Here is a 144179-nt window from a genome sequence, read left to right as displayed (position 1 = left end):
CCGTTCGTTTGTTTGGATGCATCAAATTTGTATAGGTTGAACTGCAGAGAAGTAATGTCGACATACCTGTTATCTGTGGCGTAAAGTCTGTTATATGGTATTTGTGTTTGTCTACTAACCAACATGTCGTGTTTCAGCAAATTGAACTGTTTTGGTTGTTTTTGTCGGACCAGCGACTCTTGGTTAGCCGAGAGTCAGCCTGCCCCACCGGAGGGCAGCCCCAGCCATTTCATGTATGTGAAGCATGGAATTGCCCCCATATTGTTCAACACCCTGTGGCACAAGTACACAAAAGGTAATGAAGAATTGCAGTGGCCCAAGACTGGTTCCTTTGACGAAAAGAAAGTTGCCTTTCTACAGGAGCAACTATTCTCCAGACGCAGTAGGCAATCTATGTTTGATGACTTAAACGCCTGGCAGAAAGAGGCCAAGCAAAGACGGATGAGGGGGGAGAAGTTGGCGAGAGCCAAGGCAGGACAGACTGTAACTCAGAAAGCTGTAGCCTATGACAGAGCAAGAGTAGAGAAAGAAATTGATTGTATGAATCAGGTGTTTAGATTAAAAGTTGACAAAAGTTATGTGGCCCGACCCAATGCAGAAGATGAGATAGAAGACCTGCTGGACATGCGACCACCACCCCCGTATGTCCCGCAACGGTTGTATCCGGAGATAACAGCTGCTGTTGTATCGGCCGGAGCACAGACTGTTGACCCCGCGCCGGCGCCCGTTGCCTCTCCAGCAACTTCAGTCGCGTCAGCGCCTCAGCCCCCCTCCCCGGAAAGTATAGCCCTATGGCCCAATTTGCTGTCGGCCTCGACAGCTGAAGCTCCACAGCTGTCACCGGGGGCCATGTATTCCCCTTCCGCCCTGACCTCTTCCTCCGCGAGTGCAACCCCTTTCGCAGCTGTTTCAACTCCAGTACATCCGACCGGTTCATTAGATGGTAGGAAGTTGTTCACTCGGTCAGCCTTAGGAACCGGGGAGAAGGAGGCCATTGCAGTCCAGGCATCCCAGTGGATGCGGCAACCTATCTATACCCTGACCGACATATGGAACACCATGCGAGATTATGAACCGGTAATGCAGCAGCACACGTTGGCCCATATGGCCCAACGCCTCATCTCATTGTGGGAACAAGCCTATAAAGAGGACAGAGCTCCGGCCATCCTATATGATATTTACACTCAGGCCCATAGATCTCAGCTGAGTCCAGAAGCGGTGTATGGGAACGTGAACACTTTGGTCAGTTACAGAATGCGCCTGCCTGCAGCTAGCCCTGTAGGGGTACAGCAGTTCCCAATGCGTGAGGTGCACCCTATTTATCACCCCGAAGTAACCAAGATAATAGACGCACAAGGGGCGGTCACCCGCCAAAGAGTAGCCGCCTGTTTTCAGGAACAATGGGTATATACCCTCTGGAAACGTAGTGAGGTACTTTCTTTGAAAACTCAGTTGCCCGACCCCAGGAACAATCCTACCGCATATTATAAGGAACTGACAGAAGCCGCCTCCTCGGCGGTGATGACACTGGCTGACAATGAGCTATTTTTTGCTCTATTAGTACCGGTGGACATATGGCGGCAGGTACATGACCAGGATCATGTGGCTGAGTTCGGAGGAACATGGGAACAATTGAGAGACTGGGATAGGGATCGTAAGCCAGGAGATAAACCTAGAAGTGAGATATTGGCTTTACCGGAGAAAATAATAACCTATATGCATTCCCTAATTCCCCCCAGGAAGGTGGATTGGGACAAATTGACTGCATGCAAGCAGAAGAAAGACGAGAACGTGTCCAACTTCTTCACGACGTTCGAGGGAGTTTTTATTGATTTTAGTGGCCAAGATCTGTCTAAGGAGGGTGACATACGTCTGTTTGTCAACAGGTTTGTAACTAACCTGTTGCCTGAGATATCAGCCCGACTTCAGGCTGCGGAGAGTACCTGGACTACATCAACCCCCTCGATGATTCTAAGCATGGCTCAATATTATGAGCATCGGGAGAACGAGAGTAAGGAAAAGACAGAAAAGAGATCGAAGGACTTGAAAACTAGGGTATTGTTACAGCAAGTTGAGAGGGGACGTGGAAGGGGTAGGGGAACGCAGAATTTCGCCCCACGAGGGGCGGGGCTCGGACAGGGTGGAGGACGAACTGATTTAGGAATAAATCAGTGTGCCTTCTGTAAGCAGGAAGGGCACTGGCGAGCTCAGTGTCCGTTGCTGCAGGCGCAGAACGGGGTTTCGAGGGGTCAAGGAAGAGGCCGCGCCAGTGGTTGTCGAGGTGGATATACGAGACAGGACGGAGTTGGGCAAGGTGAGGATAGCCAGAATTGTTTCGACCATGGTCGAGGAAAACAGTACTATAATGAAGGATGTGTAAGTAATGACTCGGCAGGCTACAGTGAGGCATAGGGAGGCCGAGGACAGAGTGGGGGACGCGTGTCAATTCCGATCGATCAAAACGGACCTTATGTACATGCTTGTTTAATGGATGCATCAGGTAAGTTTCTAGTTGACACAGGGGCTATGAATAGTTCTGTTTCAATCGCCCTTGTCCCTGGGGCTGCTCTGTCTGGCCAGAATAATGTGTCTGTCGGTTTCTCCGGAACTCCAGTGGTAAGCCCCATCTCCCAACCTCTTTCTCTTAACTTGGGGCCGATTTCAATTGACTCACCTTTCCTTCTGACTTCACAATGTGGTGAGAATCTTTTGGGTATGGATATACTGAAGAGGCTGTATGCCCGCATCTATTGCTCTCCTGATGGTGTTTATTTAACGATTAGGAAACCCTTACCTCCCTCTGCACAATGTTTCTCTAAAACGGACCCTTTGCCCCTTGAGCTCGCCGAGATTCCACAGAGTCTCTGGGCTACTGGAGATACTGATGTAGGGTTGTTGAGCATACCACCCATTTCGATCACTCTGAAGCAAAATGCTCGATTACCCAGAGTTCCGCAGTATAAAATTGCCCCCGCAGGGGAGCGGGCATTACTATCCATTGTCCACGATTTTATCCGCATGGGGGTGGTGGAAGAGACGGCTTCTAACACGTGCAACAGCCCTATTCTTCCTATTCTTAAACGTGCCCCGATAGATCAGAGTCCTGATTATGCTGATACTTATCGTTTTGTGATCGACCTGCGAGAAATCAACAAGATTGTCGTACCCCAATATCCTGTAGTGCCTGACATCACTACTATCCTGACCATGATTCCCCCGACGGCTAGATTTTTCTCTGTCATTGATTTGAAGAACGCCTTTTTCAGTATTCCCATACATCAAGATAGCCGTTATCTTTTCGGATTCTCCTTAGGGGGTCGCAGCTTCAGATTTTGTCGCACCCCACAGGGCTATACAGAGAGTCCTAGTATTTATAGCCAAGCACTTAAAGCGTTGTTGGACACATTAACTTTGCCACTCGGCAACGTTTTAGTGCAGTATGTGGATGATCTTCTCGTGGCCTCTGATACTGAGCATGGTTGCCGACTAGCGACGACTGCGTTGTTACAGCACCTGGCAGACCACAGTAATAAAGTTTCGTTGTCTAAATTTCAATATTGTCGACCGGAGGTGACCTATCTCGGTCATCTCCTGTCGAAGGAGGGACGACGGCTAACCCCTGATCGTATTCTAACCATATCTAACATGCCGGTTCCTTGCACGCAACGTGATGTCCGCGCTTTGCTTGGTATAACTTCTTACTGTCGCCAATGGATCCCTAACTATTCCCTATTGACTAAACCTTTCCTGCATCTAACGACTAAAGATGTGCATGAACCTTTACCTTGGACAGCTGAATGTCAGAATGCTTTTGTTGCTCTGAAATCTGCTCTTTGCTCTGCCCCTGTGCTTGGCACCCCTGATTACCGGAAGCCTTTTGTACTCTACGTGCATGAGGTGGACGGTTGCTCGCTTTCAGTGTTAACACAAGGATTTGGTGGTAAGCAAAGACCTTGTGCATACTTTTCGGCGGTATTGGATAATGTCGCCAGGGCACTTCCCAGTTGTCTGAGAGCCACGGCTGCGGTTGCAGTGGCGATCCGACAATCGGAAGGGCTTGTCCTGAATACGGACCTGACAGTGATGGTGCCCCACGCTGTGGACGTATTATTGAACAGGACACAGACTCAGCACTTAACTAGTGCGCGTCTTACGGGGTACGAATTGACCCTGTTTGCACCACACATTACTATAAAACGTTGTGTCACCTTGAACCCTGCTACGTTACTACCCCTCCCCCCGGAGGATCATAGTCAAGATATACATGATTGCATATTTCAGACAGAAGAGGAAACGAAGGGGCGGAGAGATTTGACAGACATTCCCTTATCTGACCCTCAAGGGGAACTGTATGTTGATGGCTCATGTTTTCGGTTACCCAATGGCACTACGACTGCTGCTTATGCGATAACCACCTTGCAAACAATAGTTGAGACGGCCAAGGTACCTTATCGATCGGCCCAGGCTGCCGAGTTAGTCGCACTACTAAGGGCTTGTGAATTGGGTGAAGGGTTGATAATAAATGTCTACACCGATAGCCAGAATGCCTTCGGCGTAGCACATAGCTTTGGAAGATTGTGGGCGGAGAGAGGTTTCCTTACATCCCATGGTCAAAAGATACAGAATGGTCAATTGGTGTTGAGATTGTTAGCCTCCCTGACCCTGCCCCAAGCCATAGCAGTTGTCAAATGCAGTGCGCACAAAGCAATAGTTGATGATGTGGGTAAGGTTAATTCCTTTGCGGACAGAATCGCTAAAGAGACTGCCCAATCCAATACCACTTCCATGTTTGTAACAAGTTCGCATAACGGGATGATAGAGGCGGAGGCATTCAGTAACACTATAGACAGCGTAAGAGACTTGCAATCAGAAGCAACCCCTGAAGAAATACAATACTGGCAAGAGCAGATAGGGAAGCTGGATGACAATGGATGCTGGATTGATCTGTCAGAAAGATGTAGGTGGCTGCTGCCGAACGCCTTTGTGACTGCAGTTGTGTCCATGGCACATGGTCCTGCACATTTGGGAATTCAATGTATTTGCGCAATCCTGGATCCTGTATGGTATAATACCAACATCCACAGGACTGCGAAGCATCTAGTTCAGAATTGCATGATTTGTCTACAGCATAACCCCGGGGGTTGCATCCCTGTTTTGACTGGCAGCTTCGCGCCACCCACCCTACCTTTTGAGGTGCTACAAATGGACTTCATTCAGTTTGAACGGGTTAATAATCTTAAGTATGTTTTGGTGGTGGTTTGTACGTTTAGCAAGTGGGTGGAGGCGTACCCTACCAAGGAAAATACTGCCTTAGCCACCGCGAAGGCCTTAGTAAAAGAGTTCTTTCCCCGCTATGGGGTACCCCGGGTGATTTGGAGTGACAATGGGAAACATTTCAATGCCGATCTGGTTAAACATGTTTGCAAGGGCCTGGCAATACAGCAGAAGTTTCATGCGGCTCGCCATCCCCAATCAGCAGGATTGGTGGAAAAATATAATGGGATCCTTAAATTAAAGTTGGCCAAGCTGCAGGACACCACAGGTCTAAAGTGGCCCGATCTCTTACCTCTGGCTTTACTATCTATAAGGACCACTCCTCACTCCCGTAGTGGAATATCGCCATATGAGGTGATATTTGGTAGGCCCGCTAATGTATGGGGCGTGCCGCGACCAAAATCCCTTAGAGACATCGAGTACCCTATGTTGGCAGACTACCTTTATGCACTAACTAAAGATCTTCGTTCCATTCATCAACAGATAACTGCAGTGCTGCAGCCTCTGCCAGAGGGTCCCGGACACGGCGTGGAGCCTGGACAGTGGGTTCTGGTTCGGAACTACCAACGGAAATCGAGTCTAGACCCACGCTGGACCAAGCCTTTCCAGGTGCTTCTGGCCACAAGGACGGCTGTGAAGGTCGAAGGGAAACGGCATTGGATCCATGTGTCTCACCTGAAGAAGGTTCCCCTTCCCTTGCCGGATGACCAGCGGGACCAAAGTGAGGTGTTGAGACACGAAAGCGACAAGTCAGCCGAATAGTCACCTTCCCCGAATGCCCGAGGAGAGACGGATGGGCGAGAGGAGGGTGTCGTAAGTTCGGCGACATCAGTAAAAGGTAATCAGGCATCTGGGGCTACAACGGGTGACAAGAGAAGTCATGCACCCAATCCTTTACCTGACCCCACTGTGCCTGTTCTTTTCATTAATCCTGAAACACCGGGTCATGTTCGCTATAACCTCCGACCCGACCAAAAGCAAAGATCCCAGGCTCAGCATAGAGAATGAGAGCGAGAGATCTGGGTAGCCTCTGGGAATAAGTAAAAACACTGGACTGAACCCGTTGAGAGCTTGGAACTTGTTGATATTGCTCTGTTCAGAAAGAAGAGAGAGACATTGGTTGACTGGTGAGGGCCCAGGTGGAGTTTTCCTTTCCTTGAGATTACATGGAACAATAGGAGTCTGCCTGTGAGGCTCTATAACGGACACAGGAAAGAAGCACCCTCCGTCAGGTTGGACTGCTTGTAGTTTTTCTGTTTCCCCGAGCTTATAACTGGACTTTTAGTGAGAATGTACCCTTTTGGCCGTTTTGTCCCTGAAGAAGAGCGTCCCATAGTACACCGCCCTTTGCATCCACATTTGCCAATGTTTTCTACTTGGAGCTTGCGTGCCAAGATTGTTTTTATTGTCATAATAATTGTTTCATTAATGTTATGTTTAGGAATGTTCATTTATCTAGAATTCCGTTATCCTGTACATACCCTGATAGCTACCACTCCCGTCCCCGAGGAGCACCATTTTCAGACTTTTGCCCCGCATAAAGAAAGACACCGCCAGACTTATGTAAACAATTCTTTCATTGAAATGTTGCACCAAACCCACAGTTCAACGAATACCACAAACTGCTGGGTATGTGGGCTCCTCCCCTCAGTAATGCACAAACATGATCTGTTAATGTCAATGCCGTTGTCATATTTAGGGAGTTGTGAAGCATGGTTCAGATTATTGTCAATGATGTATGAACATTATGCAGTTGATGGACACCGATTTTCAGAGAAGGATTATGATCTGATTCTGGCCTATATAGAAATACATCAGGGATTCACCCCAAATGCCGAGGGTACGGACGGTACCCTGGATCCTACCGATTGTATGAATGTATATATGGAACATGAGAATGACACCTGGTTAAGGGATGAAGTATCGGATTTTGTGTCCTTCAATTTTACTGAGTATTTTAGATATTTCCAAGAGCGAAATGTGTCAAATGAAAGAGTCATCCCAGTCCCTGTGTTGAATAGTACATCCTCCTTTTGCATACATGGTACTGGCCATTTATTTGTTGGTTATAGTAGATGTAACTATAGCTATAGATTACATACCTTTAGCAGCCCGCCTATACTCACCCCCCCGAATGTATATTTTGTATGTGGAGAAAATGCTTACACTTGGCTTCCTAGAGGATGGTCAGGTAAATGCTACTTGTCCTTCTTATATCCTCCTGTTTATATAGCACCTTCTGATTACCACCGATCTCATTTACTGAATCGGCGAAGCTTAGACTCAGTAAAAACTGATGGATATGCCACTGACCAGACTGATACCCCTGCCCAACATTTTGTCGATATAATAAAGGGAGTTCTGCCTATGTGGGGACCCATTGTGACCAGTAAAGAAATTAGAAGACTGTCCAGAGTGGTAGAGGGAGTAGTAAACACCACTGCTGGTATACTGACCAATATCACAGTCGAGCTTCAAGCAACCCGACTTGTGACGCTTCAGAACCGCCTTGTTTTAGACGTTATCCTAGCCGATCGCGGGGGAGCATGTAGAGTGATTGGCAGCTCCTGCTGTGTATATATACCTGACTCCGCCCCCTCAGTCCATCTGGCCATACAGAAGTTACATCGATTGGCATCCGAGATTCACACGGAGACCGGAACCTGGTCTATTTCAGGCTGGTTCTGGGATCTCCTTACCACCTGGGGTTGGAAAATCTTCATGTGCCTTCTAGGAATAGGAGGTTTCCTTTTTGGAAACCTCCTATTCCTAGCCTAACAGCCGCGGCTGAAATGGGAGGTACTTACTAGGCCATATGTACAGGGAGGGTTTGGGGTCCCAAATTTTGAGCTATACTATCTCAGTGCGCAGGCCCACTATGCTTGGTTCTGGGTGATGCAACCCAGGTATATGCCTCAAGTGGCGGCGGAACACTGGCTCGCACATCCGATACCGCTAGATGGCGTGCTGTATGAACCGGTTGCACCTCGGAATCAGGCACCGGCCACGGTTACCTGTACGGTTGATGCTTGGCGTCGAATTGGACACCTCTTGCAGACCCCCATGCGGTACGCTGCTTCATTGCCGCTTACTTATCACCCAAACCTACCCTTGCTGCAGGAGGCGCTGTTCCATAAGTTTAGGGTTCGAATGAAGATACAGAGGTGGGGGGACTTGTATCATGAGGGAACGTTCTGCTCTGCAGAGCGGATGTTACAGGGTCCGCAGCAAACCCCACTTGATCTCTTTTTATATGTCCGGTTGCGGCAGGGGATTCGAGCTATAACTCCGGACTTTCCGCATGAGCCAACGGAGTGTGCCCCACTGCAGGCTATGTTGAAATGCAAGACTGCCACACGATTGGTCTCATTGATCTATAGCATAGTTCATACCCAACGGGAAATGCCTGACCCGCTTGCCCGTGCGCGATGGGATGCAGAGCTTGGCGTGACGCTTTCGGACAAGCTATGGAGGTATTGCTGTCTGCAGACTGAGAGAGTGTCGGCCAGCAGTAGACTCCGCATGATACACTATAGGTACCTACACAGACTATATTATACGCCGGTGAAAATGTTTAAATATCAACTGAGGGATACGGATTGCTGTGATAGGTGTAGGGCCCCGGCAGCGGATTTTTTACATCTGGCGTGGGAGTGTCCAGGGGTGACTGAGTATTGGCGACAGATCTTTGCGGCACTGACTAATATGGTTCACACGCACATCGACCCCACACCTCTACTGGCACTGTTTGGATATGTCAAACCGATACAGGTAGCACATAGGAAATTTGTGGCGCTGGGGCTTCTGATGGCAAAGCGGAGGGTGGCCTGCCGTTGGGGACGGGGTCGGGCCCCGAAATTCAAGAATTGGATTAATGACCTGGTAACTTGCCGGGAGCAGCTTGACACGTACTCTGAGTTGCTGCCTAGCGCCTCTAGGCCGTGGGACATATGGGCCCCATAGACCTGTTATCTGCTTGAATATCCGCAGGAGGCACCGGGACATGGACCCAGGGACATACCTCACTAGAAGCCTGGGGCCATGGTCACAGGAGTGGAAGTTGGGAGTGGTGCTGAACAGGTGGGGGGGTATACCATTGGCTATCAGGCATTCGCACGTGGTGGGTGGGAGACTGGAATGTTTACCGAGTGGGAGGCTGGGAAGCTGAAGTGCGGGGGTCTCATTGTTGCTGGCGGGGTTGCTGTTGTCCTGTGCTGCAGAAAGAGCTGTGACTGGCCCCTGAGAATGTGATGTATCTCTGCCTCGTATTGATGTTCTACAGCTTTCGGATGACTATGCTTTCAAGGTTAATGTGGAACTCTAGCCAATTTATTGTATACAACTGTGATCTCTCTGATGATGCAATTGTTTGTTATTAATCGCCATGAAAACTAATAAAAAGAGTTACAAAAAAAATTTAAAAAATTGAATTGCCACCTCGAGTGGGACGGGTATGCCCAGACGTGGGTCCGGTGCTCTCCATGCCACTGGAGTCAAGCTATCCTGGCTTCAGCCAGCCAGGATAGCTTGACTCCAGTGGCATGGAGAGCACGGGACCCACGTCTGGGCATACCCGTCCCACTCTAGGTGACAATTCATTCAGTAACAATAGTGATTGCTTGAGGAACATTTCAATCAACAGACAAAACACTTAGACATAAGACTAGTACTGACTTTGTGCTCAATCTCTGGTTTTAAATGACAGTATGCACAAACCAATAATATTCAATTGCATATTTTGGATCAGCAACAACAACATCATACAGATTATTTAGTTGACACAGTCAGAAAATCAAATATATTTCATACAGTGTCATTGCTCAGAAAGGTTTGCACAGTGTGTGCAAAAAAAGTGAGTGCAAACAGATGCGAGAGGTTTAAAAAGCCACATTCAGGGCTAGGAACATACAATTTTCAAAGTGACATTGTGCTTAAAATGTTACAACAATTGCTACACGGTTGTAATCAAATGTGGTTCCACAATTCCTTGTTATTATCACCCTGATCCAAGATTTTAAATTAGTCACTTTTTGGGAAGTCAAAATTTTCAAATGCCGCAAAACTGGAAGATATAGCCACACAGAGCTCCACAGGGCTAGATACCTTCACCACGAGGTTCCACTAAATCTCACTTAGGTGCCACCTTACATGGTAAAACTAAGCACCTCTAAGGTGGGAAAAATGACTGAGAGTCTAATGTTAACTTTGACTGGTGTTACTCCATCTGTCACAGTAGCGGAGGACATTACAGCCACCATTACCTCCTCAGTGACAGCAGTTCCCTTCAAAATACTAAAGTCCGGTAGAAGGGCAACATAGTTTATGACTGCCATCTGCTAAACTTAAAAAAAAAAAAAAAAAATTAAAAACAAACTCCCAAAGTTTGTTTTTGAAACAACAGAAAAACATTTTGGGAGTTTTCTTACAGGATATAGGGATTATTATTTTTTTTTCTTTCTCATTGAAAAATAAAGATATTACACTGCTCACCCTAAATAGCAAGGGCTGTGAATTATCTCAAACTGCATTGGTCCGTCATAGGAACCTTTATGTCAATGGAGCCAATGGGGTATCAGTCAACAGAAACCTTATGGTTCACATGTCTCTAAATGAGGTGGCCAAACCAAGAGTTTGGCTGAGACGGTACTTGGTCACATTTGCAATGGAGTACCCTCTCTGCTCAACTATAAATCAGGCACTCTTCCAACTTTTTTCAAAGTTTTGGAAAAGTTTTTATGTTCAGTCTTTCAGTCTTTCAGTCGTTCTCTCTTCAGGGCATGCTTTTAGGCACCAAGTCGGTCTCCAGGCTTGTCTCCTGAAGAGTTGAGTCCTTTTTGGTCAGCTGGATCTCATAGAGTTAGGAGTACATCTCCTTTTTATGCCCCTGAAGCAGGCAAACAGCAGGCTTGGAGAGCAGTTTCAGTCCCTAGTTGTCAGCAGAATGTAGATGTCCTTCAACCTTTGAGTACTTGAGTGAATCATTTTCTTTCAGCAGGAGTCAGGGGTCTTTTTCTGAGCAGGACTTCTTACTCAGGTGGAGTCTCCCAGGGGGTAGGATTGTTCTGAGAAGGTGCCTGGGTCGAGGGGCCAGATGTATTCTGTACATTAGCCAGTGATTGGAGAAAGTCTATCACCTAACCCTGTTTTCTACTAATGCTACTCTTCCTTTTGGCCCTCTTTGTCTTATTGTAACATTGTTCAGAAGCACCTGTTATGGTGGAACCTCTCTGCCACTAGGTAGGCCTGATTTAGCCTCTTGCCTATTTAGATGAGCTCTACCTATCTGACTGGTTCAACATTAGTTCTCTCCCCTACTGTGACTGGAATATGGCTGTTTGGGAGGGCCCTGGAAATGAATAGAAGAAGTCCTCCCTGTCATTTCTAAATCAAAATAGGTAGTGATGAAGTTGCCCTTTCTTTTGCAAATTGTTCCTTCCCACTCTCTATCAGCTAAACCTTACTAATGTCCAGTAGTTACCATCCATCTGCTCTTACTGAGTCCAGAGGAAGGCTACGGTCCTCTGACCCAGGGTTATTTATTACCGAAGCCATGGATGTGTATTCCAGCTCTGGAAGAGCTGAGTGCAAAACTGGTATTAGAGCAGTTTTGGCTCATGCAATAATAAGCACATTTTTTATAAAGTTACATTTTCACTCAGGTTATCAAAAATCTGATTTCCCTGTTAAATCAGATTTTGAAAATTAAGAAATAGGTTAAAGACATTTTTCAAGCATTTGATTAAGCAGACATAGAAAATAAAGATTTTAAACTCATTTAGACCTGGTCAGAGAAGAGTCTAGCACAGTCTAAACAGTGCAATATCTAGTGGATTTTAATTTACTTTGAGAAAACACTAACCAAAATATAGATTGTGTTCTATTTTTATGTATTACCACCTTGCCATGTTGGCTTACAAGGCACACCTAATACTCACTTTATGTATATATATGTAAACAGCCCTTTTCTACATGTGAAAGGCACCGTCCTTTTCCTGCCATGTTTAACTTAAGTGCATTTAAACCTCATCCCAGAAGAGCACAGTGGTGTTTCTGGCAGAAGTTTATTTTCATATATGTGGACAGAGCAAATACACACGGCAACTCACACATGACATTTCACGTTAATGTCTTAGGTGTTTATCTACAATATCTGCAATGGTCTTACAGAATAATTAAATAGAGAAATTCAATTAAACCAATTTTACCATTATCATTTACGGCCATGAACTGTGGAACTGAATAACAGTACCACAGTCCACAGAATCCCAATACCAGCAAACATAGACTCCAGAAAAAGGTAGACAATCGGGGAGATCATGCTGAAAAGTTAAATTTGGTACATTTATTCTGATCAAATATTTTGTCTTCAGTCTTAGAAACATCTCTGGGTGTCAATGAGCTACAGATAGGAATGGTAAGTGTGTTTTTGTTAGACCCGGCCCTGGTGACATAGCCATACCTGACCCCTGCACCTCACACAGCCCCCGAGCCCACGACCTAGCCGATCCTTCCCACCAGAACACACACACCCGACCCGGACTTCCCCGTCCGTGGCCTTCCTCCTTTCGGCCACACCGGGCCCGCGTGCCCACTTCATGCACCAAGATGGCCGCCTGGCCCCAGCGCGACCCTGGCCTAGAGGCGCCACTCCGGCTGGAGGACATCGCGCTCCCCTTAGGATGAGAGAGGGAGGAGCAGTTTCTATCACACCTCTGAGCTTCCCTGGGAAGGTGGGTTTCGATCGGCCCGCCGGCCTCCCCGAGGGCTGGCTCCACGCCTGCTGGGTGTCTGGGACTCCTCCCAACCCGGCCCTGAAAGGATCAAAAGACAATGGCAGGAAACCCCGATAAGCGACCCCCCAGGTGACAAGACCCCTGCCTGCACAGACTCCGGACATCAAAGAGGAGTCGCCCTATAACAAGGGGTGCTCTGGGACTGTCAGGCAGATTCGCCTTTGGAAACACCTGAGCCCTGCTGAGTGACTCGCGGCTCCCTGAAGATCGTAAGACCTCCGAACTTGTGCTTGAGCCCTGCTGAGTGACTCGCGGCTCCCTAAAGATCGGAAGACCTCCGAACTTGTGCTTGAGCCCTGCTGAGTGACTCGCGGCTCCCTGAAGATCGTAAGACCTCCGAACTTGTGCTTGAGCCCTGCTGAGTGACTCGCGGCTCCCTGAAGATCGTAAGACCTCCGAACTTGTGCTTGAGCCCTGCTGAGTGACTCGCGGCTCCCACAGACTCTCTTGGTCCCGCCGGACCCCACGACGACAAGCGTATCCCTCAGCTCGAGGATTGTGAGCTGTGCGCCGGGTACGCTCCTGCATTTGATCCATATCCCCAAAGACTGTCCCGCTACCTCCTACCCCCCCTCCAAGACTCTGTGAGCCCGCGCTCCACTTGTATATATTTGCCTTGTCGATCATAAAGATCCTACAACTACAATCTGATAAAGATCTATTCTTAAGAACTCCCGGTGTGGTGTCTCTTTGTCGTGTGGTGCCGAGTGTACGATCCTAGATACGAGATTCCTCCCCTGAGGAGTCTCCCGCCAGTGCCCGGCTACGATACCTCGAGGGTTGGTCTCTTAATAGTCAGGGCCCCCTCCGGGCTCCTCTGAGGTCGCCTTCTAACATTGGTGGCAAGCGACGGGATTCGGGCCCATAATCTAGGGATCGTACCGTGAACGGCTGACGCACTACCGACAAAGATGGCAGAAGGAAACGCCGTGGTTCTCACAGAAAACGACACCAGTACCGTGTTCCAGGCGGAACAACTAGAAGAGTACACACACAGAGAATTGAAGCAATTCTGCAAGGAACTCAAAATCGCTACCACTGGTCTCAACACCAAAGAAGATATGCAAAAGGCACTGAAAGCTTGGGTGGATTCTGGAGCCCCCCACCCAGAAGGAGCGGTGGAGCCCCACGACGAAGCTGGACCCTCCCAAGGAGAACGCAGCAGCAACCAGGGGCGAAGCTTCGTACCAGACGGGGGCCTATCCCAAGAGGAACTCGCAGACAGAGAAAGAAGTCGCCATCACGAACTCGAATTAGCCAAACTCAAAATTGAGGGCGAGTTGAAATTAGCCGAGAAAAAGCTAGCAGTGGAACAGATGCGGGTACAAGGAGAACTAGAAGAGAAGAAACTCCAACGGGAACACGAAGGAAGGAGACTTCAACTGGAACATGAACGCAGCTTGAAGGAAATGGAGCTAAAAGCAAAAAGCGAAGAAGCACGGCCCCCGGGGAACCGAGAGGCGGCCTCCCCGGCGGAGCAGAAGGTCCACATCCCCAAGGATATGGTCAAAGAATATTACAAAAACGATGACATTCAACTGTGGTTCCGGGCCTACGAGGTCGCCATGGCCTCCCATCGGGTCCCGCAGAAGGATTGGGGGGCCGGGTTGTGGGGACGATTCCTGAGCGAAGGGAGAGACACCCTGCTCGACCTACCAACCTCCATGCAGACCTCCTATGACCGCATGAAGGAGGCCCTCCTCACAAGGTACGGCCTCACCCCGGAGATGTACCGCCAGCGGTTCCGGGACTGCAGGAAGATCCCGGGTACCACCTGGGTGGAATATGTGAACTTCTTCAGCCGCGCATTCGATGGGTGGATCAAGGGCAGCAAGGTAACCACCCTGGAAGAACTAACAGACCTTATGTTGTGGGAACACCTGGCTGCGAACTGCTTTGTGGAACTGCGCCAGCATCTGCTCGACAGCAAGCTCACGGATCCGAGAAAGCTGGCTGTCGAGGCGGATCGCTGGACCAACACCCGGGTCTCCCGGGCCCTGTAGGTGAGTACCCCCGAGCCAGTCAGGGACCACCCCGCCAGAGAGGGGGGGGAAACCAGGGAGGGCAGAGAGAGTCCCAGTCTAGTCCCCCGAAGACCCAACCTCCGCCTTTCCCGGCACCCCCACCAGCTGTATCCGGCCCCCCCCCTGAGACGGGGACACCGGGTGACCATCACTTGTTTCCGTTGTCAGAAGCCCGGGCATTACGCCAACGACCCTGAATGCCCCATGGCCCCACACACCACCCAGGCAGTACCCCCCGCTAGACAGATAGCCAATGTTGCACTGGGGGAGTAGGTTGAGGAGACCGTAGAGTGGGAACCCGCAGCCATGGCCCTAGTATCCTTAGGAGATAGAGAAATGGTCCCTGGAAGTCTCCTGCCCTCCAACACAAAGAAATATGGGCAGCTCGTAACAATCAATGGCCACCAAGTAGAAGCCCTCCGTGACACCGGGGCCAGCATCAGCGGTGTCCTCAGTCATTTAGTCCATGAAGACCATGTCCTCCCCAACGTCTTTTGCCCGGTCATTTCCACTGACAACACGGAAAGTCTGTGTAAAGTAGCCCTGGTGCCTTTTGAGTGGGGAGGGGTGGTCGGTAAGCTGAAAGTCGCAGTGAGAACCTCCCAGCCAGTCGACTGTCTCCTGGGGAACGACCTGCAAAGTTCCCCCTGGAAACAAGTCGAGCGCAAGACCCACCTAGGGATGATGGGCCTCCCTGAGTGGGTGTGCGCCACCACCCGATCCATGGCGGCCCGACTGACCCCCCTGGGGGAAGTCGACGACGCCCCGACCACTGAAGATAGGATGGTCCCCGCCGAGGGTCCCCACATCCCCCCACAAGAAGGGTCGATCGCCAGTGACGAACCCCCACCTTCCGACTCCGCCCAAGTCACCGAGTTAGGCGATCTGCCCGAACTGGCCCAGTGGCGCCACGAGGGGGGCCCCTCCCGAGAGGAGTTCTGCCGAGAGCAGGCTACCTGTCCTTCCCTGGTCGGGCCCCGGCAACAGGCAGAGGCCCAGGCTGCGGGCGACCAGACGGGGACGCACCGGGTGTATTGGGAGGCTGACCTTTTGTACAGCGAGCAGAAGTCGGTGGAGCTAGGATCCGGCCGGGTGCTGGTGGTACCCCTACGCTTCCGAAACCTCCTCCTGGGCTTGGCCCACGACGTTCCCCTCGCAGGCCACTTGAGCCAGGACAAAACCTACAGTCTCCTCGTGACTCACTCCTACTGGCCCAGAATGAAAGCCGATGTAGAAGCCCACTGCAAGTCCTGTCCCACGTGCCAGGCCAGTTGGAAGAACGGAGGAAAGCGCAAGGCTCCCCTCCAACCCTTCCCTGTCGTCAGTACCCCTTTTGAGCGGGTCGGGATCGACATCGTGGGGCCTCGGGACCCCCCAACCTCCCAAGGGCACCGCTTTATCCTCGTCCTGGTGGATCATGCCACCCGATACCCTGAAGCCATCCCCCTGCACACCGTCACGGCCCCCGTGGTGGGCCGGGCGTTGATGGGAATCTTCTCCCGCATGGGTTTTTCCCGCGAGGTCGTGAGCGATCGCGGTACCAACTTCATCTCCAGATACATGACGTCCTTGTGGCAACAATGCGGGGTGTCCTATAAATTCACCACCCCGTACCACCCCCAAGGGAACAGCCTGGTAGAGCGGTTTAACCGGATTCTGAAGGGGATGATCGTGGGCTTGGAAGAGCCCCTCCGGCGTAAGTGGGACGTCCTGCTCCCCTGCCTCCTATTCGCCTACCGAGAAGTTCCCCAGAAATCCTTGGGGTTCAGCCCTTTTGAGTTACTCTACGGGCACCCCGTCAGGGGGCCCCTCAGCCTGGTCAAGGAAGGGTGGGAGGCGGCGCCCCGAGGCCCCCCCCGAGATGTGTTCCGATACGTCCTGACCCTCCGAAACCAGACTAGGAAGTTCCGAGAGATGGCCGAGGCCAACCTGGAGGCGAGCCAGGAGGAGATGAAGCGCTGGTACGACCAGAATGCCACTCTGGTCGAGTTTCAGCCGGGCCAGCAGGTATGGGTCATGGCCCCGTGAAACCCTGCGCCCTCCAGGATAAATGGACCGGGCCCTTCAAAGTGGTTGAGCGGAAGAGCCAGGTCACGTACTTGGTGGACGTCCAGTCACCACGGGACCCCCTCCGGGTCCTCCACGTGAACCGCCTCAAGCCCCACTTTGTGCGGACGGAGCTGAGCCTCCTACTGGCCACTGATGACGGGTCCGAGGAGGAGTCGGATCCTCTCCCTGATCTCCTGTGCACCAAAGAGAAGGACGGCTCCGTAGAGGGAGTGAGCCTCTCCCCATCCCTCATTTCCCAGCAACGTGAGGATTGCCGCCAGCTCCTAGGGCAGTTTTCCGACCTCTTCTCCCTGGTCCCCAAAGTCACCGACTGGTGTGTCCATGACGTGGACACCGGAGACAGCCCACCGGTGAAACACTGAGCCTACCGAGTCCCTGATCGGGTCCGGTCCTGCATTCAGGCCGAGGTCTCGAAGATGTTGAACTTGGGAGTGATCGAACCCTCGGACAGTCCCTGGGCCAGCCCCGTGGTCCTGGTCCCGAAAGCAGCTGCCCCCGGTGTCGCCCCTGAGCTCCGCTTCTGCGTGGACTACCGAGGACTCAATGAAGTCACCCGAGCCGATGCCCACCCCATTCCCCGAGCCGACAAGCTTATTGACCGACTCGGGGCTGCTCAGTTCCTCAGCACCTTCGATCTCACCTGCGGCTACTGGCAAATTGCGCTCACAGAAGGAGCCAAGGAGCGGTCCGCCTTCTCCACCCCGGATGGGCACTATCGCTTTCGTGTGATGCCCTTCGGGATGAAAAATGCCCCGGCCACCTTCCAGCGACTGGTAAATAGAGTCCTGGCCGGGCTGGAAAAATTCAGCGCTGCATATCTCGACGATATCGCAGTTTTTAGTTCCGAATGGAGTGAGCACCTCCAGCACCTCCGGAGGGTGCTAACCGCCCTGCGCCAGGCAGGGCTCACCGTGAAAGCCAGCAAGTGCCAGATTGGGCAAGGTTCGGTAACCTACCTGGGGCACCAGGTCGGAAGCGGCCAGGTCGCCCCTCTACAGCCCAAAATCGACGCCATCCTAGCCTGGGAACCCCCCACTACCCAAACGGAGGTCCGAGCCTTTCTGGGCCTCACGGGCTACTACCGGAGATTCATCCGGAACTATGGCAGCCTGGTCGGTCCCCTCACTGGACTCACATCTAAGAAACAGCCCAAGAAAGTGAAGTGGACCCCTGCCTGCCAAGAGGCGTTCGATGCCCTGAAAGCGGCCATGTGCACTGCCCCCGTCCTCCAGGCCCCCGACTACTCCAAGAAATTTGTGGTCCAAACGGACGCCTCCGAGCATGGAATTGGGGCCGTCCTGTCCCAGGTGAATGACCAAGGCCTAGACCAGCCCGTGGCCTTCCTCAGCCGAAAGCTGTTGCCCAGAGAACAAAGATGGAGCACCATCGAGCGCGAGGCGTTCGCCGTAGTCTGGGCCCTCAAGAAGTTACGCCCTTACCTGTTCGGCACCCATTTCAAGGTCCAAACCGACCATCGCCCCTTGCGATGGCTCATGCAGATGCGAGGAGAAAACCCCAAGCTACTGCGGTGGTCAATCTCCCTCCAGGGGATGGATTTCACCGTGGAACATCGCCCTGGGACTGACCACGCCAACGCCGATGGCCTCTCTCGGTTCTTCCGCCTCAGCGAAGAGAACCCCCAAGAGGATGGGTAGTTCTCTCCGGCTTTCAGCTGGGGGGGACGCGTGTTAGACCCGGCCCTCGTGACATAGCCATACCTGACCCCTGCACCTCACACAGCCCCCGAGCCCACGACCTAGCCGATCCTTCCCACCAGAACACACACACCCGACCCGGACTTCCCCGTCCGTGGCCTTCCTCCTTTCGGCCACACCGGGCCCGCATGCCCACTTCATGCACCAAGATGGCCGCCCGGCCCCAGCGTGACCCTGGCCTAGAGGCGCCACTCCGGCTGGAGGACATCGCGCTCCCCTTGGGATGAGAGAGGGAGGAGCAGTTTCTATCACACCTCTGAGCTTCCCTGGGAAGGTGGGTTTCGATCGGCCCGCCGGCCTCCCCGAGGACTGGCTCCACGCCTGCTGGGTGTCTGGGACTCCTCCCAACCCGGCCCTGAAAGGATCAAAAGACAATGGCAGGAAACCCCGACAAGCGACCCCCCAGGTGACAAGACCCCTGCCTGCACAGACTCCGGACATCAAAGAGGAGTCGCCCTATAACAAGGGGTGCTCTGGGACTGTCCGGCAGATTCGCCTTTGGAAACACCTGAGCCCTGCTGAGTGACTCGCGGCTCCCTGAAGATCGTAAGACCTCCAAACTTGTGCTTGAGCCCTGCTGAGTGACTCGCGGCTCCCTGAAGATCGTAAGACCTCCGAACTTGTGCTTGAGCCCTGCTGAGTGACTCGCGGCTCCCTGAAGATCGTAAGACCTCCGAACTTGTGCTTGAGCCCTGCTGAGTGACTCGCAGCTCCCACAGACTCTCTTGGTCCCGCCGGACCCCACGACGACAAGCGTATCCCCCAGCTCGAGGATTGTGAGCTGTGCACCGGGTACGTTCCTGCATTTGATCCATATCCCCAAAGACTGTCCCGCTACCTCCTACCCCCCTCCAAGACTCTGTGAGCCCGCGCTCCACTTGTATATATTTGCCTTGTCGATCATAAAGATCCTACAACTACGATCTGATAAAGATCTATTCTGAAGAACTCCCGGTGTGGTGTCTCTTTGTCGTGTGGTGCCAAGTGTACGATCCTAGATACGAGATTCCTCCCCTGAGGAGTCTCCCGCCAGTGCCCGGCTACGATACCTCGAGGGTTGGTCTCAGAATAGTCAGGGCCCCCTCCGGGCTCCTCTGAGGTAGCCTTCTTACAGTTTTCTGTTTTATCAAAATAGGATTCCATGAGATTAGCTTCTTAATACCTGTAAATTAAATGCTACCAGTGGGCCTGCAGCAGTTGTTGTGCCACCCACCTAAGTAGCACTTTAAATCTTGCCCCATGCCTGTCATTGGACCCTGAATGCAGTGTCACACTGCCTTGTCTGCTTTGCATTTAACCCTCTCGCCACAACTTAAACTCCCCTTTTATTACATATCAGTCACCCCGAAGATAGGCCATAGAAAGCCTATAGGGCAGGGTTCTGTGTAATTAAAAGGCTGGACATGTACTTTTAAGTTGTAAATGTACTGGTAGTAAAAAACTCCCAAATTCATTTTTAACAACTGCGAGGCCTACCCCTCCCGTAGAACAATTTTAATAATTCCTTATTACCTTTAATAAGCTGTCCTAATAGAGAGGAGGTAGATATATCATGGTTGGCACCTATAGAATTGTAATGATAAACTTTCTTTCATTGTAAAGTCAGATTTTTCATTACAGTTTTGAAAACACAATTTTTAGGAAGTTGGTGTTTTCCTGCCTTTAGCCCTTTTTGCCTACAGCCTGTCTTGGACCGCATCACTGCGTATAGCTGGCAGTTACACAATAGAGCGATTAGGTGTGCCTCAATGGACATCACTGGCAGGAGGGGGTGGGGTGGAGCTGAGCACAGCCCCACTTACACCTGAATAGCCTGTGCCCTGTCTCCACACAAAAGGCTTGACTATCCTGTATTTTAACTGGAGCCAGCATGGAGTGAGGGCAGGAGAGTCAGGTAATTCCATGCACTTCAAAGAACCTTTTCAAAAGCTTCTCCCACCTTCCAGGAGATGGCCAACATGGTATAAAACTTAAACCTTCAGACCCATTCTCAGTTCACTATTGGACCTGTGGAAGGACTTTCAGAGAACAGCCTGAGAATGTGACCTGCTGTGCACTCATCCAGACTGCTGCTGTACCTGGAAGGACTGCTTGTTGCCTGCATTGAAGCTTCTGAGACCAGTCCTGTTGTTGAGCCCTGCATCTTCATCTGCACCGAGGGTTGCCAGAAGTGACAGGGATAGCCATTATGGCCTTATGGGTAGGTAGGCCCCAGAGGGAGGCGATAGATCATGCCCTAATCTCCCTTATTTGGGGGTGAACTAAAATGGCAGACCAGAGATTCCTGATCTGAGGGATACCAAGGCCAGCCAAAACATAGTAGTAGAACAGCTGGTCTCCCTAGAGCAGTACACCGGTCAGGTGTGTAGGGTAAGCCAGGCCCAGGGTCAGTTCTTTGTTCACCCAATGACCCTAGTATCTCTTGAGTTGGATAGGGAGATGACCCAGAGAAGAGTCAAATTTAGTCCCCAGATGCCCATTGACTGTATTCTGTGGAATGAGTTGCTACCCGTGATAGAAAAGCTAAGAGGGGCGGCTGCTCAGGGTGCCCTGAAAGCTCAGACATCTGGGCATACCTCACCCAAATGGAGGGTACAGAGGCCAGCACAGAGGGGCAGAAAGAGGAAGGACTCAGCCCTGACTCCTGTTCAGCCTCAAGGTGCAGAACCTGATATGAGTGAAAAGTTTCAGGCTACCGGCCCTGGCCTGGTGGGAGGGACAGGCGCGTAACACAGGCACCCACATCCCCCCGCAGTGCGGGGGCCCCCGAGCTGCAGGGGGCCCCCTCAGCACTGTATTCACACCGGAGAGCTCCGGATTAAATACGAAGCGGGGGCCCCTCTGTGTACCTTGCAGGGGGGCCCCTTCAAATTTTGTTACGCCACTGGGAAGGAAGAGTGGGAAAAGGGTGCCTAACACCTGGTGCTGTTGCCCCCCACTCCGAGAAACCTCAGAGATCCCATGGAGGACTGGGACCTGGCTCTTGACTCTGACAGCTGTCAGTGGTCTCTGTTGGATGCTGTCCTTATGGGCAAGATTTTACTTCGGTTGGGGGACAGAAGTCTGATCCAAGGGGTGAAATGTGCCACACCACTTTGTTGGCTATGGTGGTATTGCCTGCCTACTGGGATGCATCTGTGAGCAAGTTAAGGTTAGTTGCTGCACAGATGGGATTCCACAGGTGATGAAAACGGTTCACCATGGGTCAGCTCAATGGCTCAGGAGAGTGCAGACTGGGGGATCCAACTGAATTCAGAGGGGCATGGAACTGCCACAGGTCTCTGCAGTAGAGAGCAGTGTCCATGTTCCATCACCTTAACAGGTATTTCATTTCAACTTTATTTCGGCCACTTGGGCCATAAAAGAATAAAACAGATAAACATACAATAAATAACATATTATGCACCACATATTAAAATGCTCATTTAGAGTTAGCAGCGTAACAACATTCAGATCAGACCATCCTCAGTATTTGGATTTTACATAACGATTGCGGCTGATCCACATAGCTGTTAGAAACTTCGCAACAGCAAATACTATGGGTGCTGATAGATCAGTTTTTAAAATTCTGTAAGCTGAACTGTAATGCTTAAAACCCAGGTTTTTTAAAAGTGGAAGAAGCCAGTATCTCCGTGATGTGTGGTAGGCTCGACAGAAGAAGATTATGTGCAGGTCAGACTCTGATGGATGGCCACACGCTGGGCATAGAGTTGTTGAATTAGATGACCAACTCACAGTGTTGGCTCCAAGAGGCACAGTACCATAACGCCATTGTAAGTAGAGCTTCCTGGTTAATGTTGGTTCAATATCATCTAGGACTGGTTCCCGGGTGTATGTATCTTTAAATCCCAGGAACTGTTCAGTAAGGGACCCAGCCCTGGCCTTCATAACTAGAACACGTAGATTGTGCTCATAGTAAGCTGAGGAGATGGTTTTGCGGGAAGACATTGGGCATGTATTCGCTGGGTCAGACCACAAATCGGGTCTTCCTATTGATTCACAGGAATGTTTAATATAAGCGAGCCATGGTACTTGATCAATTCTTATAAGACGCAGAATATCTTGTAGCTCTATTCTGTAATTCTCAAGCTCTGGGGTACGCCATAATTTATGCCAGAAAATTAGAGGTTTGAGGCCTAGTTCCACCGCAATGGGTTTTAAGCCCAAATCCAATCTTAAAGGTAATAGCGGGGTGCTTGATGGTAAAGCAGTCAGCTGCCTCAGGAAGTTGTTCTCTACAACCTGTATTTTCTGGATAGGTATATGTCCCCAGATTTCACCCCCATATAGCCCAGCCGCCCTAGCCTGGGTTTTATAAATGTGAAGGCGTGGGCCTAATGGTTTGTAGTTCAGCCCACTCAACATCCTAGAAATAGCACCCGTCATCTGGGTTAACTTCAGATTCACTTTTGTCTGGTGTGAATCCCACCTCATTAGAGGATTAAAAATAACCCCCAGGTATTCAAAGGTGTATACCCTCTCAAGACTGGAGGTCCCTATCCGCGGGCTAGATCGGGTAGAGGCAGGTGGGTTGAAGATCATGTATTTTGTTTTTGTAGTGTTGATCTCCAAACCATGCGACTTGCAGAAGTCGACAAAGCCGTCAAGGACCCTTTGTAAACCCATAGGTGATTTGGAGAGCAACAGGGTATCATCAGCAAACATAATTACCGGTACCCTGTTGCCCGCCAGCCTTGGGGCATCAATGTTACTAATCCCATCAAGATGGTTAAAGATCCCGTTGACAAAGAGGCAGAAAAGGGTGGGTGCGAGCACACAGCCCTGTCTAACCCCCCTGTCAACGGGAAAAGGATCTGAAAGGGTACCTCCTCTGCCACATCTTACCCTTGCATAGTTGCCCCAGTGTAGTTTTTCCAGAATGAAGAGTAAATCAGCGGGAACCCCTGTAGCTGCCAAAACTGCCCAGAGTTTGTCCCTAGGGACTAAATCAAATGCCGCCCGCAGGTCGACAAATATCGTATATAAACTGCCCCCCTCGATTGTTACTGATTTCCAGTAGAGAAGGTTCAATCGGAAAATCTGGTCCACCGTTGAAACCCCCCTTCTGAAACCTGCCTGAAAAGGGCTCAAGATGTTATTGTCATCAATCCAGGCCTGGAGCCGGTTCAGGATCACTCTACCAAAGATCTTTTGTGTGACATCTATGAGGCTTATGGGTCTATAATTGGCTGGGAGCAGAGGAGAGCCCTTCTTGAAGACGGGAACAATCTCTGCGCCCAGCCAAGTAGCAGGAATCTCCGTGCCTCGCAGAATATAATTAAATAATAAAACTAGATATGGAGTCCAAACATCCACCTCCTGCTTAAAAAGGTCACCTGGGATGCCATCCAGGCCGGGGGCCTTGCCTGGAGCTAATCCAGCTATGGCCGCTCTAACCTCCTTGAATGTAAACAGGGAGATTTCTTTAGGATCCTCGGTGCATGAAGGGTAGAGAGCAGCCTGCTCCCCATCTGGTAATTGGTACAACGATTTAAAATGATCAGACCATGCACTAGGTGAAATATTCGGCTCCAGTGCTGGGGCCAATTCCAGTGAACCAGTATTCACTGTTCGCCAAAATGTTCGTGAATCCCCCCTGGCCAGAGATACAGAAAGGGATTCCCATTTCTGGTGTTCCCATTCTTTTTTTGCATTACAAATTAAAATTTTGTAAGCGGATCTCTTGGCTCTAATTATCTCGCTTCCCAGACCTGCTTTGATAGAGGTCAGGAGGCTTGATTTTGTAATGCGACAGGTCCTATTATACCAAATTGGACCAGCTGCGCAAGCAGTTGGCCTCTTCAGGGTACGAGTGAGTGTTGCAGATACTGTCTCAGAGAGGGTTCTATGGCACTGCCCTACTTGTTCATGATTACTCTGATTTATATCATTGGCCATGAGTGCCTGAGCTTTTTCAAGTATAGGGACAACCCTTTGATAGAGTATAGGTATCCTCTCTGGGTTAGAGATGAATGTCTCCCATTTTACTCTACGTCTATTTTGAGTCAGGCCGAGGCCGGTATCCAGGGAATCCCTCAATCCCAGCCTAGAATCTAGGCCAGGATGGGCAAATTCTAGTTTCAGCGCATTGTGGTCACTGTCTTCCCTAGGCAATACCCAGAAGTCAATGATACTTGACCACATTGGTAGTGGAGCCAGTATATAGTCCAGTCTTGACTCCCTACCCTTGCTGTTAAAGGTGAAGCTAGCTGGGTTGTCTGAAATTGTCCTACCGTTACATGCCCGCAGACTAAATTTCAAGGTTAGAGCGGTAACTTGTGTAGCAAGGGGGGTCCAAGCTCTGGGGGCTGTTGCTCGCAGGGGAGGTATGGACCACTCCATGTCCTCCTCCGTGGCTAGATCCAGCAGTAATCCCGGAAGGGGCTCATAGTGGGAGTTAAAATCTCCTCCTAACAGAAAGTGAGTGCCCTGTGGAATGTTGTTTAAAACTCCTGAGAGCTCCTCTATCGTACTTGAAGTCTGGGAGATCTTAGTTGGCCTGGAGTATACATTAATCAGCAGAAGGCTGTTTGCATTCGGCCAGTCGAGCCGAACCATGAGAATGTTCGGCGAATTTTGTGGATATGCCACAGCCTTACAGCCCAGATCAGTGGCTACCCAGGTAGCCAGACCACCTGAGGGACGTCCAATGCCAGCCCATGTTGCCTGCACGGAAAATGAAGCGAAGCCTGTTTGGGTGTGATGTTCTCTCGCCCAGGTTTCCTGAAAGAGGCAGATATCTTGGGCCTGGATAAATTCTCTCCATTCTGGGCAGTCGGCTTTATTTGCCAAGCCTGCCACATTCCAGGACAGGATCTTGAGGGAGGGGCGATTTGATATTTCCGGAGCAATAATTGCCGAGGCATCGTTCTCCCCCCTTTCCTGACCTAGAGATTCCGAAGCCCGTGAGTTCGCCACTTGGGGTGCAGATACCTCATGTGGACTAAGCATTGGGAGGAAAGAACCCATGTTTTTTCCTATGACTTGATGTACTCCAAGTGTTTTAATGTTTTCAGAAGGAATAGTTAGCCTAGTCAGTGTGTTAATGAAGTCATTGGACCCTGCTGTGATCGCCCCTTTCGACTTTATTGGTCAATCGACCATATCAAGGCTGCTAAATCTATTGTGAGTTAATAAGCAGTCAAAGCGTGGAGGCTTGGGGTGAGGAATTGCTCTAAAAACTGTAGGGGCCTGATTTCTAGTCCTTCTGGAGACGAGTTCCCGGCAATCTTCTCCCCGTTCGGGATCAACGGTTGGATAAAAAAAGAATAGAGGGAGGGAATAAATCTGTGATCCTTGGGGCTGATAGGGCCAGCTACATATGTGCGAGACAGTAGGAGGATCTCTAAAATTGATCAGTGCACAATCTCCCTGTATTGACTTCCTAGTACGTCCTATCCAGGGGATTTGTCTTACCATCAAAATCTCACTAAATATTCCTTCTGGCAACGGCCTATTCCTAGAGAGCCAGTGAATTACCTTATTCTTCAAGGCCTCCGCCGGCTCTCTAGTAGAGGAATTTAATTTGGGGATGCCAGCTAGAATTACCGTGTAAGGCATTGCTTCTGGTGGTAGATCAATAGTTCTATAGTTATGATCAGTGCCATTAGTACTCATAGGAAGTATGTCTGTCTTCAGTTGGTCACATTGAGCCGAGGGCTTTGGTTGTAGGGCTATGGTTCAAAGATACTGCAGGAACGTTGGAAAGCTGCTGCAATTGAGTGGGATGTAAGGTCGAGCTACCCGCCGCCCCTTGCTTCTCAGGTGTAGAGATGTTGATGGTATGTGTGGATTTATTTTGTTGAATCTGGTTTATTGTGTCAGAGCCCTTGTCGACACAAGTAAGATCTATCTTGTGCTGCACTAAGGCCTTTTCTATCTTAACTAGACAGTTTAGAATGGGGTTAAGTAAGTCCCTCAGAAGTGTACCTATGTTCAATAGTGTAAGGCCCTCTTCTCCCAGAGCATCAATTGTAATAGGATTATTTTTGGGCTGTGCGCCGGAGGATGTGTTGGCTTGCTTTAGGGGTTTTGTCATGGCTTTTTTGGCTATACTAGCTGAATTGTTGCCTCGAGAAGGAATGTATTTGAAGTTCTTAGTTTTAGCTCCTCTTATGCTTTGTGCCCCTTTTTTTGTCTTGGGGATTGCCCCTTCCCTCTCATATATGGTAGTTAAATCGTGCTGGGCTGTGGCAATTGGGGTTAGTGCTTTGTCAGAAAGGCTAGGTTCGATGATGGTAGGTAATGTGGACGAACTGGGTATAGGGAGGGATAATAGACTGGGATCAGAGTGGATAGAAAAATCATGAATTGTTAAAGAATCATTTAGGGTAACAAGTAGCGAATCTTCAGCTGTATTAGTCACTATTTCGGTTGCCCCCCCCCCATCCAACGTTGTGGCCCTAACAAGAGGGGCCGGAGATGTTGCATGTTGAAGAGGGCCCAAAGAGGATCTTCTAGCCCACTCTAACTCTTGGGAAATTCGCCTTTCTAATATAGAGATTTCATCTATAAGAAGAGATCCCGCTTTCACAAAGTATGTGTCCAATGTACCTGAGGGGGCCCCCTTGGCCGTCGAGGATTTGCTCCTAGTTGTCCTTGGTGACATCCTCAGCCTCTCAAGTGTAGGGAGCGTATCAGTAGGAATCAGCAGTTGATGATGGTCCCTCACCTTCCTCGTCCGTCCTCGAACGGCCTCAAACGGCCCGCTCTTAGCCCGGTCTTCGCCCCGGGCTACGACCCGCGCGCGTCCCGCTAGCGCGTATGGGTGGGGCTTTGTTGTTATAGGTTGCGAGGGCACGATTAGGGGAGGAGTCGGGAAGAGGACCAGGTGCAGCTGATGAATGCTGCGCTCAGCACCCTGGTCCTCGCAGTCCCGGGTGCAAGGTAATCCGGTTTCTGGCAGCAAAGTCTCTCCCAAGCGAGATACGGCGTAGCAGCCTTCTCCCCACGTCTGCAAGTACGGGATAGTGGCCCAAGAGTTCCGTGGATGGGTCCGAGCCTGCGAGCGACTCCCGCGAAGCGGGGGTCGCGAGGCTTGATGAAGTTAGAAGGGGAGGAGTCGGGAAGAGGACCAGGTGCAGCTGATGAATGCTGCGCTCAGCACCCTGGTCCTTGCAGTCCCGGGTGCAAGGTAATCCGGTTTCTGGCAGCAAAGTCTCTCCCAAGCAAGATACGGCGTAGCAGCCTTCTCCCCACGTCTGCAAGTACGGGATAGTGGCCCAAGAGTTCCGTGGATGGGTCCGAGCCTGCGAGCGACACCCCATGTAACAGGTATTGATTAATCTCCCCTGGCTTTAAGTTGGAGGGGGGTCATGTTGGATCTGGCTCTCTCTGCAGCATCACCTCCAAAGGTTTTGCTTTATTCCTTCCACCATTTTGCTGTTTTTTTGTTGGCTTTAGCTCAAAGTGCACTTTCCCACTGCTAACCAGTTCTAAACTGCTTGTGCTCACTCCCCTCACCATGGTTTGAATGGCATATACCTAATTGTCATAATTTACTTGCAGAATAGTGTACCATGTGTCCAGGGCTTGCACATTAATTGCCCAAAGGAAATAAAGCACTTATTGTGCCACCCAACTAAGTAGCATTCTGAATTTTGTCCCAGATCTTCCATTGCCATAATTTAAACTCCCTTGCCAAGCCTTAAGATCCTCTTTTATTACAAATAGGTCACCTCTAAGGTAGGCCCTAGGTATCCATAGGGCAAGGTATTGTGTAATTAAAAGGTTGGACATGTACTATTAAGTTTTACATGTCCTGGTGGTGAAATACTCCCACATTTATTTTTCACTACTGTGAGGCCAACCCTTGTTATGGAACAATAAGAAGGGTTCCTGGTTACCTTTAATAAGTTGTAGTTCCTAATTGAGAGGAGGCAGCTATGTCATATTTAGTACCAATGGAATTGCAATGTTAAACCGTCTTTAAAGGTAAAGTCAGATTTTTCATTGCAATTGTGAAAATGCTACTTTCAGGAAGTTTGCATTTCATTTCCATAGCCATTTGTGCCTGTAGCGTGCCTTGGGTTACGTTACTGGGTATAGCAGACAGCTAGACTTGCTGAATTTTCCCAGACAGTCACACAATAGAGGGATTAGGTGTGCCTCAATGGCCATCACTGGCAAGATGGGGTGGGGGTGGAGCTGAGCACAGCCCCATTTAAACCTGAAAAGGATGTGTGCTGTCTCCACACAAAAGGCTTGAGAACCCTGTATTGTTAATGCAACCAGCTTGGAGCAAGGGCAGGGGGGGTCAGGGAATTCTATTCACTTCAGAGAAACTTTCGAGAAGCTTCTCCCACCTTCCAGGAGAAGGGCCCCTGGGTATAAAACTAGGACCTTCAGACCCATTCTCAGTTTACTACTGGATCTGCGGAAGGCCTTTCAGAGGACTGCCTGCTACAGTGACCTGCTGTGCATTCTTCCAGACCACTGCTGTACCTGGGTGGACTGCTTAGCTGCCTGGAGCCTGCATTGAACCCTCAGAGGTCAGCCCTGCTGTTGAGCCCTTCACCTTCATCTGTACCCAGGGTTGCCGGAAGTAACTCTAGGGGCTAGTTTGCTGGCCTCCTGTTCAAAACCAGAGGGACATAAAAGGCACCCACCATCTTGAACACATGCCTGGACCCAGCCTGAGTGATTCTTGTCCCCCAAAAGGTGTTCCACCAGTCCTGGACCATTGGTTGTGGTGCTAAAAGTGCCCAGATGGTCCATTTCCAAAACGTAGGCATTTGGCTAAAAAGTGCTCTGAGAACCAGGCAAAGACAGGGACCAACCTGCTCGCCTGTCCGCCCGGGGTGGCTCATCAATCGCATTGACTTTGCAATTCCCTCGCTACTTTCTTTGACGCAGCAACAAATCCATTTCAGTGGTTCTTCACCAAAGGGCTGTACAACCTCATGGCACTGTCTTCGGCTACAGCCCTTTCCCTCATACTGCTGGAGATTTTTTAATTCCATTTCAGCGACTAAGGGAAAAATCTTCACCTTGGCTTCACTCCATGGCCATACGACAATGACACTCTCTCCTTGACACTCATGCAGCATAGCCCCACTCAACTTCTACCTTCTTAGTCATTTTTCTTCAAGACTTTTTCTAAGTCTGAAGCTAAACTTTGCCCGGGTCCAATCCACTTCTTTTATCCAAACAACACTCCATTGCAGTCAGCCTTAACGTTAGACTTTGACCCGGTCTTGTACGACCAGATATCCACAGCTGGTGGTTTGATCTTTTAGGTGCTAGTTTTCACTAAGTACTTTTTGAATTCATTATTCTGGTTCTACTCACGGGGACAGAGTATGAGGACTGTCTCAATTTACAATTGGTCTACTGCCTCCTTTTATACAGTTCATTCTAGGTAAGAAAACGTTTCTTGTGATACATGTAAGGAGAGGAATTTAGGTTGCTGCTTTTGAAGACATTCGTTAACCCCTTCGCTGCCAGGCCTTTTCCCCTCCTGTGCCACGCCCTTTTTTGGCTATTTGGGGTAGTGCGTGCTTAGACCCCTGTAACTTTTTGACCACATAAGGTATCCACGCCAAATTTGCGTCCTTTTCTTCCAACATCATGGGGATTCTAAAGGTACTCAGGGTTTGTGGATTCTCCCAGAGGGGTCACAGAAATGAGCCAAAATACAGCAAAACTTTGTTTTTTTTTCGGAAAATTGGAAAAACGGGCTGCAAATGAAAGCATCTGGGTTTTTCCCTGCAAATGTTATCAAAAAAGGGTTTGTGGGGTTGAAATCACTATTTTCCCAGCTTTTCGGGGATACCAGACTTTTGTCAGAAACCCAACATTTTTTACACAGTTTTGGCATTTTTCTGGGACATGACCTAATTTTGCTATTTTTTGTGCTTTTGAGCTCCTTCCAGTTAACGGCAGAAATGGGTACAAAAGCAATAACATTTTCGAGAAGAAGACAAAATTCTGAATTCAGCAAGGGGTCATTTGTGTATATCCATCAAGGTTTTTTTATAGAAACTAACAGTTAAATATAGGATAAATTGAAAATTAGTTGAAAAAAAAAGCCTTTCGTGTCAATGTTTTCACCTGTAACTTCTTCTAATTATGACAGCTCTTTGAAAGCAATATACCATTACATCCGCTGGACATTACTGGTTGTGGGGATATATAGGACTTGTAGGTTCACCAAGAACCCGACGAACCCAGAGCCAAAAACTGAGCAGCAACTTGCAATGGTTTTTTATTATGTACCGGGTATATAGTAATTATTCTGTAAAAATGTGTACATGGAAAATCGGTATGAAAGACACCTATGTATTTCTGAAATGGGAACAAAATATAGAGTTTAGAAACAGTAGATATTTGCACATTTCTGAAATTGGGAATACTGATACTAGCATGAGAATTATCAGTAATTTTTTGGAATGACTTCTTTTTTACACAATATCTTTCATTTGGAAGGCAGAAATGCATCGAAACGCAATAGATAATAACAGTTCCTTTACAAAACTGAATTACCCTTAGTCTTCCAATAAAAATGGTACCTCACTTGTGTGGGTAGGCATAGTGCCCGCAACAGGAAACGGCGCAAAACGCAACGTGGTCACAAATCAATATCGCAGTGAAAATTTACCCATTTTTGGCAAAGTGTCTAGCTCTAGTTTTTGAACCCTAGCTCTGCGGGCACCTTGGGAAACCTAGCAAACCTATACATTTTTGAAAACTAGACACCCAGGGGAATCCAGGATGGGGTGACTTGACAGCCTCCCACCAGGGTCTGTTACCCAGAATCCCTTGCAAACCTGAAAAATTGACAAAAAAAACACATTTTCCCCACATTTCTGTGGTGGAAAGTTCCGGAATTTGCGTGGATCCGTAAATTTCCACCCACCCCGCGTTCCCCAAAGTCTTACGAGTATTATTCCCAATAATACTTCCTCAAACTAATGACTCGGCAACCAAACATGATGTAGGTGCTCTCACCTCCATAGCCCTTATAAATGCTCGCTCACTTGGCAAGCACAGGCAGGAAATATATGATCTGATAACCGATTTCAAACTCGACATATTGTTCATCACAGAAACATGGACGGATGACTCTTCACAGCCAGACTTGGTCATCGCCGTTCCAGAGGGTTTCAAAGCCTACTGTCAGGACAGGCCCACACAAAGAGGGGGGGGGCTGGCCATTATTGCCAGAGATTTATATCCTGTTAGAACAACTTCTATTCCATCCACCTCCTGTGAGGCCATGCAATTTGCTATTAACATTTCCCCCTTGTTTAATTTCAAGGGGATATTAATATATCGTCCACCAGGTTCAAAGACGACCTTCCTGTCCAATATAAACACCATGATGGAATCTGTAGCCACAGAAAGCAGCTTTACGGTGCTAGGTGACCTGAACTTTCATTTAGATCTAGGTCACCTTACCGACTCTGCCGCCCTCATCTCTGACCTAGGCACTCTAGGGCTAAAACAACTTGTTACATCTTCAACCCACCAAGCAGGCCATATTTTAGACCCCATCTTTTCTAACCTAGAAGGACTGCAAATTACCAATATCTTGCCACTGCCTTGGACCGACCATTTTGCGGTTTTTGCAAACATAGCCACTGAAAATCACTGTAAGAAAAATTCCCAACCTATACCGAAACAATCTTTTAAAGACTGGAAAAATATAAATCATGAAGATTTGAAACACATACTAGAACAAACATATCCAGTGTTTGCTTCAGACCCTAACTTAGCACTCCAGCAATTATATGACTGGATGGGCAAGGCAACACACCAGTCAGCCCCTTCTAAAGTACACTCTAGTAACAGAGCTAAACCCACCGCACCTTGGTACAATGATAAACTAAGGGCACAAAAACAGATAAATCGTAGTAAGGAAAGAACTTGGAGAAAAGAATATGATACCAGTAGTAAATTTGCCTATAAGAAATCCTTAGCACTATATAAAATCATGATAGCGGAAGCGAAAAAAGAATACTATAGTGAGCAAATTGAGAAAGTTAAGAACTCCAGCAAACAACTATTCTCAATCACCAAAGTATTATTAGGCAATACCCCAGACCTTACACCCCCCCCGTCACAATCCTTGTGTGACTCTCTTGCCTCTTTTTTCTACACCAAAGTAGATGATATCTACCAGGCGTTCTCTTCCAAATCACTTCCGGGTTCTATCCCACCTACCACTTCCCCCCTGGTTAACACGTTCCCTTGTTTCCAACCAGTCACCTTGGACCAAATAAAAAATACTTTATTTACCATTAAATCAGGTTCACCTCTGGACCCCTGCCCTTTATCTGTACTCAGACCAGTAATTGACGCCATTCTACCGGCACTCACTCAGGTTTGCAATTTAATATTGCTGTCGGGCAATTATCCGGCCCCTCTCAAAAACACTTTACTAAAACCTCTGCTAAAAAAACCCTCTCTGGACAAAAGTGAGTTAAAAAATTATCGACCAATTGCCAGTCTACCCTTCATGGCAAAGATGATTGAAAAAATCATGAATACCCAGATCTCCGAGTTTATTGAAAAACATCAGCTTCTCGACAACACGCAGTTTGGGTTTAGAAAACATCACGGGACAGAGACAGCCCTGATCAAAGCCACTGACGATATCAGGGTCATTAGGGACCAGGGTGGCACTGCCATACTGGTCCTGCTAGATTTATCAGCGGCTTTTGACACGGTCGACCACAACATCTTGGTCGACCGTGTCCAAGGACTTGGCATCTGCCACACTGCCAAAAACCTGATAGAGTCCTTCTTAGCCAAAAGAACGCAGGCTGTCACTCTGGGACCCTTTCAATCAGCTCAACTCTCTTCTCCTTGCGGAGTTCCTCAAGGCTCATCCCTGAGTCCGACTCTGTTTAACATCTATGTGTCGGACCTTGCTAAGACCATCAAAGCACATGGGATGAGCCTAACCTCTTACGCCGACGACACCCAACTAGTGTTGGCGGTTAAAGGCGACGGAGAGCAAGTAGCTGAAAAATTTAAGAAAGGGCTCCTAGATATAGGAGACTGGATGGCTACAAACTGCCTAAAGCTAAACTCGGAAAAAACCGAGGTACTCATCTTTGGTCCACTCCTTCCAGCCTGGTCCACCTCTTGGTGGCCAGAGACCTTCGGTACTCCTCCGATGCCCACTTCGAAGGTTAGGAACCTTGGTGTCATCTTTGATGATGGACTAAACTTCATGAACCACGCTAACAAAACAGTTTCTACAGCACACATGAAGTTAAAAATGATCAGGAAAATACGACCTTTTCTCCCTGACTCCGCCATCAAGACACTGGTTTCTGCCCTGGTCCTTTCATCTTTGGACTATTGCAATGGGCTATTTCTCAATGCTCAATCCAGAGTAATTGCAAAACTCCAAACTATTCAAAATGCGGCAGCTCGTCTTCTTACCGGTAAAACAAAGTTTGAACCCATTTCCAAAGATATAAAAGATCTTCATTGGCTCACTGTACAAAAACGAATTTATTTCAAATCACTTTGCATTGTATTCAAAACCATTAATAATCAAGGACCTCATTTTTTAAGAGACCAACTACAATCTTATAAACCCACAAGAGTTTTAAGATCAGCTACTCTCAGTCAACTGGTCGTCCCCCGCACCAAAACAGTTAGCTGGGGTGACCGACGCTTTTTGGTGGCGGCCCCCAGACTCTGGAACACCTTACCCCTTAACATCAGACAAAGTGTTACACTGCTTCAATTCCGTAAACTCTTGAAAACCTGGTTGTTCGTTCAGTAACCTCTTTTTTTTTTTTTTTTTTTTTTTTCCCTCACATCTGTTCACTTAACTGGTTGTACCCCCGCGCACTTCCTTGTCATTATTGGTTTTTAGCGCCAAGACGCCTACGGGTAAATGCAGCGCTTTACAAATATTAAAAATAAATAAATAAATAAATAAATAAAACGGTACCTCACTTGTGTGGGTCGGCCTAGTGCCCGTGACAGGAAACGGCGCAAAACGCAACGTGGTCACACCTCAATTTCGCTGTGAAAAATGACCCTTTTTTGGCAAAATGTCTAGCTGTAGTTTTTTAACCCTAGCTCTGCGAGCACCTTGGGAAACCTAGCAAACCTATATATTTTTGAAAACTAGACACCCGTATGCTTCCAGGGAGGCATGGCTTGCGTGGATCCCCCAACGTTTCCTTACCCAGAATCCCCTGCAAACCTCAATTTTAGATGAAAAAATCACATTTTTCACACATTTTTGTGTGGGAAAGTTGAGGCATCACCGGGCTGACACAAATTTCCTACCACCCAGCATTCCCCCGGGTCTCTCGATAAAAACGGTGCATCACTCGTGTGGGAGGCCCAAGTACCCGCGACTGGCAAGGCCCCAAAACGTATTGAGGCAACAAGAAAATTGCCTACCTCAAAACGACCTGGTTTCGCAAGGGGGGTCACCTGGGTTTTTGGCCCGGTGCTCGGCGGCCACCTAGGGGAACCTACCAAACCCACACATTTCTGAAAACTAGACACCCGGGGGATTCCAGGGAGGTATGGCTTGCATGGATCCCCCAACGTTTCCTTACCCAGAATGCCCTGCAAACCTCAAATTTAGCTGAAAAAATCACCTTTTTCACACATTTTTGTGTGGGAAAGTTGTGGCATCACCGGGCTGACACAAATTTCCTACCACCCAGCGTTCCCCCGGGTCTCCCGATAAAAACAGTGCCTCACTCGTGTGGGAGGCCCAAGTACCCGCGACAGACAAGGGCCCACAACGTATTGAGGCGACATGAAAATTGCCTACCTCAAAACGACCTGGTTTTGCAAGGGGGGTCACCTGGGTTTTTGGCCCGGTGCTCGGCAGCCACCTAGGGGAGCCTACCAAACCCACACATTTCTGAAAACTAGACATCGGGGGATTCCAGGGAGGTATGGTTTGCGTGGATCCCCCAACGTTTCCTTATCCAGAATGCCCTGCAAACCTCAAATTTAGCTGAAAAATCATCTTTTTCACACATTTTTGTGTGGGAAAGTTGTGGCATCACCGGGCTGACACAAATTTCCTACCACCCAGTGTTCCCCCGGGCCTCCCGATAAAAACGGTGCCTCACTCGTGTGGGAGGCCCAAGTACCCGCGACAGGCAAGGCCCCAAAACGTATTGAGGCGACATGAAAATTGCCTACCTCAAAACGACCTGGTTTTGCAAGGGGGGTCACCTTGGTTTTTGGCCCGGTGCTCAGCGGCCACCTAGGGGAACCTACCAAACCCACACATTTCTGAAAACTAGACACCCGGGGGATTCCAGGGAGGTATGGCTTGCGTGGATCCCCCAACGTTTCCTTACCCAGAATGCCCTGCAAACCTCAAATTTAGATGAAAACATCACCTTTTTCACACATTTTTGTGTGGGAAAGTTGAGGCATCACCGGGCTGACACAAATTTCCTACCACCCAGCGTTCCCCCGGGTCTCCCGATAAAAACGGTGTCTCACTTGTGTGGGAGGCCCAAGTACACGCGACAGGCAAGGCCCCAAAACCTATTGAGGCTACATGAAAATTGCCTACCTCAAAACGACCTGGTTTTGCAAGGGGGTCACCTGGGTTTTTGGCCCCGTGCTCGTCGGCCACCTAGGGGAACCTACCAAACCCACACATTTCTGAAAACTAGACACCCGGGGGATTCCAGGGAGGTATGGCTTGCGTGGATCCCCCAACGGTTCCTTACCCAGAATGCCCTGCAAACCTCAAATTTAGCTGAAAACATCACCTTTTTCACACATTTTTGTGTGGGAAAGTTGAGGCATCACCGGGCTGACACAAATTTCCTACCACCCAGCATTCCCCCGGGTCTCCCGATAAAAACGGTGCCTCACTCGTGTGGGAGGCCCAAGTACCCGCGACAGGCAAGGCCCCAAAACGTATTGAGGCGACATGAAAATTGCCTACCTCAAAACGACCTGGTTTTGCAAGGGGGGTCACCTGGGTTTTTGGCCCGGTGCTCAGCGGCCACCTAGGGGAACCTACTAAACCCACACATTTCTGAAAACTAGACACCCGGGGGATTCCAGGGAGGTATGGCTTGCGTGGATCCCCCAACGTTTCCTTACCCAGAATGCCCTGCAAACCTCAAATTTAGCTGAAAACATCACCTTTTTCAAACATTTTTGTGTGGGAAAGTTGAGGCATCACCGGGCTGACACACATTTCCTACCACCCAGCGTTCCCCCGGGTCCCCCTTTATAATGGTGCCTCACTCGTGTGGGAGGCCCAAGTACTCGCGACAGGCAAGGGCCCAAAACGTATTGAGGCGACATGAAAATTGCCTACCTCAAAACGACCTGGTTTTGCAAGGGGGGTCACCTGGGTTTTTTGGTACCAGTGCTCAGCGGCCACCTAGGGGAACCTACCAAACCCACACATTTCTGAAAACTAGATACCCGGGGGATTCCAGAGAGGTATGGCTTGCATGGATCCCCAAACGTTTCCTTACCCAGAATGCCCTGCAAACCTAAAATTTAGCTGAAAACATCACCTTTTTCACACATTTTTGTGTGGGAAAGTTGAGGCATCACTGGGCTGACACAAATTTCCTACCACCCAGCGTTCCCCCGGGTCTCCCGATAAAAACGGTGCCTCACTCGTGTGGGAGGCCCAAGTACCCGCGACAGGCAAGGCCCCAAAACGTATTGAGGCGACATGAAAATTGCCTACCTCAAAACGACCTGGTTTTGCAAGGGGGGTCACCTGGGTTTTTGGCCCGGTGCTCAGCGGCCACCTAGGGGAACCTACTAAACCCACACATTTCTGAAAACTAGACACCCGGGGGATTCCAGGGAGGTATGGCTTGCGTGGATCCCCCAACGTTTCCTTACCCAGAATGCCCTGCAAACCTCAAATTTAGCTGAAAACATCACCTTTTTCAAACATTTTTGTGTGGGAAAGTTGAGGCATCACCGGGCTGACACACATTTCCTACCACCCAGCGTTCCCCCGGGTCCCCCTTTATAACGGTGCCTCACTCGTGTGGGAGGCCCAAGTACTCGCGACAGGCAAGGGCCCAAAACGTATTGAGGCGACATGAAAATTGCCTACCTCAAAACGATCTGGTTTTGCAAGGGGGGTCACCTGGGTTTTTGGCCCAGTGCTCAGCGGCCACCTAGGGGAACCTACCAAACCCACACATTTCTGAAAACTAGATACCCGGGGGATTCCAGAGAGGTATGGCTTGCATGGATCCCGAAACGTTTCCTTACCCAGAATGCCCTGCAAACCTAAAATTTAGCTGAAAACATCACCTTTTTCACACATTTTTGTGTGGGAAAGTTGAGGCATCACTGGGCTGACACAAATTTCCTACCACCCAGCGTTCCCCCGGGTCTCCCGATAAAAACGGTGCCTCACTCGTGCGGGAGGCCCAAGCACCCGCGACAGGCAAGGGCCCAAAACGTATTGAGGCGACATGAAAATTGCCTACCTCAAAACGACCTGGTTTTGCAAGGGCGGTCACCCGGGTTTTTGGCCCGGTGCTCAGCGGCCACCTAGGGTAACCTACCAAACCCACACATTTCTGAAAACTAGACACCCGGGGGATTCCAGGGAGGTATGGCTTGCGTGGATCCCCCAACGTTTCCTTACCCAGAATGCCCTGCAAACCTCAAATTTAGCTGAAAACATCACCTTTTTCACACATTTTTGTGTGGGAAAGTTGAGGCATCACCGGGCTGACACAAATTTCCTACACCCAGTGTTCCCCTGAGTCTCCCGATAAAAACGGTGCCTCACTCGTGTGGGAGGCCCAAGTACCCGCGACAGGCAAGGCCCCAAAACGTATTGAGGCGACATGAAAATTGCCTACCTCAAAACGACCTGGTTTTGCAAGGGGGGTCACCTGGGTTTTTGGCCCGGTGCTCGGCGGCCACCTAGGGGAACCTACCAAACCCACACATTTCTGAAAACTAGACACCCTGGGGATTCCAGAGAGGTATGGCTTGCGTGGATCCCCCAACGTTTCCTTACCCAGAATGCCCTGCAAACCTCAAATTTAGCTGAAAAAATCCCCTTTTTCACACATTTTTGTGTGGGAAAGTTGTGGCATCACCGGGCTGACACAAATTTCCTACCACCTAGCGTTCCCCCGGGTCTCCCGATAAAAACGGTGCCTCACTCCTGTGGGAGGCCCAAGTACCCGCGACAGGCAAGGACCCAAAACGTAGTGAGGCGCACTACGTTTAGGACCCTTGCCTGTTGAGGCGCACTACGGTTTGGACCCTTGCCTGTCGCGGGTACTTGGGCCTCCCACACGATTGAGGCACCGTTTTTATCGGGAGACCCGGGGTACGCTGGGTGGTAGGAAATTTTTGACAGCCCGGTGATGCCTCAACTTTCCCACACAAAAATGTGTGAAAAAGGTGATGTTTTCAGCTAAATTTAAGGTTTGCAGGGCATTCTGGGTAAGGAAACGTTGGGGGATCCACGCAAGCCATACCTCCCTGGAATCCCCCTGGTGTCTAGTTTTCAGAAATGTGTGGGTTTGGTAGGTTCCCCTAGGTGGCCGCTGAGCAACGGGCCAAAAATCCAGGTGACCCCCCTTGCAAAACCAGGTCGTTTTGAGATACGCAATTTTCATGTCGCCTCAATACGTTTTGGGGCCTTGCCTGTCGCGGGTACTTGGGCCTCCCACACGAGTGAGGCACCGTTTTTATCGGGAGACCCGGGGGAACGCTGGGTGGTAGGAAATTTGTGTCAACCCGGTGATGCCTCAACTTTCCCACACAAAAATGTTTGAAAAAGGTGATGTTTTCAGCTAAATTTGAGGTTTGCAGGGAATTCTGGGTAAGGAAACGTTGGGGGATCCACGCGAACCATACCTCCCTGGAATCCCCCGGGTGTCTAGTTTTCAGAAATGTGTGGGTTTGGTAGGTTCCCTGTTAGAAAGAGTACCAGAGACCCCCCCCCCCCACTCAAAGGGAACCTGAGCCACCTTGCAGTGCCTCTCTGTGTTGTCAGCGGCAACAACGGCATAGAATGCATTTGGGACCACCTGCTCCTGAGACACCAGGTGACACCTGACAGCTGTCACACTGGCTCCTGTATCTCTAAGAGCTTCCACTCTATGGCCATTTATGGTCACCCGCTGCCTGTACTTCTTAGTGTTCACAGGCAGCTGGGTTGGAGGGACCACTTCACGGTCTCCTAGCGAGACTAGGGACATCTCTGCGGGACCCCACCCACCTTGGATACCCCCTTCCTCCCCCAAGGCTACACTAGTCACCTTCCGGGGTGGAGCACCAGTGGGTGCTGGCTTACCAAACAATGGACACTTTACATCAGAGGCAAAATGCCCCAAATTGTTACACCTGTAACATCTTACGGGCCCCTTCTGAACAGGAGGACCTGTCGGGGCCCCGGTCGGTTTCTGGGGTGGGGGAGGCTGAGAACCCTTCCCTTGGTTCCCTTGGGGACTACTTTGGGGCCCTTTTGGGAACTGCTTCTGTTTACCCCTGTCCCCCCCACTCTTCTGCTGGGGACCCTGCCCACCTTTGGCGGAATCTCCCACGGGACCCTTGTGGACCCTGGTACTGACCCAGCGGTCTGCCTCCTCAGCAAGCTTCCTAGGGTTAGTCAGCCTACTATCTATCAGGTGCTGGCGTAGCTCAGGAAAACAATTACTGGACAAGTGCTCCCATGCCATTAAATCAAGAAGCCCTTGATAATCATTTACCTTACTACCCTTTACCCAACCATCCAGCGCTCTGCAAAAGAAAGTCACATACTCCACATACGTACTATTGGGAATCTTAGTGCAACCCCTGAACCTCTGTCTATATAACTCAGGGGTCAACCCATACCTAGTCATCAAGGCTTCCTTCATATGGGCGTAAGAATTATGAACATCAGCAGGTAAATCTAACAATGTGTCCCGCCCTTCACTCAGGAACCGTCCCCACAACCCCGCTCCCCAATCTCTCTCAGGGACCCAGTGGGAAGACATGGCTACCTCGTAGGCTCTGAACCACTGCCCGATGTCGTCATTCTTGAAGAACTCCTTCACTACATCCTTGGGAATATAAACTCTTGGTTCCGCCGGTGCTGGCGGTGTGCTGCAACCAGAGGGATTAAGCTCCAAACTTTTTGCTTTCAGCTCCAGCTCCCTCAGCTTCATTTCATGCTCTAGTTGTAGTTTCTTTTCTTCCATGGCTAATCTTTGTTTTTTTATATCCATCTGCCCATTAAGTTTTGCCATCTCCACTTCGTGTGCCCGGGTTGCTGCCCTGTCTGCCAACTCTTCTGGCGACAGGCCTCTGCCAAACTCATGGACACTTTCTGGTGGAACCATTTCCACCTGATTCTCTGGTGCCTTTGACTCATACCAGGCCCTCAGCGCCTTCACGAGTTGGGCCTTCTTTTTCAATCCAGTTTGGGCAATTCTGAATTTGGAGCAAAAACCTTTCAATTCTTCATTGGTATGATTCTGAAGTGCGCTTTCTTCCCAATCTTTGTCCTCAAATCCAGAGATTATAGAAGCTGCCCTTCCGGCGGGAAGTGAACCAGGCATGGCTCTAACAACGAAGATTCTTGGCAAAACAAAAACAATTGCTAGTCTTGTGGCTGTGCTACTGGTCTGCTCTCACTACGTGGTGATCAGTGGTTCACTATACGCAAACCACAAATACAAATCCGTAAATCCCACCGCTGCCACCAATGTTAGAAATGAGGGGGCTCTGGTTGACGCAGGTGTGTACCCCCAACAAGCAGGGACCCTTTACTTCTTGTCAGGGCGAAGGATGACTCCCCAGAATAACCCCTGCTCACCCTCTAGGTGCGTGGCGCGAGCAGTCTAGGCTAAGTCTCAGGCGTACACGGTTAAGCAAATGCAATTACACATACAGTAACCCCCTTGCATGCACCACAAACAGACACCAATCAGGAAGTATATAAAAATAAGCTTTTATGTAGATTCAGCAGATTCAAATACAAGGCCCAGTAACGATGAACTGATGGGGCCACAACTCTTGGAAATACGGTAAAGTCTCTTTGTTATGGAAAGTTCTTTAGGCGGGCACAAGGTAACTGTGGGCCTCAGCGCACTTCGTGCTGAGGCGGCGCCCGGGAAGCACACGGCAGATGACAGGGAAATCAGAACGTTGCGGACCCTGGATCCGATGCGAGCTCTCGGTCGAGTTCGTGAGTACAGTACCTTGTTTCTTGACGCGAAGGCGGGTGCGGGATTTCAGCGGCTCTTCGACAGAAGGGCGAGGCGGCGTCCGGGGCTCCCACACTTCACGATGGGGGTCTGTTCTTCAGGCTCACGGCAACAGCAGGGTGGTGCAGGTGGCGGGTAAACAAAGCGGGGCAGCCGGGCACGTAGATTACGTCCGGGCCGTCCGAGGCTTGGAGATGCTCACAACGCCGATTCCGGCGGGAGGGTGAAGGTGCACAGCGAGCCTCCGGCGAGCGAGGTGACAGGGGCAGCCCAGCACAGCGTAGGGGGAGAAGCTCTGATCGAGCAAGGCTCTTCCCAAGGCGGGGGTGGCTAAGCAGTCCTGGTCACGGCTCAGGGAGGGACTGGGGCACGAGGGTCACAGCTCCGGCGAGGGAAAGGGCACCACAGTCCAGCGGCAGGCGAGTGAAGATCAGGTAGAGCCCAATGGTCCTGGGGCTCAGTTCAGGGGGCAAGCTCAGTTCCAAGCCCTTGGAGATCGTTTTGGAAAGCACAATTCTTGAAGGTAATAATAAAGCAAAGTTTTTAGCAAAGGTTTCTCTTCTCCCCTTTGGTAGCAAGGTCACCACTGCAGGCCAATCCCCCAGGACAGGGACAGTCTTCCTCCTACAGCTTTCCCGGTGCCTCCTCCTCAGGCAGAGATTCTTCTTGGTCAAAAGCGGATCTAGTTTCTTAGGAGCAGGGCTCCTACATTTATACAGCAAATCTGTTGTTCTCCCAGGCCAGGGGGGCCCTTGCCTAGTCCAGTCCGGTTTCTGAGCACTTTGTTTACGTGATGCAGGCTTCTTCTTTCAGAGTGCAGGGCAGAGTCCTCAGACACTCCACAGGGGGCGGAGCTGGCATTGAGGTGGCAGAGCACTGTCCTATTCAGAGCCTAGGAGTACTCCTCCCACCCATCTACCTGTCGATCGTCCTATTCACCACCAGGCTACCTAGCCCTGCCCATCTGGGTTCCCCCAGCCCTGTCACTCACACCAGCCAGACATCAGATACACATCACGCAGAGGCGGGCTGAAATGTTTAGGCAAGCAAAGGCCAACTTTCTAAAAGCGGCATTTGCAAACGCGGAATATTAAAATAAATCTTGGGAAAAGATGTACCTTATTATTCCAAGTTCAGGCATACTAAACTCGATCTTCTACCATGTTCCCTGAGTCGGTTAGGATCTTAGGTTGTAACAATCCTAGCCGCCCATGCTGGCCTGTGAGAACAGGGTAGCCTTGCAGTAGTGAACAACAAGATGGCGGTGATTCACTACTAGGACATGCCACGCATCCAGGCTTGTCCTACCTTATGCTTACAACGCACCCTGCCCGAGGGCCTACCAGAGGGGTGACTAACATGAAGTTAAGGGAAGGTTTAGGGACCGGCAAGTGTGGGCGCTTGCCAGTCAGCATGTCAGTACCAGACTGCACGCAGGTTCTGCGATGGCAGACCTTAGACATATTTTACCGGCCGCTTCTGTGGGTGGCACAACCCGTGCTGCAAGCCCACCAGCGGTGTTTGCATTTACATGCCCTGGCGCTCCTGGCGCACTTTACTGGGGTCTGACAGTAAACCAAACAATCCAATCATGGAATCCAAACAACATATATAATTTACATAGGGAGCACTCGCACCGCGACACTGGTTGGCAGTGGCACAGCGCGCTGAGCGGCCAACACCATAAAAACACATGAGGCACAGCGACAAAAAGAGGGAGGGAGACTCACGCCAAGGTGCCAGGCCTAACATTCCCCTAGGTGGCCGCTGAGCACTGGGCCAAAAACCCAGGTGACCCCCCTTGCAAAACCAGGTCGTTTTGAGGTAGGCAATTTTCATGTCGCCTCAATACGTTTTGGGGCCTTGCCTGTCGCGGGTACTTGGGCCTCCCACACGAGTGAGGCACCGTTTTTATCGGGAGACCCGGGGGAACGCTGGGTGGTAGGAAATTTGTGTCAGCCCGGTGATGCCTCAACTTTCCCACACAAAAATGTTTGAGAAAGGTGATGTTTTCAGCTAAATTTGAGGTTTGCAGGGCATTCTGGGTAAGGAAACGTTGGGGGCTCCACGCAAGCCATACCTCCCTGGAATCCCCCCGGTGTCTAGTTTTCAGAAATGTGTGGGTTTGGTAGGTTCCCCTAGGTGGCCGCCGAGCACCGGGCCAAAAACCCAGGTGACCCCCCTTGCAAAACCAGGTCGTTTTGAGGTAGGCAATTTTCATGTCGCCTCAATATGTTTTGGGGCCTTGCCTGTCGCGGGTATTTAGGCCTCCCACACGAGTGAGGCACTGTTTTTATTGGGAGACCCGGGGGAACGCTGGGTGGTAGGAAATTTGTGTCAGCCCGGTGATGCCACAACTTTCCCACACAAAAATTTGTGAAAAAGGTGATTTTTTCAGCTAAATTTGAGGTTTGCAGGGCATTCTGCGTATGGAAAGGTTGGTGGATCCACGCAAGCCATACCTCCCTGGAATTCCCCGGGTGTCTAGATTTCAGAAATGTGTGGGTTTGGTAGGTTCCCCTAGGTGGCCGCCGAGCACCTGGCCAAAAACCCAGGTGACCCCCCTTGCAAAACCAGGTTGTTTTGAGGTAGGCAATTTTGATGTCGCCTCAATACGTTTTGGGACCTTGCCTGTCGCGGGTACTTGGGCCTCCCACACGAGTGAGGCACCATTTTTATTGGGAGACCCGGGGGAACGCTGGGTGGTAGGAAATTTGTGTCACCCCTTTGATGCCACAACTTTCCCACACAAAAATGTGTGAAAAGGGTGATTTTTTTAGCTAAATTTGAGATTTGCAGGGCATTCTGGGTAAGGAAACGTTGGGGGATCCACGCAAACCATACCTCCCTGGAATCCCCCGTGTGTCTAGTTTTCAGAAATGTGTGGGTTTGGTAGGTTTCCCTAGGTGGCCGCCAAGCCCGGGGCCAAAAACTCATAGGACCCCCTTTGCAAAACCAGGTTGTTTTGTGATAGGTAATTTTGATGTCTCCTCAATAGGTTTTGGGCCCTTACCTGACGCGGGCACTATGCCTACCCACGCAAGTGAGGTACCATTTTTCTCTGAAGACTTTGGGGAATGCAGGGTGGGTGGAATTTTGTGGACCCACGCAGATTCCAGAACTTTCCGACAAAGAAATGTGAGGAAAAAGTGTTATTTTGAACACATTTTTAGGTTTGCAATGGATTCTGGGTAACAGAACCTGGTGAGAGCCAGTGAAGTCACCCCATCCAGGATTCCCCTCGGTGTCTAGTTTTAAAGAATGTACAGTTTTGCTAGGTTTGCCTACGTGCCAACTGCGCTAGGGCCCAAAATCCACAGGTATGCACATTGCTAAAAAAACAAATCGGAGCCCATTGGGCTTTCTGCCGCCCTGGGGGGGAATCGGGGAAGGGGGTTTCATCCTGATATGCCCCTAAAGGGGCAGAAAGACTGCGGCTATTTTTTGTGGGGGTGGGGGCATTGGTATGACCATTTTGGGTAGCCCCCACGCATAAAAAAAGCCTGCATACTCGCTGGCGCTTACTGGGCTTTCTGCCCCCCCAGGGGCCAGATCAGGGGCCACTGCCACCATCTGCCGTCCCGGGGGGGCAGAAAGACTGGAATTTCCCTGGGGGTGGGGTATTGTCATGCCCATTTTGGGGAGCCCCTACCCCTATACTAATAAAACAAAAAAATCCATGGTTTCTAGTCGGCATTCTGCGCCCCAGGGGGGGGCAGATTGGGGGCTACAGCTCCCATCTGCCTCCTGGGGGCAGAAAGACAGACATTTTTGTGGGGGGAGAGTGGGGGCATTGGCGTGCCCGTTTCGGGCAGCCCACACCCTAAAAAAAATTGCGCCAAAAAAATCCCTGGTGTTTAGTGGGCTTTCTGCCCCCCCCCCGAAGGGGCAGATTAGGGGCCAATGCCCCATCTGCCCCCCGGGAGGGCAGAAAGACTGTAGTAATTGGGGCGGGGGTGGGGGCATGGGCCTGCCCGTTTTGGGCAGCCCCCACCCCCATTTTTATTTTTTTACAATTCCCTGGTGTCTAGTGGGATTTTTGCCCCCCCGGTGGGGCAGATTGGGGGCCGATCCCCATCTGCCCCCCAGGGGGGGCAGAAAGGCTGTAATGGTGGTGGGTGGGGACATTGGCTTGCCCGTTGCGGGCAGCCCCCACCCTAAAAATAAAACTAAAAACTAATCCCTGGTGTTTAGTGGGCTTTCTGCCCCCCCGGAGGGGCAGATTAGGGGCCAATGCCCCATCTGCCCCTTGGGGGGGCAGAAAGACTATAGTAATTAGGGGGGGTGGGGGCATGGGCCTGCCCGTTTTGGGCAGCCCCCGCACCTATTTATTTTTTTACGCAACTTCCCTGGTGTCTAATGGGCTTTTTACCCCCCGGGGGGCAGATTGGGGGCTAATGCCCCCATCTGCCTCCCAGGGGGGGGCAAAAAGACTAAAATGCCCAAAAATACACAGGGGGAGCAAAGGCCCTTGCCCAAGGGGCCGCTCCCCCCTCCCTGGTGTCTAGTGGGTGGATCCCTGCTTGGGGATCGCCCTCCTGTGGTGATCCCCAAGCAGCGATCCACTGGGGAGGGGTACCATTGGGAAGGGGAGATTCTCCCCTTTCCAACGATACCTCTCCCGTCTTTGTACGTGCTCAGGGGGCTGAGATAGCCCCCTGAGCACGACAAAGTGAAACCTGAAATGAGCCTCTTGGCTCATTTCAGTTTCACTTTCACTGTAATGACGTCGGCGCGACGTGCGCGCCGATCGTCATTGGAGTGAGGGGGGGGGGGGCCTCGGGTGCTGGGGAAGCTCTTCCCCAGCTCCTGAGGCTATTTGTGCAGAAAGGGAATCCCTCTGGTGCCCGCACCAGAGGGATTCCCTAGGGTATGCCTCATGACGAGCTGGACTCGTCATGGGCACAGCGCGACTGTGCTCCATGACGAGTCCAGCTCATCATGGGCATACAAGGGGTTAATTATCTAATGGAAAATGCAGGTGGGCTTCAACCTTGCGTGCACACAATGTGGCCAGCTGGTAACATGTCCTGATGTCCGGTATGGGGAGTACAAGATCACTGCGTGTGCTGTGTCCTGATTGGCTATCTGTACCTTACTCATGTGGCATCTGACTTTATGATGTTTTTAGGAGCATGTGTACCCCCTCCGGTCATGCTTTATTGAGGCCAATCGCCTTTGACCATTGTAGTGTCGCTGCAGCTTTCTGTGGTATTGATCTAAGGTCTCCTGATATTGTGTGTTTGTCTGCTGGATATGTGCCATCCCACCTGTGACCAATCAATCAGTGACCTCGGGCCTAGGTCTTAGTCTTTGCCTAACTACGTATTTGCGAGTCGGGGTTGATGTGGAGTTCACAGCGAGCCAGTTTGTTAATAAAGATGCAATTTCCCTCTCATATATTAATGTATTGTTTTTCATATTAGCATTAACTGTTCCATATTAACTTTCCCCATCTAGAAGATTTTTCAACTACACTATCTAACTCATACCTTTTAAGAGTTACTTTATTTGAGACCTGTTGCCCTTTATGCTTGCTTTTGGCAACCGCTACCTTCCGAGATGCTTTCATTTTTCTCAGTTTGAGGACTGAGTTTTTACAGCAGGTAATCCCCAATCGTACAAACCTGTGTATCAAAATAAAAACACAATGAAAACTGGCAACATTTGCACAAATCGGAGATCCACCAGGGGAGCCAGGAGAACCAATTTGAAAACCACTCCTGCCCAGGGGCACCTCCCTCCTCATGCATTACTCTTTGTAAGTGATGCAATGCTTAGATGGCAAGTGTCAAAGTCCCATTATTTATATCATTACCTGGAATAAAGGTGCAGCATGCCACACTGATCCGGGCACACAGACTTCCCTCCATCATAGTCGTTAAGTACAAATATATATCGGTGCTGCATTACATGAGGTGGATTGAATTGAGGCCGAGCTCAGTCATAGTCATCATTTTGAGCATTTCCCACCTGGTTATCTGTAACCAGCAGTCATTGGCTTTTGTCTGCAGGATGAAGAAAGGTATTGACCCTCCTGCCAAAGCTTGTGAATTAGAAAACAGCCTGAATTCTTCTGGAATGTCTTTGCACTGAGCCCAGCCAAAATAGTCCATAGTTCTTATCTCGGGAGTCTGGTGCACCAAGGTTGCCTTCTTCCTTAACAAGAGCTGGCATAAGTCTGATACTTCTTCTCCAGGAATGACCAGGGTTCAGGTGTGTATGGTGACCAGTGAACAGAGTCCACACCATCCAGGGACGAGCTGAGTGCAAGCAAACTAGCCGCACTTCCGGTAATACATAATAATGATGGAGTTATTGTTTGATTACTTAAAACCATTACAATTAAAAACATATTCAATTCATTTGTATAAAAAATCAATTAATTAAAAAACTGGAAAACAGATTTATTCTTTAAACTCTCTTCAGCCCTGAATACTGGTAATGTTCAGCTAAAAAGCCAGGCTCAAATCAGCAGTTGTTAGCAAGCAGGGATTCTGTGGTTGAGCCTATGAACTGTTTGCGGCACTGTGGGCGTTGAGTAGATTTGTGGTGCTAGTGTCTCCCAACATTTTTGATGCTTTATTGACAAATTTGGTGAGCCCAATGTTCAGCTTTGTGTTGTCTGGGTTTAGGGCAGCTATTATGGCTTGCCGGCTTGATCGTACTCCTAGTCTATTCCATTCTCCCCGCAATAAAGACCGTCTAGATGTGAGCATTGCGGGGCATAGACAGACTATAGACAGTGGAGTGGTGTGGCTCACTGGTTAAAGGCAGCAGACCCGGAAGCAGAGGACGGCCCGGGGCCAGGGTTCAATTCCTGACGCAGCAGGGTCGTGGACCAGGGCCAGTGGACTCGATAATTCTCGCTTCGGTGCCTACTCTAACCAGGGATCACACTCGGCAACTCTGGGCATTAGCTTGCCTCATCTCCACAACGGCCCCCCACGTTCACTGGGGATGCCTGGTTTCACATTGGAGATACCCTGGAGGGACCATCTCACAGGGATAGCCAGGACGGGTTCCCCAGCGGTCTACAGTGCCACGATGCCTCAGGGCAGCAGTGCGCTTTACAAGACACATACATTTTACATACATTTACTATGTGCTCCATTACTTCGGAATGATAGCCGCACATCCTACATTTAATACTAATGCTGGGTTGGCGCCGTTCGGGGAGATTCTTTAAAAAAGCCCATTCACCCATCCTCAGACCAATAAACATTTGTTTCCAATAAAGTGCAAACGTGCTTGATAAATAGGGTGACTCAGCGCCTGGTTTAAAATCAGAAATCACTGCCCAAGCATGTTTCCTTCTTGACAGTGTTGCCCTGACTGAGTGAAAGGACCACAGCCGAACGCTCTTATTGATAACTGCCTTTAGCGCCGGCTGTGAGGTATTTGTTCCCCAGAATTCTTTGACTCTCAGCAATTGTAGGCTGGAATCCAGGTGGTGCTGATATTTATGGCTGGTGTAGCTTTTCAATAGTTCCTGCCAAAGTCTAGCCTCCAGGAAGCCATCCCGGGCATGGCGCAATCTGTTGCAAAGCTTTATGAACACTCCAGCCTCTACGCCATGGTGGTCTTGTAGGCCAAGTTTGAGTCGAACTTGGGCTGGCGAAGCTGATCTTGGCAGGGTGAACGCGCATTTACAAATTTTGATTTTTAAATTATTTAATAAAATGCTTGTTGTACCCTTCATGATCTCATGCCCATACGACAGGGAATTGGTTATCTTTGCCTTCATCACCTTCAGCATAGGAGTTAGGCTTGGGCCAAGTAGTTGTTTAGATAGTTTTGCAGCGGCGGCCTTGAGTGACAAAGCTTTAGATTGTAGTACTTCTTTCTGCTTAAGGAATGAGCATCTAGTGTCGAGGAAGATTCCCAAATATTTGTAGTGGGGTGTTGATTCAAGCTTTACATTGTTGAAGTACCACCCTCCAAGTGATCTCTTTTGCTTTCCAAAGGAAATTGTTTTTTGTTTTTGACAAGTTCAACTCAAAAGAAGCAGCTCGACAAGTGAGTTTTGGTTCTGATTTTGCGTGAGGGGGCTTCCTCCCCATACTGTTACCCCTCCCTCCCAGGCCTTTGGCCCCGGTCCGTGATGTGGTGAGTGAGTGTCCACATACCTGATCCCTGGTACGGGGGTGTGACAGATGGTGGACCTTCCTGAGATTGATTTTAGGGTGCATTCTGATGGCCCTGGGCTTGGTTTTGTTGATGCACATTCTTGGAGCTTTGTGGTTGCTTGCCCTGGCTCATTGGTCTCTGCTCAAGGTATGCCTTTAACTGGAATTTGTCTACCCGGTGGCAAAAGTAGTACTCCTTAGGGTCTGGTTCCTGCCACCCTCCCTGGCCTCTACCAGCATAGCTGGGTTGGAACCCTCTGGGTTTCTGTGCTGGAGTTCCCCAGGATACTGGTGCCATTTGCACTGTCGGGCCAATGTGGCCCCCCTTGGGGACAGTCTTTTTGAATCTGTGTTGAATCTTTTTGTGGTAATATAATGTATGGGCTTGTATCACCTGCCATGGTTTGATATCTAGAGAAAACTAAAGGGGATGCTGGAAGGAGAGTTGAACATTGCAAGCACTCACCCCAGTCCACTGATCTGGGTTTAATCCATCATCCTTCTTTAGCTCACTCTGCCACCCCAGTTCAGACATGGCCATATGCAAATCAGTCTGACCCTGTGCCTCATGAGAACAGTCCAGCCCGAACTGCCAAGCCATGTCTTCCCTGGACCGGAAACAAGCATCCAAGCACCAGTCCCAGGATGCTTGTTTCCGGTCCAGGGAGGACCTGCCTTGGTTGTTCGGGCTAGACTGTTCCCATGAGGCACAGGGTCAAGACTGATTTGCATATGGCCAGGTCTAAACTGGGGTGGCATGGTGAGCAACAGAATGATGGATTTAACCCAGATATCTTGAATGGGGGGAATGTTTTGTTTTGTTCTGCATTCCGTCCATCAATTGTGTGTCTTATGGTTTGATATCTAACCCAACCGTGCTGCCCAGCTCACTTTGTATCTCAGTGGGCAACCCCTTTTTTAAGAATATTGTAAAAGAATGAGAGTTGTGGGCCCATATTTGTCCACGGCTGTCTGGTCTCTTGTCCCCATCATGCCCTCGAATCCGTTATACTTTTCCCTGGCTTCATGGTTTCTGCCATTAACCCTCTTACATCTGAGTGGTCAGGGAACATATCTCTCAGGGCTGTCCTTATCCAGTGCCTGTATCAATAAAAAATGGCCTCTGTATCTATTAGTGTAATTGCTAGAAATGGGTTTGGGTGAATACCACTTTGGTGTTTTTGTTGGATTAACCGAGAGAGACCCCTTGTCTTATGAAGGGAATGGGGTACTAATTACACTAAGGAAAGCACGCTCCCTATACAATGACACAATGGTACAACACTTAAGAATCTAACACTCATTAATATGAAAAAACATCCAATGTTCATTACATTTATTTTTTTTAAAAAGTATACATGCAATTCATAAAATCAATGATACAATTACATAAACTTAAAAACACAAAAAATATATCACATATACAGATTTTCACGATTAGTATGATTCACAAACTGTTATGAGCCCGCATAACAGAAACAGATTAGGAAGACATTACACTTTGTCATTAATTACGCATCCTAATGGGTTATATATGTAAAGCTATGGTTGGTGATATGTATGCACTGTTATATCTACTCGCAGTCAACCACAGTTCCCCCTTGGATTGCGTTATTCTAGATGCGTCGACGCGTTTCGATGGTTATTCTTGTGATTCCATCTTTATCAAGACAGGTGATAGGCTTTAGGTCCTCTTCTATTTTATCAGGGACCTATATCAAAGGAATAAATTCCATTAGACTCATTTTTATAATATATGTTCCCAAGAGGCTTTTATTGTATCTAATTGACTCTCTTTAGGGAGTAATGTTTGAAGTACTCTTCTACTCTTGTATTAAGTATTCATAATCATTAAAAATGTGGTGGCGTTTCATCTAGTTACTTCACTCCGTTATTCCGATTTTAATTTATCACTTAAGAGTCCACGTGGTCGTGCGTTGCAGGCTATGGCTGTTTATGTGCTGCAACATAAAAGCTAATGCTATCATGGCTTTATTAAAAAAGAATACAGGCACTTAATCGCGCTAAATCAAGAAAATGTTCGATATGACCAACTACTATCATAATCATTCAAATTGTGATGGCGTTTCACCTTGTTGCTTCACTTCGTTTTTCCAAATTTTATTCAATTTTCACTTAAGAGTCCTCGTGGTAGTGCTTTGCAGGTTATAGCTGATTTTACGCTGCAACATAAATGATAATACTATCATGGTTTTATTAAAAAAGGAATACAAGCACTTGATCGCGCTCAATCAAGAGAACGTTCGATATGATTATCTACTTACTGAATGAATTATCCTGACACTGATTCTAATGTTCGAAGCCGTAAGAATGTGGCGTATCCCCTTTGATACTTCTCACCTATTATTTGTAAAAAGAGAAATAACAATATATGTGCTCTTATTAGCACAGCTCGCAATTGTCTCTTGTTTAAAGGGTGGTGAACCCATGTCAATATCTGTCCATATTTTCAGCAACTATTCCTATCGGTCGAAAAAGTGGTCTCACCTTGTGGCCGAGTCGTCAATTTCGTACAAGGTGACGGAGGTCCGAGTTACTCCTCCTTAATTGTTCGTCACCTATTTTGGAAAGTGAAAAAGTAGAAGCGCTCTTGTTAGCGCCGCTAATATAATTGCCCCTGATTATAATGGGATCAAAAGATCACCATTTCCGTTAAATTTTGACGAAGAGTATAAACTCGCTTGTCAGTCTCACCTTGTTGCCTCAAACAGTCGGCTTCGTACGCGGAAGTGCTTCTCAATTCGCTTCCCTGCATAACAAATTGTCGATGTAAAATCATGTAAAGTATGAATTTATAAGTCTGCTAGAATGCATGTTATCATGATGTCCTAAGTCAAGTTAAAATTCTATTCGGTTGGTCAAATATGCACCCAATTAAAATAGTCAAGTATACTTAACAGGAGTATATCGTGGAATTGATTTAATAAATATATAATACGGGACAATAGGTATAAAATCTGTTAGCAGTTAGACTCTTAATAAACTGGATGATAAAGTTTTTTCGTTTTTTTTTTAAAAAAGTCGTGCGTAACATCAACATCACATGGGTTACCATGTGTAAAAATTCAACCAATCATGATCGGTGTCTTTACGCACAAATAAACAGTCACCTCTCACTAGAATCAGGGAAGCGAATTGAGAAGCACTTCCGCGTACGAAGCCGACTGTTTGAGGCAACAAGGTGAGACTGACAAGCGAGTTTATACTCTTCGTCAAAATTTAACGGAAATGGTGATCTTTTGATCCCATTATAATCAGGGGCAATTATATTAGCGGCGCTAACAAGAGCGCTTCTACTTTTTCACTTTCCAAAATAGGTGACGAACAATTAAGGAGGAGTAACTCGGACCTCCGTCACCTTGTACGAAATTGACGACTCGGCCACAAGGTGAGACCACTTTTTCGACCGATAGGAATAGTTGCTGAAAATATGGACAGATATTGACATGGGTTCACCACCCTTTAAACAAGAGACAATTGCGAGCTGTGCTAATAAGAGCACATATATTGTTATTTCTCTTTTTACAAATAATAGGTGAGAAGTATCAAAGGGGATACGCCACATTCTTACGGCTTCGAACATTAGAATCAGTGTCAGGATAATTCATTCAGTAAGTAGATAATCATATCGAACGTTCTCTTGATTGAGCGCGATCAAGTGCTTGTATTCCTTTTTTAATAAAACCATGATAGTATTATCATTTATGTTGCAGCGTAAAATCAGCTATAACCTGCAAAGCACTACCACGAGGACTCTTAAGTGAAAATTGAATAAAATTTGGAAAAACGAAGTGAAGCAACAAGGTGAAACGCCATCACAATTTGAATGATTATGATAGTAGTTGGTCATATCGAACATTTTCTTGATTTAGCGCGATTAAGTGCCTGTATTCTTTTTTAATAAAGCCATGATAGCATTAGCTTTTATGTTGCAGCACATAAACAGCCATAGCCTGCAACGCACGACCACGTGGACTCTTAAGTGATCAATTAAAATCGGAATAACGGAGTGAAGTAACTAGATGAAACGCCACCACATTTTTAATGATTATGAATACTTAATACAAGAGTAGAAGAGTACTTCAAACATTACTCCCTAAAGAGAGTCAATTAGATACAATAAAAGCCTCTTGGGAACATATATTATAAAAATGAGTCTAATGGAATGTATTCCTTTGATATAGGTCCCTGATAAAATAGAAGAGGACCTAAAGCCTATCACCTGTCTTGATAAAGATGGAATCACAAGAATAACCATCGAAACGCGTCGACGCATCTAGAATAACGCAATCCAAGGGGGAACTGTGGTTGACTGCGAGTAGATATAACAGTGCATACATATCACCAACCATAGCTTTACATATATAACCCATTAGGATGCGTAATTAATGACAAAGTGTAATGTCTTCCTAATCTGTTTCTGTTATGCGGGCTCATAACAGTTTGTGAATCATACTAATCGTGAAAATCTGTATATGTGATATATTTTTTGTGTTTTTAAGTTTATGTAATTGTATCATTGATTTTATGAATTGCATGTATACTTTTTAAAAAAAATAAATGTAATGAACATTGGATGTTTTTTCATATTAATGAGTGTTAGATTCTTAAGTGTTGTACCATTGTGTCATTGTATAGGGAGCGTGCTTTCCTTAGTTTGAATACCACTTTGGCCCATTCCCCAATAAGGCTACTTAACAGGCTCTTAATGTCACCTATCACTAGGTTGATACCTGCAGTGTTTTTTTCAAAGCATGAAATCCTTTTCCCTGTTCCATCCAGCAATGACAATAACTTTGTTCTTTGCCCATCTGGGCCAACGGCAAATATACAATCCCAGCATCATCCCTCTGTAGTACTGGGCACATTCTTATTTCAGGTGACTCCACTTGTTGCTCCCTAACATGGTGTTCCCATCTAGGCATTCCTGCATGTAGGGGAAGTTCCACTTGGAGTCTCCTCCTCTGTGTGCAATCCTCCACTATCGCCATGTTCTCTAGCTCAAATGATCCTTCCTTTGATCAAGGTCTACCACATTGATCCCTTTCCTCAATCCAGTAGATTATTAGGTGGCAGAATGGATGCGCAAAGATCTCACCTTCCTCTCTTGCTACTATCTCCCTAGGGGTTAGTTTATTTTTGTCATGCGCTCGTGTGAAGCAAGGCTCGCCTGACCGAGACCTGGTGGAACGACTCCTCGGTGCCCAACATCGCCATAGCCATTCCGGACGGCTACAAGATCACCCGCAGGGATCGCGCCAATGGAATCGGAGGAGGAATAGCCATTGTCCACAAGTCCACCCTCCAGGTCACCACCCACGCAGACGACACCCTCAACACCGCCGAACACCCTCAGAGGAACACTCGTCTACAGACCCCCCCGGACCCCCGGCTCAGTTCAGCGACTCCATCGCCGACCTCGCCAACACCCACGCCCTCGCCTCCATGGACTACATCCTCCTCGGGACCTGAACTTCCACCTCGAAAACAACAACGATGCCAACTCGGCCACCCTGATCGACAACCTCGCCAACTTCGGCTTCAGACAACTCGTCACCGCACCCACCCACGCCGCCGGCCACACGCTGGACCCCGTCTTCTCCACAAGCACCCACACCACCGAACTCCACTGGACCGACCACCGCTGCATCCATTTCAACTTCAAGAAACCAACCACGCACCACCGCACCCAACAGCTGCGTCGCCGCTGCTGGAGCAAAGTTACCAAAGACCGGCTGATCACCACCCCCCGCCCAGATCCTACCCACCGACCCCACCAACCCAGACACCGCAGCCTGCAACCTCAAACAGTGGATCGACAACTGCGCCAACACCCTCACCCCGCTCAAGAAACCCTCCAACAACCATGCCAGCAAGAGAGCCACCTGGTTCACCAACGAGCTCCAGACCTCCAAACGTGCATGCCGGAAACTGGAGAAGAAATGACTCCACGAACGCACACCGGACAACGACGCAGCCCACAAGGATGCCACGCACAGACTTCAACACCTCATCAGATTAGCCAAGAGATTCTCCTTCAAAGACCGCCTGGATAACAATGCACACAACAGCAAAGAACTCTTCAGCATCATAAAGGAACTCTCCAACCCCAGCGCCAACGCCAACGACATCCCGCCCTCACAAGAACTGTGCGACTCACTAGCCACCTTCTTCCACCGCAAGATCGCTGACATCCACAACAGCTTCACCACGACCGCCCCGACTACACCAGACTCCACCTCCCCTGCGAACACCACCAGCACCAACCACCTGACCTCCTGGTCCAACGTCAACGACGACAAGACACGTGACGCAAGCTCATGAACTCCATCCACTCAGGATCGCCGTCAGACCCGTGCCCACACCACGTATTCAACAAAGCAGACGCAGCCATCGCACCCCAACTACAGAAGATCATCAACATCTCCTTCGAAACAGCGACATTCCCGAAAAGCTGGAAGCACTCTGAAATCAACACCCTCCTCAAGAAGCCCAAGGCAGACCCCAAGGACCTCAAGAACTTCTGGCCCATCTCCCTGCTCCCGTTCCCAGCGAAGGTCATCGAGAAAATCATGAACATACAATTGGCCCGCCACCTCGAAGACAACAACATCTTGACCCCGTCCCAGTCCGGATTCAGACGAAACCACAGCACCGAGACAGCCCTCATCTCCTCGACAGACGACATCAGGTGCCAACTAGATAACGGCGACAAAACAGCCCTCATCCTCCTGGACCTGTCAGCCGCCTTCGACATGCTCTGCCATCGCACCCTAAAGACACGCCTCCAAGAAGCCGGAATCCAAGAAAAGGCCCTCGACTGGACCACGTCCTTTCTCTCCGACAGAACCCAGAGCGTCCGCCTCCCACCCTTCCGATCCAAAGCCACTGACATCATCTGCGGCGTCCCCCAGGACTCATCCCTCAGCCTGACGCTGTTCAACGTCTACATGGCCCCCCTCGCACAAGTGGTCTGCAATCACGACCTCAACATCATCTCCTACGCCGACGACACCCAGCTGATCCTCACCCTCACCAAGGACCCACACACCGCCAAAACCATCCTCCACGAGGGAAAGAAGGCTGTCGCGACTGGATGAGGAGCAGCCGTCTGAAGCTGAACTCGGACAAGACGGAGGTCCTCATCCTCGGACCCACCCCCTCAGCCTGGGACGACTCCTGGTGGCCGACCACACTGGCAACAGCACCGACACCCACCGACCATGCACGCAACCTAGGATTCATCCTCGACTCCTCCATCTCCATGTCTAAGCAGATCAACGCTGTCTCCTCCTCCTGCTATATAACACCCTCCACATGCTACGCAGGATCTACAAGTGGATCCCAACCGAAACAAGAAGAACGGTGACACAGGCCCTCGTCAGCAGCAGATTGAACTATGGCAACGCACTCTACACAGGAATCCCAGCCAAACACCTACGACGAATACAACGCATCCAAAACGCCTCTGCCCGACTGATCCTCAACGCCCTCCGCCGCAGCCACCTCACCCCCCACCTGAGAGACCTACACTGGCTCCCCGTCAACAAGAGGATCACCTTCAAACTCCTCACTCACGCACACAAAGCACTCCACAACGCCGGACCAGCCTACCTTAACAGTAGACTCAGCTACTACACCCCCACTCGCCAGCTCCGCTCCGCCAGCCTCGCCCTCACCGCTGTCCCCCACATCCAACGAACGACCTTCAGCGGCAGATCCTTCTCCTACCTCGCCGCCAAGACCTGGAACACCCTCTCTGCCCACCTACGGCAGACCCAAGACCTACTCGCCTTAGAAAACTCCTCAAGACCTGGCTCTTCGAGCAGTAGCGGCACCCCCTCCCCTCAGCACCTTGAGAACCTCACGGGTAAGTAGCATGCTTTACAAGTACTCTGATTGATTGATTGATTGATCTTCGCAGCTGCTTCCCTCATTGGCACACAAAGGCACCATTTTATTTTTCCTGCATTTGTTTGGGTTAGTACTAGGCTACTTTGGTCTTTTATTTCCTGGGCAGCCCCTCTCCTTTGTCGACTGATTGCTGAGGCTCTTATCCCTGCTAAGAGCCTCTCATTTAATTCTACCTCCGATCCTTGTATGATCTGTACCCTGTACCTACTCCGCTCCCCTCATATATAGAGCACTCTACTCCGTGTCCTTGCTGTAGTTCTTGGGTGCATGCTCTTTCTCTCTCGAGAGTTTCAGCTCTTTTGGACTTTTTCAAGGGACTTGGATTGGGCTGAAAGCATCTGGGCTCGCTGGCCTTTTGGTTTCTCATGCTTGGGCCTAACTGTCCATCTTTCAGTAGGTGCAGAGTCGGCTCCTACTATTTGTGGATTGGAATATCCCAAAGCAAGGGGAGATGATGTGAGCACCTCCATTGCTGCTTATTGTTGGGAAGGGGCTGACGCCTTGCTTGCTATTGGTAGTGTGGGGCTATCGTTCTGGTCCACTTTGAAGATAGCCAATAACTCTGGTAATGCCTCTCTCCTGTCTCTTTTTTTGACCTGTGTATTCAGTTTTTATATGTGTTTTAGCATGCTCAATTGTATTAGCATCAAATGTTCCCTTCTTAGGCCAGGGGAATGTGTGGGCCCTCGTTTGTGCGTGACATTCTTCTCAAAACGTATTACATTACTTTGCTGTGTGGGGAACCTGGTTTCCATGGGACATATTATCAAGAAACGGCGTTAAAATTATCGCCGCTTTAGCGGCAGAAAACTGCCGCTAAAGCGGCGATAATGGGTTTGATAATATGTCCTTGAGAATTCCCATAGAAGCCCATCTTCTGGTGTCAACTTGGGCATCTATTGGAATTCTCTGCGGCATATTATCAAGCCCATTATCATTGCTTTAGCGGCAGTTTTCTGCCACTAAAGCGGCAATAATTTTAACGCCGTGCTTGATAATATGCCCCCATGTGTTTTAGTGGGGTATACGTGACAATTTTAGTGGTTTTGTGGACAAATATGCCAAAACATTTTGGAGTTTATGTTTGCTTTAATTGAAGCAATAAATGTACGTGGTGCACTTTTACAATTTTACGTACTATGAGCTCAACACGATTCACAAATGCATCAAAAATTCAATTTAAACAATTCAATAAACACAGAAAACAATGCATAAGAAGGGTTGCAACACAGGTGAAAAATGCAATATAAAAACAGTATCTGCACAATATTAAGTTTTGTGCCAAATACAGTTTGCAATAAAGAACAACACCCTAATATGAAGTATTGAAACATGGGCGAAAAACACATGTAGTGGTAAGACAGTATCAGCATGATATCAATTCTTGCATAATATACAGTTTGCAATAAATAATAGCACCAAAGCATCATATGTACATTACACCAAATCAACAAAGTTTGACAGAAGAAAAGATGATTGTTATATAGAGAATTTCTTAGCCCGCTCCTAGCACTTGCTATCCTGTGAACAATGGTACCCGGTACACAGTGAACATGATAGTCTGCCACTATCAGCTCCGGGACAAAGGTAATATAAATAGAAATGATAAAAAGGAATAACTCAGGAACCTCAGGCCCCTCTCGGCCACACGCAAGTTACACCTAGTTTCCTAGATCCAAATCTTTTTGCCTAACATCCAAATCAAACCCTGTATTACACCCAGGAGTCAAGCCTACCATCTGTGTCATGTCCAGCGTTCAGTGCATTCTGTCTGTGTCACATCCAGTGGAAAAAGCTTACAGTCTGTGTTGACCCCAGCGGTCCAAGCGACAAATGCCTCTCACTTTTTTCAGATACCACTGGTGTTAAGAAACCAGTAGCACTAAGAAAAACTTTTAAACAAAAAAATGAGGTTGAGGTGCAAACTCTGCCCAATCAGGATAGCTCTATCTCAAAAACAGCATCCTGGGAGTTATGAAGGGCTATAGAATTGATATTCACTTTTCCTAGCACGTTATCAAAAAAGGTGACTTCTGCGGGATCGCCTCTGAGGCTGCCATGCGACTACTCAGCTAGGACATATAAAATAGGTAATATGCCAGATTCTGTCAATGGCAGGGGGCTCAGATCATCTTTTTACGCTTCTCCTTAGTTTACTATACGCCAAATTCTTGAAATTAGGTTCTGATATAGTCTCTGTGACAGCTGCTTCAGGACGGAACTCCGCCCCGTGGATTCAGCAGAACTTCCAATCTACTGCTGAGTCTGTTCACGTTCCTTGATGCGCAAAAGTGGGCAGAAGAGAAGCCTCTCCTTCCTTTGGCTGCAGTCTGGTTTGCGGTATCAAGCAGCTCCTGGCTGGCTTGCCAAAATATTATTTGAACATGAAATACCTTGAAAAAACAAGATTCAATAGGTGTTTAGCAAAACAGGAACAGTTTGTTTAATTAAACATGGCGGCCAGGAGAACAGTTATAGGCGCGGGTTCTGAGGACTGTCTCAATTTACAATTGGCCTGTGGCCTCCTTTTATACAGTTCATCCTAGGTAATAAAATGTTTCAGATGATCATGTATGTGAGGAATGGAGGATGCTGCCTTTGAAATCATAAATTAATTGTCTAATGGAAAATACAGGTGGGCCTTGACCTTGCGTGAACACAATGTGACCAGTGGGTAAAGTGTCCAGATGTCTGGCATGGGGAGCACGTGATCACTGCGTGTGCTGTGTCCTGTTTGGCTATATACTCCATAACTCATGTGGCATCTGACTTTATGGTGTTTTATGAGATATTGTGCCCCCACTAGCCATGTGTGCTTTATTGGGGCCAATCTGCCTTGACCATTGTAGTTTTGCTATGCCTTGCTTATTGATCTATGGTTTCCTGTTTGTGAGTTTGTCTGCTAGCTAGTTAGTTGCCACCCCACCTGTGACCGATCAATCAGTGACCTTAGGCCTAGGTCTTAGTGCTTGACTGACTACAAATTTGGAAGTCGGGGTTGATGTGAAGTTCACAACGGACAAATTCATTAATAGAGACACATTCTCATAAATGAATGTATGGTTTTTCATATTAGCTTCAACTTTTTCTATGGTAACACTGTCATTCTTAGGGTGGTCTTCTCTAAAACTTGTTGCCTCCTTAACGCTTCTTTTTGCAGTATCGTTTTGTTGGCCTTAAGACTCTGAGCACTTTACCAGTGGTAACAGTGCTGAAATGCATGTACTTCTCATCTAAACATGGCAACATTAGTATATACATGAATGGCATATTTAGGTTACTGTTAAGTCCCTGGTAGAATGTATACCATATACCCAGGACCTGTATTCTAAATGCTAATAGTGGGCCTGCAGCACATTATGTGCCATCCATTAAGCCAGCCTTTCAAACCTGTTGCAAGGCCTGTGTGTGCAGTTTACTGACACTTTAAGTTTAAAACCACTTGCCAGGCCTTAAACTTCACATTTATTACACATAAGATGCCCCTAAAGTAGATCCTAGGTAGACCAAAGGGCAGGGTGCTGTTTAACTAACAGGTAGGACATGTACTGTTAAGTTTTACATGTCCATGTAGTGACAAACTACTGTGAGGCCAACTCCTCTCATAGGCTAGCATTGGGAATTCCTTAAAACACTTAAGCTGTAATTCCTGTTCAGAAAGGAGTAGCTGAATCATGTTTCATATCTTTGGAATGGAGGATAAATCCTCTTTACTGGCAAATTTGGTGGTGCTCTTTCTGGATGCTGTGGATCCCCTTTGAACTGTCAATTCTCATAACACTCATAGGGCTTGGGCTGATGGCCTTTGGCAGGGTAAAATGTCGGCTGGTGGCCAGATTGGGAATGTGAACCAGACCCTTTTCCCTGTGACTTGTTTTGGGGGCCTTTAGAGTACTCAGTCTTTTTACTGCCCCCTCCTTCTACTGGTTGGGTTCCTGACCACCCTTTTGGGAGCCCCTCACAGATACATTTTGTAATACTCCTGTGCTGTCCCAGAGCTCTGCTCTTCAGCATGCTTCCTAGAGTCAGTAAACTTGCTATTAATCAGCCGTTGGTGCAGCTTTGGAAAACAAGTATCAAGAATGTGCTCCTTCAAAAACAAGTTGTACAACCCTTCATAATCTTTAACTATGCTACCCCTCACCCAGACCTTCAGTGCCTTACCAGCATAATCCAGGAAATCCCCCCATGTTTGAGTAGAGAGTTTGCGACTAGCCCTGAACTGTTGTTGCGACCTTTCAAGTGTCAACCCAAACGTGCTGACTAAAATTGTCTTCATGGCAGTGTTGGTGGTCTGGTCTACCCACCTCTAGTGTAAGGAGTGTATTCCTCCCTACTGTGGATGTGTACCACCAAACACTGCCACCTTCAAACTCCCCTTGGATTATGTGCACTTTCAAAGCCACTTCATAGGCTGCCAGCCATTGTCGTCGTCCCCATTAGACCGTTTTGCACCATATCCTTTGGGATATGGGTTCTGGGCTCCTGTGAATTTGATTTGATTTTATTTGAAAAGTTTTATATAGAACTGGCTAGACCCGGAGGTATCACAGTGCTTTACATGAGCAGGAGTAGTAAGGAAAAAGCAATTGTTCATGGGGAAAAACAAAACAAGCAGGTACTTATACATTTAAATTCAAAGGGGGCAAAAAGCACTTAACGTGAGAAGAAACAATCAAGGAGATCAATGATTCAGGGTCAACAAAACAAGCAATTACATATCACTTTAAAGGGGGAAAAATCAAGGGAGAAAGACAGATTAGATACGTCCCAGAATATGATGGGGGTAATAACTCTGGGCAGAGGGGAGAGAATAGACAAGGCAGAATAAATAGTCGGGGTAGGGGGTTAAGGGGGCAAGGGTAGGAGAAGGGGATGTGACGAGAAAAGGGGTAGGGTCAGGGTAAAACAGGAATAAAATGATTAAAATGGAGGGCGGAGAGAGGGCAGGAAGAACAGAAAGATGACCAGTTTGGGGGAAGCCATAAGTAAGGTTATAGGAGTGAACTTATGGACCCAACATTTATTGAGAAGCTGATGTTTTAGGTCTTTTTTAAAGCTGAGGTGGGAAGGGTTGCAGCGTAGGTCCCGTGGAAGGGCATTCCAGATCTTCAGTGCATTTCTGGAGAAGGAGCGAGATTGGGTGTTTTTCTTTTTTAATAGTGGGGGATGAGGTGGAGAGCATTTGTGCTTCTCGTCAATCTGGAGAGGCCTGCTTTTTTGAGTTTGTTAGTTAGGTATAGCTGAGATTGTTGGTGAAGAGCTTTGTGTGTGATGCAGGCAATCTTGTAAAAACATCTGCCTTCATTTGGGTAGCCAATTTAGGGATTTAAGGGCCGGCGTGATGTGGTCAAAAGGTTTACAGTCAGTGATGAGTCTGGCTGCCACGTTGAGCACAGCTCAAAGGGGGGGGGGGGCTAGGTTTTCTTTAGGGGTCCCAGTGAGGATAGCGTTGCTGTAATCCAGTTTAGAGAGGACTAGAGATTGGACAATCAATTTGAAATCATCAGGAGGAATGAAGGGTTTGATCTTCTTAAGGTGTCGGAGCTTAAAGAGTGCTCCTTTTTCCAAGTTTTTTATGTGGTCTTTAAGAGCCAGATTTTTGTCAAGAGTGAAACCTAGGGATTTTGCGGTGTCAGACCAGGTGAGCGTACAATTGAGGGCATTGAGGTCTGGGGAGATAGTTGTTTTTAGGAGAGAAAAGAATAATCTCAGTTTTATTAGGGTTCAGTTTGAGGTGTTTGGAATGGAACCAGGATTAGATTTTAATCAGGGTATTGTTTGAATGAAGTACATCGGAATGGGATTTAATCTTATAGTAGAGTTGGGTGTCATCAGCATAGAGGTGGTAGCTAATTCCTGCTTGTTTCAGAATTATGGTGAGGGGTTCCATTAAGAGGTTGAAGAGAGAGGGGGAGTGGATGGAGCCCTGGGGAACACCGAGGGAGACAGGGGTCAGATTGGAGAGGCAGGCAGTGATTGTTATTTGTTTTGTTCTATGCTGGAGGAAAGTGGAGAACCATTTGAGGACCAAACCATTAAGGCCAAAGCGAGCTTTAAGCAAATTAAGTAAGGGAGAATGGTTGACGGTATCGAAAGCTGCAGAGATGTCAAGGAGTATAAGCAGGCACGTTTCTCCATTGTCTAGTGTGCTGTAGATATCATCCACAATGTTAAGCATGGCAGATTGTGTACTGCAGCCTTTCCTGAACCCAGATTGAACGAGTCAAGTAAGTTAAAATTACTTATGTGATTGTCAAGTTAAAGCAATGCACATTTTTTAAGGGCTTTAGCAAGGAGTGGGAGGTTAGAGACGGGGTGGATGTTGTTAGGATCAATAGGATCAGCAGAAGGGTTTTTAAGAATGGGAGTGATTTGTCCGAGTTGGAGGGAGTCAGGAACACAACTAGTGGTAAGGGAGGTGTTGATGATTTTATTCCAGCAAGGGGCGATGATGTGATTAAGATTGTGAACTAAGTCAGAAGGGAGTGGGCCTTTGGTGTGCGAAGTCGGCTTAAGTTTAGCGATGGTGTGAAAGACTTTGAGCTCGTTCATAGGACCGAAATTATACCAGAAGGCATTATTTTTCCATTGTGAGTTAGAAAGGACGACATCGGGTGAAGTTGTTATGGGAAGGAGAGAGAGTGGATTTGGTGGTAGGGACAGAGCAGCACACGGGGGAGTCAGTGGCAATGTTAAAGGTATATCGGGGGTTGGGTAGGGCCAGGTTTTGAGGGAAGAATTTTTTCAATTTTAGCAATTTTATCGGATAGGAAGTTGGCAATTTCTTCACATTTATCAATTGAGGCCGTCAGCTCTGGAGGGGCTGATGACGTTTGTTTTCTAATAATGTTAAACAGCTCTCTGGGCCTGTTTTTGGCACAATAAAGTTAAGCTCGAAGGAAAGATGCCTTTTCATTGAAAATGTGCTTTTTGTAAGTTGATCTAGAAGCTCTGAGGAGGGCAAAATTAGAGGATGAGGGGTGTTGCCTCCATGTTCTTTCTCAGAGTCTAAGTTGTCTTCTTTCGTTGTTGAGTTCAGGATTGAACCAAGATTTGGATTGAATTTTTCTTTGTTGTTTAGGTTTGAGAGGAGCGATTTGGTCAAGGACATCACTAATGATCTTGTTAAAGTGTTCCATGAGCTCATTAGCATTTTGTGAGAGAGGGGTGTGATGAAGGGTTTAAGGGTGTTGATATCACCTCTGAGTTCTGTTAATTCAATGGTCATAGCAGAAAGTTTGTGTTCTATACTATAGTGTCTGTAGTATAAGATTGAGGGGGGGCTCGCTGAGAGGGAGGGGGTGAGGTGGGACATTGTTAACAGGGGGAATCAGTCTGACAAGGAGAGGGGGAGAAAGTCCATGGACGGGGGCCGGAGCCTTGTTCAGACTGTTAGGGAAAGGATTCTGTGTAGAGAGAGACGGGTTGATGGAAAAATCAGGAGATGTGGTAGGAAAGGGCAAGAGAGAGTGAGGGTTACGGGATCAGTCTCTTTAGATTGGGTGGGAGGTATGATATTAGCAGAGGATGAGATGTAGGGAAGAGAACAGTAGGAGTTTTCAGGGTAGGGGCGGGTGAGTAGGAGTGGGGTTAGAGGGAGGGACAGGGAAGATAATCAGGGATAGAGAGGATCAAACTCTAGTAAGAGTAGGAGCATAATACCTATAGGACGGTGGAAAAGGAGTTTCAGGGGGTGGCGTGTGAATCAGGGAAGAGTTAGTGGGAGACTCTTGAAAGATGGGAGGGACAGGAGGGAGTCGGTCAATGGTAAGATAAGAGTAGGATCATGAGACATAGCGGTGTGAGAAAAGGGCGCCCCCAGCAGGGGCAGGAGAGTAGGAAGGGTGTTAGGGGTAGAGACAGGTAAGATGGTAGGGATCGGAGGGGAAGGAGAATAGGATAGGATTTAGGGGGAGAGTCAGTGAAGATGGTAGGGGCAGGAGGGGGTAGACTACAGTATGAGTAGGGAGAAGATCAAATGGTCTTGAGGGATTAGGGTGGGAGGGTCCACCGGAGAGGAGTGGGCCTTCACTGGCGATGGAGAGTGAGGCTAGTGAGGGTGGGGACAGAGGGCCAGCATCGGGGTGGAGGGAGACGAAAAATGGGCATCAGGCGTGAAGCAATTGTCGGTACGCTGCCACCATTATTGTTGCTGCTGGTCCCCACTTGTTGGGCTCTTATATCCAGCTCTCTAAGGCTAACCTCATGGGCCCTCTTCCTTTCTTCCATGGCCAGCCTCATTTTCTCTAACGCCTGCTCTTTCTCAAGCTTAGCCGTCTCTAATGTTAGTTTTCTATCCTCCCTCCTGTCCTCCAGTTCTGCTGGGGTGAGCCTCTTATAAGATACAATACTGTTTGCTCTAGTGTGGACTGTCAGTCTTTGAAGAAAGTTGCCCCCCATAGGCTGCATGTCAAGACCCTCTGTCAGGTTCTGCTCTTATTCTTTGTCAGACACAGACGCCTCCTCATCCATTTCTCCTTCTGGGTGGGCGGCTGTTCATGCTCTCAAGGTTTTCTGAAGCACTGCCTTCTAGGCACATCCCTTGGAATACCCTTTTCTCCTGGCAGAACCTCTTGAGCTGAGCCACTGTTTATGCTTTCAGGTTGGCCATCTCAAATGCCATCTTGCAAAGTAGGACCACAAACGCTGCAGTTATTATGTGGTATTGCACAACCAGAAGTCCTATCCACACTGCTGATCACCAATGTTGGGAAAGGGGTCCCTCGTTGGCTGAGGTATGCACCCAGGCCATGCAGGAACGACCACTCTAGTCAGGGTAAGCTAGATACACAATAAGATAACCTGTGCTCACCCTCTGGTAGCTTGGCACAGAGCAGTCAGGATTATCCACAAAGGCAATGTGTAAAGTATTTGTCCAACCCACACACACAGTAACACAATGAATACACCACAAAAAGACTCCACACAGGTTTAGACAAATTGAGATGTTTTAAGTGAACAAAATAAGAGCAAAACAACAAAAATATAATAAGTGCAAGTTGAGATATTAATTTTTAAAGACTAACCCAAAAATAGTGCCTAGAAGTCATTAGCAGTCAAAAGGTTACTTGAGGTCACGAGGGACCGGTGGACCTCCAAAGAAAAAGAAATCCAAAATATGATCATGGTGTAATATGGCAGTCAGTCAAACTCTAATTCATTCCAAAAATAAATTTTTAGAGGACAGTTAAAAAATGGGAAAAACAACTGATTCTACTCAATCATCCAGTATATACATATAACTCTTCATCTGTATTCAAACCATTTGGTGTTGGGTATCCAAATTTACAATGTACTTTAATTCCGTCTTTCCGAGCCTTTTCTCATGATCTTCACCTCTGGGTCAGATGTCAGTCCTTTTAATGCTAAAGGAGAAAATTAGTCAGGGTTCTGGGTATGTTTAGTTTGTAAATCTGGCTACTGGGTAGGTTTGATCACCATTTTTTATTGTTGTAAACTTTTCTACAACCCTGTTCTTGATAGGAAAACATCTGAGTGCTTGTAGTACAGATCATTGTGTTTACGTCCTAGAATGTCTGTGTGGCTTGTGGTATGTATGCAGTACTATATAGCCTTATAGGGAACTTGGTAACAATATAGAGCTAGGAGCCATTTAGTTGAATGTCATCACAATGATGGAACAAGCTACAATCGCTAACTACCAGCTTATGGCTTAAGCGAAAAATTGCCTGATAGACTTGCCATAAAGTAATTATTAGGTCAAACGAATAATCAATAATAACAAGGATGTTTTCACAGAATAAAAACTGTTTTACATAATTGAATATTAGATAGCGAAGAGAGAATCGGAGACTTAATAAGTAATGAAGAAAAAAAGTTTTTATGATTTTGGGCTGGATTACACATATTTTTACTGCTTTTGTTAATTTGTGAACTGCATTTCTCAGAATGCCCAAAAATAGGTAGAGCTGGGAAAGTATATAAGGTAATACTGAAAAAGGACTTACCAACCATGATCAAGACTGTACGGTTGAAACGTGTTTGTGATTTTATGTTTGCTCCTACTTATATATAATTGAAGTCCTCAATGCTGCCTAATTCCAATAGCCCTGAAAATGGTAAAGTTCTCCAAAGTAGTTTGGGGATTGTCGTTATGATTTTGAAATTCCATATTTGACAAGCAAATGTGTTTATATATAAAATGTTGAAATAATTATTTTTTAATATTAGTTCCTACGGATAAATATTTTATTATCCTGGCTCATTTTTTTCTGTGGGAGTGTGTGGCAGGACCTGTGGTGTTTAATTTACTACACTGCGGGGATGAAGTACCTTTACATGTGTTTTGACAGATTTGGGGCTGTTATAACTTTAAAAGTGTCGTTTATGATTATCAACTGTCATACTCTTCTGTACGGGTGTGTTTTCCTATATATCCCTTCCTAAGTTCCTCATCACATCACATCACTAAGCTACTCTGATTTAGGAGTATTCTCGTTTTTCTAGCCCCAGCCCACACCCATCCTACATTTACTATCAAAACATATACCTACTTTTGTGGGGATCACCGCACAGAAAAGAGAGGGTGGCAGGAGGTAGAGGTAACCACAAACGTTTTGTGAATAGGATTTTCTAGTAACGCAGTCATAGTTTATATATTACAAATTGCAGTTGGTGAACAGACCCCATAAAAATGCCAATCCGTATTCATGCCATCATTTTAATAAACATATCAAATCACAAACATTAAAATCTTTAATGTCAAGCTAATATCTCATTTTTATGTTATAACATCATTTATCTCTCCTAAAATGCTAGGTTTCTGAACATACATGTCATGTTGGTCTGCATTGCCTATTGTAAATGAAAATGGGAAATAGGATTTATTTAGTACATTATTATCAGCCCTCCAAGCTCAGCTAGCTTTCAACCAACACCCATCTAATACTCTTCAGCAAAACATAGAACACCGGAACCAACTTCTCAGCCAGCATGTCCAAAGTCGCCAGGTGGATGTAAACCAACTGTCTCAAGTTCAACACAGGTAAGATTAAAGTAGTCTTCTTAAGTAAAGACACCTTGCTAGGGCACTCCACCTGGTGGCCTGCTGATCTCAGACTAACACTAAAACCAACCCACCATATGAAGAACCTCCGAATAATAGTCGACAACCAGCTCATTATGACAGATCAAGTGAATACAGTCTCTGCCTCCTGTTTACACACACTGAAGATACTCAAGAATATTTTCAAGTGGTTTCCCTCAACACCCACAAGACCATCACATATGTCATAATCATCAGCAAGTTGGACTAGGGAAATGCACTCTACATAGAATTAAATTCCTGACTGACCAGAAGACTTCAGACAATAGAAATTCAATTGCCAGACTCAATTTCAAATTTTCATCTTGCTCCTCAAAGACCTCCACTGGCTTCCAATCCTCAAACATTCACTCTTCAAACTCCTCCCACAAACAAAGACTTGCATACCATCGGCCTCACATACTTCATAACTTCCACATACTTACCCCGCCTCCCCTCAGCCTCACTCCTGCTCTCACACATCCCCAGAATATGTCGAACCAGATCCAGCAGCCAAGCCCTCTCCTACCTCACTGCCAAAGTGTGGAATGAAGTGCTCCTGCACATCAGAGATGCTTCCTCAGTTGTTGAGTTTTGCCAGAAACTGAAGACATGATTCTTCACCTAGACTGGGGCTTGGCTTCGGCACACTCCCATCCTGGGTTTTACTGCCAGAATACAAATACCCATATCACAGCATAAAATCCTTTAATTAAAGGTACTCATTCCTGTACATACACCAGTCATATTCATTGATTGTCATTTCTTCGTAATTTGATTCTATTCTATGCATGTAGTGTTAAAGACCAGAATTCTTCTTATTTCTTGCAATCTAACAGCTTTCAAAATTATTTTGCAAACAAAGGACTAGTTTACCTATTTTCAATCCTAGCAATAATCTGTTCTTCAGAACCATCACATTATGGGGATTTATGGTAAAAAGAACTTGCAAGTCCAATATTTCTGTCCTTGGTGAGCTGGTCTTATGGTTACATTGTGTGTAGTTTTTATGGTAAGCATGACCCATAAACAGATGCTTAATTATGGGGAGGATATTGTTACACTGCAAATTTTAAAATAAAGAAAAGTAATTATCGCACTTAATTTTAATAGAATACTGGGCATACTTTGTAGCAGACAGTTATACTTAAAATAGGCATAGAAACCCTTTTTAGTGTCTTCAATGTGCAAGGAAAATGTGGTATTTGCTTGGAATGACTTTAACCTGGAGGCATAGTTGTAACACCCATAATTATAAAAAAACATATATAAATGGAGAGAAAAATCCTTAGAAAAATAAAGAATTAGCCAACTAATCCCGGCACTGAAATGCACCTCTTTTTAGGTGTGTGTGCACAGGTTATCAGGCAAATTGACATTACTCACAAATCAAAACAGCCAATAGTTGACGTAGGCTGATCAATTACCTCATACTGCAGGATGTGATGGCAGAAGCAAAATATGAATGTCAACTGAGAAGACTAATGAATGAAGGAGGATGACCCAAAGTTCCTCTACGGAGCTATACACTTCTATACATTTTGTTTAAGAATTTACTGAGTATGCAAGACTAGCAAGACAGCTAAATCTGTCTAAAGACCAGACTTGAAAATATGAGTGTGGTCCTTCATTCCTTATTCAACATGTGCCTCAGAGATGCTTTGCCTCTTTACAGTCCACATTGAAATTTCATACAACCTGCACCTAAACCAGTCAAATAAATGAATGAGTAAAAACAAATTAAAATGAGTACCCAAAATCCTAGCTGCCATTGATAAAATGTAGAAAAAAACATTTATGACAGATTAACAGAGTTCATTTCAAGCATACATTTAAATGTGATGCTGCCACTCTGAGGTTCACATCTGTCAAAGAGACCTTGTAACAGTCGTTGGAGATTGGAACAGTCCACTGTCATTTTGCTATCACTGTTAGATACTGTCAGATTTTGAGTGAGACAGCAGTTGTTAAATAATCCAATTGATCCGAAAGTTACAATGAGTTTTGCACACCTGAGTGTTAGAGCCAATGGACCCTTGCATTGCATGCACCAAGTTTTCCACAATTCTTGAACAGCATTACTAAGAATCTCTGCTGTCTCAAACACTTCTGTTGTAATACAGAGATTATTTGCCAGCTTAACCTTAAAAGGTTATAGTTGAATACCAATTCAAGTGCTCATTGAAGCCCTGATATCTTCTATCGAGGTGCTGTGCCTGAACCAGGAGGGAAGCATCAAGCTAGCACAAACATAGTAGTGCTTAGCTATTTGGGCAGTCTTTTCCTTGAAGAAACCAATTTCACTTTTAGCCTAATATTAGTAGAAAAGTGTTATTTAGCCACTTTGCTTTGAATTATTTCGTTAGAAAATAGGCTTTCTTGGAAGCCTTTCATAACTTTCTGAGACGTCTCTCCACTTGAAAGAATGTTGCTTCAAAAGACACATCACTGAAAAATGAACCAACTTTGATGCCAACATATTCCATCTGTGTTTTTTTCTTTGACGACACCTTCATTTGTTTAGAGAGTTTGATTACTTCAAAACGAGTTCACCAAAATCTTCTACTAGGCCATTTGGGATCCGCATTGAATACACTCTGCATCCTGTTTTCACTTTACTGCAATGAGCATAACAATTTCCTTATTTCTAAAACAGTAATTAATCCTAACTACCTCAGAGTCGGAGGAACAGTGACTTTATGTGCCTTATCTTAGTTGATATGTCACATTTCTTCTATCTCTCTTTGATACAAGGTAGCGCAGCAGGTTTGGTTGCCACGCTGGCTTGCTTCAAATGTGAGTAAATCTGCGTCCAAGAACTTTAGGGCCAGTGCAGAGTAAGAACTTTACAGAATTCACCTATTGGTTAAAGTGGTTTTCCATATTGGGAAATCTCATAAATATACACCACTGTTGAATGATCTGCTGGGCTGCCCAGTATGTTGGGCTACGAAATCATGTCTCATTCTGTGACCGATGAAGTTGAGGAAATTAAGATTTCGGTTTCGGCCAAATCATCTTCAGGATTTTGTTCGCCATCCATCCCCTGAGATGTTGAGAGCCACTGCTAAAGGTCCTCTCTTTATATTGGTAGATTCTTGCCCAGTGAAAAGGCTGAAGGTAAAATGTTGTTTTAAGAGTTTTCCAGAGTTTTAAAGGGGAAGTTATCACCACAAATGATACAGGTATACACTTTAAATGTATTGTTTTATTTAAGCTTGAATAGACTGATTTTGCATGGCTAAATATCCAACTTTCTTTGAGATGGCCTTCCAGCCCTCCAACCAGCAACTGATGACTGGCATAGAACTAGAGATCATACGCCTGAAATTCTTTCTTGTGATTGTCATGAATAACACAAATCAGGAATAGACTTACTTTCCTGTCAGTTAGATTTACGGTTTTTTTTTACAGATAAGGGTCAATAGAAATGTTTTAAACAATTTTGAACCGCAATGTCTTTGAGTAGTACCGACAACAAAAGTTTGTTATTGGACTCTAACCGTAACTCAATTTGAGCAGACACACACAAAGAGGGTTGCACAAAATAAAAACATAAAGGTGCGGTCTCTAGTGATCAGGAAACCCTATTTGGAATCCTGAGAACTTGGGATTGTAGAAGACATTGGGGAGGTCAGTTAGGAGGTGAGGAATCAGTAGTTGGAGGGAGCTGTGGCTGAGGTGTTTGAAAATAAGCCTTCTCCCTTCAATCCTGCTTGCGTGCCATTTTTTTGTAGTGGTGACTACTTGGATTTCTCACTGGTGACGAGTTCAGGGTGCTGGTCTGTGTTTAAGACACCTCGGCAAATTTCAAGCCCCAAATCGCCACCAAAATAGCACTTTTTTGACGTTCTGGCGGAGGTCCGGGCTTTGCCTTATTTACAAAGCAGCATTAAGCCACTTAACGTGGTTTAACGCCGCTTTGTAAATAAGGCACATTTTCACACTACACTTACCGTGAAAGGGGTGGGCAAAGGGTGTTGCATTGGCATGCCGCCGCAACACCCATTGATTTTGATGGTGCCCCATATTTACAAGAGTGGCGTAAATATGAGGCAGAGCCAAAATGAAATACAGGGAAAACCTGGTTTTAACAGGGTTCAACAAGCATTGTGCAGCACACATAAAAACAGCAAAACCCCATGCATGATTGTTTATGTACAGGACGGTGTCCTTTCCAGCACGTTAACAATCATTTTAAAAATGACGAGTTGCAACTTCTATGTGTGCTGTACAAAGGAGCACACATAGAAGTTACACATTGCCATTTACGATTGTTGATGTGCAGTAAGGGACACCTTCCTGCACATAACCAATATGCCCCCACAATGCAGGCACCCGTGCACTATGGTGCAAGGGTGCCTGCGCTGGTGCTAGGTATCTGAAATTAGCACCAGAGAAGGGGGAAACAAAGGGCTGTACCGTATTGTTGCAAATACAGTGCAGCCCTTCGCTTCAGAAGCTGCAAAGAGCGGAAGGCTAACACTGTGCTCCATCACTTCTTTGTAAATTTGCCACCTCGACACACAAGATGTGACTGGAAATTGCATCAAAAGAAGTACTGTCATAGTCATCTCTCATGGCGTTTCATTTGGAAGAAGTCTGTGCCCATTACAGTTGTGATCCCATTTGGTGGAGGAGATTGTGACATTTGACTTTTGGGAAGTGTATCGAGTTGTGTGTTTGTCGTTTTCTCCAGTCAGCTGATTTTTATCTATAGTTGTTTCACACATTATTCTGGTTAAGGATGCTGTCAAGTGTTTTTACTAACCATAATATTGGATTTTTTTACGCCACGTGTGTCAAATTTAAGCGTAATTATGTATGTTCTTTGCGGAGACAGGTGACCCAAGCATGTGTGTCAACTGCGCATGCGTGCCGAGGGACGGAGCGAAAGGACAAAGAAGTGTTACGGAATATTTTTTTTTTTTTTGCAGGAGGGATCAGCAAGTGAAATACTTTCTGGCAGCTGTTCCCTATGTTCATTCAGAACAAACGCCTACTATCTGAGCGCTGTGAGCTTTGACCCCTGCTGCGACTGCTCACTCTGGGTACTGACAATATGCAGGTGGTTTACAAGCTGAGAAAGCGACATTTAAGGTATTCGGCTGAACTTGTTGGCAGTTTCTGCTTTTTATTCTGTCGAGGTGCCACCTGTCCATAGGAAGATAAAGTTGCATGTTTTGGCTTCATTTTTGTGTAAGTGTGACACGCACTGATGTTGAAAAAATGGAGGGGCTAGCGTGTGGCTCTGCTCTGTGAGTCATGCACAAGTCAAAGCTCATTTGATATACTCTTCAAGATACAGTTTTGGTGTGGATCAAAACTGTCAGTGATTCGCACACTACATGAAGAGGAATCTGTTGCACATGTCCATAAGCTACACATGTTTTTTATTGCCAAAATATAATATGATTGTACTGTAGTGGCAAGATATGTAGGGCCTCATTTCAATCAATCAATCAATATAAACTTTATTCGGATAAAAGTACATATCCATAAAAGTACAAAATAACATTTATGAGGCACCTTGCGCCACCAGAACGCCACTTTTTGTGACGTTCCGTGGCGCAGGAGCCTGCTCCATATGGTGAACACCCTAAATATCGATTCAGAAATATCGACTGCCCAGAATATCGAATTTAAAATATAGAGTGGACAGAATATCGAATTATCAAAATATAGATAGGTCAGAATATCGAAATTGGGGTATGAAATATCGATTTCCATAATATAGAATTTAAAAATATTGAATTCCATAATATCAAATTTTAAAATATAGATTACCATAATATCAAATTTAAAAATATAGTTATCTATAATATCGAGAAAAAAATTAGTGTTATGTATGGTAGTATATGTGTTAAAATTATGTATTATTTTTGTAATGTATGATTAATTTTTTTAAACTAATGAATGTTATGTAATTTAATGTTTGCATAATTTAATTTCGTAGCGGTTTGTGGGTTTAAAGGGGAATAGGGTGAGAAGTAATTTAATTATGGTTAATTAAATATTAATTATATTTATATGTTTTGATAATTAATTGATTGATAATTAATTATTAATTGGCAATTCATTTTTATTAATTGATAACTAATTTATAGTAATTGATTATTTGATAATTATGTTAATTGTATTTTTTGTTGTGGGTTTGTAGGGGAATTGGGTGGGAAGTAATTTAATTGTAATAAAGTAAATATTATTTTTTTTATTTATGTGTATTGATAATTAAATATTAATTGGTAATTAATTTGTATTAATGGGTAAATTTGTATGAATTGCTAATTAATTTTTATTAATTGCAAAATCATTTGTATTAATTGATTAATTGATAATAATATTAATTGTATTTTTTATTATTGGGAGTGGGTTGTGGGTTTATAGAGGAATTGGGTGGGAATTAAATTAATTGTAATAAAGTAAAAAAAATGTTTTATTTATGTGTATTGATTTAATTGATAATTAATTTGTATTAATTGGTAATTAATTTGTATGAATTGCTAATTAATGTTGATTAATAGCTAAATAATTTGTATTAATTGACTAATTAATAATAATGGTAATTGTATTTTTTATTATTGGGAGTGGGTTGTGGGTTTATAGGGGAATTGGGTGAGAAGTAAATTAATTGTAATAAAGTAAATATTAATTTTTATTTATATGTATTGATAATTAATTGATAATTAATTATTAATTGGTAATTCATTTTTATTAATTGGCAATTAATTTTTTCCAATGGTAATTAATTGTTATGAATTGGTAAATATTTGTAATTAATTAACTTTTTATTGGTATTGATAATTAATGTAATCTTATTTTACAATTAAATCATTACTTTCCCTACTTTTGCACTCTCAGTAGTGGGAATAGTATTTTTTACCCTCCCGCTATCCAACTCTTTCCCTACTGTTGCACTCACTGGAGTGGGAATAGTAATTTTTACCCTCCTGCTATCCAACGCTTTCCCTACTGTTACACTATTTGGAGTGGGAATAGTAATTTTTACCCCTACACTATCCAGTGTTTTCCCTACTGTTGCATTCACTGGAGTGGGAATCATAATTTTTACCCCTACGCTATCCAACGTTTTCCCTTCTGTTGCACTCATTGGAGTGGGAATAGTAATTTTTCCCTTCCCGCTATCCAACGCTTTCCCTACTGTTGCACTCTCTGGAGTGGAAATAGTAAATTTTATCCCCCCGCTATCCAACGCTTTCCCTACTGTTGCACTCATTAGAGTGGGAATAGTAATTTTTACCCCTACGCTATCCAACGTTTTCCCTACTGTTGCATTCACTGGAGTGGGAATAGTAATTCTTACCCCTACGCTAGCCAACGCTTTCCCTACTGTTGCACTCATTGGAGTGGGAATAGTAATTTTTCCATTCCCGCTATCCAATGCTTTCTGTACTGTTGCACTCTCTGGAGTGGGAATAGTAAAGTTTCTTCTAACTTGCAACATTGAGAAAAGCAGAGAAGCACTGTGGCCGGAGGACAATCCCCCTTTAGGTGAGGTTTTCGATTGTAGCAAATCAATTAGAACTTATGATGTTATAGGCTAAAGAAATTAAGGAAGAATGCAGGAGGTATAGAAGAGGTAAAGACAGAAGATAAACATATTGTACAAGTAGTGAAGGGGAAAAAGATATGGAAGGAGAGAAGTACTGAGTCTATATATAAAGGTCAATGTTTCATGTGAGGCAGGGCAGGTCATATGGCTAATTAGAAAGATTGTTCTGCAACAAAAGCTGTGTTCAATCAATATGAAAGAAAATGGCATTTAATGGTGAGTTGCAGAAGCGAGAGAAATACTAAGAAGAATGACAATCTGTGATGAGATAGTTTTTCGTTATCCCATTTGAACAGACACGCACAAATAAGGATACACAAAATAAAAAACATAAAGGCAAGCCCATTCCTAGAAGCATACTTATACAGATATAGGCACATATCGAAAAAGCAGACACTGCGGGTGTTATAACACAAAGATCAGGATGAACATGATGACACTATTGTCCTGCTATCAGGTCATAGCCAACAATTCTGTATTTTATTATTGTGTTCTTTATGGTTCATTTTCAATTTTTCAATAGGGTACATTAACACAAATGACGATAAAACTATCTTAAAAATTAGAAAATATTATTGCCATAAGACACCTCGAAATCTATTGTGTTGTGTTGTAAAAGGGAGTTTCAAGGACCTTGTAATTTGATGTTCATGTTTTTACATGCTGTAATGAGATTGACTGTGTGAAATCAACGTTTACGTGTATACAACATCCTTTTACATTCCATATACAAGAAATGTGTCTCATCTGTTTGAAATGGAAACAGTCCTATGTACAGTTAATGTGCAATCACTTCAAAGCGACATGTGTCCTTGGCGTCAAGGTTTCATGTGAGCTGAGCCCATGCATTTGTTTCTATATTTGATGCTGTTTGGACTGAATATATCATGTCAGTACTGAGTGACCTCTTGAGTCAATGGATATGCTCTTTGGTAGGATTACCTATTCCAGTCCATGGTGGAGGAGGGATTCATACTTGTCTATTGTAAGTGAGAGGCACCTGCTTTTGTGGCTGCTCTCGCACCTACTGATTCACGTTCACTTTCTGCCAATTGTTTTCAAGGCCAGACAGGAAGCAATAATTCCTAGACTTGTGCTCTGGAAAATGGAAGGCGAATGTATGCTGCCCTGGTACTACGGGTAGGGTTACAAGTTACTCATCTGCTTCATTAGTGAGGATAATGAGATGCAATGAGGGCGTGGCCAGCTTGTGGTGCTAGTTATCTCTCCTCCGCAAAGCCTAGTGTGTCTGGGTGATGGTCAGGCGGTTTGGTCGGGAAAAGTGTCAGATCAGACGTTTACGTCAGCTCCGAAAAGCAAACATGCTTTCGTTTTGAAATTGGAAAGAGGGAGATTATCAGAAATAATCAGGAGAATGTATTTTCCCTATTGATTTACATTGAGGTAGAGTCAACTTAAGGTGGTAGACAGGCAAAATAAAGGCATTTTGGGCATACAAAATCGGGAGTTTCCCACATGAATGGGGTCTTTTGGGATGCGTGGAAAGGTTGCAGATGGTAGCAGGAGCCAGCACTCGTGAGTGGTGCACGCAGTGATCTCTAAACTCAGAGAGGAGACCGGAAATGCGTGGCTGATGGAGCTCAGTGGTCCAAGCGCAGTTGAAGCATGCTCCTGGCACATAATTCATAATGTGTAATGAATTGAGAACTTACTGGAACATCCGTTGTTTACTTAAGATCTGATGACACGGAAACCTAGACAACTGCTTGGGGCTTAGAAAGCTTTGTGTTAAAAGAGGTGGCCCTTCTTATAAGGGACGAACAAAGGTGCAACAAGGGATGCTTAATTCATCCGCATCAGCGTAGGCTAGGTAGCACACAACCCCAACCTAGGAGACTCTAAAAGTAACATCTTTTGAGGCTTTATCATTCATGGCTCTGCATCAGCTTAATGCAGAGCTCAGCCACTATTGTTATGTGCCTGCAGTGCAGCGTGTAAACTAAGGTAATGTAACCCATTTTATCCTCCGTGTTAGACCTTGATTTTCAAACAGTACAGCTTAGAAGCAGTAAACAGGGTTTGTCTCTCTCTGTTTCTGAGTTGAGTTGGATAGAAAAATGGCATAATTCGGGAAAGTTTGGGCTTACATTAGATGACTTTACACTGTGAGCCAGTGCAAGCTGTCATGGTCCCTTGGTTAAATATTGCTAATGATTAAGGTGTATGTACAAAGGGGCAGATTTACAAGCCCCTTGCACCACGTTTGCGTCATTTTTCCCAAGTTAAAAAAAGTGGCGCAAGGGGCTTGTAAATCTGCCCCAAAGTTTTAATTGTGAAGCAAACTTGTTGTCCCTCTCAATTGTCAAGTGCAATTTGTAGCACTTGAAAAACATAGTGCTATGAAGAGTTGACTCAGGAATATAGAGCTACATACATGTTTCTTTTATATCTCCAAGCAATCTCTATTCTTATACCTCTACTCTTATACCTAAGGGCAATGCTTAATTTGAGCCTGTGGTTTCCGGTGCAAAGCCTGGCACTCAATTCTTGACACCACCGCTGATAGTCCACCACATGGTGGCGCTGTTTGTCTAATTCTGAGATGAATACAACAACAGTATTTAATAATTCAACACACATAAAAATGTATGATATCTGCTGCCCACACCATTCTTATAGCTTTGGGTGACCCGTAATAGTCTGAATTGTCACACTTGCAGGAGTGCAATGGTTAGTAGTTGTGTTGGTATTGTCATTGGCAGTTTTTCATGAAGCGAAGGGTAGTGCACGCTGCAGTGACCTTCTGTGAAGAACCCTGTCACTTACTACTTTTTTCCAAATTAGGAACTGTCTACAGGACCGGCTCCCGTTGTGCCCCCATTCTGTCTTCGTCTCCCGGCTCCACTTAGTCAGCCCCGGCAGTTGTTACTGAACAGTTCCGGAATTATTATCAAGAGCTTTACAGCTCTAAGGTTTCCCCCAGCAACGCAGAAATTTTACAATATCTGGAATATATCGAGCTCCCTTGGTTGCAAAACTGGCATAGGGAGTTTTTAATGCGACCTATAGAGCTACAAGAGATCCGATTGGCGTTTTACTCTATGAGGCAAGGCAGTGCGCCTGGTCAGGATGGGCTCACAGTTGCATTCTATAAAGCCTTTAGTGATTTACTGATTCCCCAGTTGGCCACACTGTTACAGGAAATTGGCGCTGATGGGATTATGCCGCAGACAATGCGGGAAGCCTTGATCGTTACCTTATTGAAGTCAGATAAGGATCCACACCTATGCTCCTCTTATCGTCCGCTTTCTTTGTTGAATGTGGACACTAATATATTTTCTAAGATCCTTGCAAACCGTCTTTCTCCACTGTTGCCTCAGTTAATTGGCCCTGAACAGGCCGGTTTTATTCCAGGCCGTACGCTTTCACACAATCTTCGTACTGTGTTCGGAGCTCTACAGCATACCCGGCCGGACATCCCTGCAGTGGCGGTCTTCTTAGATGCCGAAAAGGCGTTTGATTCAATCGAGTAGCCGTTCCTCTATGCAGTCCTGTGACATATGGGGGTTCACAATGTTTTTTTACAACTGGTTGGGGTCCTCTATAATAATCTGGGAGCTCGAGTCCGTGTGGGAGATGTGGTATCGGACCCTATTGTCATCTCCAGAGGCACTAGGCAGGAATGTCCCATATCCCTGCTCCTATATGCGCTGGCAGCTGAACCCCTGTTGAGAGCCTTGAGAGAATATCATGGCCATAGAGGCCTCCGCTTCCCTGATTACAACTTGATAGTATCAGCCTATGTGGACGATACACTTCTGTACATTAGAAACCCACCGGTTATACGTGAGGTGTTGCGTTATGGGGGATTATCGGGTCTGAAAATTAATTGGGATAAGTCCTTGATTTTCCTGCTGACTCCCTGCACCACCCCTGTGGAGCTGGATTACCCTTTGCAATGGACCTCTGACCCGGTCCTCTATCTCGGAATCCGGGTTCATTCGGATGCTGACCTGGTGATCCGAGCAAACTATGGCAGAGCGATAACAAAGTTGGGTGAGGATGTGGACCATTGGATTCACCTCCCGTTGTCCCTAGTGGGGAGTCTCATTGATGAAGATGGTGGTATTGCCTCACCTTCTTTTTTTATTTGTTAATATTCCCATTGTTGTTCTGCGGCATTTATTTAAGGAATTGCGAGTGTTGATGGTCAGATTGGCTTGGGCGGGTAAAGCGCCGCTAGTCTCTATGAACACCCTTATGTTGACATGTGCTTCTGGTGGCTTGGGTGCTCTGGATTTTGAGCTTTATTATAGGGTCGCTCAGGCATCCCATGCTCATGTCTGGGTTCATGGTCCCCAAACTCTACCACATCTTCATATAGAAAGAGTTGCAGCGGCTCCTGAGCCATTGTCTTGGCTCTTAACTAAAGCTCTGGATAAGTGTTGTGGTATCCTTGACTCGGTGAACTCCGTTGCCCATGCGTGGCACACCCTGCCTGGTATGTTCGCCGGAGCCCAACTGTATTCGCCGCGAATGCGTATAGAGGGTGCCAATGGTTCATTTTTAGTTCAGATAGAAGTGTGCTCCGTGCTCTGAATAGTCTTGAATTGTATGAAATGGGTGATTTTTTCAAAGATGGCAAGATGGTTAATTGGGATGATACGATTGCGAATAAGGAGCGACCTTCTGCACTCACACAGTTTCCGTTTTACCGCACGAAGCACGCATTGCGCGAGGTGTTGGGTGAGGAATTGGCAGAACCTACAGCCTAAGATATCTCCATACACAAAGGCTTGACTGGCTTGGCAGGCCGACATCTGGGATCAACTCTCGGATGACATGTGGTTTTATTGCTGCAAAGTCACTCGGAAAATCTCTTTTAATGGCAGGCACAGACTGGCACACTTTAAATTTCTAAATAGGGTTCACTATACGCCGGAATGATTGCACAGGTATGGGTTGCGTGATTCTGACTGCTGTGAACGATGAAAAAGTCCGGGTGCTGGTTTTTTCCATTTGGCATGGTAATGTCCCCCTGTGGCAGAGTTTTAGTGTCAAATTTTTGCGACTCTGACTGCCATTGTGGGCTCCCCTATCACATCTGGTCCATTATTAGCCCTACTGGGTTACACGAAAATGCTGCAAAAAAAAAATGCGTAAACTGGTGGCCATGGGACTTCTCTTGGCCAAGCGTAGGCTGGTTATGAGGTGGATGCGGGGCCTCTACCAACACTGGCCGAGTGGGAAAGAGACATGGTGTACTGCACAACCCAGTCAGATGTGTACAATGAGCTGCTTCCACCTTCCTCCCGTCCCTTAAGGTTTGGGGGCCTTTTTGCTCAATATCAGGAATCCAATCGTCCCGCTGATGTAGAACAAGCGGACTAAAGTTGTGTGTTATATTATTTACAACCTCCTTGTTGTGTCATGATAGAGGCGATGTCGTTGACCCTTGAAATGCGACCGTGGGGTGATTGCTTATTGAACCGGTATATGTCCACTCAGGGGATGCCACTGTTGTATTGATGATGCTAGGTACATGGAATGCTTATTTCCCCCCTCCTCCCCCTCTTTATTACTTAGGGGTATTTTGTATACTGTAAGTGACCTGTGTATATTTACTTTCTTCTTTTTCTTAAAAAAAGGTGAATGTTTTATTTGTTTGTTGAAAAAACTTAATTATTAAATTTAAAAAAAAACTGTCTACAGGACTGGTTCTCTACTACTGATCGCCAATGCTTGTGAATGCCCATGTGAAGATATTGAAATACTAAAGAAGGGTTTATATCCTATTTCTGGGCACTTTACCCACTCCTTCAGATGCCACATAAAACCTTTGCGTGCTAGTCAATATAATCCTGTTGTTTTACCTTAAGGTCAATCAGACAGTCCCAATCTGCATTTGCAGTATCGGAACTCTCAGGAAGGTTTTGCATTGCTCTCATCCAGGTTGGACTATTGCAATGCGCTCCACTTGGATATCAATAAGACTGCAGTAACCAAGTTACAACTGGTACAAAATGTGGCAGCATGACTGATTCCTGATATTCCTATATATCAATCAGTCTTGGCAGGGATATCAAAGCTATCTTTGAGCACACATATTATCTTTAAAGCTTTATGCATTGTTCAGAAGGCATTGCACAACACTGAGCCCGGAGGACTTGAAACCCTTTTCCAATGGTACACTCCCTCCAGACAGCACCTGTCTTTAAGCCATAGCCGAGTGCCTGCCCCAAATTTCGAAAGGCATTATGGGGAGGCAGAGCTTTCTCAGTGGCTGCGGCCAGGCACTGGTACTCCCTTCCCCGCTTCATCACTAGCCTCCAGGCTCATACCCCTTTCAGAAAGGCCTTAAAAACTTGGCTTTTCACCCTAAAAAGGAATGTTTCAAGGTCATTTGATCTCTGAAACCCCCTCTACGATCGAGCTCCCTCCCCAGGACTAACAGTTATTAGTGCCTTGATGCATTTGGGCATTTGTTTGCCCTCTATAAATCCCTTTCATTTAATTTGATTTCATTTACACATCTGAACCTGTGGATACTCTGCCAGGAAGAAGGACTAATGTGCTGCAAAAAGTACTGCCACTCTGCTGGACTGCTGCTCTAAAGGAACTGCTAAATCGCTGTGCTGACCTGCTGCCTGTTGCCCTCTTTCCTGGGGAAGAAGAACCAGACCCGCAACTTCATCTTGAACCCAGGACCCCAGAGTGACTCAAAGGTTTGCTGGCCTCCTGACCTTAGCCCTCAGAGACATAAAAGGCTCCACAACCAGCTCCTGGACCCAGCTGCAGCACTTTCCTGACCCCCAAGTGGTGCCTTACAGGTCCTAGACTCTAGTTATGGTCTATGGGCTCTTGCAATCAAGCTTTTAGGCTCTCTTCACAACCTGAATGGGTCCCTTCGCACCGAAACCATACCGCTCGCACTGAAATACAGCATGTGCCGCCGCCAGCCGGCATCTATGCACAACAAGCATTGATGGCCTGCAGAGGGCCACCAACGCATAGTTCTAGCCCATCCGTGTGCGACACCCAGCCTGCTCTTCATGCCATGCTGACTAACGCCTGGGATATTCTCCTTGCACCCTGTGACCCACCCCAAAGTGAACAGGACCCTTGGCACAAAACATGAGAAGTTAAAACTTCAGCTGAACTAATCTGGAACTGTATCCGATCCCCACGCCATCACAGTCACCTTAAACTTTGACTTTGACCCGGTCCAGCGGCGGTTGGCACTTTATGCTTTTTGGCACTTTATACTTTTTGGCACTGTTTTAGTTTATTCTTTAAAGTTCATAACTCCGAAATTTGTGATTGGATTTTAGTCCTTTTGGTCTTGATTTCTCCATTAAATTTTGCTCTACTTTTTTTTACTTGGTGTGTGATCTTTTTGTGTGGTGTTTTCACTGTCTTACTGTTTGAAGTTTTGCTAGGAAAGCCAGACTGCTCTGTGCCAAGCTACTTTAAGGTTGAGCAAAGGTTAATTTAGGGTTTGCTTGTGCCTTACCCTGCCAATGTTATGGCTGCTGCTTGACAAGGGCTCACACCACTGTAAACCAGAAACTTAATTTCTTACACAGTTACACAACAGAGGGAATAGTTGTTGGCAAGATGGGCCATCCTTGCAGGATGTTAGGCAGCGGTGCTGTGCACAGCCCCACTTGCACTTCTAAGACACTACCTCAGCTCCCACACAAAGAACTTCACACTAACCTATGGTGACTGCTGACAGCCTGGGAGCAGGGCAAGGAGGCAGGAAATTCTAGGGACTTTCATGGAGAAAACCTCAGACGTTTTTCTCCACTTCAAAGCTGGCACCAGGTATAAAACTCAACCCCTCAGACCCACTCTTGAGTACACTCCTGGACGTGTGGATACTACAGAAGGACTGCCCTGCTACATGAGGCTTGCCCTGCTGTCTGAGAAGGAAGACTGTAGCTGCTCCTTTCACACTAGGGAGAGTGACATTGAGGATCAGCTGACCTGCCTCCCGTTCAGAGCTACATGAACATAACAAGCTCCATGGGCTTCCCTGCAACTGTCCAGCTGACTTGCTGCACAAGACCTGCCTAAACCTGACACTGGGCCTGCCTGAGCCCTGCTGGCCTCTGCTGGAGTGCGTCTGTGATCTCCAAGAGGTGCCTCCCAGATCCTGGACCCTTGGTTGGCATCAGTTGAGATTCTCCCATAAAAAAGGGAGAAATCCTGAGGTTTCTGGGCATTCTGAGACCGCAGACTGGTCAGTTCATGCCAAGATCTTGCCATCCACGTTGACCGCCAATGCAAAGTTCTGGTGAACCAGACTTTTCAGTGACAACTGACAATGCGCGATCTGCACTCCATGCTACAGTATTGACAGCCCAAGGTGGCTGCTAACATGAAGCTCCAGCAATGACAGTTCATGACACACAACAGGATCTTCCTGCTACAGCAAAACCATCCACAATGCACGGTCTGGTCCTAGTGGTAAAGCGACGGCCATCCGCAATGCTCTCCCAACTCCTTACGGCCTACTTCACGAAAACTGGACTCTTCACGCCAGACTTTGAGAAGGTATCTATGACAGTGGTACTAATCTGGTCCCTGTGTCCAGCCCACGCTGCATTGAAGTCATCATGAACTTTTGACTTTAACTCGGTCTCACATGAGCAGATAACTGTGAGTGGCGCTTGTTGCTTTTAGGCACTATACTTACCTTACCTCTTTAAAATTGCATGTCTCTGGTTCTACTGATTGGATTGTTGTTGTTTTGGTGTCAAATAATTTCTCAAATTAAACACTATTTTTTAAATTAGTGTGGGATTTGTCTTGTGTTGTGTTTCCACTTTATTAGTGGTTAAGTGCTGCATGAATACTCTATACATTGCCTCTAAGTTAAGCCTGCCAGCTTGTGCCCATTTACCAGAGGATCAAGCCCAGGTTAATTTAGTGACTTTAGTGGTTTAACCTGACAAGGTTATGGCTGTTGCTTGAGAGGGGCTCACGCCACACCTCAACCAACAACCCAATTTCTCACATGATATAACTCTAGATGGCAGTTCTCTGAATGGCACATGTGGTTAGTGTCTCTGACCAGGCAGCAGACAAACTGTTGTCTGTTGCCTTAAGTTTTAATCTAACACAACTGTGCCCTTGGTGAAAAATTCTATGACTCCCTAGCACATTTTGGAAGGGATTTTATTTTGCATTATGCTACTTAGGGGCCAATTTGCAAACTTGTCACTCAGTGTAGCACAGCAAGTCATCTTGCTGCACTGCATGACAGGGAAAGTGCAGAAATATGCTGTATTTAAGTCAATACTGAGCATTCCTGCGTTTTCCCCTGTAATGGCATCATTTTGGCAGCCTAGTGCCAATGCAGGCACCCTTGCACCATGGTGCAAGGGTGCCTCTGTTGTATGCAGGATTGTTTTTGTGTAGGAAGGAGTACGTTCCTGCACAAAAATAATCCTGAGAGGCCTTCTATTCTTTTCTATGCATGCTGCAGAGTGCAGCACACATAGAAAGAGGACGTAACAAGGACAAATATAGATAATTCTCCTCATTATGCCTCCCCTGGGAATCGTATCGTTTTGGCTCATTCCCAGGTTTACCATTTCTGGTAAAACTGTGAATGTGTCAAAAACCATGGGAGTTGTGTGGGAGCAAGTGGCATGGTGTGACTTCGTATTTCTCATTTAGGACTTGCATCGCTCTTGTACCACCTTGCCTGGTTCAAGAAAGATGCAAATTCACTTGTAAATAGGCCCCTTGTGTACAAGAAGCACATTTTCACAAACAGACTCGATTTTACAGGTAACTTAGTTTTTTCAATTTAATTTAAAGAGAAACGTCAAGTCCCACTTTTTTGTCTCTGGGGCAGAGTAAACCAGATTAAATAAAGCCTGAAATGCATCTCCTAGCAGTCACTGCAGCCCACACAATGTAAAGGGTTGTTTGGTATAGAAGCACTCTTCTGAATAGCATGTGATGTAATTCCCGATGAAAACGAGGACAAAGTCAGATGATGTAAACTACATTGACATCATTGCAATGCTAGTTTGCCATTTTGAATCCTGAAAAATCCTTCCTCTTTCTGGTCATGTATGGGGTGAGAAGCAAGAGAAATTGAATAGTGAGTGAAATGTTCACTCTGTGTGTAATTAACAGTGAGACATCTAATTTCTGACAATGTCAACTCAGCCTTTCAATTTTTCTTTGTTGTTTCTTGTTGAGAACACATACCAATGTTGATTGGGCATAATCATTGACTAGGAGAATTATAAGGGTCCATAATTAGGCCACCCTTTCCCAAGCATCTGCACAGCAGAGCAAAGAAATTGGCCTTTAGGAACTTTGATAGAACTAATGAAACCCCCTAGAGCTGAGGCCTCATGCAATCTAATGTTTCAAGAACTTGGACAACAAATGCATTTTGTCATGTTCCGTCTGTTTCTTGCAGTGCTTTTTTGAGCCGGTGGTTTCGGGTACTCAGCACCAGCACTTAACTGTCAACACTGGTGCTTGTGACTGTCTGTCACAATATGACGCTGTCTGGATAATTTAGAAATGACCACAACAACAGTAAATTATTGATTTAACATACATTAAAAATAACCATTACCTGCTGCCTAAGCCAATCTTATAGCTTTGGGGGCCTGGAATAGTGTGAATTATCACATTTGTAGGAATGTGATGGTTAGTAGTTGTGTTGTTACTATCATTGGCAGTAAGGCAGGGGCAATATGTGGTGCAAGCTGCAGTGTCCTCCTGACGGGAGCCCTGGCACTTACCTTTTTTTTCCAAATTAAGCACTGGTTTCTCATCAATAAAAGCATCTAGAATCAATGCAGCCTGTACACTGAAAAAACTAAACATACATATAAATAAATAAACATGAAGATAATAGTGGCCAATTTAATGTATATAACCTATTTGTTAACAGAACACTGTTTAATGAAAAGTTCAAGTTATGCTAAAGATAATCAATGTGAGTAGACATGTAGTAAAATGAGGAAATAAAGTAGAAAGGTAAGACAATATATTACCTGTATTATGCAAACAGTATACAGTGCTTTCAATGTCTGAACAGAATTCACCAGCAATATTTGGTACCCTATGAGCCATTCGAGGTCCACTAAAGGTATGTGGTACACCATAGCTCATCACTTTGTGGCAGGGCCACTCCTGGCAACGCCCAGTTGATTTCCCTTAGTCGTTAGGTGGGAAAGGTATACCAGGCTACTATTGTGAGCTAGAAAAGAGCTAGATGGTGTCCCATGACATTCTCACCCACAATAGGAATAACATTACTTATTAGATGCACAGTTATTTTAGTGAGTTCCCCCTCATACTTTTCCCAAAACACACAGAAGAATTCAGGTCTAGTATTTCTTAGACTTTAGTTTGAAACCAACTTAGATCAGAATATATGCAAGAGAATTATAGCAAACATTACAAAAAAAGGAAACGTATTATTGTGTATAATTTAATAGAAGGAAGAGCTGTGGCTCTCTGTTTAGAAGAGTCAAAAACCCCCTGGGGCTTATTTATGAGAGTCCTGCTTCACTTTGTACCACGTAAAGTGGTGCATGTGCGACGTAGGGCTCTCAAAAAGATTTATGAGGCCACGCAAAGCCACCCTATATGGTTTTGAGGGCCCTCATAAATTATGAGTGAGGTGACGCAGCTCAAATGGCCCAGGAGACGTTCCATGAGCATTGTAGTGGGTTTTTCCATGCAGCACCCATAGAATTTTATGCTGCCCCAGATTTATAAAGTGACATAAACCTGGGAAAGTATCAAATCTCTACACCTCTTGAGGCGAGGCATAACAAGGAGAAATATTCTTCCTGCAATGGAGGCACCCTTGCACCATGGTGCAAGGGTGCCTAGTTTGGTGCTAGGCTGCTGAAACAGCACCAGCACAGGAAAAAAGGACAAAATATGCCATATTGCCTAAATAGGGTGCATTCCTGCTCTTTCATTTAGACATAGGGCAGCATAGCAAGGTGCTTTGCTGCACTGCCCTATGCAAAAAATCCCAAAAATGAGGCCCTCTATTTATATTGTTTTGCAGGCTACCATGTGACAGCAACGTTGTGATTCGTAATTTAGTGTGAGAGCAAGTTTATTGGAATTCTTACCCACAATAGCCCCTATAGGAAACTGTCAAACCTAACTTCATTATATGAGTAGGTTAACTAAAAAGACACACTATCAGAATGTATGACGCTGGCAAAACAGATTATTATAAAGTAATCAACATATAATTAATGAAAGAAAGCAGCATATATAGTGTATTTGCAAATAATGATTGATGGACCTTGGGGTAAACAAATGATGTGTAAGTGCAAGATGTAGTGGGACGTCAGGCAAACAATGTCAGCCGTGGATACAGACTGAGAAGGTTTAGCCCTGATTATGGCATATCACAAAACAAAAATGCATACATTTTGAAAGGTGGTTTATTAGTAAGGGTAGGTAGTACCTACACTTAGTGATAACACCACAGTCACAAATACTGTCCAGTCAAGTTCTCCAAAATCTCATCCTTATTCAACCCTTGGTAGGTTGGCTGCGAGAAGACAGGCTTAACTTAGGAGACAGGCGTGTAAAGCATTCAAAAACCCAAATACAGTATATAGGAAATATTTTTTATGAGTAAAATGACTCACAAATGGCAAACATCCAATGTAGGGAACTAGAGATATGATTTTGTAAATCTAATGTATGAAAATACTTTATTTCGGCCATAGGCCAGTAAAAGTTGTGCAATAGAAACATAATGAAACATAATACAATAGCCTTGTGGATCCACAGTACAATACTCTTGGAGGTCTATAACACATAGATGTTACATAAAATACTTTGCTGATAATCTAGTACACAGGGAAAAAAGAACAGATACACAAATCGTAGAACAAAACCTAAAATGATCCTCCATGTTAAAGGTGGGGTTTATGCACTTAGAAAACGTAATAGTGATGGTACTTACAACTATCACAGACCAAGCATTTTGAGTGGTGGAAGAAAGTTATATCAATACAATTGATCCGTGAACCCTGGGCGTACAAAATAAAAACTCAAAACAAAATCATTATTTGACATGAAGCAGCATAACCCTCCCATGTGCTGACAAATGATGATGACAGCTTACAAGTCTCTCAGAGCACAAGCATACCACGCATGGATCTTCAGGTCAACCAAGTTAAATAAAAGTGCTGATTGTTCTGGTGCTAGGATGGTAGGCCAAACCGCTTCCTGGTTGTACCCACTGGCGAATTGAATAAAGTCCAAATGCTCAAGTGCTTCGGGTCGCACCCACTGCCAGTAAATATCTGCTCACACAGAAAACAGTTAACCTGCTTGTGTCTGAGCTCAGAATATATAGGGCAGGTCAATGTCATGTTTGCTATCCAGGTCTCTCCATGCCAATCCATATCAGGCTTCCTCATCTACCGCCCCCCAGGACCTTTAGGTCAGTTCTGTGAATCCTTAACGGAACACTCGTACACCCTGACCGCAACCAACTCCTCATGCTTGATCCTGGGCGACCTAAACATCCATTTCGATAAAAAAGAAGTCAAGCAGACCGCCGACCTGATAGCAGACCTCGAAACCCTTCAACTGAAACTCCTAGGTCACCTACCCACTCACACCTTGGGACATTTGTTGGACCCAGTTCTTACCAACATTCACGACCTTACTATCCGTGATCCCATTCCAGTCCCTTGGTCTGACCACCTCCTCGTTCCTCTACACTGGCAGATCACCCGTGCGCCCCGTACTACCGCCCCTCCCAGCAAACCTTCACGATCTTGGTCTAAACTTGATGTAGAAACCTGGAAACTTCACCTAGAGAGTTCCCCTCCTGCACCCAACAACAACCCCATCAGTGCCGATGCAGAATTCTCAGCCTGGATTGCCAACACTCTAGACAAAACTCTTCCCAAAAAAATCTCCTGCAATCCACGGAACAAACCCACTTCCCCCTGGTTCACTGATGAATTGCGACTCCTAAAAAAAGCCTGCAAAAGGTCAGAAAGAGAATGGAGGAAAAATTTCGACCATTCCAGGAAAACCGAATATAAAACTACTCTTGTCACCTACAAAAAAGCAATCAAAGTTGCACAAATCAACCACTTCGAGGATAAAATTAAATCTTCGCACAACTCAGCCCGGGAAACTTATCAAATAGCAAGGAAACTACTCAAAACACCTGATCCCCCCCCCTCTGGTGGAACCTTCAGTCACCCGCTGCAATGAACTTGCAGAATTTTTTAACTCTAAAATTACTAAAATCATTAACTCACTCCCCCCTACCTCCTTGAACGCCCTCAGTGCCCCCCCTGACATCAACCCACCCAACAATCAGCTGTCAGCCTTCACTCCACTCACAACTGATACCACTCTCCGCATACTCAATTCTATTAAAAGTGGCAGCCCCTCCGACCCTGCTCCACTGAACATCCTGAAACTAGTCGGATCCACTATTCTACCAATTCTGACAAAACTTATTAACGACTCACTCTCCCTAGGTATTGTCCCCCCCAGCTGGAAAAGAGCCATGGTGGAAGCATTGCTCAAAAAACCCCACCTTGATCCACTAGAACTCGGCAACTACAGGCCAATTTCCTTACTCCCAGGTACCAGTAAAATAGCTGAGAAACATGTTAACCAAAATCTCTCCCAATTCCTCGAGTCCAACAAACTACTGAAACCCTCCCAAACGGGATTCAGGCCAGGCCAGAGCACCGAGACCGCAATACTGGCGGTAGTCGAAGAGGCAAGGAAGATCATCGACTCAGGGGGATCAGTGGCAGTGATCCTCCTGGATCTTAGCGCCGCATTCGACACCGTCAATCACTCTATCCTGATCCAAAGACTCAAACACCTTGGAGTCACAGGAACGGCTCTGGCCTGGTTAGAATCCTTCCTCAATAACCGACTCTTTCAGGTGATAGAGGGCACCTTTATGTCCAGACCCACAGCCATCAACTGCGGGGTACCACAGGGCTCGTCTCTGAGCCCAACCCTTTTTAATGTCTATATGTCCCCCCTTGAGAAGGTCGTCGCCCCCTATGGCATCAAACTCCTGATATACGCCGATGACACTCAACTTGTGGTCTCCCTTAACCAGCAAGACCTCTCCATTCCCAACCTGCATACCTGCTTGATCGAAATAACAAAATGGATGAGTAGCTCCCACCTCAAGTTGAACAACGAAAAAACTGAGATCATGTTTTTAGGCAACAAATCTATATACAGTTCCATCTCCATATGGCCGTCAGCCATGGCCCCCCCCCCCCTGTGCCCAAACCAGAAATTAAGAGCCTGGGCATCTGGTTAGACGAAAAACTCAACTTCTCAGCCCAAGCACGGAAAACCGCTGGAACCTGTCACGGTCTGCTAAGATCGGCAAGAAAAATTCTACCCTTGCTTCCGACTCAATCCCGCAAACTCCTCATCCACGGCCTTGTACTATCTCGTCTAGATTATGGCAACGCCCTATACCTAGGGGCCCCCAAAAAAGTTTTAGCAAAACTCCAAACGGCCCAAAACGCGGCAGCCCGCATTCTCACAGGTACCCATCGTCGCTGCTCAGCCAAACCGTCTTTGAAGGCCCTTCACTGGCTCCCTATCCAAGAGAGAGTTCAATTCAAGGCTCTCTGCACGACCCACAAGATTATGCATGGCAAGGCCCCTCCCATACTCCAAAATCTTATCTCACCCCACACCACCTCTAGAACTCTCCGCTCTTCCAACTGCAATTTAGCCTCAGTTCCAAGGATCAGAAAAGCCCGCTCAGGCGGCCGACTGTTCTCACTCAACGCTGCCAAACTTTGGAACTCGCTCCCCCCTAACCTCAGAGCCCAACCTAACCTTCTTTCATTCCGTAGAGCACTTAAAACATGGCTGTTCCCATAAAGCATCTCTCACTAGGTTCTTGTTTATCAGCGCTGGGACGCCCATGGGCAGCCATGCGCTCTACAAATCTGTAAAATAAAATAAATAAATAGTGCTGGAACCTCAAACTCTGAAAATAAGATTTTAGCTATTTTGCCCTCGCAGAAGAATACAATGGGCAACCAAATAAAATGAGTTCTATGGTTTCTACCCAATCCTGGTATATGAAGCACATTTGCTTATTGCTCACATCGGGGTTCACCTTACACCATGTATGTGTATAACTATTCTGAGATAGGGTGCCAACTGTGAATTTAATAAAAAATGTTTTGGCCCACTGCGGAGTAAACTCATCAAGTTGCAGCTCAAACTGTGGGCAGGGTATGATAGACAAAACCTGCAATTAAGACTGTCACTGTCAGCTTTCCGCGTGCACTCTGTTCTTATATGCACCAGAATACCTTTTTCACACAAGGACCTTTGCTGAAGAATTAATAGCCAAAGGATATGTTCACAAGGCTTCCAAGCCCAAAGTAAAGAGCCATTTTTTGATGTGAGATAGCCAAAGAACAGTAGTTTCCCTGTCCAACTGAACAAGTTCATGAAGGCTTTGCATTTATGATTCGAGCACTGGGCCAGATCAAATCCTAACTCAAAAGACCGAAGGCCTCAAAGCAGCCAAGTCACTGATCTGCTTTAAAGCTAGGTCACAGTACAGTGGGACAAGTGGCTTAGATTGAGGGAGAGGAAGTGGAGACCTTATAAAATGATTTTCTCTAACTGTGAGGAAGTCTGAGCGACCTGCACCCCAGACATTGGCCCCTTAAAGTGCAGCCAACTGAATAGCAACCCTATAGACCTCAACTGCTGGCGATACTGCCCTCTAGGTATAATCCACATGCACAATTCCAAAAGCAGCTGATTTGTGTAGTTAACGAGCCCTCAACTTTTCAATGTGGGGAAACCACAACATAGAGCTGCAGATTCTTATGCCTAGAAAATCAAATGCTTGATTTCCTTGAGTGTTGTGGTCCCCAATGTCAGGTTTTTGTTAAAGGATCGATGCGGCCTTAAGATGATAAATCTGGTTTTCTTAACAGTTTTCTCTAATCCCTTGTGATTATAGAAGTAATGGAATTTGGTTAGTAGATTCTGGGTTCCAACAGGGTTTCTTGGGATATTCAGTGTGTTGTCAATGAACAACAAGCTTGGAGTAGAAAAATCAAGTTTAGGGGCATTGTTGAAACAGTCATGGAGGTACTTCAATGCATCATTGATATAAAGGAAGAACAGCATTGGCGCGATTACTTATTTTGTCGCACCCCCATGTGATGTCTATCCTCACTGTTAATGCCCTGTCATTGCCCCACCGCCCTTAGACATAATTATTCTGGTATAGCCTCACCAAAAACCCTGCCAAAGTTGGAGAAGCCCCCATTGACCGGAGGGAGTCCCGGAGTCAAACTCTGGGAACCAGATCAAAGGCTGCTCTCAGGTCAATGAAGACAACATAGAGGTGGTCCTTCGGGTTCTTTATATACTTCCAGAGTATCAACATGTATGTGAATATTTGAACCACTACTCCCACCTTAGAGATAACCCTGGCCCTGAACGGGGAAAGGATATCAAAATTGGTGGCCCATAGCTAAAGTTTGGCCAGAACCTGATGACAGAAAATGTTCTGTAAAATGTCGATGAGGCTAATAGGCCTGTAATTAATAGGATCGGACCTGGCACCCTTTTTAATGATTGGTATAATCACAGTTCCTCTCCATGAATCTGGGAGGGAAGAGCCTGACATGATGGAATTAGACAGAGTATTCATCTAAAGTGCCCAAATTTCAATCTCAGAGCAGTACAGGTCACCCAGAACAAAATCTAGTCCTGGTGCTTTCCCGGGTTTCAGGGACAGGATTGGTTCCTTGGTGTTGTCTAGAGAAAAGGTGACAGGACCATATCACCAGAGCCTACATTGGCCTGAGGGTGCAGGTCGAGGCTAGGGCACAACTGGGCTTGAAAGGGAATGGAGTAAAGACTGGCAAAATATTTACCCGAGTCTGCTGTTGGATGTGGTGGACAATAGACCTACATGGCTTCCAAACTGCCGTAAGCAATTATTTGCCAAAAGCCAAGAGTTCAGGCTGTCCGTGATGTGACACTTTTATGGTTACTTCCAGATCTGTTTCTTGATACAGGAAAGTGGTCCACAGCACCAGCCAAGGGTACAGAAGCTCTGGTTTGTCTCTTGGGGTCAGGGGCTATAACTGCCACAAATCACCTCAGCAATTCAAGTAAAATCCAGGTGAAACCTGTCAGCTGGAGTTATCCTTGTTGTTGATGTTGCATGTAGCTATTCTAGCACCTTTCTACCTGTTGCTTATCAGGGATTCTACTCCTTATACTTTCAGACAGACAATGTTATTTTTTGTGAATCCTTGTAGGTGCAGCATTTGTAATCTTTATAAGTGCAGTCTTGTCTTGTGCAGTCCAAGGGTCTAGTAGGGCAGTCCTTCTTCTCCAGATGTTTCTTTTGGGTCTTTGAGGGTCCATAGCACCAGTAAAGGATTTACTTCTTGGAGATTTGGGACTACAATTTCCACAATGCACTTGGTCAAATTCTTTAATGGGCAAGTAAAGCTGGTCAGCTGGGCTTGTCTTGGTATGGCTGATGCAGGTGACTTCATGAAGCTCTTTTCTATCTGTTGCTTCGAGGGAGTCCACTGCTTACTCTTTTGAAGCAAGGCAAAGTCCTTTTTTGTGAAACCTAAAGAGTGCAGTAGGTGCAGTCCTTGGGAGTATAATTCTCTCTTGGTGCAGACCAAGGGTTCAGCAGGGCAGTCCTTCTCTTGTTATTTCCAGGTAGGGATCTGAGTTGCTGGGCAGTCCTGCATATAATTGGGCAAAATGATCTTCCCAGGTCTGTGGCAGTATATGAAAGTTTTCCTCAATAAGTTTGCTTTTTTACCCTTTAGATATCAGATGCCAGAATTGTTTGTTATTTTTAGTTAGTGCAGCAACTAGCATGTCTTACCAGAACTCAATTTGCCAGTTCCTTTTCCCTCAGGTTGAACATTTCAGTAGGCTTTCCTTTCTAAGGCTACTCTGGTTCTCGAACCAGCTTTGATAGCTCCCATCAAAGCTTGGCGAGCTAGCTCACATGACTTGTCAAACCACTCATTCTTATTTATGGGAATTTTCTTCCCACTGCTATTTTTGTAAAAACAAATGTTGATGTTATTTAAAACGTTTATAAATATGTCCACCAGAGATTGCATCTCCAATCCTTTGGTGCCCATATTAAACAGTGAGTGGACAACTATGTAATACATTTGCGCCAGGGTTTCAACACTACTCTCAATTGAGGGCCATTTGACTCTCCTTTTGTTATTACTAAGAATAGGTAGAGTAGATAAGATTATCTCTAAGGATGGGTGAGACGAATGAAACACATCTGATAGTTGAAGGTAAAAGAAATTGTGGTTGCTATTGAATCTTTCAATTAACCACATATCAACCCAATTAGGCCAGAGTTCCACATCGAGCAAAAGATAGTTGATCCTGGTTTTACACTTGATCCTTTTATATGTGTGTCTGAGCTTTTGATTGGAGATAGAGCGGCCATTAACAGCGCTCAACCCATATTTGAAAGTGAGAGAGGCAACTTGGAGTGCTATCTTCACATTCTTGACTGACTTTCCCTCACTCAGGCATAGAATGCCTAATTTGGCGTCCTCTTCCTTGGTTACATTTCTGGTTACTACAAGGGGTTTAAAAGTTGTATTGAGCTCCCCCGCAATGACTATATCATGCAATGCCCCTTCCCTCTAAAAAAATATATCTAGAGCAACAATTCTAGGAGAATCATGTGTTGGGAAGGAAATCTATCAATGTTCACCAGGAGCACTGACCTATTATTAGTGATATCTTTAATGTTCAGGGCCAGTATGTTAGTAGAATCTGTGCTATCGTTTGTTATATGAACCCCCAAATTGATTTTGATTCAAATAATGAGACCACCTACTGGGCGACCCATCTTTGATGGTACAGCTTCAACACTGTAGTTTGAGAAACTGACTCTGAATATTTTATCCCTGGGCCATGTCTCCTGGAAAAGACATATGTTGTAGCTATCTATCAGCTTCCCCCACTCTTTGCATGCAATCTTGGACCTGAGACCTGAAAAATTCCAGGACAACAGTCTCAAATTCTTGTTGTGATCACGGTTTGGTAGAGTTTGCCTCTCCTCTGGGATGATCAAACAAGTGGGTGAGGCCAGCAATGTCATCATTTGGGTAAGGGACTGCCTCTCCATATCACTGTCAATGTCAACCCCCGGTGGCTGTACTAACTCTTCTTGAGTCTGATAATAATAACCTTCCCATGTTGTATTCATTATGACACGATCAAGTGTGCTTGTTATCAAGATATACCTGGACCCGTGCCTGGAAAATATTTTCAGGGGGTTTATCTGTCAGTTTCCCATGATTTGGGTCAGTTGCTATGACATTGCTTGGTGGAAGAAGTTTAAACTGGATCAATGATCCATTGGGGCATAGAGTACGCAGGTCCAGATTAATTAGACCATCCACTAAGTCCCTACCAGCCAGGTCCAGTGTATTGTAATCTGATTCCTTATCTATGGAGCAGCGTCTGGCATCTAATATATCATCTCTTATGATTGAGCGGCATTGTTTCACGTGCTTTATCCAGTTAATAACTTTATTAATCGGTACTTCCCTTGATTCTCCTGAGTCACTTCCCGATTTAGATATATTCAACATAAACACTCTATTGCTAACCCCTCTGAGCTGATGCCGGGTACTGCCATGTCTTCCCCCCACCATGGCTTGCTGGTGTCACCAGCAAATCGCAGTCTCTTGTGAAATGACTTAAATCCATGGGCCCCTATTGGCGCCTTTACGGGGGTCCTGTCACGTGATTAATTTCCCCCAACACTCAATCATGATCCAAGGATCAGCTCTGTACCCACCGTCCTATGTGTGGATTAGAAAGTATGGTGGTCTTCTCAGTAACATTCCCTTCAATCGAGGAAGGGGGCATTACATTTTGAAAACGTGGCTGATGAGTGTGGCAGATTTCTTGGTTATTCTGGGGTGCTGGAATTGTAGATTGGGTAATAGGCGCTGAGCTCCTAGTTCCATCTCCTATCACCTCCTCTCCTTTACTTCGCTGATAGGTGTTGCCCTTTCCCATCATTTTGCTTGTACCAGGCTAGACATTGCACAGCTGATCTGTAAGAGACCCTAATGTTTTTCTCAGGGAGAGCACTTCTTTTGTTAGTTCTTTAACAGTTATTTTAAGTTCTCTCAGCTCGATATAAAGAGCACTGATTTTTGTAGGACTATTTATTCTCCAGTACTCTATCTCTTCGACAAAATAATCTGGTGCAGTTCTGGTGGTTATCTCATTAGTAGTAACTTCGTTACTGTTAACAAGAGGGTCACACCGGTTGGTGCATACAATATCAGGGCTACTATTCACTCAACATCGGTATCAGTATTACCGGGACCAAATGATGGAGTGCACTGAACACAACTCTGTACCATTAGAAGTTTGATACTTCCATGAGATCTTTTTTGTAAGAAAATGTCTGCCTCTTTCTGGTCCATTTTAGAAGACTTTTTCTGGCCTCTCAGTAAGCTTTCAACTTCTTCAATTATCCGTTCTATATCATCCACCACAAAGTGTGTTGCAGCACTTGCAGTTGGCCTTTTAGCTTGCTTGGCAACCGCATTTGGGCAACTCTTGGCTTTCTGTTTGCCCATCCTGCTAGGTTAACCCAATATTAATTAAAACATATGGTGAACAATTAACAGGCATGCAGGAATTCATTCTTTAAAACAAGGATACCTGAATTGATGCTTGATACCAATAGCCTTGTTTTTTGTTCTGTCATCTTGAGCCCCAAGACCAAGGGGGTGGACCAGCCCAGCCTCCTCTAGGCTCCAACGGGCATGGACTGTCCCTTCCTTGACACTTTGAATTTGCTTAGCTCACTTCCATCAATGGTTAGACTTTACCAATGTTAATTAAAGCCTTCCTATGTTAACCTATGGAGCTAATGCACTACAATGGGGAAAAAAGAAATTGGCAGTTTGTTCCTCACTAGGGCAAATTAAACATCCTTTATAATGTCCCTGCATATGTTAGCATGAGACCCTACCCGTGGGGCACATAGGGTAGACCCAAAGGGTGACATATGTACAAATAAGGTCGTTTCAGATTTTGGAGGTACCTTTAATTCCAAAATCGAATTTAGACATAGTTTTATTTTAAAAGCAGCTTGCAAGGCAAGGCTGACTTCAAAATATCAGCAGGCTCCACAACAGTGCACACTTGGGTGCATTAAATCTACTGGGCTTCCAAACCAGCATGTCCTACCATATGCTAGGGTATTACAGGTACATTGTCAGCACCAATTGTAATTATACCAAATTACCATGTACCTTTTACACATATCACATGTCCTGGGTATGGTTAGCTGAGCTCAGGGGATAATCAGAGTCAGAAAACCAGCATCTAATAGTTTCTTACCTCCGCTCATGCTCTTTTCCATGGTGGTTCAGTACCTCTGTTCTATATTTTTACTCAGTGTAACTCATGTTCAAATATTGTGCTTGTAATAATGTGAGGCACCACAAGTCCCAGTGCATAGTAATTGATTGCGAGAATAGTCTGTATGGACCTGAGAGAACTAGAAAATGTTCAAACATCCTGTATTATGGAGCAATTTTGATGGCACATTGTTATATGGTGCGCCATGTCAAAGATGTTTGACTACAATAGAGGACCAGCTCCAGAATCCAAGGAAAATTCTGTCTCTTAAAATAAGTTGATAGTGTTGATAAAATAATATGAAGTTTGTGAAAGCCTTTTTTTGTGCAAAATATCAAAGTACGATGATGACTGCACCACAAAAGGAGTTTCACCTAATAGGCATTACTTTATATGAGAAAATATTATCTTCCACATGCATTTCAGTCATCAACGCATGTACACACAGACACCAAATTGAAGACTACTATAATGAAAGACAACATTACCAGAATTGGAATTCTGCAGAACACTTGGTAGGAATTACCTGCTTAACGTTATCCTTGCATCACACAGTAATACATGTATGTTACAGAATGCAGAATTATGGTCATAGTACATTTAAATACTGTTTGCATTTGTTAGGAGAAGAACATATATCTGATTGTTTTTGTGATTTTCTAACTGAGGGTAGGACAATGATGGCCAACATTTGGTAGGCATCATATTGCTAATATCACAAAGGGATATACCTGAAAATGACCCATATTCTTTGTGATTTAGTATCATTAGTTGTAATGAATGCTTGTGTCAAAAACATATTTTCATCATATGGTGAGGAGATTGGTGACACAATTCTGTTGGGTTATAAGCTCTAATGTGCATCTCTGGAATTCATTTTATTAATATTATGTGGTGCCATATTCATCATTTATCATGTATTTTTAAAAATTTTTAAAAGGAAGATTATTCTGTAGAGAATTGTTTTAAAGCTATTATTAACAGAAAAAATAAGAACCTAAAAAAACAACTTTGTGTTTCTTAAACTTTATTATACCCCTGATGAAGTCCTAAAAAGGATGAAACATCTGTTTCCATTTCGGAAGCTGACATTGCAAGAAATTGAATTCTACGCAACATTAGTGCCTCAACGTGTGTCTGATGAGGACTGTTTTGTGATTATTTAAGTGACGCCAGGACATTGACTGTAAATGCTGGCCTTGATAGAGTCCAGCAAGGGTCAAACATGCGCTGACTAGATGGCTATGTGATGAATGAACAGGAATTGAACAACAGAGTGTAAGAAAAAATAAAATGAAAGGACTGACTTGTTTTTGTAAAATGTCAATCGTGATATGTGCATCAGTTGAACTGTGAAATTGGATTTCAAAAGTATGGGCCTATACAAACTGCATTTTGTAGTATATTTTGTAACTACTAGAAAATGTACTACAAACGCTATTCACAAACTTATGTGTGGAGCGACCCCCCCCCAAGTAGATGTTGACTTTTTTACTTTTTACTTTATTTTACCATGGGAAGGCTCTGCAGTCTGGCAGTAATATCCATATGGTAAAGTAGAGGGAAAAGTTTCTATACATTATCTTAGTGAGATCTCCACTCCGGTGGTGGACATATTCCCATGGTAGCATTCTAAGGAGCTACTTTGCGTGGTGTTTGGTTTGTACTTCAGTTTTGCTTCCCATTTATTCTTCCCATCTGGAATTTTCTCTCTAAATAAATATTGACTGCATGGCCTAAAGTGATTTTGAAAAGGCATTGCTGATCTTTGCGCTACAATGCACAATCTGTGCTAAAGAGGAAAGAATATAGTAATGCCCTTTTGACAGGCCTTCCATAATGCAGCTTCAATCTTATGAATGTTGTACAGAAATCAGCAACTTGACTAATATGAGGCATTTACTCTTAGCCATAACGAATTTGCTGTCATCTCTTCACACAAATGCAGTGGCAGCCAACACAACACAAGGGTGTGGGGCAAGGGACGGACAGGTGGGCGGGGGTGGGGCAGACTGAAAAACAATAATTTAAATAAACTTCCCTTATCTTTGCAGCCTCCAATGCCAATAGCTGCCATGGCCTCTGAACTCTACCAGCAGTCTCTGCGAAGGCAGAGGCTGCTCAGTCAATCCTGGAGCTGCTCTTCTGCTAGGAGAGCAGCACCAGGATTGGTCTGAGTGCCCTGCTCTGCGGCTCAGACACTGCCTATGAGCCTGCGGCATTTCTCCAACCCGACTGTGCACACAGCTGGGTTAGAGAAAAAGAAGTGCGCATATATGTTTGGCCGGCCTAGGAAGGTTGGCCAAACATACATGCACACGTCTAGGTGCCACCACCTGCCTGCCATGGCTCGGCCCTGGCCTGTTCACTATGGAGGAGCCGCCCCTGTACAAATGCCATATGGGCATATAAAAAGATCTGCCTCCTTTAGTTAAAAGTGCACTACAAACCTCTATATACCTATGAATTATACTCATAGTTTCTAGATGCAGCTGGAAACCATCAGTCCAAGAGAATTCCACCTGGAAACAAATGAACATATGAAAATTGAAAGTACCCCAAAGGCCCAAGTCTGCCACCAACCTGCACTTCAGAATCAAACCCCAAAGCACCCATTTTAAGAGATACCTAACTACCCCTCGGAGCTATCTCCATCTCTACAATCATGTTTAGCTGCAGATGGAGAAAACCATGATCTGGAGTGAACACACTGGTACAGTTTGCCGGCATTCCTTTTGTGACAATGCAACTTTGACTCTCCCTCCCTAATTTATGGCTGGGGAGGCCTCTGATCAAGACATTGATATGGGTGATGAACATGGTGCTGTGACTTTTGGTGAAGGCATGGGGTACCAGCAAAAGCCAGCGTGGTGATGCACGTAGGAATATGGAGGAGCTGATTCGACTAGCCGAGACACTTAAATGCTGCCTCGCCAATCCAAAATCTCCTGGTCATCTAGTCCAGCCAAGCCCATCATGGTTTCTGGCAGCAGGCAGTGTGTAAACCACATACGTTGTTCATCTGATATCCTTCTGCTGGTAGGCCTACCCAAGAGCTGCAGGCAAGATAACTATTTGAAGCTGGTTTGAAAGTGCATAGGAGAGAAAGAAAATATTCTGGAGTTAGCCTCCAGGGTTTGCAAGTGATTAGCACAGCAGTACAGCAGTACAGCTGTATTACAGCAAGCAGTCTGTATACCCCCATGCCTCTGGCCCTTATGCGCAAAAATACAGTGAAGCCAGAGCCTTCTGCAAGGGCTGTAAGATTTCTGTTGCATTCATGTGCAAGTTCTGGCATGGTTAATGGATTAATTTGGCACCAACGTGGTCTGGTACCAGGGGTTGGAAAGCTTTTTGGCAAGTTCAAATTCCAGAACGGTCCAAATGTGACTGCATCATCATTTGCTGTGGAGAAGGAAATGTACCTGAATATTTATGGAACAGCAGGAATTCTGAAAGAAAGTCCTTCATGTTGAGACCCATTTTAGGACTAACTTCAAGATCTTCTTAAACATCTTTGTATAAAAAAACACACTTAAGGATGCTGAAGAAAGTATCCTTTTCTCTTTCCATTGCTTGCCTTGTCTCATCTTCCACAAATGACTTTGTAAGGGAAACGCATGGGTGTAACACAGATGCATGGGTGGCAAACCCTTCTGGGGGCCCTTAACCTCTCCTGGGGTTTCTATTTAGCCCAAAGCCCCTGAATATTTGTGAGATACCGGAGACTTGGGGCTCTTTTTCTCAGTGCCCCATTTTTTTGTGTTATGCCACTGAAGAAAGACAGAGCTAATTATTGTGTTGGAATTAAGGGACCTAGTACTTCTACTTCCACAACCTCATCGTCTATTGTGTGTGTCTTGCCACCCCCACTAGTTGGTTTCAGTTTTCTGGTATGTATGTTCTTTGCACCCCGTCTGTTAGTTCTATTTCGGATTCTGGCTGTTCTTTTTCCAGCCCTATCGGGGGGTAGCCCAATGTCAGTTACCCGTTGGCCACAGGGGACAGCTTCAAATGAAGCATCAAGACTGTTATTTTGTAAGCTTTCACAGAGGTTTATATCTGCAATTTGTGAGGGTATGGTTTGTATAGGTGTGTGGGAAGTATTTATGGGTGTCATCGATAAGCGTCTCTGTGTGCGCTCAATCTCTCCATTGCCAGCCCCAATAACCTTCCTTAACATTAAATCTATTGCAGTTGGTGGTGCTGTGTATCCTACTGGGGTATTAGTGTCAAGTCCTATTTGTGTGGAAATAAGTGGAGTACATGGTTTCCTCTTGGTAGAGCGCGTTTTTGGTTTAGTAGCCATAGTGCAATTAATATTCCCTACCTCCTAGTGCGCTCACAACGGGATGGCTAGGTAATATTAGTCAACCTAACTTTGTCGAACACAGTTTAGATCAATTAAAATCCCTTACGTGAGAAGTCTATTGTCCACTGTATACGTGTATTGTACATTGTCCACAATTCGCAATTAAGAAGTTGTGACTTGATAGGTCGAACACAGTTGTTCTACAGTACCTGGATCGACATCCAAGGGGGGTGGCCCAGCCCAGCCTACTCCGGCCACAGAGGACCCGCCCTTTGCCCGGGCTTAGCCCGGCGCTGCCCGTGCGCTGTTCCCGCGACACGGGAGGTGAGCTGGGATTTAAAGCGCCTCCAGGTGCGTGAGCTACGTTTCCGGGTTCCGCCTTCCGGCGCTTAGGAGCCTGGGAAATGGAGTCCCCTCCGCACGGCGGCCGCGGTGTTTGGAAATGCGGCGGCGGGAGGGAGAGAGGGCAACAGCAAACAGGACGGCCACAGAAGAACACAGGTAGGTTCAAAGTCCCAGAGATAGCCACAGACCAGCTTAGGCTTATTCACTCATTAGTCTCTGATGGCTTGTTTGACAGCAAGAGGTCTCAGCTGATCAAATGGGAGAAGAAATCCAGGCAAGAGGAGAAGAGAGGAAAAAATAAAATTGAAGACTTTTCTCCCCCGCTCTTCTGCAAACCTTTATTCCAGATACGTCCTCCGGGTCCAGGCTTTTGTTTTTTCCAGCTGGGTCGGCAGTAGACCAACCAGAAGTGCTCCCCAGCAGGGTCTCAACGTGTAGCGCACACCTGAGAGCTCGTAGTGGCTTCCCCAGCAACTGACCCGGCTCGTAGCACTACCCTGCTACTGCGGTTCAGCCTGTTTACAGTCAGTTTCAGGCATGCGGAGCAAGTAACAGTAAGATCGCTGCCGTGGGCCGCAGCGTGATGCCCCGCGGGAGCCGCGAACAAGAATCCTCCGAAGAAGTCCGGCGGCCAGCCTCATACGGAGCAGCTAGTACGAACATCAGGCGACTCCATTGCAGGGGGAGGGGCTAAAGTCACCTGCAACACGTTCCGCCTTTCGCCACCTGAGTAGTCTGTCTCGATCTCGATCATCGAGGTGATGCAGTAGTTGAAGACTTCATATCACTCCGGACTGCGGTTTGCTGTTTGCTGACATGGAAAGCGCACACGGGGGACAAACGTATTTTTCATTTTCTGCTTTTATTATGCAGTGTTTCATGTAGTTTTCCCCATGTGTCATGTTCCTCAGCATCAGTGGTTGCGGCTGGCATTTTATTTCTTAATTGAGGTGCGTGTTGGCCCTTCCTTCTGCCGTGCAATGGCGTGATACTTTAAAAAACTGTGTCCCCGAGCATTTTCTGTAATTTTTTCACATTGGTGAGTTATTTTGGAACACTTCACTTCAAGTTTGCCTGCTAAATACCCACAGGTTAATGAAAAGGCTGAGAGTTTGTCTCACTGGCTTCTTCTACAATATTGCTCCTTTTGCACTTTTAGTGCCCAGTAACCTCTGTATACAATGTGGTAATAATTTTTCAAAAGCATTTGCATTTCAAGAAGGAATTTTGTTGATTCCCCTGGTAGCTTGCCTTGTTTGGTTGCCTACAATCTGACTGGATATTAATGTTCCTCTGAGTGGTTCTCTCCCTCCTTGGTACCTTGTACTTTTATTAACTTAAGCATTGTTCTCCCTTCCGCTGTATCTCTACATATAATTTAATTCATTTGAAATTGTCTGCCACTTCTTCTGTGACTTTAGGGTTTGTTCTCTCTATATATGTAGAGTCCTTATCATCTTCTTGTCAAAAGGCTGCCATCTCATCAACAAACATGCCTTCTGTTCACAAAGATTCCAACACGGCAACCAAGCGACAAAAGAAAGACCCTAGTTCCCCTAAAAAGTCTCCATTACCGTTGACTCTAGATGACCTTATGGAGAAACTAAAACTACTAAAACCTTTTGTCATGGAAACTAACGCTGCACTTCAACGTATTGAACTGAAATGGTCTAATCTAGGGTCTAAAGTGTCAGAAGCTCAAAAAAGGGTTAGTGAAGTATAAGATGCGGCACCCAAGATTGATAAGGAGATAACGCTCCATAAGAAACAAACGCAGGATTTGGAAAACCGTAACAGATGTAACAGTCTCTGAATTGTTGGTATTCCTCAAGGGGTGGAGGCTTCTGATCTGCTTGCCTTTCTTAAGGCACACATTCCTAAGGTAGTTGGTTTTAAGAAGGGAACTACTCTTAATTTACAACATGCACATCGAATTAGCCCTAAATCAATTTGAGGTACATCTTCCAGTCGCCCTAGAGGAATAATTGTTCTCTTTTTGGAATATACTGAACTGCTGATGGTTTTATCAGTGGCCAAGCAAAGGTAGCAAATATTATGGTCTGGTCAGTGGGTCTTTTTCTCTTAGGGTGTGACTTGTTCGTCCAAAGGAATTTCTTTCCTTTCACCCTGCTCTACATTCCATGAATATGAAGTATGGTCTAGTGCATCCATGCTTCTTCAAAGTCACCTACATGGTAAGGTATTTCTCAGATTCCATGATCTTTTTCTTAATATATGTGTTATTTTTTCCTGGTTATATAGTGCACAGTAAATATAACACAACCTATTTTATTATATAAGTTCATTATACAATATCAGCATAGTACATGCATTATATGTTTCTTTCACTCTCTCTCTCATTCTTTCTTCTCTCCTCTAAATTATTTTATATTTTTCTTTTCTTTTTACCTTTCTTTCTTTTCTTTACTTTTTTTAACAGATTGTAAAACATAAAATTTTTATTTTTACAGGTACAGAATTAATGTATTATCGTAACTGGTTCATTATATATTTTTATTTTCTTTCTTAATCCAGTATTTTTCCTTGTCGTCTTGCTATGACATTATTGTCTTATATAATCTTGGATTTTTCATTGTATAAGAAAATTCTGTATATTTGTAACTTAATTTAGTAAAGCTTAACTAACCATAAAAGCAAAAAGCATCCTTCAGCACGACTTAGTCATGCTTTTGTCATACACAGTCTTGGTGGGAAATGAGGCGAAACAGTTGGGAAACAAAATATGCACCCATCACGCCAGGGTGGCTGCATCCTATAATTGCTGACCTCCAAAAACATCTTGAGACTTTCATTACTACCCAAATAAAATCATTAGTTAGTAAATTAGATAAAATTGCTAATGAATTACAAAAACAGGCTAAGATGAAGGAGTCTACAAATTCCAACCTTACTGTAAATCCTACACCATTAGTGACTACCTTATCACGGCCAATTCCTGCTAACAACAATTGTGCAAGTAATGAACCATGTACTATTGTACAAGTCAATGCATTACCTAAAGTCTCAGCTAATTCGGAGGATAGAAGTATCCAAAAAGGTGGGAATTATGATAGCCATAAAAGCCATGTGCAGCCCAATACTACTCAGACTCAGACGGGAATTTCCCATTCACAGTCAGAATGATAATCACCAGGCAGGACAGGAGCATATGGACAGAACCCACTCCCCCCTCCCATGGGTAAATTTACCTCCTCAAGCAAGTCCCTATGTTGTGGTATTTGCTGGGGTACCTGAACTTAGGAAGGGTCAGAAAGAGTCATACACGGAACTCAAAAACAAGATTATCAACTGGTTGAACATACATAGACCATTACAAGGGCAGGAAACTGGAGAAATTATACATGTTAGGAGAGTAGCCTGGTAAGGAAGCAGAAGGAAAGATATTGAAAGGGATTGCATTATTGCAATCTTTAGGAATACAAACCTAGTGGAGTATATACTGGGTAACCATAACAGGAATGCAACCAGTACTATACGATCTATGTCACTAGGGTACTTCTATCCTAGAAACGGTGTCGCCTACCCCTCAACTTACATTCAGGGAAGAAAGGATAGAGGAGTAGATGGATATAGGGCAAGAATATCTGAATACAGTGGCCTGCCATTAGTAAATCAGGGTGGCCTACAGTGGACGAATAGATTCAGTCCCCTTCAGTCTTTGGATGAAAATGATTGACTACCCAAATTAGAGGTACACCAGGAGGGGATGGAAAGAAGGATGTCCACAGATATTAACGAACTACCATCTCGGGGAAGTCATAAGCTGAATGGGCTGGAAGTTACCCCGTTAAAGCAGGACGGGGAGAAACAGGAGCCCACGACAATGAGGAGGGATGTAGTTAGGCCAAATGCCCAGGGTCTAAATGTGGTGAGGGCGTCGGGGGGAAGGGTGAATATAGCCTCCTGGAACATAGCAGGCCTAGCTGGAAAATTTCAAAAATGTAGATTGGAGGAATCAACTATGTGGCTTTCATATATTAGCTCTAAAGGAGACCTGGGCGGTTAAGTCCGATCTTTATCATTTGGAGGGCGATAAGTGTTTATTTGTCCCAGCCCAGGAGAGCAGGGCAGGAAGGGCAAGGGTAGGGTTAATACTGTATGTGGATATTAACCTTAAGGGAAAATGGATTTTGCCATCTTGGACATCACACACCCTTCAAGCAGTAACATTCCAAGGACAAGGGCTGAGAGTACAGTTATTTAATATTTATAACTCAGGCTCTTTAAACGGTAGGAATGCTTCTCTGCAGGAATTAGATGCCAGACTGAACCAAGAAGCCGATCTAAGGAAAGGGGGGGGGAGAACCATTTGTGTTACTAATGGGAGATTTAAATTGTCATCTCTGCCCAAATTTGTTACCGGTAACTGCAGACTGGGATCTCTGCCCGGTCACGAAGGGGCCAAACTTTGAGCACAGCACTGAGGGCACAACATTAACTAAATTAATTGGTACTCATACATTAGTACACACTATTGATTTGGTAGTCCCAGGCGCAGAGGGCACTCTTGTGCCAACTTTTAAAGGAAGAGGATGCTCCTCTATTATAGATTATATACTGATATCTCCCTTTGCAAAACATTGGATCACAGAGGTTAGTACCAAATGGAGTACCTTTAGTGATCACAATCCCTTGGTTATAGAATTATTCCATAAGGGCCACCTAGAAATGAACAAACAAGTGGATATTACTCTACGGCCAACAGACCAGGGGAGGCGTTTAAGGTGGGCAAAAATCAATGCCCAGGAATTTTATACCACACTGCTTGTAGAGGGTAAAAAGTGTGTTGAAGACTGTTTAGATCTTAAGATAGGGGGAGTTGACTTAGTTGTGGCCTTTGGGGAATTGACAAAATTGGCCGAAAAACTATTAGAAGCAAAAGGTCCTAGAAAGTTAGGCACACAGCCAAGATGGTTTGATACTAACTGTTCCCGAGCATTAAGAAACCTAAAATCAAAGCTAACCGTAGGGATAAGACTGAAGTGGCCAAGTATAGACAAATTTACAAAATTAAGATAAAAGAAAGAAAGGCTACCCTGCAAGCAGAAGTCTGGGCTGATCTAAGAGAAGCAGGTGAAAACAGGGATTTTACATAATTTTGGAGGATTATTAAAAGGCCCTGTTTCCAGGATAGTAGTGTGCCGGTTCTTAGTTCAAATATCCTCCCTCAGCAATGGGTGACTCATTTTGAGGGTCTTTATAACCACTCTAAAGACACAAAACAAGAAGGGGGTTGGGATGGCATAAGGAGTTTGGAAATAGACTTCACACTAACAGAGATCATGAAGGCAATTCAAGGGTTGACACCGAATAAAGCTCCAGGGCCCGATGGTACTCCCCCAGACTTATACCGAAGTAACATCGACCTGTGGGCGCCAATTTTAACGAGGGTGTTAAAGTCGGCCATTAAATCAGGACTCCCGAGATCTTGGTCCACCGCATTAATTGTCCCTATCTTTAAGAAAGGGAATAGGGACAATCCTCAATGCTATAGACCGATATCGCTGATTGATGTATCAGCCAAAATACTTGGGCGGGTGGTTTTGAATCGTCTTATGACCTGGACTGAAGAGCATCACACAATAGCCGATACACAGTATGGGTTCAGAGCGGGAAAATCGACTAGTGACCAATGTCTAAATCTATATTTACTGGTTGCTAAGTACACTAAAGCAAGCAACGGCCCCATTTACATGGGTTTTATGGATCTGGTGGCGGCCTTTGATAATGTGAACAGAAACAAATTGTAGGCAATGATGAATAATTTGGGAATAGACCCGGGCCTTATAAACATTTTGAGAGAGTTGCATTGGAATACTACAGCCAGGGTTCGCTTTAGCACGGAGGGGGGGCCAACTGACTCATTCCCATGTACAAGTGAAGTAAGGCAGGGGTGTATTCTCGCTCCCTTTTTGTTCTCATTGTATATCAATGATTTAGAGACAAGCCTTATTGCTCAGACTGTAGATTGCCCCAAAGTAGGGAAGCGTCAAATTCCGGTACTTCTGTACGCGGATGACGCGGTCCTGCTTGCACGAACCCCACAAAGTCTCCAATCACTCATCAATGGATTTGTAAAATTCATGGACAATTTAGACCTGTCAGTGAATTTGAGCAAATCATTTGCGATGGTTGCAGGCAAAAAGCTCACTAAGAAATCTGTGTTTGAAATAGCGACCCACATAATGGGCACTGTAAGTACCTTTCCCTATTTAGGCCTTTTATTTGATGGCAAGATCCAGTTTGATTCACTGATTGAGGAACATTGCACTAAATTGGTCTCCTCAAATGGTGCAATATTAAATTTTGCTCATAGGTTGGGACGTTGGTCCCCAGAACAAATAATGAGCCTATATAGCTCAATAAGTACCGCTAAGGCATTGTATGGAGCCGAGGTGTGGGGCTTTAGGGATGCTAAACATTTACAGCAAGAGGAAGATAAATTTCTCCGCAGAATCCTAAAGATCCCACAGTCTATTCCAGCGGAAATTGCACATTCAGAACTTGGGATCCCATATATCACAGACCAGGTGAAGATTAGGCCGGTCATGGCTTGGCTCAGTATTTGGGCCAATCCTGAGTCGGAACTAAGCAGAGAAATTGTTACGGACTGTTTGCAAAGGGATAAGGGGATGCAAATCCCATGGCTGAAATATGTTAAAACAACATTAGAGGCTATAGACCAGCATACCCTCTTTAGTAAGCCATGTACAATCTCCAGGACCAGCAAACCACAAATTAAAAAACTGCTGCTGGAAAAATTGGAAATGGTTAGAGCAACCAAAGCATTAACATTAAAACGTTCAGTAGCAGCTCATTGTCTGGTTAAAAATGGGGAGAGCATGGAACCCTACTTATTTCTGATGTATAACCAGCAGGACAGGTTTTTAATGTGTCGTTTTAGGCTCAATTTGTTACCTAATATTTTATCTTATCCATCTGGTTTTACAGTAACTATTGAGCAGAAGGGTGCCTGCGGCGGCGACAATAAGTCTCCGCAGGACACCCTTCATTTTGTGTTATTGTGTCCATTTTATCGTACCCCTCGGCGCATGTTCTTGGTTGACATTTTAAGAAATGGAAAATTTCGTCATGCTAAATCCGCATTACTGTTCCTCCAAAGAGCAAATGATATGCGCACTTTATGTTCAGTAACAAGCTTTTTAAAAGTAGTAGTAAGATTAAGGAACACAAGAGACTAAGCAACTATGTATGTAATACTACAGCTTTATTATATGAATTGTACCAGCTTGTTTGGTGGTTGCTTTTATGTTAATCTATATCAGAAATGTAAAAATTATGTGTTCTGTTTTTTATATAATATGGAGTTTTATGATGATTTTTAACCATCGAAATAAAGATTAACTGAAATGATATGAAGTCTTCAATGCTGCGCGGAGCTTCACAGATCTGCCGCCATCTTGCGGTGGTTCAGCCATGCCCGATGCTTTCTGTTATAAACAGAGTGTTTTCTTTCCAAATCGAATGTTCTGCTTGCTGTGAGGCAATACTCCAATTTCAAATGATGCACTGTTTTTCTTTTCCTTTCTAGTCTACTGTTCCATTCCCTAGTTTACATCTTTTTATATGTCGTTTTAAATGTTTAAATTGCAATTTGTTCAAATGATTTTGATTAGTCAGTTGCACAAAATTGGTAAATAAATTTCATTTGTCTATGGAAAGACCTGACATTACTCACCAGTTTTGAGTCAGTAAAAAAACTCTGACAGCTTCAGGGTGATATGGCTCAAAAGCCGCATTTCTTCACCTATTTCGGGAAACATCTATGGTTAAACATGGTTTAAGAATAGAGATACTCAAATAAATGTCTAACTGTTCCCTCATTTTTAGCCGCTGTTTACTTGTCAGCAAATTCAAAATCTCTGTAGTAGTACTCTGAATTTTTGTGAACAGCAAAAAGAGTGACAATTTTAAATATATTTGACATTCAACCTGCTACATACTCTTATAATCTTGTGTTTATATAGCACTAATGAGAAGGTAGATATTTTTATGAATGAAATAATGTAGAACTTTTTAAGAAGTCTATGTTCGTGGTAAACCAATCCGTTCCTTCATTAATAGAAATGCAAAAAATCAAAAGTGATCCATTGAATTCAATGCCATAATAGTATACGAATCAGGTCCTTCTTAAACACACTGCATCTGAAAGATGAGGATTATTTGAGTTGTTTATAGTGATTAAAGATGATAAGGCAAAGAAAGCTTCCCTAGTGAAAAAAAGTTTATGTGAAGATAACACCATCATACCACTAAAGAAGACATTAGTTTGTTCACTAAAAAGTGCTAATTGTACTCTGATCTTCAAACCTTAAACCAACAAACTAAAATTCAATATAAACTATGCCCTCCTACCTGGGTCGTTACACCTCTGGTGCATCAGCTTCTAAGCTGTTATGTGATTTGTATATCGTTGTTTTTATGTTTTTCTTCCTGCCCTAGGACCAGACATTCCTTGTTGCGCCCCCCCCCCCCCCCCCTCTGGACGTCGCCATTTCTAAACAGAACCACAATAAAAGATTCACTCAGAAGCAAACATTTTTCTTCATTAGAGGGTTGATGGACAGAACAAATAACCTAACTTGCAAATAAGATGAGAATCTCTAGGAATCATCTTACAGTGCAACTCAATGTCTAATACTGGTCTGGGGCTGTAACATGATGGAATTGTCGACAGGTGCAAAGCAAAGCTCTCTTTTTTGCGCTCTCAGGACCTAAAGTGAATTGGTTTAACCTGATATTTCTCTAACTCAGAGAAATATCAGGTTAAACGCATTCACTTTACTCCATGCAGGAACATAAAACAGCTGCTCTGTTCAGAACTTTGCCACCATGACAGGACCCTAGGGGGCATATTCACAAGGAGTTAACTCCGATTTATCTCCACCTTAATGCAGCAAAAGTGGATATACATTTAACACCCCATTCACAAGCTGGTGCAAACTGCAGACAACACCAGTATTCCCGTGATAACTGCACCAAAATGTATCTCCGCGGTGGACACCACCAACTAACACTAAGGAGATGCAGAGTAGGTGTTCCCATGCAAAAACACACGAGAAAACCACAACACCACATTCACAACGAACTGTCAGATCTGCGAAGCGAAGCAAAAACAGGGGATAAACCACAGTAGCACCAGGGATTTTACACCTGCCTTTTGCTGGTGCTAAATGCAAAAAGAACTATTGATGGACAGAATGCAGAACAATGTCATACATTCACCCCAGTACAGAGATCTGGGCCTAAATCCATCGTTTTTTTGCTCACCATGCCATTCCAGTTTGGACCCAGCCATATGCAAATCAGTCTTGACCCTGTGCCCAATGGGAACAGTCCGGCCCGAACTGCCAGGTCAGGTCCTCCCTGGACTGGAAACAAGCATCCTAGGACCGGTTTCGGGGTTTGACCCCTCTTCAGCCAGGATAGCTTGATTCCAGTGTCATGGAGAGCACGGGACTCACGTCTGAGCATACCCGTCCCACCCGGGGTGACAAATGGCAAAAGAACTATTGATGGACAGAATGCAGAACAATGTCATACATTCACCCCAGTACAGAGATCTGGGCCTAAATCCATCGTTTTTTTGCTCACCATGCCATTCCAGTTTGGACCCAGCCATATGCAAATCAGTCTTGACCCTGTGCCCAATGGGAACAGTCCAGTCCAAACTGCCAGATCAGGTCCTCCCTGGACTGGAAACAAGCATCCTACGACCGGTTTCGGAGTTTCACCCCTCTTCAACCAGGATAGCTTAATTCCAGTGGAAAGGAGAGCACGGGACTCACGTCTGAGCATACCCGTCCCACTCGGGGTGACAAATGCAAAAAGAACTATTGATGGACAGAATGCAGAACAATGTCATACATTCACCCCCGTACAGAGATCTGGGCTTAAATGCATCGTTGTTTTGCTCACCATTTTGCTGGTGCTAAGCAGGACGACTACCCGCAGCATGGAAGGGAGCCCAGCCAAGAGCCACACCTGAAGACCCACAGAAGCCATGGAGGCAAGGATCATGCAGCTCCGATACCCATGAGGATCACAACACCTACCGCCACCACCCCCAAGCCCCCGCCATATTTTTTTAATTACCTGCCAACCCCTCAGCATACACCCATGAATGCATTTCCATCTATCACTTGTAGGTGCGGGCTGACAGGGTCTTTCAATAGAGCGGGGGTACAGAGGTCGGGAAAAGGGCATCTGTTGACACAGCAGTCTTTCAGGCTGCATGCCAAAAGTTAAAAGAACCAGACAATGTCTCCTGCATTTGTTATTCACTTGGCATCCTGACCCTCACATCCTAATATTTGTAGGACCATGTTCGCAATGCCATATGGCCTGGGTTGAGAAAGGTGAGTTATCATGCGGTGATGTGCCAATCCACAGCTATCGCCTGCTAATGCAGGCATAACTATCGCCATTGCGATTTTATTGTCAGCTGTTTTCTCTGCTGGTCACTGTAAATATCACCATGTGGCGCGGGCTTGTGAATACCACGCTGTCACGGTGCAAAAATTTGGGGTTAGGCAGTGCTAACTTTTTGCCGATAATTTACTCTGGCGATAGTTATCGCACGTTCTTGTGAATAAGTCCCTAGATCTTTTAAACATCTCTTTACACAAGAAGTCTTAAAATAAGTAGTACAATCACTGGCCATCTCCCACAGAGATTTATTTTGTAAATAATTCATAGGTCTTAGGTGCTCTTTAAGTTGTATCCAGCACCCCTACTAGACTAATTTCTGACACCAAATGTACAAACAGATCTCCTCAGTGCTTTAGTTCCCTAGTGGCAAGCTGCACCTTCAAATCTGCCTGTATAATATGCAGACATTTTCATTAAACCCACCTATCGATCTCGCAAGCAAGCTCACTATCACTAGTGAGCAGCAAAAGAATGCTCTGCAGTAAGTAAACTTTCTACCTACAGAGCCCTGGATCTAACAAAAAGAAGCCCTGGCAACACTCTTAAACCTATCTTTAATGTACTAATGCATGTTAATTTAGTCACCTTGAAATGCTGATTCTGTGTGTTTTACATGAGCTGAATGCATAAATGTTGTTTAGAGCGTTAGACCCAGACCGATTGGCTTTGTCAATAATAGGAGTAGGGAGAAACAGTATTAATTACTGAATACAATGCATATAGGAGCTAAAGATCTGAATGTGAAAAACCGTTATTTTTTTAATGTACTTTTCAGATTTAAATTAGTCTCTCAAGAATTATAAGGAAAGCACTTGCTACACCATGTGACAATAGTATGAGAAGGAGCGAAATCCTCCTCTCAGTAGATCCGGAGCCCACTCTGCATTTGATTTATAGAATTAGTAACAATAGGTGTGCAGGCAGCTTTGATGTAAAGACAGTCCTAGAAAACCCTAAACGTTGATATCCCCATTGACATCTGAAAAGCATGTGCCCCTCCTGCATTCAAAGACCTCCTCGGAAACCCTACTAACAATGCTTAAATAGTGCATGCATACACTACACTTGGGCACTATATGTTAGATGCAAAATCAAATTTACTGCACCAGTATTGCTTATTGACACCAAAGGAATTACCTACTCATCAGATCAAATCTCTACACCTGCCCATTTGTCTATAAGCTGCCTCCTGCTGCTGCCCATCCTGTGCTTCTCGTTCATTTCTCACTTCCACGACCCTCTCCTGTCCCTCTCCGCTTCTCCTTTGCCCTGCTTTAGCGCATCACCTGAAACATCCTCTCGCCACTCCTCCGGTACAACCAATCCTGTCCATCACTTCTTCTTTAAGATATTCATAACAAGGTTGCATTCTTGTCGCGATTCCCCGGTGAACTACGTTCCTCAAAAACCTACCCTTGTTCAAGGGCATAGTTTCTAGGGCAGCGGGACACAGACAGCTGTGGAAGAGTTGAACCAGAAGTCTGGCTTGACTCTAGGAGCCGGTGAAGGAGTTGCGCCATCAAAAGATGTAAATCAGCCAACAAGTGCCACGGACAAGTATGATAATAAAGATTTCATAATGCCAATGCCGTTTTCAGTGTCTCAATTAAGTACAAACGAATATATCACTGAATTGAGAGACATTTATTGAAATTATATTTGTTTATATATGAAACATTCAACAATAGCCCCCTGCCATGATTATGTTGCCACAAGTTACTCAAAATGCGTCAGCTTGTCATATTCTCTATTTATTTAGCATATATTATTAATAAATATGATGTAAGATTATTGTATGTTAACCACGTGTAAGTGAGATGTTTGCACAGTACAGTTAATGGTTTCAATGTGCTTTTAAACTGGATGGTTAAGGAAAATGATAAGTAGTGAAGTAAAGAGGTGGGACTTGGATCACCCAATTTGGTCAAGTAGCAAACCTAGGGACTCATGTATGAGGTTTTGGCATAGGGCAGCTCCGCAAGGAATCTTGCTGCCCTGCCCTACACCAAAACAAAAGGGTAGGAATGCACAATGGTCTGCCATGCGCCAATGCACCATGGTGCAAGGGTGCCTGCGTAGTGGGGCTGAATGATTCTGTGCTGGGAGAGACACCTTTCTGCACGAAATCAATCAATTCAGGTGATTTTCTCATTCTATGTGTACTGCAAAATGCAGAAAAAGTAAAAAACTCTGGGGTTGTGTTAGATTCCGATGAATTCCCTAGTTTACTATTTCTTGTAAATCTGAGAATGCTTCAGATTCCGTTGCGTGGGAACCCCCACGGCAACACCCATGGAACACCCCTTTCAAGCAGTGTTCTGTGTGAAAGGGGGCACATATTTACACGGCCAGGAAAAGCCACATGAGGGGGCATATTATCAAGCACGGCGTTAAAATCATCGCCGCTTTAGCGGCAGAAAACTGCCGCTGAAGCGGCGATAATTGGCTTGATAATATGCCGCAGAGAATATTCAAGGGCATATTCTCAAGCCCATTATCTCTGCTTTAGCGGCAGTTTTCTGCCTCTAAAGCGGCGGTAATTTTATCGCCGTTTCTTGATATGGCCCAATGTCTTTACGTGCTCTTGTAAATATGCGCCACCGGAACGTTCAAAAACGGACATTCAGGAGGTGCAAAAGTGCTCATAAATGTGGTCCCTAGTATTTAAGTCCAGTATTGCATAGTGTTCAGTTGTAGAGACTGTTGGATTACATCCTTCTCTCGTGTGGTTAGCACTAAAGGACAGTGCTTAGTGTTGTTATTGAATTAGTAGTATATGGAGTTCAATAAATGCATTTACGATACCTAAAGTCAAACTGGAACTATACACACATATAGACATTAGCATAGAAAAAAGATTTATATGTTTGCTTTTTCACCTCCAGATGTCCTTGATTAGTGGCCAACCCAAGATGAACCTGCACTTTCAGTTTTACTAATGTGATATGCAGGCCATTGCTATAGAAAAATACAAATGAATGAATACATGACCTGTGCTTGAGCATGCCCTTATATGAATTAAAATATCTACCATGTATTGTACTTTGCCTTTTTCCAACACAACTCAGCATTCCTATTTTACATTTCTGAATAGGCTCCAACGATCCAGAAGGCACAGAAATATTAGATGCATTGACTTTTACTGATATTTCACGGTCATACTATCATACAAAGGCGGTTGCATTGTTCGTTGTTACCTTGTTTTACATACTCCACTTTGTCTCTTGCCTCCATCTCCAAAGCACCATAAGGTTAATTAAGCCTGTGCTTTACAAAAACACCCTGTTGCATACTTGGGGGCAGATTTTCTATTCTTTCACCCAACGCAGGCGAGCAAGCAAAGTTGCTGCACTGCGTAGAGTGAAAGGGAAAGAGCAGAAATGCTTCATATTTACAAAGATATGGAGCATTTCTGCTCTCTCCTTGCACTGGTGCACCGTGTGCTGCCTAGTGCCGATGCAGGCACGCTTGCACCAAAGTGCAAGGGTGCCTGTGCTACAGGCAGGATACGTTTTGTGCAAAAGGAATGCTTCCCTGCACAAAAACAATCGATCGAGGCACTTTTCTCTGCCTACGAGAGGAAATAACAGGCGAAATAAAAATATTGCTCCTCGTTAGGGGTGGGCGGAAGTTGCAAAATGAACTTTCGCAAACTATCGCGAAAGTGTTAAAAATCTCCGCAAACACGCGGAAATATCGCAAAGACGCGGAAGTTTTTTTCCCGCCCGTTCGCGTTATTTTCTGCATGATCGCGGCTCGCCAACTCACCCATGCAGTTGCTCACGGGCGCGAGATCTCAATCATCTCATACTCTCGCAGTGCATGATCGCCAGAAGAAAGACGTGATCGTGCGACGAATGATGTGATCGCGTGACAAATGACGTTAATGCGAGTGCGAAATGGCGCGAGACAGCGCAAATGGCTACCAACAATCCAACATCTCGTGGAGAACGCGACCGGAGAGTCAGGTAAGGCGATCGCGCGCACGCGAGAATGTATTTTTTTACAGAGCGAGCAAGAAAAAAAATTCCGGTAAGATGCGCACTGCGGAAATTTTGACATTTTCGCGCTCTCCGCGGAACGCGATAATGTCAAGTTATCACAATTTCCGCGAGCGGAACGTAATTTTAGCCCAGGCCTACTCCTCATTAGGCCTCAGTGGGAAGAGCTTTAATGTTGATGCATTCCCAAATTTACTAGCTCTTGTAAATCTGGGAAGGCACCAAAATCCATGGGTGGGTGCATGGGAATGCCCATGCTCCACTCCTCTAGCTCCTCCCAAGTTCAAATGTAACACAAGCAGCTGTGTGACGCTACATTTCTTTCCAAAGCCACTCAAATCGGGTCTTGCTGGCTTCCTAAATTCCAAATAAGCCTTTGCATTGCTCTCAGTTTCCTTGCGCTACACAAATGCCGCAAAAGCTTAAAAATCGATCCTATAATTTCCAAACCTATCTCAACTGGGCTATCAAGATCAACCGTAGGAGAGTATCTGGGAGCTTCTCTGCAAAATCACAAATGTGACAATGGAGCGATGCACACACCGCCATCTCATGTATTGATAATTGCAAGAAGCAGTTAGAAGCATATTCGTAAAATCACAGGCTCGGGTGGCTTTTTGTCTTTTGTAAAGATGACTGTTTCAAAACTAAGCAATTTCGTACACATTTTTTCACAAATAAAGTAAGGGGTGTTTCCCTATGAATTATAGTGTAGTGAACGTGAATGATATCGTAGTGAATTAAGCGTTTTGGCGAAAGTACTAAGGGGCATATTATCAAGCCAGCCGATAAAATTATCGCCGCTTTAGCGGCAGAAAACTGCCGCTAAAACGGCGATAATGGGCTTGATAATATGCTCTATGGAATTCCAATTGAAACCCATGTTAGACGTCCTTCACATTTAACATGGGCTTCAATTGGAATTCCATAGAGCATATTTTCAAGCCCATTGTCGCCGTTTGGCAGATAATTTTATCGCCTGGCTTGATAACATGCCCCTAAAGGGTTTTTTAATGTGACGCTCAATACAGCCTTCTTGACTGTCCTGCAGGAGATGGTCATGTGATACATTTTTTGATCAAAATGTTGAAAAAAATGGAAACTATGATCCGCGTGACACCATCCTTTTCCAAGAGCGGTTGTTAAAGCTTTGAAAGACACTTTACTGGTGCCGAAGGGAAGGCACACACGTGAAATTGTTGAGTAGTCATCCCCCTGCCGTCGTTAACTCTCTTCCATCTCACCTACGGCCCAAAAGAGCTCAAACAGAGTCAAAGACTGAGATCCTGGATTGCAGAAAGAAATGTGTTTCCACAATATATTTTGCAGAGCTCATCACCATGGAAACAGGGCAGTGAAACCGACCTTGTTAGTGTGCTGCCGGATTCAGTTTTGCAATGTGTGTGGATTTCAGCTTGTCTGGGATTTGATTTAAAATCCAAGTTGGAAGTACACAAATAAAAGAAATAACACACCGAATTCTGATACGGGAAGAACAATTGTATACGTTTTTAATGAGATGATATTAATATTTGCTATATAAGTAACAGAATACATTTTAATGTGCAGTTTCATACATTCACATTCATATACATGTGTATATATATACAAATAGATAGATAGATAGATAGATAGATAGATAGATAGATAGATAGATAGATAGATAGATAGATAGATAGATAGATAGATAGATAGATAGATAGATAGATAGATAGATAGATAGATAGATAGATAGATAGATAGATAGATAGATAGATAGATAGATAGATAGATATTTTGCCTTTTTCCTGAAAAAAAACCCAAAGGTTAAAGTAGTTAGGTGAATATGCCAGCGACAACTCAAAAAAACACAGAAATTTAACAGTTATAGTTAGCAGAGCAAACTATAACTTGAGTCCTATGAAATGCACTTCTTATGACCTTATATAGTACATCACTCATGAAATGCTTTATGACATCATTTATGACATCAGTCATGCCATCTCAAATGTCCCTGGGGGCCAATTAATGAATAAACCCTAAGCCTAATTAGAATCTGGGGACCATATCCCCCAGGGACAAAATATAAATACAGGGGGGGGGGGGCTGCGCTGTCCACATCTGTAAGTCTTTAAAGGTCCCATTCCTCGGGCTGTCATTTTTTTTAAAACAAAACAAAATAGTAGCTGTCATTTTGTAAAATATATATGGGAAGGGGCGTCAATAGGGTCCTCCTCCCTAACCCATTTAGGGCCCCAGAGACCCCATTCATTCCCCATGGCTGGAGATATTTAAGGGGAGGGAAAACTGCACCATTTTTCATTTAGGGGACTGCATCCACCGGGGCCAAATCTATTTATAAAGGGGATGGGGCATATAGTCTTCCTTCTCAAGCTATTTTATCCCCAGGGAGTCCATCCCCAGGGCAGAAATATGCATTAAAAGAGCGGTAGCCAGCAAGTACGCACCATCAAAATTGGTGGGAAATGTGCTTGAGTCCCTTTGGTAAGTTGAGCAGTGCATCAGCATGGAAAATGGTGGGAACACCATTTTTATTTTAAAGGGGATGGGGGCTGGGTGGCCCACTCCCCAATACCATTTTGGCCGCAGGGACACCATCCCCTGGGGCCTGCATCAGTAATGGGTATGTGCCCCAGTGCACACCTGGTACACCCACCAAGCACACATGGGGGAAGCGGGGGAGCTCAAGGGTCCTTGCAGCCCAAGCCAGCTCCCTGCAAGGTGCGGGAGTCAGCATTGCTCCAGCCTGAAGAGAGCTGCTATTTATGTCACTCCCTTTGGGCAGTTGCAACCTGTTGTTCTTTTTCCCTGCCCACATTGGTGCCCAAACCCTGCACTGCACAGTCTTGGCTGTGAGCATTGTGGAGTTGGTGGCTGGGCCTGGCCAAAAGTCAGCACTACCCCCAAACACCTGTGAGTGCCTATTGCTGACTATGTGCTGATTCAATATAAAGGTAGTCATTTTGAAAAAGGCAAAGCTACTGACTTAGTCAAAGGGTAAGAACACCAAAATATAAAAAGTGGGCCTGTTAACTTTATCAAGGGGTAACCATATTAACATATGTAAAGCAGACCTATTGTCTATATCAAAATTTCACCAATACATATAATGGAATGAATATTAAGTATATGCACACATGACAATAGAAGTGATTGTTGAAATTATTTTTAATAAAGCCTTCAAAACATCAATACGTTTTTCATTCATCTTTTATCAGGCTACAAAGTGCAGAAAGAGAACCCACTACAAAGGATTCCTGCACTCCAGCTGCAGAACACAAAGCTGAGTGATTTAAAACTAAACTTAGAAAGCACTCCTGGGCTAAGGGACTTTGGGCCTCATGTAGGTAAATAAATTTTACCGGTTCTTAAATACCGAGCCGTACCGAATCGGTAAATTAGAATCGGTAAGTTATATGTAGGTAAAAATTCGGTAACAGTTACCGATTCGGTAACATTCGGTAATCACGAATCGGAATTCACCGAATCGGTAAATACCGAGGTGGTATTTACCGAATCGGAAAATACCGAGGTGGTATTTACCGAATCGGAAAATACCGAGGTGGTATTTACCGAATCGGAAAATACCGAATCGGTATGTACGGATTCGGTAAATAAAAGCACATGACTTGACGAAACAGCTAATCCTGTGCAACGACAGCCCACCCAACCAGGAAGTGCCCACACCCAGGCAGGTGTACATAATTAGCCGAAGTGGCCACACCCAGGCAGGTGTACATAATTAGCCGACCCTGGAGAGGCTTGGAGTGCAGAGGAGAGGCAGGGAGCCGTTGCATGTGCGAGCGGGTAAACGAACAGCATGTCCAGCCAGAGAACACAGAAAGACGGAGGGGAAAGGAGGAGGAAGCTGAAATTTAGCCCCAAGGAACTCCAGGTGCTGGTGGAGGAGGTGGTGAAGCAGCACCAGAAGCTGTTTGGAAGGCAATCCCTGCAAGTGCCTGAGGCGGAAAAGCGCAACATATGGCTGGCCATCCAGGCGCAGGTCAATGCTGTGGGAGTGACCCACAGGGACATTGAGGTCCTCAAAAAGCGCTGGTATGACCTGAGGATTGTAACCAAGAGGAAGATGGGCGACATCCAGAAGGAGGCCAGCCAGACCGGAGGTGGAACCAACAGGGCACCTGCCCTCACCGAACTGGAGGAGCTGGTGGCGGCCACAATCGAGCAAGAGAGCGTCGTGGGTCTTGGGGACGCCGACAGCTCTGCCAGAGCCGCAACACACCAAGGTAAGACGAAAGCACAGCAATGTAGCCCCCCCTACCCCTATCCCACATCCCCCATTGTGAAACGAGAATCACACTGCAGTCCACACGTGTCAGTGCAGACAGGCAATGCATTCCGGGAGATGTAGTCAGGGCAACACTAACCATGACGTAAATGTTACAGGGCAACAAGGCATGTCACGCACTCGAGGCACAAGGAGACAGAGGACATATTGGAATGTGAAATGATTGATTGTGACGCTTGCAATGCAGCCCTTCGGGGACACTGAGCCAATGTTGTATTTCTGTCCACAGATGAGACATCATGCAGGACAGGGCATGCTGCAGGAGAGACGGCACACCGGCCACATATATCACCTCTAGCCAGCACAAGTTCAGACCAGGGAGCAGGCCCACTGGCAGCCGCACCACCAACACAGCCAGCCTCGCCGCACCCAGAGCCAGCAGCACCTCACCGAGAGCCAGCATCACCTCACCGAGAGCCAGCATCACCACAACCAGAGCCAGCATCGCCACTCATGTTCGAATCACCGGCCACATCTCCGCTTGCAGGTGTGAGAATGAGGAGGCGTCCAGCAGCCAGGCTACGAGCCTTAGACACCTCGTCAGACGACAGCATGGGCCCAGAAGACCGCACCGGGCCCCAGGAAGGGAGCCATGCCACTGTGCCCCACACCTCACAGGCAGAACAGACGGGAGCAAGAGGGCGCCACAGGTCACGTGTCCAGAGTCCACCAGCACCCACTGACGGCCATGGTGTCTTCTTGGGGCTCGAGGGCCAAATGTTGAAACAACAGCGCCTGCAATCAACGGCAGTCATGTCAGTCCAGAGGCACATGCGGGTGATGAAGACAACATTAGTCAACATGGACAATAACATTAGCGGCATGGCTGCGGGCATTCGGGACATGTCCCAGTCAATCCAGCAGTTGTGCAGCAAATTAGATGCTGACATCGAAGCACGGCGCCGGGAACGCCAGAGAAGGGACACTACCAGCAGGGCACTCAACCGTCTGGCAACTGCGACTTCTCTACTGTGCCGGCGCTCTGTGACGATGCAGGAGGGCCTAACACAGTGCTGCAGCGACCTGTCTCGGGGGATGGTGCAGGTGACAAGTGCACTAGGGGTGCTATTGACTAGTCAGGCGTCGACAACTGCTGCAGGGGATGCTGCGGAGAGCATCGACACCAGCAGCAGCATCACACCCCCCGTCCCAGAAGCACGCAGGAGCAGCAGGCGGCTTGGGGTTGGCTCTAGTGAGGATGCACAGGCCGTGCAATCCACCACTGCAGCGCGTATGCGCAAACATTGATGTAGCCCTGCTAAGCCACTTCCCATTGGGTGACGTAACCCTGGACATACTCCTTGTATAGATGGTATATTGCCTGATTGGCCTGTTCATGTGTTCATGGCGTGGTGCCACATTAAAACTACGTCAGGACTTCTCACAACTCGCTGTGTCCCCTCACTTACTCAGAAATAGTTGCATGTGATCTCTGCCCGTCTCTCTCTCCCATCGATTGCAGTTGGCACTCTAGCTGCGTTGCCCTCTGGCTGGCCTGACTCATCCTCGTTGTCCTCAAAATATGTTAGTTCCACATCTGTACCTTTTTTCGTGGCAAGGTTGTGCAGCATTGCACAAGTGGCAATAATCTTGCAGCAGGTGATGGGTTTGTACTGGCGTGCGCCTCCGCTCTTGTGCAGGCAGCGGAACCTGCTCTTCAGTAGTCCAAACGTGCGCTCCACCACATTGCGTGTTGTTTTATGTGCCACGTTGTATCGTCTCTCACTCTGGGTTGCTGGGTGTAGGTAGGGAGTGAGGATGAATGACCGGCATGCATATGCACTGTCGCCTGGATGAGTAAAAGGGAACCATCAGTAACATGCCTCTATACACTATGATTTGCAGGTTTCAAGGGGCGTCACTGTTACTTACCTAGCAGGTATCCCTCTCCGAATTCTCCGGCACTCAGTCGTGTGTAGATCCCACTATTCTGGAAGATGTAAGAGTCGTGGGTGCTCCCAGGAAACTTTGCAACAATATCTGTGATGATGTTCCCTGCATCACAGATCACCTGCACATTGATGGAGTGGGTGGACTTCCTGTTCCTGTAGATGTGCTCTGTATCAGCTGGTGGACAGATTGGGATGTGTGTACCATCAATACAGCCGATGACATGGGGGAACTGTGCCATGTGATAAAAGTCTGTTTTTGTTTTCTGCAGTGCAGCCTGTGTGTTTGGGAAGCTTATGTAGTGGTGCATTCTCTGCATCATGGCATCCAGGAACTTCCTGAAGAAACGTGACAGGCAACTCTGGGATACCCCACCCACCGCAGCTATCACCACCTGATAACTGCCGGATGCCAACAGATGTAGGCTGCAGAGCACCTGCACATGTGGGGGTATGGCGTGCGCCCTTCTTATTGGATGGTCCAGGAGTGGGTGTAGGTCCCTGATTAAGTCCATGATGGTTTCGGGGTGTAGCCTGTACCTCTCATGTATCTCTGCATCAGTCAGCTGGAATAGTGTGATGCGCTGTCTGTAGATTTGTTCCTCCCGTCGCCACACCCTCAGTCCTGCTGCCTGTAGACGTAGGCGCCTTGCAATGACGTACATGGCGGCCATGTTGTCCACGCTGTTGCATTTTGGGATTGCCTATATGCATTGTTGATGGTTACCACCTGCTTTCAATCCGTGTTAATTACCGACTCTTATTTACCGATTTTCCTGGATTTCTTAATTACCGAGTGCTCCTACATGTCATTTTAAATTTTACCACTTCATATTTACCACTTCATGTTTACCGAATCGTTAATTATGTATTCGGTAACTCTGATTCGGTATTTTGGAATTCGGTAAATATGAATCGGTATTTACCGCCTCATATTTACCGAAAAGTGGTTTTTGGACTCCTACATCTCACTTGTCTGAATACCGGTCGGTAACGGCATATTTACCGAAAATAGGCCGTTACCGACCGGTATTTGGCTACCTACATGAGGCCCTTTGTGATGTATGTCCCAGGAGAGTTACAGTGGAGTTCTTTTTAACTCCCTGCAGCCCCCACAACAATGAAAACATGCTTGGTGGTCCCCCTGCCCCTACTAGGGGCATCATCCAAAAATATACTCAAGAAGCCCTTACAGGGCATTATGGGGTGCTCCTTGTTTGGAGCAGGGAATATAAAATGAGAAGCTCCTGCCACTCAATTATTACATCGTTTTTTAGGTTTTTGTAGGTGCCCTTGGGCCCACCCATGGTATTCAAACCTTTTTTTGATGTCGGGGCAGTGCTGGGAAAAGTCCAGCAGCCTCTGTGACTCCTGATGGCTTCCCAACCCTGTTGGCGAGAGAAGACAATTCTCTTAGTGTGGGTTCCCCAGTGCCCATCAGAGGCACCCACAACTTTCCAATAGTTGGGGGATGCCCCAAGACCCTGCATCACGGCTTCTACTTTATTGTGGATGCCCGGTGTCTACCAAAGGCATCATCAACAGCACAGTCATTCAGGGCCCATGGGAACCCTGCCGGCTATCCAGCAAGCACCTATTGTGGTGCTGGTGGGAGGGGACTCCATTTCTTTTTTCTTGTGTGGGTGGGAGCAGCCCTTTTTTGTGCTTCCACCTGAAGAGCAAAGTTGTGTTTCCTGCCAAGGAGAGTCAGAGTCACCGAGGCCTCATAGAGGCTCATGGAGATGGACCACAAGCTCCTCCCCAAAAAAAGCAACTATGCTGTTCCCGGGCCCTAACCCACCCTCTGGGACTAATTGCAGAACATGCAGGAGCCTGACATATATAATTTCTTTTTGGCCCTCTGAGATCCCCCAACAGGCATAGGGGGCTGTATTCTTACCCTTCCTCCCCATATGTTGTATATGTTTTTTTAAACATTATTTTAGGACAAATTTCCTGAGTCCTAAAATGGCTGCGAAAACATCTTTGTTGATTTTATCTTTAGAACTGTTGGCTTCATGTTGGGTGATACATACATACAATTTAAATCTGAATGTATTTACACTTATTCACAAAAAGCACACTTTCTGGACTATAGTCTCGCTTTCCACCAAATTTGGTGCAATTTTATTCAGCAGCTTTTGCGGTATAACTGTTCAATTTCCCTATGGAAAAATTAATGGGACCCCCTCATATGTTTCGGCTACCGTATTAAGTATCACCCCAAAACGTTCCAGGAAAGTTATATACATATATAAAAAACACATTCCTTCCTCCTAATTTATCAAATAAACGACTCACTGAAGAACAGGGGCCAGCTTCAATCAGTAAACAGCTGTTACAACAACTTTTTTACTTCGCGATACCATTACAGCGCATGCATTTCCACACATGCGTTGTACATCGCGATGTCATTACTACGCATTGCTTTACAACACATAGTCATTTACCACGCATGCCTTTACAACGAATTTCATTGTAAAGGTATATATGGTAAATGACCATGCATTCTAAAAAACATGTAGACGATCCACTTCTTTGTAAGGAAACAGAGGCTGTTCCGTTTCTTCACAACGACGTGCACCGCCCCTCAGAGGTGACATGAAGAAGGAACCACGAGGAGAGAGGAACCATGAGGAGTGAGAGGTAAGGGGTATTGGGCATGGGTTGGGGGTTTCTTTTCTAGGGTTAAAGGTAGTGCAGTGGTGTTTGGGTGGTGTAGGGGTCGTGCTGGGGGTAGTGTTTTAGGGTTTAGGGTAGTGCAGTGGTGAATGGGTAGTGTAGGGGGTAATGCTAAGGGTAGTGTTTTAGGGTTTAGGGCAGTGCAGTGGTGTTGGGGTAGTGTAGGGGGTCGTGCTGGGGGTAGATATAGGGATTAGGGTAGTGCAGTGGTGTTTGGGTGGTGTATGGAGTCGTGCTGGGGGTAGTGTTTTAGGGTTTAGGGTAGTGCAGTGGTGTTTGGGTAGTGTAGGGGGTAGTGCTGGAGTAGTGTTTTAGGGTTTAGGGTAGTGCAGTGGTGTTTGTGTAGTGTAGGTGGTTGTGCTGGGGTAGTGTTTTAGGGTTTAGGGTAGTGCAGTGGTGTTTGTGTAGTGAGGGGGGTAGTGCTGGGGTAGTGTTTTAGGGTTTAGGGTAGTGCAGTGGTTTTTGGGTAGTGTAGGGGTTCATGCTGAGGGTAGTGCTTTAGGTTTTAGGGTAGTGCAGTTGTGTTTGGGTAGTTTAGGAGGTCATGCCGGTGGGTAGATTTGGGGTTTAGGGTAATGCAGTGGTGTTTGTGTAGTGTAGGGGGTCATGCAGGGGGTAGTGTTTTAGTGTTTAGGATAGTGCAGTGGTGTTTGTGTAGTGTAGGGGGTAGTGTTTTAGGGTTTAGGGTAGTGCAGTGGTGTTTGTGTAGTGTAGGGGGTCATGCTGTGGGTAGTGTTTTAGGGTTTAGTCTAGTGCAGTGGTGTTTTTGTAGTGTAGGGGGTCATGTTTAGGGTATAGGGTAGTGCAGTGGTGTTTGGGTAGTGTAGGGGGTCATGCTTGGGTTAGTGTTTTAGGGTTTAGGGTAGTGCAGTGGTGTTTGTGTAGTGTGGGAGATCATGCTGGGGGTAGATTTAGGGTTTAGTGTAGTGCAGTGGTGTTTGGGTAGTGTAGGGAGTTGTGCTGGGTGTAGTGTTTTAGGGTTTAGGGTAGTTCAGTGGTGTTTGTGTAGTGTAGGGAGTCGTGCTGGGGGTAGTATGTTAGGGTTTAGGGTAGTGCAGTGTTGTTTGGGTAGTGTAGGGGGTCGTGCTTGGGGTAGTGTTTAGGGTTTAGGGTAGTGCAGTGGTGTTTGGGTAGTGTAGGGGGTAGTGCTGGAGTAGTGTTTTAGGGTTTAGGGTAGAGCAGTGGTGTTTGTGTAGTGTCGGGGGTCGTGCTGGGGGTAGAGTTTTAGAGTTTAGGGTAGTGCAGTGGTGTTTGTGTAGTGTAGGGGGTAGTGTTTTAGGGTTTAGGCTAATGCAGTGGTGTTTGTGTAGTGTAGGGGGACATGCTGGGGTAGTGTTTTAGGGTTTAGGGTAGTGCAATGGTGTTTATGTAGTGTAGGGGTTCATGCTGGGGGATAGTGTTTTAGGATTTAGGGTAGTGCAGTGGTGTTTGTGTGGTGTAGGGAGCAATGCTGGGGTAAGTGTTTTAGGGTTTTGGGTAGTGGAGTGGTGTTTGGGAAGTATAGGGGGTCATGCTGGGGGTAGTGTTTTAGGGTTTAGCTTAGTGCAGTGGTGTTTGTGTGGTGTAGGGGGTCGGTCTTGGGTAAGTGTTTAGGGTTTAGGGAAGTGCAGTGGTGTTTGAATAGTGTAGTGGGTCGTGCTAGGGGTAGTGTTTTAGGGTTTAGGGTAGTGCAGTGGTGTTTGTGTACTGCAGGAGGTCGTGCTGGGGGTAGTGTTTTAGGGTTTAGGGTAGTGCAGTGGTGTTTGTGTAGTGTAGGGGGTCATGTTTTAGGGTATTGCAGTGATGTTTGGGTAGTGTAGGGGGTCATGATGGGGGTTGTGTTTTAGGGTCTAGGGCAGTGCAGTGGTGTTTGGGTAGTGTAGGGGGTTGTGCTGGGTGTAGTGTTTTTGGGTTTAGGGGATTGTAGTGGTGTTTGTGTAGTGTTGTGTGTCATGCTTGGGATAATGTTTTAGGGTCTAGGATAGTTCAGTGGTGTTTGTGTAGTGTAGCTTGTCGTGCTGGGGGTAGTGTTTTAGAGTTTAGGCAAGTGCAGTGGTGTTTGTGTAGATAGATCTAGCCAAGCGGGCCGCGCATGCGCTGAATCGCTAGGCGAGACCTAAAAGGATTGCCCCAAGATGGCTGCCAACACTTCCTGGATTGAAGTGTTGTCAGCCAATGAGAGCCAAGCTTGTGCTTGTGTAGTTAGGTCCCGCCCAGATATAAAACACATTTTTCCATTAATATCTCAAAAACTACTTAACGGTTTTACACCATTTAAAAAATAGGTCTCTTTCTGACCAAGGGCTACATTTTTGCCAAATTTGGTGTAATTCTGTTCAGCAGTTTCAATTATAACAGTGTCTAAATTTTCCTATGGGAAATTGATTTTCTGACCTCTATTTTTTGAATTTCTCAGGAACTACTGAACGGATTTACTCCATTTAAAAAAGGTCTCTTTCTGAAACAAGGGCTATCTTTTCGCCAAATTTGGTGTAATTCCATTCAGCAGTTCGAGCTGTAGCCATGTCTAAAGTTTCCCATGGCAATTACCATGGAGAAAACATGTTTTGGGACCCCCCTTTTTTCTCGACCTCCGCTTTGCGAATCACCCTGAAACTCTCAGGATAGGAGCTGACCTGAGTGCCCCACAAGTTTTGAAACTTTTGCGAAGATTCGTCATCCGGCGCTAAAGTTATTGGGAAAAAAAAACGCTTTTCCTATGGAAACTAGGTCCTAACTGTAACTATCTACTGGCGACCGCCAGTAGATAATATTATATATATATATATATATATATATATATATATATATATATATATATATATATATATATATATATATATATATATATATATATATTCACTGAAAAAACCATAGGTTTCAGGCATGTTATAGTTAGGAATTAGCATTTAAAAAACCTTAGAAATTCACTGAAAAAACCATAGGTTTCAGGGGCGTTATAGTTAGCTGGACTTTTCACTCGTACAAAACCATTGAAATTCCCCCGGTATAGTTAGTTCAGCTAACTATAACTCGCGCGCCCGCAATGCACTGCTGATGACGTCACATATTACATCACTCATGACATGGTCAGTGACATCACTCATGACATCACTGATGACATCTCAATTGACATCACTGATGACATCATCCAGTGAATGTGTGTTTTTCTGAAAATTACATATGTTTTACATATGTATATCTCAAGCTCAATGATGGAAGAATAAATGGGTATATAAGTGTCTAAATGGATGATTTGTTTTTGAAAAATTGATTGTATAACTGACTGATTAAGTGTATCTTAGTGAATACATGTCTTAGTGAGTAATGTTTAAATATGTAAATATCTGTATCAGTCTCTCACTTTATGTATAAGCGGCTGCATGGGTTGGTGAGTAGCTACATGAGTGTCTATATAGGTTACTAGTTGTTTTTTTGAGTATCAGTATGAGTGTCTGAGTGTCTGTATGGTTTGGTGGGGGGTATTACATAGTGCATAGGTGCATGAATGAGTGACTCACTGTTTGTATGTGTTGAAGGCAACATGTGTGCAGGACTGTATGGGTATATACGTGTGTGCATGGGTGTGTTAGTGAGTGAATGATTGTCTCAATAGTGTATTTATGAGTAACTACATATGTTTTAAACTAGTATATGTGACTATTGGTGTATATAAGTGAGTATATGTGAGAGTGAGAGATTGAAAGAGTTCCTGTATGAATAAGTATGTGTTTCTATAAGTGATTGTTTAAAAGACTAAGTATGTGTAAGTTTCTGTAGAAGTAAGTGTGGTGGTGTGTGTATAACTGTATATGCAAGTAAGTGGATGTTTGATTCTTTATTAGCATGAGTGACTATGTGTGTGAGTAACTCTATGGATGAGTGGCGTTGTGTAACAGGATGTACAGGTATATGATTACATATGATGAGTGAGTACATGTATGAGTGACTGTAAAGGACTGTTGGTGAATGAGTGGATGTGTATGTGGATCTTAGAATTACTTAATAGGTTGTTGTAACTGATATTGGTATGTCCATTGTTTTGAAAATTTTAGTTTTTGTATTTTTGAATGTGTGTATTAAAGGTTATATTAGGGGGAGAGGAGGTCTGCCACTCTATCACAAGGATGATGTCATCAGTGATGTCATTTGAGATGTCATCAGTGATGTCATGAGTGATGTCGCTGAACATGTCATGAGTGATGTAATATGTGACGTCATCAGCAGTGCATTGCGGGCGCGCGAGTTATAGTTAGCTGAACTAACTATAACGGGGGAATTTCAATGGTTTTGTACGAGTGAAAAGTCCAGCTAACTATAACGCCCCTGAAACCTATGATTTTTTCAGTGAATTTCTAAGGTTTTTAAATGCTAATTTCTAACTATGCCTACAGAGATAGGACATGTGAAGAAAGAAGAAAAAAAGCACAGAAAGAAAAAAAGAAATGCAGAAAGAAGCAACAGAAGTCCTCAAAGACGAAGAAAAGTGCAGGAAGAAGGATAACATGCAGAAAGAACAAACAGAAGAGCAGAAAGAAGCCTTGTTACAAAATCATCCTGTACCCTCAACTTTTTCAGACGGATACTGGTGGTAACTGAGTCTGACTAACAAGTCCTAGAGCCAGTGCTATGTTAAAAGACACTCAGAATACAGTGAAAACACCTACATACACTACGGAACACTATGCGTTGGGGTCCCCCTGTGATCAGCATGACCTCCTCTGTAAGCCCCTAGTATATAATAGGGCTGGGGATTAAAATTACCTCTTAAAACGCGCCACAGGGAGTGTTTGCACACGTCACCTCAGGCCCCGTCCCCTCACTTCCCCACTGTGTAAACACGCCCTGTGGCCGTTTTAATTTGGGAGATTAAGTCCCCTTGAATCCTGAGGGTCCCTAGGGTCCAACTAGACCACTAGGTACCTCCAGTAAGCGCCACAGAGCTGCGTTGCAGAGAGATGTAAAAAGGGGCACGGCCTAGACCACCTCTCTGCAATGCAGCGCAGTGGCACTTAATGGAAGCACCTGGTGGGCTAGTTGGCCCCTAGGGTCCCTCAGGATTGAAGGGGAATTATTTCCCCAACTTAAAAGTCGCCACAGGGCTTGTTTGCACACGTTAACTCATGCCCCGTCCCCTCCATTCACCACTGTGTAAACATGCCCTGTGGCCGTTTTTAGTTGGGAGATTACGTTCATTTGAATCCTGAGGGTCCCTAGGGTCCAACTAGCCCACTAGGTACGTCCAGTAAGCGCCATTGCAGAGAGATGTAATAAGGGGCACGGCCTGCACCACCTCTCTGCAATGCAGAGCAGTGGCACTTACTGCAAGCACCTGGTAGGCTAGTTGGCCCCCAGGGTCCCTCAGGATTGAACGGGAATTATTTCCCCAACTTAAAACGCGCCACAGGGCGTTTTTGGACACGTCACCTCAGGCCCCGTCCCCTCCCTTCACCACTGTGTAAACGCGCCCTGTGGCCGTTCTAAGTTGAGAGATTATGTCCCCTTGAATCCTAAGGGTCCCTACGGTCAAACTAGCCCACTAGGTACCTCCAGTAAGCGCCACAGAGCTGCGTTGCATAGAGGTGTAAAAAGGGGCGTGGCCTCAGAACACCTGTCTGCAACGCAGCTCCCTGGCACATGATGGAGGTACCAGTTGGGCTAGTTGGCCCTCAGTATTGAAGGGGATTTAATTCCCCAACTTACAACTGGCCATGGGGCGCGTTTGCAGAGTGCTGCAAGGAGGGGGCGTGGCCTCCAGTGCGATGCCAGTCTTTTATTTATTTTATTTTTTTAAGAAGGAGGGCTGTGTGGCCCCCTTCTTTTTCTAATTTACTGGCCCTGGGGACCCCATCCCCCAGGGCCTGCACCCTAATTTTTTTTGTTGAAAAAAAAAATTTGGCCCTCCCAAGGCCTTAATCGGCCCCGGGGACCCCAACCCCCTTTGGCCTTTTTAAAAAAAAAATCTTTAGGAGGGGGCTGCGTTGCCCCCCTCATCAGGCCACTTATGGCCCCGGGGAACTCATCCCCCGGGGCCGGCCTTTGTTTTTTATTATTTTTAAAAAAATATATATTTATAGAAACACCTAGGACATACTGGACAAACCATATGTACCTATCACCATGACGATTTGCGTGATATTCATTAAAAGGCGACTATGCATAGAAGGAATCCACATGGAATGTAATTACACCGCTAGTGAAGCTCTGACGTGTCTGACGCCCTACCGTGCCTAATCCCGGCGCCCCCGCCGGTGGGTACTCTCCACGTAGACACCCTTGTCGTTTATTTATACAAACATGGGTAGCTATTGACGGGCACATTTAATATACACCCACACCAAGCCATTCAAAGGGGATTCGACAAAAATTCGACCAAACTATGCAGCAAACCCCCCTTACGGTTAATAAAACACACATCCACCACCGGATGTGTAATACTTTTTATTTTACTCTCTGGAAAGGAGACGAACCTCACTTGAGAGTCACAGCGTGCTCCTGGCTGAGCCCAATGCTGTGTTACACCCACCAGTGCCCGCCGAGTGCCTCACACCTCTGTGTTGTATTCCACCAGCTAGTGCGTATGCTATGACACTCTCTAGCCCATGTGCACTGTAACACCACCCGTGAATATGTCATGTCACACTTGCCTTCGCACGGGTTATATTGCCCCATCTAATGTGCCTTCCATGATGCCTATGTTATAACGCACAGCGCTATGCCATACATATTACAATCTGGGATCCATATCTTTGTCACAGTGCATATGCAACGTTACACTCCCCAGCACATATTTTATATTACAACTTTAAAGACTAGTTAGGTTCCACAACACTGCCCTGTGCATATTACACTCCAAGGCGCATATCGCATAGCACGCGCTAGTGCCTGTGCTATCTCGCCCTCTCCAATGAATCTGTCATTGCACACAATGTATTGCATATTATATTTCACGCCCCGGTTCATCTTATATCACACTTTTTGGTGCATAGTTTATACCATATACTATATCTAGTTTTCATTTTCAATCATGCTCTCAGGACTATGTTCTATATAACACTGCGTCCACCTACCCTTTTCACGGGCATTACATTTTGCGATGGAGGTGGAGGGTCAGTGGTGTTTCTGCCAAGTGAGCCCGGAGTCACAGTCACAAACGTCCTCTTCTTTCTGAATAAAAGTGAGATTATGCTGCATACTTGTTCATATTTTAAGTAGTTCGCACAGGTTCCATGATGGAATATCGTTAACATAAATATCGTCAGAAATAAATATCGTCACTAAAATATCGCTTACATTAATATCGTCATCCTATACTTAAACAAGAATTCACACAAATATCGATTTTTTTTCATCGACAACCCTAATATCGTTCACACTAATATCTACAACATAAATATCGACTACTACATTATCGACTTTATTTTAAATATCATTACCTTAGACATTTATATCGACTACACTAACATCGACGACCTATCTACTTATAGAAATATACAAAAAATATCGTCTTTTTTTTACCAACTCGATATGCACGATTCTTTTATTTTACTCACTTGTTTTTACTATTTTACTTTACAAAACTATTCACACATATAATTTTTTAGTTTTCCTAATACTTATTGATATAAAAATATATAATATATGTTAAAAAAAATTACATTTACTGATACTATCATACACTCCGATGGCCTAAATGTGAAACACATTTCATTATTTTCTACATATAAACTATTTACATATCAAACAAAAAAACACATATAAACCTTTTAACAATATACTTTAACAAACAAATAGTGATGCAACAAACTCTTACGAAAATAACGGTTTTCTAATTCGAAATTACGTCCTCGACCAATGATTTTGAAATTTCACTAATTGAACCAATCAAAAGCGACCATTAATTAACTCACTAATATAAAAACAATTATACACTTAACGTAATTTACCATTTTTGGCGCAAACTTGGAGAAAAACGGTTACCTTGCTGAGAGAAGAGAATACAAACCTACGACTACAACTACAAAACGTCATACTACACTTCAAGTAAGTAAAATCCCATTGCTTTTTTCATTCGAACTTAGCAAAAAGTAGATAAACTCCCTAATTTAAAAACTGTTCTTCTTTAGAGTGAAAACAAAACATGTTGAACTTATCAACAACGACCAAAAAATTAGATGTAAAAACATTTATAAACTACCTTATCCATGTCTACTTAGATAGCTGATAAAAATTATTTAAACTTGCTAAGTAAATGTACTATTTACTTCATATGTTAACAACTACTATCATCCAAATACTATAAGTAACCCAATGATTATTTTTTCCACAGACTCTACAAAATTATTTACCTATCTACAACTACACTACCAACATCTTCTACTACATCAAGTAAGTATAGTCACTGTATGTATAACAATTCTAAAAGTAAAATCAAACACCTATAACACTAAATCATGTCTTTCAATTATTCTTTAACACTACTACAGAACTTAAAAATAAGAAAATTCAGAAAGAGAAATACGAATAAAAGAATTACCAGTGAAGCCACATAGTAAGTATATGTTCACGCTTTTTCCTGCTCTTATACACATCTCTGTAAATCGTCTTCAATGTTCTTAAAAATACATATATATATTTTCCACAGATCTACCTTAGACATGGCAACTGGAGCTACTTTCATTACTTCGCAAAAAGGGAAACTAATGCTGAACTACATGGGTTACACCTACACCCAAGAAAGAGTAAAAGAGAATAAGACCCATTGGAAATGTAGCAAATATTACTCAAGTGCATGCTATGGTAGAGCAACAACTGTTGATAACAATGTGGTAAATGTACGTGAGCATAACCACCCACCAAATGTAACAGAAGTGGAAGTTAGAGAAGCACTGGAAACATTGAAAGATGCTAGTAAAGGATCACAAGAAACAAGCACTAGTATTTTGAAAAATGTTTTAAGCAAAGTGCCAGAACATGTGACAGGACATCTACCTTCTATTCCCAACTTAAAAAGATTAATTTCAAAAACTAAACGTGCTTCAGATCCAACTCCACCAACGCCAGGAAGTTTTAAGGATATAAAAATATATCCTGAATATACCATTACACATAATGAGGATAAATTCCTAATGTACGACAACCAGAGTCATGACAAACGAGCTTTACTTTTTGCTACTAATAGTAATTTGCAAAAACGTAAATCATGTGAAACATGGATGATGGACGGGACTTTTAAAGTTTGTCCCAAACCTTTCTATCAACTTTACACCATCCATGGGGAATACCAAGATACAAATATCCCTCTAGTTTATACTCTGCTGCCAAACAAAACAAATACTACCTACGTTGAACTTTTAACAAAGATCAAAGAATTAACAGATAATTACTATCCTCAAAGAATTATAATTGACTTTGAAATAGCCATGATTCAAGCTATCCTTAAGATATATCCCCATACCTCAATACAAGGTTGTTATTATCACTACAACCAAAGTATATGGAGGCACTTACAAAAATCTACTTTAAGCATTGAATATTGTACAAACAGTCACTTTGCTTATCAAATAAAAAAGTTGATTGCATTGGCATATGTACCAACAACAGAAGTAGCTAACTACTACAATTTATTAATTGACAGCCCTTTCTACCGCACCAATGAGAAAATACTAACTCCCTTCTTGGACTATTTTGAAGATACCTGGGTTGGAAGATTACATCGTTCAGGCCACCATAGACAACCTAAATTTCAAATTCCATGGTGGAATGTGTATGCTAGTACAATAGCACAGAAAGCTAAAACTAACAACGCAGTTGAAGGATGGCATAATGCCTTCCAAGCCACTTTAGGAAGAAGTCAACCAACACTTCACAAACTAATCCAAAGCATTAAAAAAGAACAAAGCTACCAAGAACTCAGAATAGAGCAATCCCTTTCTAAAATTGGCCCTAAACTAAGTAAACAAACATTAAATATGTACGAATATCTCCAGCAAAAAACTAGACTGTACCCAAGTATAGAAGGTCTAGCATACTTAGACCTAATAGCTAAATCCATCCTTTAAATATAAATTTACCATGTTTAGTACTAATTTACTATTTATTCTTAAAAAACAAATGAATATTGTAAAATATACATTAATATGTTCAATAGAATTATATATTAATTGTTTATTGTATATTAAAATAAGTTTTTCATTGTTAATAATTTTTCTCAGATGTTAAAAAATGTAAATTTATGTTATGTACATATCGTGATAAAATCAATGTCATTTAAAATATGTAATATATTACATTTTTATTAAAAATATAAAAATTTAATATACTAAAGTATGCATAATTGAAACTGTATTTATGTACAAAACTGCAATATAATTTGTTAACAAAAATTATGTTAAATGTTTTATAAAATGTTCAAAATCTTTGCAGTAACAAATTAAAATAAAAATAAAAAAAAGATCTAAAAATTGTTATTTCTTAATTTAGAAACTTGTCATATGTATGTAAAAATGTTATAAAAATGTTTTTAATTTATATTGTTGAAATGAATATTACAACATGACATATATTATTCTTATTAAAAATAGTAAATAGATAATGCTGGATAATAAACCATAATAATTAACTATTCTAACTCCAATCCTACGTAAGTCAGGGTAAATGGTGGATAGTAAACCATTATAATTAACTATTCTAACTCCAAACAAAACATAAGTCAAGGAAAGTGCTGGATTGTAAACCATAATAATTTACTAATCTAACTCCAATCCAACATAAATCAGGGAAAGTGCTGGATTGTAAACCATAATAATTTACTATTCTAACTCCAATCCAACATAAGTCAGGGAAAATGCTGGATAGTAAACCATAATAAATTACTATTCTAACTCCAAACATAACATAACTCAGGGAAAGTGCTGGATAGTAAACCATAATAAATTACTATTTTAACTCCAATCCAACATAAGTCAGGGAAAGTGCTGGATAGTAAACCATAATAAATTACTATTCTAACTCCAAACATAACATAAGTCAGGGATAGTGCTGAATAGTAAACCATAATAAATTACTATTCTAACTCCAATCCAACATAAGTCAGGGAAAGTGCTGGATTGTAAACCATAATAATTTACTATTCTAAGTCCAATCCAACATAAGTCAGGAAAAGTGCTGGATAGTAAACCATAACAAATTACTATTCTAACTCCAAACATAACATAAGTCAGGGAAACTGCTGGATAGTAAACCATAATAAATTACTATTCTAACTCCAAACATAACATAACTCAGGGAAAGTGCTGGATAGTAAACCATAATAAATTACTATTCAAACTCCAATCCAACATAAGTCAGAGAGAGTGCTGGTAGTAAACCATAATAAATTACTATTCAAACTCCAATCCAACATAAGTCAGGGAAAGTGCTGGATAGTAAACCATAATAAATTACTATTCTAACTCTAAACATAACATAAGTCAGGGAAAGTGCTGGATAGTAAACCATAATAAATTACTATTCTAACTCCAAACATAACATAACTCAGGGAAAGTGCTGGATAGTAAACCATAATAAATTACTATTCAAACTCCAATCCAACATAAGTCAGAGAGAGTGCTGGATAGTAAACCATAATAAATTACTATTCAAACTCCAATCCAACATAAGTCAGGGAAAGTGCTGGATAGTAAACCATAATAAATTACTATTCTAACTCCAAACATAACATAAGTCAGGGAAAGTGCTGGATAGTAAACCATAATAAATTACTATTCTAACTCCAAACATAACATAACTCAGGGAAAGTGCTGGATAGTAAACCATAATAAATTACTATTCAAACTCCAATCCAACATAAGTCAGAGAGAGTGCTGGATAGTAAACCATAATAAATTACTATTCAAACTCCAATCCAACATAAGTCAGGGAAAGTGCTGGATAGTAAACCATAATAAATTACTATTCTAACTCCAAACATAACATAAGTCAGAGAGAGTGCTGGATAGTAAACCATAATGAATTACTATTCAAACTCCAATCCAACATAAGTCAGAGAAAGTGCTGGATAGTAAACCATAATAAATTACTATTCTAACTCCAAACATAACATAAGTCAGGGAGAGTGCTGGATAGTAAACCATAATAAATTACTATTCTAACTCCAATCCAACATAAGTCAGGGAAAGTGCTGGATAGTAAACCATAAAAAATTACTATTCTAACTCCAATCCAACATAAATCAGGAAATGTGCAGGTTAGTAAACAATATAAATTTTTCTATCTAAATTATTTTTTATACCCTATTACCCTATAATACCAAAATAACGCTTAATCAATATTAATTTAATATTTTTTATTAATATAACAAAATAAATTTCATGTAAAATTTTAAATTTCGAAGTTAAATTTTGATTTCATGATAAATTTCTAATTTATTAATATTTTCTACACTTTTAAAAAACGAAAATTTTTAAATTACTACCCACCCTAATCCCCTACAATACCAAAAACCCGCTCCTACAATTTTTTGTTGGAAGTTTAAAATTTAATTACAAATTTAATTTGGTGAACAATTCGAAATTTCTAATTAAAATTTGGATTTCTTAATTATTTTCTAATATTTTTATATTTTAGCAATTTTGTACAAACCAAATTTTTAATTACTACCCACCCTTATCCCCTATAATACCAATAACCCACTCCTAAAAAATTTTCTTGGAAATTTAAAATTTAAATACAAATTTAATTTGGTGAACAAATCGAAATTTCTAATTAAAATTTCGATTTCTTATTTATTTTCTAATATTTTTATAGTTTAGAAATTTTGTAAAAACCAAATTTTAAATTACTACCCACCCTTATCCCCTATAATACCAATAACCCGCTCCTAAAAATTTTTTTTGTAATTTTAAAATTTAATTACAAATTTAATTTCGTGAACAAATTGAAATTTCTAATTAAAATTTCGATTTCTTCATTATTTTCTACTAATTTTATATTTTAGAAATTTTGTAAAAACCAAATTTTAAATTACTACCCACCCTTATCCCCTATAATACCAATAACCCGCTACTAAAATTTTAACAATTCTTTTGTAGAAAATATTTTTTAACACATATTATTACTAGTAGCAGTTTTGTAAGTTTTTTAAAAACATAATACATATTTCTTTATAAATTTTATAACAACTTATATTTTTCTGTCGATATTATATGAAACGACATTTTGATCAACGATATTCTGTTCATCGATATTTTTTCTTGACGATATTTTTGTCATTCTCAAGAAACGATATTTTTAACAAAGATATTTTCTATTACGATATTTTTACCACTCGATATTCTTACCACGATATTATTGCTAGTCGATATTTTCCCGTCGATATTCTATCTTAATACCGTTCGCACAGACACACATTTTAAAAACAATAAAGTTTCGAATACCCACCTTCTCTGAACAGTTAGTTTGCTGCCCCATCCACCTCCTCCCTATCCTCTGTTGTCTGAATCCATGGACTAGCCTTCTCCCTCCTGCCATGCAGGGTCTGATGTGCTGCCACTGCCCTCCATTTAGCATGATGTACCAGTCCACTCCCTCCATTGCCCAATTCTATGGCCCATCATTGACCTTCTGCTTAGCCTCTGTGCTTAGCTTGCTGCCCCTATTCTCCTTCCCCCTGCCCTCCGATGTCTTTTAGCATGCCCCTGCTCCATCCTTTTTGCCCGCCATGTTCCATGGACCTGCCACTCCTATCTACTCTGAGTGTTCTGTTGAGCTGCCACTCCCCTCCCATATGCCTAGCATTGTCAGGTGGCTGTAACCTGTCTCTGCCACCTCCACTCTGCCTGTCCACATGCCATGCCCCTATCCCCTTCCTCCTGTCCTCCATGGTCCATTTTACTGCCACACCCTTCTGCCCTCCCTGGTCTGTTGTGCTGCAACTGCTCCTCCTGCCTGCCCCACACAGTCTGTTGTGAGGCCCCTTTCCCTGAACTCTTTTGTCTGTGCCCAGGTCCTGACCCTCCCTTCTATCCTCCATGGTCCTTCGTGCATGCCCCTGCACCCTCCTTCTTGCCCATCATAGCCATTGTGCTGCCACTAACCCTACCGCTTGCCATGCATGGTCTTCTGTGCTGCCATGACCCCTCCCACCTTCCCTGTGTGGTCAGCTAGCTGCACCTGACCCCCTCCCACCTTCCCTCCATGGTCAGTGTGTATGCCACCATAGTCTCATTGTTGCTCTCCATGGTGTGTCTTGTTTCTAGTGCCCATCCTGCTTGACCTCCATGGTCATCTTGCTGCTCCTGCCCTGCCCCCTTGCCCCCCAGCCCTGTGTTTCCATGTGCAGACCCCTATTCCCTCCCTCCTGGCGTGTCTGTTCCAGACTCATACTTGATCCCCATGCTGACCATGGCACACTCCCCCGCACACATAGGGTCTGCTCCCATGATCGAACTCATCTCCAAAGTCTGGCACAACGACAAAATCTCAGACTCAGCCAAACGTCTGGTCCAACAATGCCTGGTCTGCCTCCAACACAACCCTGGGAAATGAACTGCTGTACCCCGGGGAGGGTTTGGGGTTCCCAATCACCCCTTTGAAGTCCTACAAATGGACTACGTCCAGTTAGAAAGGTGCCAAGGTTTGAAGTACGTACTTGTCGTTGTGTGCGCCTTCAGCAAGTGGGTGGAAGCCTACCCAACCCGCGACAACACCGCTATGACTACCGCAAAAGTACTACTGAAAGAATTCTTCCCCCGGTACGGCCTTTGTCGAATTTTGTGGAGCGACAACTGCCCCCACTTTGTAGCCGAGGTTATCCAACTCATCTTAAAGGGGCTGGGTGTAAAACAGAAGTTCCATGCGGTCTTCCATCCCCAATCTGCAGGCTTGGTTGAGCGACATAATGCCACATTGAAGCTTAAGATAGCAAAAATAGTTGCCACCACAGGACTGAAATGGCCAGACGCTCTCCCGCTAGCATTGCTATCAATGCGTTCCACCCCCACCAAACACCACTTAACCCCCTACGAGGTCGTCTTCGGGCGGCCCATGAACCTTTGGACTGCACCGAAACCAACATCCATCCACGACGTCCCGGACGTCCTCATGTCTGACTATTTGTACAACCTAACTAAAACGTTGTCTGTTATCCATCAGCAGGTGCTGCAAGCCATTCCCGACGCTTCCAGAGGCCCCGGGCACGACATCCAACCGGGTGACTTTGTCTTAGTGCGTAACTTCCAACGCACCAAGAGTCTGGAGCCCCGGTGGACGGGCCCTCTGCAAGTCCTGATCACCACCCGAACAGCTCTTCGAGTGGAGGGGAAGCGCAATTGGCTGCATGCACACCACTGCAAGAAGGTATCATCGACCCTGACGACCACGGACAACATCACCGCCCAAGAGGAACTACTGGACAAAGACCGACCATCCCTGAGCCACTGCCCGGATACAGAGACACTTGAATTAACGAAATATCCCGATCCCACTGTGCCATCCAAAGAAGGGTATAACCTACGACGAAAGGAGGGAACTTCGGCTAAGCAGACCACAAACTAAGTTGAAATCTCAAGAGCGGTTGCCTAGCCACCTCAAAGGCCACCAGGAGAGAAACTAAAACAAAGTCTGTGGTTCTGCCCGCTACCGAGTCCCTTGAAGGTGATGGAAGCATCCGACATGAAGATGATGGAAGCAACCGGACGCCCAAAGATCCACTACAAAATCCCAAAGACTGACAAAATGCACAGCTCAAAGACTATTGCACTTTTCATTACCCTTCTCTTTTGCCTTCTCCTCATGGTCACCTTCTGGATCATGGAGGAGAGCGCACCCGCCCATAAGACATTGCTGACCACCGTTCCACCTACCACCATGAAAGAACACCATCTGATCTCACTTTCACCCCAACTCCGAGAAAGGCGTAAGGAGTTTTGGAATAACTCTTTTGTGCAGTTGCTCCACCAACACAATCTTGCCTCCAATGCCACTAATTGCTGGATCTGTGGATTGCTACCACATGCCACCGGGCACTCTATCCCTTTCATCCCTTCACCTTTTTCGGTCCACGGTTCCTGCCTCGCCTGGCTAATCCTCCTGCAGGAAAGCTACAAGGACAATGCCACTTCCGGCAAAACTGTGTCACACTTCTACCATGGGTTCTGGCTGAACAAAACTGGAAAAACTTCTGCCCCCTTCTGTCCTCTGAGATCAAACACTTCCTTTCACATGGACATCCCTGCCAAAGAACGAGTTGAAATGCAGGTGTTTAACAACCCAGCCAGACCCACCTTCTCTTACCTCCGGAAACGAACGGCCGCCACCCTAACAGTGGCCCTATCCGTCATCAACATCACTGGACTTGTGTGCCTCGAAGGCCTGGGGGCGCAGCTGGTGGGCCACAGCTCCTGCCTCATTACCCGAACATTGGACTCAGTTGATCCACCCTCCTTTGTTGCCTCCCCGAATATGTACTTCGTCTGTGGTACTAAGGCCTACACCTGGCTTCCGAAAGGTTGGGGAGGCACCTGCTACATCGCTTTTGTCCTTCCTCCGACATATGTGGCTCCAGCAAACCATCACCGACAGAAACGTGCCAAAGACATTGCGCAAGCCGACTCCACCGGAGCACAGTTCATGGACGCAGTAAAAGGACTTGTTCCACTCTGGGGTCCAATGGCAAACAGCCGTGCCATCCGCCACTTAACTCAGGCAGTCGAAAAGGCGATGAACATTATGGCTGGCATCCTCGCCAATAACACCGCCGAGCTTCAGGCCGTCCGCCTGGTGGCTCTTCAGAACCGCCTCGTTCTAGATGTGGTTCTGGCTGATCGTGGAGGAGCATGCCGCATCATTGGGTCCAGCTGTTGTACCTACGTACCGGATAACTCACCCTCAGTCTACAAAGCAATTGAACACCTCCACAGACTTTCCGCAGAGGTTCATCAGGAGCAAGAAGAATGGTCACTGGGAAGTTGGTTTTGGGACACTATTAGAAGTTGGGGATGGAGGCTGTTTTCATTTATCCTAATACCAATTGTGATACTATG

This window comes from Triturus cristatus, chromosome 9 (genome assembly GCF_964204655.1).
Source record: "Triturus cristatus chromosome 9, aTriCri1.1, whole genome shotgun sequence".
NCBI classification, from domain to species: Eukaryota; Metazoa; Chordata; class Amphibia; order Caudata; family Salamandridae; genus Triturus; species Triturus cristatus.
Note: the sequence above shows the minus strand (reverse complement) of the source record.